Source organism: Pseudophryne corroboree, chromosome 11 (assembly GCF_028390025.1).
Source record: "Pseudophryne corroboree isolate aPseCor3 chromosome 11, aPseCor3.hap2, whole genome shotgun sequence".
Classification (NCBI taxonomy): domain Eukaryota; kingdom Metazoa; phylum Chordata; class Amphibia; order Anura; family Myobatrachidae; genus Pseudophryne; species Pseudophryne corroboree.
Genome location: NC_086454.1, coordinates 18,364,557 through 18,508,735, shown reverse-complemented (window position 1 = coordinate 18,508,735; position 144,179 = coordinate 18,364,557). Strand labels below are relative to the sequence as shown.

Below are 144,179 nucleotides of genomic sequence, written 5' to 3'. Positions count from 1 at the left end.
AGTAAAGGGGGTTACTGCGCCCTCTTTATCGGGACCCGGTGTGGCTCTCTACGGCCCTGGATGGCACATAAGCGACACGAGAAGGGGGTTGAATGGCACATAGGTGCACCACACATTTATTAGATGACTTAGGGGTCTATTCATAAAGCAATGAAAATAGTGGAGAAGTTGTCCATGGCAACCAATCAGCATTGACCTAACATTTATAATTTGCATACTATAAAAGTATACAGAGCAGCTGATTGGTTGCCATGGGTGACTTCTCCACTGAATCACTTCTCCACTTTTATCACTGCTTAGTACATGTCATGGAGAGTGATAAAGTGGACGGAGATAAAGTACCAGCCAGTCAGCTCCTAAATGCCATGTTACAGGCTGTGTTTGAAAAATGACAGGAGCTGATTGGCTGGTACTGTATCTCTGTTCACTTTAGCTCTCTCCAAGGCTTAGTACCTCTGCCCCATGTGCGATCATGGAGACATCTCTCCTCCTCATATTTTTATTTTATAATTGATTTGGTGCCATTTCCTATATATATATATATATATATATATATATATATGAAATAGTATTTTAATACCTACCGGTAAATCCTTTTCTCTTAGTCCGTAGAGGATGCTGGGGACTCCAAACGGACCATGGGGTATAGACGGGATCCGCAGAAGACATGGGCACTTTAAGACTTTAAGTGGGTGTGAACTGGCTCCTCCCTCTATGTCCCTCCTCCAGACCTCAGTTATAGGAACTGTGCCCAGGGAGACGGACATTTAGAGGAAAGGATTTTTGTTATCTAACGGTGAGACCTATACCAGCTCACACCACAACACACCGTACAACATGGCATTCAACTAACCAGTTAACAGCATGAACCAAAAAATCAGCAACAGGCTGATTGAACCAAAACACAACCTTTGTGTAACAAAAGCAATAACTAAGAACAAGTACTGCAGATTTTCTGCACTGGGACGGGCGCCCAGCATCCTCTACGGACTAAGAGAAAAGGATTTACAAGTAGGTATTAAAATCCTATTTTCTCCTTCGTCCTAGAGGATGCTGGGGACTCCAAAAGGATATACCAAAGCTCCAGACCGGGCGGGAGAGTGCAGATGACTCTGCAGCACCGATTGAGCAAACGCGCGGCCCTCCTCAGCCAGTGTATCAAACTTGTAGAATTTTGCCAAAGTGTTTGAACCCGACCAAGTAGCTGCTCGGCAAAGTTGTAATGCCGAGACACCCCGGGCAGCTGCCCAAGACGAGCCCACCTTCCTAGTGGAATGGGCTTTCACCGATTTCGGTAACGGCAAACCAGTCGTAGAAGGAGCGTGCTGAATCGTATTACAAATCCAGCGTGCAATAGTCTGCTTAGAAGCAGGAGTCCCAATCTTGTTGGGAGCATACAGGACAAACAGAGCCTTCGTTTTCCTAATATGCGCCGTTCTGGCTACATAAATTTTCAAAGCTCTGACCACATCGAGAGACTTTGAATCATCCAAGGCTTCAGAAGGCACAGGAACCACAATAGGTTGATTCATGTGAAACAAAGAAACCACCTTTGGGAGGAATTGTTGATGAGTCCTCAATTCCGCTCTATCCAGATGGAAAAGCAAATAGGGGCTTTTGTGAGACAAAGCCGCCAATTCCGACAGACGCCAAGGCCAATAGCATGACCACTTTTCAAGTGAGAAATTTTAACTCAACCCTTTGTAAAGGTTCAAACCAATGCGACGTAAGGAATCGTAACACCACGTTAGGGTCCCATGGTGCTACTGGGGACACAAATGGAGGTTGGATGTGCAGCACGCCCTTCACGAAAGTCTGTACCTCTGGAAGCGAGGCCAATTCCCTTTGAAAGAAAATTGATAAGGCCAAAATCTGCACTTTAATAGATCCTAACTGTAGGCCCGCCTCCACACCAGCTTGCAAAAAATGGAGAAACCGACCCAGCTGAAATTCCTCCGTAGGAGCCTTCTTGGATTCGCATCAAGACACGTATTTTCTCCAAATACGGTGGTAATGCTTCGCCATTACCTCCTTTCTAGCTTTCAGCAGAGTGGGGATGACCTCTCCGGGAATACCCTTTCGGGCAACTGCGGTAAGTCCTGGAACACGCACCGCCCCTGCTGTAATAGATCATCTCTTAGAGGAAGAAGCCAGGGATCTTCTAGGAGTAACTCCTGAAGATCCGGATACCAGGCCCTCCGTGGCCAATCTGGAATAACGAGTATCGTCTGAGCCCCTGTTCTTCGTATGATCCTTATCACCTTTGGGATGAGAGGAAGTGGAGGGAACACATAGACCGACTGAAACACCCACGGTGTCACTAGTGCATCCACTGCTATTGCTTGAGGGTCCCTCGACCTGGAACAATACGTCTGAAGCTTCTTGTTGAGGCGAGACGCCATCATGTCTATTTGAGGAACGACTTGTCACTTCTGCAAAGACCTCTTGATGAAGACCCCACTCTCCTGGATGGAGATCGTGTCTGCTGAGGAAGTCTGCTTCCCAGTTGTCCACGCCTGGAATGAAGACCGCTGACCGAGCGCTCGCATGTATTTCCGCCCAGCGAAGAATCCTTGTGGCCTCCGCCATCGCCGCTCTGCTCCTTGTTCCGCCTTGGCGGTTTATGTGCGTTACCGCTGTTATGTTGTCCGACTGAATCAGGACGGGTAGGCCGCGCAGCAGATGTTCCGCTTGTACAAAGCCGTTGTAAATGGCCCTTAATTCCAGAATGTTTATGTGCAGACAAGCTTCTTGGCTCGACCATTTTCCCTGGAAATTTTCCCCTTGCGTGACTGCTCCCCAACCTCGGAGACTCGCATCCGTGGTCACCAGGATCCAATCTTGGATCCCGAACCTGCGACCCCCTAGGAGGTGAGAACTTTGGAGCCACCACAGGAGAGAAACCCTGGTCCTGGGAGATAGGCATATCTTCCGGTGCATGTGTAGATGGGACCCGGACCACTTGTCCAACAGGTCCCACTGAAAAACTCTGCCGAACGGGATGGCCTCGTAAGCCGCCACCATCTTCCCCAGCACTCGAGTGCATTGATGAATCGACACTCTTGCCGGTTTCAGAATTTCCTTCACCATGTTCTGGATTTCCAGAGCTTTTTCCACCGGGAGAAAAATTCTCTGTAATTCAGTGTCCAGAATCATGCCCAAGAACGACAGCCGTGTTGTCGGAATCAACTGTGACTTTGGCAAATTTAGGAGCCAGCCATGTTGTTGCAGAACAGTCAGGGAGAGCGCAATGTTTTTTAGTAACTGCTCCTTTGATATCGCCTTTATCAGGAGATCGTCCAAGTATGGGATAATTGTGACCCCTTGCTTGCGCAGGAGCACCATCATTTCCACCATTACTTTGGTGAAAATCCTCGGGGCCGTAGAAAGACCAAACGGCAACGTCTGAAACTGGTAATGACAATCCTGAACAGCGAACCTCAGGTACGCCTGATGAGAAGGATATATGGGGACATGTAGGTAAGCATCCTTTATGTCGACTGACACCATAAAATCTCCCCCTTCAAGATTGGAGATCACCGCTCGGAGAGATTCCATCTTGAATTTGAATCTTTTTTTTCTTTTCTTTTTTTATTCTTTATTTTTCATTTTGTAATATAGAACATTTTCTAAATATGTCAACATACATATCAAAAATAGAACGTAGACAACAGTCTCATAACTTATCAACTGTAGTTATAAACATCAATAAATGGTTGCAGAAAAGAGAAATCAACAGATTTATATATATTATCTTAAACTGTGTAACGTTCGGTAGGATTTACAGAATCTGAAATCAAAAGCAACCCCGTAACAATATCGCTTAATAACATATCGTTTATATAAAGTGTGAGGCAGCGAACATTTGGAAACAAACAAACAAAGAGGAGGACAAGGGGAAGAAGGGAGAGAGGGGGAAGGAGAATGGGGGGGGGGGGGGAGTAAATAGGCCACAAACGTAGAACATTTAGGAGCTAGTGCGGGGGCCCCAACAACCTCCATCATCAGTGTACATTCAGGGTGCATAATCCGCATAGGTCTTAGTGGTCTTGAAGTCAATCCAAGGACGCCAGGTAGCTCTATAGTCTGAGTATTTGTCTAAGGCGGCAGAATAAACATCCTCCATATGCATGTAAAAGTCAATGCGTTGGAACCACTCCCATAATGTCGGTGGGTTAGTGGATCTCCAATGCACCGGGAGTACAGCTCTTGCCGTGTTATTTAAGTGTTTAAGGAGGGATTTCTTGTAGCGAGAAAGGGGTATATCTGAATGTGATAATAACCAAAAGTCCGGACCCGGTGGAACTGGGCCTCCCAAAATCTTTGTTGATAGATCCATGATCGTATTCCAAAATGGGGCAATTGACGGGCAGTCCCACCAAATGTGGATCAGTGTACCAGTATCCCTACTACATCGCCAGCATAGAGGGGAAACCGAGGGGTAAAATTTATGTAGAAGAGACGGGCATCTATACCATCTCGTCAGTAATTTGTATTGTGTTTCCACAACGTCCAGGCTGGTGGAGCATTGTGCCATAACCTTGCAGTGTGTGTCCCAGTGGATCTTGATTCCCCGATGCATTAAGTCTTTATCCCAAGCGTCACAGAAAGAAGGGACAGTAGGAAAGGAACCCTGTTGAAGAATCTTGTAAATACCCGACACTACATGTGAGGGCACTGCCTGTAGGTTAAGATTGGTAGAAGAAGACTCCAGGTCAACCCACTGCTTCCTATGTGGGATGGGACGGGACCAGTCTACAACTCTATGCAGTAATGTGGCGTGATAATATGCAGAAATCATAGGCAATTGTTGTCCGCCTTGAGATTTCAGCCTAGATAAATGGCTATGCTTGAACCTAGGCTTCCGGCCGCCCCAAATGAAATGGCTTATCGCCTTGTGCGCTTCAGCTAAAAATTGAGGGGGAAGTTTCAAAGGGATGGTTTGAAAAAGGCATAGCAACCTGGGGAGAACGTTCATCTTCACTATATTTATACGGCCTAGCCATGAGAACCTCTGCGTGAGCCAGTGCCTCATCTCCTGTCTCAGTTTGCGAAGTAGAGGGGTATGATTAATAACAGTTATAGTGGTGAGTGCCGATGGGATTTGGATTCCTAAATATGTAATATGGGATTTTTGCCATGTGAATTGGAATGACTGCGATAAGAGGGATGTCGTGGCAGATGGGAGCGTGACGTTCATCGCCATGGATTTCGAATAATTAATTTTAAAGTTCGACATGTCTCCGAACCGTGTGAATTCTTTCATAAGGTTGGGTAGAGAAATCAAAGGATTCGTTATGACCGCCAATAAGTCATCTGCAAAGAGGGCCAGACGATGGTCAGTTTTGCCCACCCGCAGGCCCGCAATGTTAGGGTTGCATCTGATCGCACGTGCCAGGGCCTCCATGCATAGAACAAAGATTAAGGGTGACAGCGGGCAACCCTGGCGTGTGCCGTTGGAGATTGATATGGATTCGGAAAGAACGCCATTCACCCTAACCCGAGCAGACGGAGCTCTATATAATGAAAGAATCCTCTGCAGGAAAACATCTCCCAGACCCAAGCGCCGAAGCACTGCCTCCATAAAATCCCAGTCCACCCGATCAAAGGCCTTTTCTGCATCTGTGGAAAGGAGCATGAGAGGAGCATCAGTTATCTGTGCGTGTGCTATCAAGTCAATGACTCTAATAGTATTATCCCTTGCCTCTCTGCCCATAACAAAACCGACCTGATCAGGGTGAAGTATATCTGGCAGTAATGGCCGAAGGCGATTAACCATGAGTTTTGCAAATAATTTAACATCTACATTTAATAGCGATATCGGCCTATAGCTGGAAGGGAGTGTCGGGTCTTTAGAGTCCTTTGGGATGACAGTAATATGGGCGCTCAAGGACTGGTTCGAAAAAGGAGCCACTGATGATATGGCATTGCAGGCCTGCAGGAGAAGGGGGCCGAGTTTATCCTGAAAGGCCTTATAATATGTGACTGGGAAACCATCCGGCCCTGGGCTTTTACCGTTGGGAGACGACTTTAGGGCAGCCAGCAGTTCTTCTCTAGTAAAGAGGTCATCTAGGGCCCGAGCAATGTCCGTTGGAAGAGTCGGGAAAGTGATTTCATCTAAAAATTTCTGTATGTTGTGTTTGTGATCTGTGCGTGCAGTTGTCGTCCGCCTAGAGGTCAGGTTGTATAAGGCTGAGTAATAATTATGGAAAATCTCCGCTATCTCTGTATCAGAGGCCCGGGATACCCCGTCAGCGCCCGTGAGTTTAGGTATGTACGTCAAAGATCTCTGAGCTCTAAGAGCACGTGCCAGAAGTTTACCGGGTTTATTTCCCCAGCTATGATATTTATGTCGACATTTACGGAACGCCCTGCGAGTACTGTCGCTGAGTAAAGTATTAAGGGCTTGCCTCGCTGTTTGGAGTTCGGCAAAAGTATCCGACGCCAACGTGGACTTATGAGTCAGTTCCAGTTTTTTTCTTTTCTCTAATAAGGCGTTTCTACACTCAACCTTCTGTTTTTTCAGACGTGAGCCTAGTTGTATGCACTGGCCTCTAATCACACATTTATGTGCCTCCCACAATGTAACCGGGGATACATCACCAGTCGCATTAAAAGAGATGTAGTCGTCTATTGCTGTCTCAATTTGGGCTCGGCAAACAGGATCCCGAAGGAGTTGTTCATTGAACCGCCAGCGCCAGTGTTTGGGGGGAGGGTGACGGAGAGAAAGTGTGAGCGTAATCGGGGCATGGTCTGATATTGTTATTTGGCCGATAGTTGCATCAACCAATAGATCCAGATGGGCATGGCTCACGCAGAGGCAATCTATTCGAGAATATGAGTTATGTGGGGGTGAGTAAAAGGTAAAATCCCTATCCGAAGGGTGCAGAAGACGCCAAGCGTCAACCAGTTGAAAATCATGTAAAACAGCTCTAAATCGTCTGGACTCTCTAAGAGTATTCCGTGGAGACCCAGAGGAGGAATCCAAGCGGGGTTCAAGGACCCAATTAAGATCTCCTCCCACTACCAAAGTACCCATCAGGTTTTGCTCGATTAGTTCTAATGATTCTCTAAGAAACCGAGTTTGGCCTTGGTTAGGAAGGTAGAGGTTTACAAAGATAAATGTCTGATGGGCTATGGAAGCTCTAACCAGAATCCCCCTCCCATCACCTATCAACGTTTGAGACATCCAGCAGTTTCAGATGCTTGGCAAAAAGAATGGCAACACCCCTAGCCTTCGCTCCAGAATAATCGTTAAAGTAGCCATTGGGAAAATGACGAGAGCGAAGACCGGGGGAGGCCCCCTGCTTGAAATGTGTTTCCTGCAAGAAAACAACCTCCACATTATCAGTATGTAAGGTGTGTAGTAGGCCTGATCTCTTTTCGGGGATATTTAAACCTTTCACATTGTATGAAACAATTTTTAAGCCAGCCATATAGAAAAGAAAGCAGGGATCAACTGACTGAATGATATACCTCGATTACGACTCTGACACAGCGCCGCACCATAAATAACCTGAAATTGGTAGTGGCACGGGAGGGGGGGGGGGGGGGGTAGGTGGGTGGACACATGAGTAAAGAAAGGAAGACATAGGTATTTTAACATAGAAAAAGAAAGGGAAAAACCTAAAAAGAAACATAGACAACAACATATAGTAGCAGTCTCTGCATTGATAGCCATGGGTATAAATTACGCATCCCATGGTCTAAAAAATGTACAGCAGAGAGGGGGGTCCAAAGGGTGATACCGGGCTCAACAAGTTTAGGTAAGTAAGTAAAGTGATAATCTAAAGGGATACATCCTGGTTAGGAAGGAAATGGGTGGAAGGAAACCGATCAATCACCTCCTCCCACCTCGCCACCTAATCCCACACAGCCCACAAGAAACCTCCCAGGTTAGTTACGTAAATTACTTCTAACATTAAGAGAGTAGCAGGCATTCTCAAGGCGATTAAAGCTCATACATTAAACAACCAGTAAAAAGATCAATGTGAGCATTCAGTGAGGTAACCAAGAAAAAGGATATCACAATTTAGGATGGCTGACGCAGTCAAGAAATTTCCGATGTTTCATCAGGTTTGCCAGTCCGATTGCATCGTCTGGAGGTGCCCACTCTTTACCAAGGTTCCCTGCGGGGTAGTGCCGTAGTGGGAAGCTGCAGGGGGTCCGTCCAATTCGGCAGTGAGATTAACGGTAGACCCAGTGCGGTGCAGAATGATGGGACACCATCATAGTCTTCAAGAACATATCGGTTCCCATCACGGGTGACTTGGACGCTAAAAGGAAAGCCCCAGCGGAATCTGATATCCTTCTTCCGAAGAGCTTCCGTGAGGGGGTGGAGAAGACGCCTTTGCTGTAGGGTCACCCAGGAGAGGTCCTGGAAAATCTGTATGCGGTGGCCATTAAAATCTATGGTCGAGGCCTGTCTGGACTTCTGTAGGATAGTCTCTTTCACCTGAAAGTAGTGCAGCCGGCAGATGACATCTCTAGGCCATTCCGTGGGTGCTCCCCTCGACCGTAGTGCCCGATGTGCTCTGTCAAACACTATTTGGGAGCTGGGATCGGCACCAAGAAGGCTTTTGAATATTGTAGTCAGTGTCGCCACCAGGTCCTGGGGCTGCACATCTTCGGGTAGACTTTTGACCCTCAAGTTGTTCCGCCTACCTCTGTTATCTATATCATCCAGTCTACGTCTCATTTTAGTGGTGGTACGTGAGTATCGAGATACAAGATCGTGGAGGTCAGCGAGCTTTGAGTCCGTTTCATCTCTGTGATCTTCCCAGGTCGACCACTCTGTTTGCTACTTGCGTGAGATCAGATTGGATGGTGGAGAGACTCGCTTGTAAGGAATCATGAATTCTTTTTTCCATATTGGATAAATCTTGTTGAATGTCTTGGCGAGTCGGGAGAGAGCGTAGCTGTATGAGGACTGCCGCCATATCGGCAGAGTCTTTACTGGCAGGCCCAGCTTGGCAGTGTTTTGGAGAGGGCGGGGCCCCAGCATCCTCCATTATGGTTGACGGCAAGGAGTCAGGGAGAGGCGTGGAGGTGGTGGGGTCAGGAACAGGGGTGCCAAATAGAGTATGAAAGGCTGCAGCTCGTGTGGTTGCGGATTTAGCTTTTGATGCGTTACCAGAGCGGCGCCGTCTTGTCATTTGTCTAAGTGAAGAGAACAGAGTCCAGTACAGTGCCCCGAGGAAGAAAACATTAGGACATATCCCAATCAGAAGTATAACCCGTTATCCCCTCTGCGTGGCTAGGCCATATTATAGCCTAATATATGTCAGGTGACTCCTGTAAGCGCTGGAGTCAGCAGCATGGCAACATATATAACACGGTGGGTCATGTTCCGCTGTTGGTGTTCACATAGCCCCGGTGGGGAGGCAGCGCCGGCGCCTGCGGCTGTTAGGAAGATGGTTACCGCGGAGCAGCAAGGGAGGCAGGTCATGTAATGTGCCTCAATTAGGCTCTTCAAATAAGTCGCGGCTTTGGGGGGGGTCCTCAGGAGGCAATAGGGGAGTCAAGGCGGCAGGTGGTCCGCAAGAGGTCGCAGCGGCTAGTCGGAGGACGGGGGTCACATAATCCACAACGCGGCCGAACCTTACATGACCCAGTTTAAAGGTCGCGAGCATCTGAGCGGCCGTCTCCCGATCCTGGGACTGTGGGGGTCAGCGGGGAAACTCCAGGCCAGAAGTTTAGGAGGGTATCCCAAATTTCAAATGATCCACAAGCGTGTGGCGTCAGGCCCCTCCCCTGTCCGTGGAGTATCAGGGTGGCCGCTTCTATGGAGCACCTCCATCCGGGGGCCTCAATTGTTTCGTTCTTACAAGCTGCGATAGCGCAGAGGGGCCCAGTTGGTGAAGGGGCACAAAGAGGGGAGCACAGGCGCATGTGCCAGTAAAAGAAGGGGGGGCAACCTCTTCCCGTCCGGGAGTAGTGCTAAAATTTAGTCCCCGGCTCCTGCAAGGCGAGAGAGCCGCAACCCGCAGATTTGGCCTAGGCCTCCTCCCGATTCCGCGGCTCCCTCCCACCTATGCCTGAGCGCGGTGATATGAGGACTGGGATGCGTGTGCAGGGGAACGGAGAGCCCCTGTGAGAGTATAAAAGGGGCAGTCGCAGGGGCACAAGCCGGGTCCAAGAGAGGCCAGAGAGGGCACCTCCTACCTCCTCGCCGTCGGCTCCCGTCCCAGTTCACCAGGGACCCGCCGCGGGTGTCTTGGCCGCCGGGAGCTGTGGCGCTGATGAAGAGAGCGCCGGGTCAGGTGACGCGTGCCTCCGTCTCCCGTCTCAGGCCCCAGGCAGGGTCCCAGCAAGATGGCGGCCGCTCCCGTCGCGGACCCCGCCGTCCGGAGCTCCAGAGGCCGACAGCACCGGGCGTCCACGGAGGCAACCGGAGCAAGGTGGGCGATCAGCAGGCCCCACTCAGGGTTCCAAGGTCACTGGGGAGGGTATCCGGGTATCAGCGCGGCTCCGGGAATATAAGTCGGGACCCGCGTTTACTCCAGGCCCCGGCTTCAGTCTGGGGGGAGGGCCGCAACCCGCAGGAGTGCTAAAAAGCACTCCCCGATTCCGCGGGGTCCCCCCAGGACAATCCAAGCCGGCCTAAGTGCGGTAAGGGAGATGATTAGGAGTGGGTGGGATTAGCCCAAGTATTATAAAAAGGTCTTTTATCAAGGTGCTTTGCAGGAGCTCTCAGGCTGCACTTCCTTCTCCTTCAGTAGCCTAGCCACGCCCCCGAATTTGAATCTTTTTAAAAACAGATTGAGGGATTTTAAGTTCAGAATCAGTCTGACCGAGCCATCCGGCTTCGGGACCACGAACAGGCTTGAGTAAAACCCTTCCCCCCGTTGTAAAGGGGGAACAGCGACAACGACTTGCTGCTGACACAGCTTGTGTATTGCAGCACACACTACCTCCCTTTTTCGGAAGAGAAGCTGGCAAGGCCGATTTGAAAAATCGGTGTGTCGGTACGTCTTGAAACTCCAGTTTGTATCCTTGGGTCACAATTTCTAGCACCCAAGGATCCAGGTCCGAGTGATCCCAGACCTGACTGAAGAGCTGAAGACGCGCCCCCACCGGTGCGGACTCCCTCAGGGGAGCCCCAGCGTCATGCGGTGGACTTAGCAGAAGCCGGGGAAGACTTCTGCTCCTGGGAGCTTGCCACAGCCGGCGATCTCTTTCCCCTTCCCTTACCTCTAGCAGCAAGGAAGGAGGACCCTCGTCCTCTTTTGAATTTATTAGACCAAAAGGACGGCATCTGATAGTGAGGAGTTTTCTTTTGTTGTGGAGGGACAAAGGGCAGAAAAGAAGACTTACCCGCAGTAGCTGTAGAAACCAGGTCCGCGAGGCCCCCCCCAAAACAAAACTCCACCTTTATATGGCAGAGCCTCCATAGCCTTTTTAGAATCAGCATCACCATTCCATTGATGAGTCCACAACGCCCTCCTAGCCGAGATTGCCATGGCATTGGCCCTTGATCCCAAGAGGCCAATATCTCTCGCAGCCTCCCTTAGATAGACTGCAGCGTCATGATATGACCCAGCGTCAAAAGCACGCTATCCCTATCCAGGGAGTCTATGTCAGATGACAAGCTATCTGCCCATTTTTCAATCGCGCTACTCACCCATGCCGATGCTACGGCCGGCCTGAGCATTGTACCCGTAGTGACATAAATAGATTTCAAGGTAGATTCCTGTTTACGATCTGCAGGATCTTTAAGGGCTGCCATGTCAGGGGACGGTAGCGCCACTTTCTTGGACAATCGCGCTAGAGCTTTGTCCACCGTGGGAGTTGACACTTTAACCTATCCTCAGAGGGAAACGGATATGCCATAGAAATTCTCCTGGGAATCAGCCACTTTTTGTCAGGAGCTTCCCAAGCCATTTCAAAAAGAGCATTAAGTTCATGAGAGGGAGGAAACGTTACCTCAGGTTTCTTTCCTTTAAACATACAGACCCTTGTCTCAGGGACAGCGGGGTCCTCTGTGATATGTAACACGTCCTTTATCGCCACAAGTACTCAGTAGTTTCGGATTCAACTTGGCATCATTATAGTCGACACTGGAGTCCGAATCCGTGTCGCTATCTGTATCTGCTATCTGGGTAAACTTACGCTTCTGTGACCCTGAAGTTTGAGTTTGTGACAAAACATCTCCCTTGGATTGTCTCCATGCTTGGTTCTGAGACTCAGAATTGTCTAATCTCTTATGCAACAAAGCCACACTTGTATTTAAAACATTCCACATATCCACCCAATCAGCAGTCGGCGGTGCCGATGGAGTCACTCCCACAATCTGTTCTGCCCCCACACCAGCTTCCTCCTGGGAAGAGCATCCAGCCTCAGACATGTCGACACACGAGTACCGACACCCACAATCACACTGAGCTATAGGGGACAGACCCACAGTAAGGCCCTCATAGAGACAGAAAGGGAGTTTGCCAGCTCACACCCAGCGCCGTACCCGGTCCGAAAGAATTTGCAAACCCCAGACCTAGCAGCGCTTTTATAAGTAAATCAGTACAACACCAAATATGCTGTGCCCCCCCCCCCCCCACCCTGCTTTTGCACCCTGTTACTTGATACAGAAGTGAAGGGCCAGGACCAGCGTCTCTGCAGCTTGCTGTGGAGAGAAAAAGGCGATGATTAGAGCTGGAGGACGAAGCCCCGCCCCCACATGGCGCGCTTCTGTATTTATACTAGCGGGGGTCTGTATACAGTGCCTCTGCACTGTATACTGTCATGCCAGTGCCCAAAAATGAGGTTTAATTGCTGCCCAGGGCGCCCCCCCGCGCCCTGCACCCATATAGTGTCATTGGTGTATGGGAGCAATGGCGCGCAGCGCGACCTCTGCGCGTTACCTCCGAAGATCTGAAGTCTTCTGCCGCCTCTGAAGTCTTCTTGCTTATGCTACTCACCCGGCTTCTCTCTTCAGGCTCTGTGAGGGGGACGGCGGCGCGGCTCTGGAAACGAGCAGCTAGGAAACTACCAAGTGATCAGACGCTCTGGAGCTAATGGTGTCCAGTAGCCTAAGAAGCAGAGCCTTTAAACTCACAGAAGTAGGTCTGCTTCTCTCCCCTCACTCCCACGATGCAGGGAGTCTGTAGCCAGCAGGCCTCCCTGAAAATAATAAACCTAACAAAAGTATTTTCTAGAGAAACTCTGTCGAGCTCCCCTAGTGTGTGTCCTGTCTCTCTGGGCACAGAATCTGAGGTCTGGAGGAGGGGCATAGAGGGAGGAGCCAGTTCACACCCATTTAAAGTCTTAAAATACCTATGTCTCCTGCGGATCCAGTCTATACCCCATGGTCCTTTTGGAGTCCCCAGCATCCTCTAGGACGAAGAATATATATATAATAAGATTTTACTTACCGGTAAATCTATTTCTCGTAGTCCGTAGTGGATGCTGGGGACTCCGTAAGGACCATGGGGAATAGACGGGCTCCGCAGGAGACAGGGCACTCTAAGAAAGAATTTGGATACTGGTGTGCACTGGCTCCTCCCTCTATGTCCCTCCTCCAGACCTCAGTTAAGGAAACTGTGCCCGGAAGAGCTGACAGTACAAGGAAAGGATTTTGGAATCCAGGGCAAGACTCATCCAGCCACACTAATCATACCGTATCGCTTGTGATAAACTTACCCAGTTAACAGTATAAACAACAACAACGGAGCATCAGATCAACCCTGATGCAACTATAACATAACCCTTATGTAAGCAATAACTATATACAAGTATTGCAGAAGAAGTCCGCACTTGGGACGGGCGCCCAGCATCCACTACGGACTACGAGAAATAGATTTACCGGTAAGTAAAATCTTATTTTCTCTAACGTCCTAGTGGATGCTGGGGACTCCGTAAGGACCATGGGGATTATACCAAAGCCTCCAAACGGGCGGGAGAGTGCGGATGACTCTGCAGCACCGATTGAGCAAACTCAAGGTCCTCCTCAGCCAGGGTATCAAACTTGTAGAACTTTGCAAAAGTGTTTGAACCTGACCAAGTAGCTGCTCTGCAAAGCTGTGATGCCGAGACCCCTTGGGCAGCCGCCCAAGAAGAGCCCACCTTCCTTGTGGAATGGGCCTTTACTGATTTTGGCCGCGGCAATCCTGCCGCAGAATGAGCCTGCTGAATCGTGTTACACATCCAGCGAGCAATGGTTTGCTTTGAAGCAGGAGCACCCAGCTTGTTGGGTGCATACAGGATAAACAGCGACTCAGTTTTCCTGACCCTAGCCGTTCTGGCTACATAAATCTTCAAAGCCCTGACCATGTCTACTAACTCGGAGTCCTCCAAGTCACGAGTAGCCACAGGCACCACAATAGGTTGGTTCATATGAAAAGATGACACTACCTTTGGCAGAAATTGTGGACAAGTCCTCAATTCCGCTCTATCCATATGAAAAACCAGATAGGGGCTTTTACATGACAAAGCCGCCAATTCTGACACACGCCTCGCCGAGGCCAAGGCTAATAGCATGACCACCTTCCACGTGAGATATTTTAACTCCACGGTTTTAAGTGGTTCAAACCAATGTGACTTCAGGAAACTTAACACCACGTTAAGATCCCAAGATGCCACTGGGGGCACAAAAGGGGGCTGAATATGCAGCACTCCCTTTACAAATGTCTGAACTTCTGGCAGCGCAGCCAGTTCTTTTTGAAAGAAAATAGACAGGGCTGAAATCTGGACCTTAATAGAATCCAATTTCAGGCCCAACGACACTCCCGACTGTAGGAAGTGAAGGAAACGGCCCAGCTGGAATTCCTCCGTGGGGGCCTTCCTAGCCTCACACCAAGCAACATATTTGCGCCATATACGGTGATAATGTTTTGCCGTTACGTCCTTCCTAGCCTTTATCAACGTAGGAATGACCTCTTCCGGAATGCCTTTTTCTGCAAGGATCCGGCGTTCAACCGCCATGCCGTCAAACGCAGCCGCGGTAAGTCTTGGAACAGACAGGGCCCCTGTTGCAACAAGTCCTGTCTTAGAGGCAGAGGCCATGGGTCCTCTGTGAGCATCTCTTGCAGATCTGGATACCAAGTTCTTCTTGGCCAATTCGGAACAATGAGTATTGTTCTCACTCCTCTTTTTCTTATAATTCTCTACACCTTGGGTATGAGAGGAAGAATAGGGGAAGACATAAACCGACTGGAACACCCACGGTGTCACCAGTGTGTCTACAGCTATCGCCTGAGGGTCTCTTGACCTGGCGCAATACTTCTGTAGCTTTTTGTTGAGGCGGGACGCCATCATGTCCACCTGTGGCAGTTCCCACCGACTTACAATATGCGTGAAGACTTCTTGATGAAGTCCCCACTCTCCCGGGTGGAGGTCGTGCCTGCTGAGGAAGTCTGCTTCCCAGTTGTCCACTCCCGGGATGAACACTGCTGACAGTGCTCTCACATGATCCTCCGCCCAGCGAAGAATTCTGGCGGCTTCCGCCATTGCCACCCTGCTCCTTGTGCCGCCTTGGCGGTTTACATGAGCCACTGCAGTGATGTTGTCTGACTGAATCAGCACCGATTTGTCGCGTTGTATATGGCCCTTAGTTCCAGGATATTGATGTGGAGGCAAGTCTCCTGACTTGACCACAGACCTTGGAAATTTCTTCCCTGTGTGACTGCCCCCCACACTCGGAGGCTTGCATCCGTGATCCCCAGGACCCAGTCCTGAATGCCGAATCTGCGGCCCTCTAGAAGGTGAGCACTCCGCAGCCTCCACAGGAGCGACACCCTGGCCCTGGGGGATAGTGTGATCAGCCGATGCATCTGTAGATGTGATCCGGACCACTTGTCCAACAGATCCCATTGAAAGGTCCTCGCATGGAACCTGCCGAATTGAATGGCCTCGTATGATGCCACCATCTTTCCCAGGACTCGCGTGCAAAGATGCACCGACACCTGTTTTGGTTTCAATAGGCCTCTGACCAAAGTCATGAGCACCTGAGCCTTCTCCATCGGGAGATAAACCCTCTTCTGGTCTGTGTTCAGAATCATGCCAAGGAAGGGCAGACGAGTCGTAGGGATCAACTGCGACTTTGGGATATTCAGAACCCAGCCGTGCTGTTGTAACACATCCTGAGAGCGTGCTAGGCTGATCAGCAACTGCTCTCTGGACCTCGCCTTTATGAGGAGATCGTCCAAGTATGGGATAATTGTGACTCCTTGCTTTCGCAGGCTTACCATCATCTCCGCCATTACCTTGGTAAATATTCTCGGTGCCGTGGAGAGACCAAACGGCGTCTGAAATTGGTAATGACAATCTTGTACCACAAATCTGAGGTACGCCTGATGAGGTGGATAAATGGGGACATGTAGGTATGCATCCTTTATGTCCAGAGACACCATAAAATCCCCCCCTTCCAGGCTGGCAATGACCGCTCTGAGCGATTCCATCTTGAACTTGAACCTTTTCAGGTACATGTTCAGGGATTTTAAATTTAATATAGGTCTGACCGAACCGTCCGGTTTCGGTACCACAAACATGGTCGAATAATACCCCTTCCCCTGCTGAGCGATGGGATCCTTGACCACCACCTGCTGAAGATACAATTTTTGAATTGCAGCTAACACTATTTCCCTCTCTAAGGGGGAAGCTGGCAGGGCCGACTTTAGGTAACGGTGAGGGGGCTTTTCCTCGAATTCCAGCTTGTATCCCTGAGACACAATCTCTATTGTCCAAGGATCCACCTGGGAGTGAACCCACTTGTGGATGAAATTTCGGAGACGCTCCCCCACCAGGCCTGGCTCCGCCTGTGGAGCCCCAGCGTCATGCGGTGGATTTAGTGGAGGCCGGGGAGGACTTCTGTTCTTGGGAACTAGCTGTGTTGTGCAGCTTCTTTCCTCTACCCCTGCCTCTGGCAAGAAAGGACGCACCTCCGACTTTCTTGCCTTTTTGTGATCGAAAGGACTGCATTTGGTAATACGGTGCTTTCTTAGGTTGTGAGGGATTCTAGAGCCCAGAATGCTAATGTCTCTTTGAGCATCTCTCATATATAGGACAGCGTCTTTTATGTGCCCCAGGGTTAATAATATAGTATCTTTGTCCAAGGTATCAAGTTCCTCAGATAAGGTATCCGTCCATGCTGCTACAGCACTACTACACACCCAGGCCGACGCAATTGCCGGCCTTAGTAAGGTACCTGAATGTGTATAAATGGACTTCAGGGTACCCTCTTGCTTTCTGCAGCATCTTTTAGGGTGGCCGTATCCTGTGACAGCAGGGCTACCCTCTTGGAAAAGCGTGTCAGAGCTTTATCCACCCTGGGGGAGGATTTCCAGCGTAACCTGTCCGTTGGCGGGAAAGGATACGCCATAAGCATCCGCTTGGAAATCTGCAGTCTCTTATCCGGAGATTCCCAAGCCTTTTCACATAACTCATTTAGCTCATGTGAAGGGGGAAAGGTCACCACCTGCCTTTTTCCCCCATACATATGAACCCTCTTGTCTGGGACTGGGGTTTCCTCTGTGATGTGCAACACATCCTTTATTGCTATAATCATATAACGGATGGCTTTAGCCATTTTAGGCTGTAATTTTGCATCATCGCACTCGACACTGGATTCTGAATCCGTGTCGGTATCTGTGTCAACAATTTGGGATAGTGGGCGCTTTTGAGACCCTGACGGTCTCTGCGACATAGGATCAGGCATGGGCTGTGACCCCGACTGTCCTAAGCTTTTAGCTTTATCCAACCTTTTATGTAAGGAAATAACATTTTCATTTAAAACCTTCCACATATCCATCCAATCAGGTGTCGGCGCCGTCGACGGAGACACCTCTGTCAACAGCTCCCGTTGTTTCCACATAGCCTTCCTCGTCAAACATGTCGACACACTCGTACCGACACACCACACACACAGGGGCTGCTCTTTTTGAAGACAGTTCCCCCACAAGGCACTTTGGAGAGACAGAGAGAGAGTATGCCAGCACACACCCCAGCGCTATATGTCCCAGGAATCACACAGTAACTTAGTGTTAACCCAGTAGCTGCTGTATAATATGTTTTTGTGCCTAATTTATGTGCCCCCCGACCCCCCCCCCCCTCTCTTTCTACCGTGATTCTGCAGGAGAGAGCCTGGGGAGCTTCCTCTCAGCGGAGCTGTGAAGAGAAAATGGCGCTGGTGAGTGCTGAGGAAGAAGCACCGCCCCTTCAGCGGGGCGAGCTTCTGTCTCGCGATTTTGTGTAAAATTAATCGCGGGGGCTCATACATATATACAGTGCCTAACTGTATATATGCTTCCTTTTGTCAAGAGGTACCTAATTGCTGCCCAGGGCGCCCCCCCCCTGTGCCCTGCACCCTACAGTGACCGGAGTGTGTGGGTTAGTGTGGGAGCAATGGCGCACAGCTGCAGTGCTGTGCGCTACCTCATATGAAGACTGGAGTCTTCTGCCGCCGTTTTTGAAGTCTTCTTACTTCTGTCCACCGGCTTCTGTCTTCCGGCTCTGCGAGGGGGACGGAGGCGCGGCTCTGGGATCGGACGACAAAGGGTGTGATCCTGTGTACGATCCCTCTGGAGCTAATGGTGTCCAGTAGCCTAAGAAGCAAGACCTATCTGCAAAGAGTAGGGCTGCCTCTCTCCCCTCAGTCCCACGTAGCAGAGAATCTGTTGCCAGCAGAAGCTCTCTGAAAATAAAAAAAACTACCAAAATACTTTCTTATAGCAAGCTCAGGAGAGCCCACTAAGATGCACCCAGCTCGTCCGGGCACAGATTCTAACTGAGGTCTGGAAGAGGGACATAGAGGGAGGAGCCAGTGCACACCAGTATCCAAATTCTCTCTTAGAGTGCCCTGTCTCCTGCGGAGCCCGTCTATTCCCCATGGTCCTTACGGAGTCCCCAGCATCCACTAGGACGTTAGAGAAAATAAGATTTTACTCACCGGTAAATCTATTTCTCGTAGTCCGTAGTGGATGCTGGGAACTCCATAAGGACCATGGGGAATAGCGGCTCCGCAGGAGACTGGGCACAACTAAAAGAAAGCTTTTAGACTACCTGGTGTGCACTGGCTCCTCCCACTATGACCCTCCTCCAGACCTCAGTTAGGATACTGTGCCCGGAAGAGCTGACACAATAAGGAAGGATTTTGAATCCCGGGTAAGACTCATACCAGCCACACCAATCACACCGTATAACTCGTGATACTATACCCAGTTAACAGTATGAACTATAAACTGAGCCCCTCAACAGATGGCTCACAACAATAACCCTTTAGTTAGGCAATAACTATATACAAGTATTGCAGACAATCCGCACTTGGGATGGGCGCCCAGCATCCACTACGGACTACAAGAAAATAGGATTTTGGTACCTACCAGGTAAATCCTTTTCTTTGAATCCATAGGGGGCACTGGAGTACTCTTGGGATATGGACGGCTTCCACCGGAAGAAGGCACTGAATAAATTAATTTTTGAGACTACTCCTCCCCTCCATATCCTGCAGCACTTCAGTGTTTTTTACTGAGCCGAACAGGATCGATAGAGAGATTGACAAAAGGAGAATTACATATAGTCTCACAGACAACAATAAAGTTGACACAACGTAACAGACAACTAAACAGTTGACACCATAACTGATTAACCCTTGTTAAATTTAAACCAGTCGTGAAAGTGTGTTACCATAAGAACCACTGGACTCCTAAAACAGGTAAACTGCTCTGGGTGGGCGTCCAGTGCCCCCTATGGATTCAAAGAAAAGGATTTACCTGGTAGGTACCAAAATCCTATTTTCTTTTTCATCCACTAGGGGTCACTGGAGTACTCTTGGGATGTACCAAAGTCTCCTCCGTGGCGGGAGAGCTGTTTGGCACCTGTAACACTAAACGGCCAAAGCTAGATGCTGCTGCCGCGAACGTATCAAACTTGTAAAAGCGCACAAACGTGTGCACTGACGACCAAGTAGCCGCACGGCAAAGCTGTGTCGTAGAAGCCCCACGACTCGCTGCCCATGACGTCCCCACAGAACGTGTGGAATGAGCTGTTACTGAAGTAGGTGGCTGTAACTTAGCATAAAGGTAAGCCTGACGTATAGTCAGTTTGATCCATCTGGATAAGGTCTGCTTAGAGGCTGGCCAACCCCTCTTAGCTGCGTCATAGAGAACAAACAACGTATCTGTCTTACGCACAGTAGACGTTCGGGAAACATAGATACGCAATGCGCGAACCACATCCAACGTTCCAGAGTCTCCTGTTAACACAGGAACTACTATTGGTTGATTGATGTGAAAAGACGACACTACCTTTGGTAGAAAAGCGGGATTCGTCCGAAGTTCCGCTCTGTCATCATGAAAAATTAAATACGGTGACTTGCATGACAAGGCACCCAAATCTGAAACACGCTTAGCCGAAGCTAAGGCTAAAAGAAAAATCGTTTTCCAAGTGAGAAATTTAATATCCACTTGTTGTAAGGGTTCAAAGTAATCGGACTGTAAGAAATCTAAAACCAGATTCAAGTCCCATGGTGCTGTAGGTGGAATGAAAGGAGGCTGTATCCTCTTTACACCCTGTAGAAACGTATGTATTGACTGCAACGAGGCCAATTTCCTTTGAAAATAAATTGACAACGCAGATACCTGCACCTTTAATGTGGAAAGACGTAGTCCTCCATCTAACCCCATTTGTAAAAATAACAAAAGACGGGATAATTTAAAAGACGATGTCGGAAATTTCCGAGCTTCACACCAACCTATATAAGTACGCCAAATTCTATAATAATGAGCTGCCGTAACCGGCTTCCTAGCTCGTACCATGGTTGGTATAACAGACTCAGGAATGCCCTCTTTCCTTAAGATGGCCTTTTCAACAGCCACCCCGTCAAACGCAGCCGCGCTAAATCGGGGTAAAGGAACGGACCCTGTTGTAACAGGTCCGGACGTAGTGGGAGTGGCCACGGATCGTCTGCGAGTAACCCGAGGAGATCCGAGAACCAAGCCCTCCGAGGCCAATGAGGCGCTATTAGAATGACTGTGACGAACCCTCTCTTGATCCGTTTTAGCACCAACGGGAGCAGCGGAAACGGTGGAAACAGATACACAAGGCTGTATGGCCACGTGGCTGTGAGAGCATCCACCGCCACTGCCCCTGGATCTCTTGTTCTGGACACATATCTTGACACCTGATGATTGTGGCGGGATGCCATTAGATCCACCTGAGGGTAACCCCACTTCTGGATCAACATCTGAAATACTTCTGGATTCAATGCCCACTCTCCTGGATGAAAATCCCGACGACTGAGAAAATCTGCCTCCCAGTTGTCCACTCCAGGAATGAACACTGCCGATAATATCACCTGGTGATATTCGGCCCATCTGAGGATCCGAGCTACTTCCCGCATAGCCATGCGGCTTCTCGTTCCTCCTTGTTTGTTTATATATGCGACTGCCGTCGCGTTGTCTGACTGCACCTGAACAGTCTGAAAACGAAACATGTACACCGCTTGTCTTAGAGCATTGTAAATCGCCCTGAGTTCCAGAACATTTATGGATAGCGATCTTTCGTGATCCGCCCAGAGGCCCTGGAGCCGATAACTCTGAACTACAGCTCCCCAACCTCTGAGACTTGCGTCTGTTGTCAGAATTATCCAATTCGCGACGCCGAATCGTCTCCCTGCAGATAGATTGTGTATTTTTAACCACCAGAGAAGAGACACCCTGACTTGTGGTGACAACCTCACCCTGTGGTGCAGCTGCAGATGTGATCCCGACCACTGTGCTAACACCTCCAGTTGAAACGGACGTGAGTGAAATCTTCCGAACTGAAGTGCTTCGAAAGCCGCCACCATTGTGCCTAGAAGGCGAATGCACAAATGTACTGAGACTGTGCGTGGCTTGAGCACTAATTGCACCAGATGACGAATGCCCTGTACTTTCTGTTGTGGCAGGTAAACCCTTTGTTTTACTGTATCGAGAATCATCCCTAGGAATTGAAGTCGTTGACACGGAATTAGATGTGATTTCTTTAAACTGACTATCCACCCGTGCTGAACTAGTACATTGTACGTTAGTAAGGCATGTTGGAGAAGCAATTGTTGAGACGGAGCCTTTATGAGTAGATCGTCTAAATACGGAACAATTATTACCCCTAGGGACCTGAGATGAGCTGTCATCACGGACATTACCTTGGTGAATACCCGAGGCGCTGATGAGAGGCCAAACGGTAGAGCCTGAAATTGGTAATGGTCTCGTCTTATCGCAAACCTTAAGAAACTCTGGTGAGGTGGCCAAATCGGAATGTGCAAATATGCATCCTTGAGATCTAGTGCAATCATGAATTCCTGTGGCTCTAACCCTGCAATTACTGACCTGAGAGATTCCATCTTGAATCTGTGGTAAGTGACGTAATGATTGAGACCTTTTAGGTTCAATATTGGCCTGACTGAGCCATCTGGTTTTGGTACCAGAAACAGACTGGAATAATAACCCTGCCCCTGTTCCTGCACAGGGACCGGAATTATCACTGCAGCATTCAGCAGAGACTGAATGGCAACCTGCAGAACTGCTTTCTTGTCGTCCGACACAGGCAGTCCTGTCGTGAAAAATCTTCCTGTCGGAAGATAATCGAACTCTATTTTGTAACCCTCTAATACTAAATTGCGGATCCACCCATCTGTGGACGTCTGCAGCCACGCCCCCTGAAAGCTCTGAAGGCGTGCTCCCACAATTGGAGATCCGAGATGGGCTGGGAGCCCGTCATGCCACTGGTTTGTTAGTGGTCTTGGTGTCTTGACGACGTGCATTGGATTGTCGGGCACTACGTCCCCGACCTCTTCTGCCCGGCGTGACTGCTCCTCCCTGCCCACGAAAGGGCTGAGTTCTAAAGGATTTGAACGCCGGACCAGAATATTTCCGTTTAGGTATAGTTGTAGGCGATGGAAGAAAAACAGACTTCCCTCCAGTAGCCTCAGAAATCCATTTGTCCAATTCAGGACCAAAAAGTTTCTCGCCATCATAAGGCAATGCCTCTATACCTTTTTTAACCTCCGTCTCCGCCTGCCACGAACGCAGCCAAAGTGCTCGTCGTACTGTGACTAGCGATGAGGACAGGCGAGAAGTAAGCTGACAGACGTCAGTAGAAGCTGTACATAGATATTCAGCAGCTTCCCAGATTTGATCCGCGAGAAGTATAAGATGATCATCTTGCAGAGCCGACTTGAGCTCTTTTATCCATACCATTAAAGCTTTAGTAACCCAAATGCCAACCAACCCAGGTCTTAACAGCACTCCAGTTGCTGTGTACATGGACCTTAGCATAGCCTCTATTTTACGATCTGCAGGGTCTTTAAGCGTAGTAGCAGTTGGGACTGGTATGGTTAACTTCCTCGTAAGTTTAGATACGGATGAATCCACCAAAGGTGGGTTCTCCCATGTAGCTGTCATGGCCTCTGGAAACGGGTAACTCGATTTAAATCTACGAGGAATAGAAAACCGTTTGTCCGGATTTTTCCGTGACTCCAGTAACATTTTATTAAGAGATTCCGAGATAGGGAAACACATCGGAGATCTCTGTCGTTTAGTAAAGACTACCTCATCATTCGTCAGTGGCTCCTCAGTTTCCGTAAACTCCAGCGACTGACGAACTGCTCTGATGAGATTGTCAATACCTGGGCTGTCAAAGTCGTCACCTTCTGACTGTTGTTCTATTTCGCCCTCCTCGTACTCCTGTTCAGTGAGGTCTAGTATCCCAGAGACAGGAAAATTAGTAGGAAAAGGAAACTTATCTTTTCCACTCAAGGTGGACTTATGACCAGTTTGAGACTCCCCAGGTAACTCAAATGGTCTCATCTTAAACTCAGATCTTGCCGCCTCTCTTTCTTCACGAGAGGCGGCCAGTTCTGATTGTAAACCAACTAATACATCTGCAAGTAAAGCCCATGGCGGGTCCTGAGATGCCTTTACTTCTGGAATGGAAATCGTATTTATGGCTGTATTAACAACACATGCTGTACATGTGGTGGATCCATCAGGCAACACACTCTTACAGACATGACATGACAAATGTTTCTTAGATTTTGCTGGTGTCTTACTCATTATGAAGACAGACAATACAAACTCCACACAGACAGACTGCACGACTCAGTAATAACACCAAAGTTCCTGGTATATATCTAGGCAAGTGCAGTGCCTGCCAGAAATACGAAAACTGACCCCAAAATTCCTCTAGTACCACTCTTAGCCGAGATGTAAAAATAGGAAACCTGGAACAGACAGGAGAACATTTAAACATATTAAGCATTTCTTGCACTGCCAAATACTGTTAAAGTCTCCCCCCCCCCACTCCCACGACCTCCGTGTACAGCACCGGGTCTGGGCCTGTGGAAGTTTTGCAAAGGGCCGTGTGAGCGGCCTGACTGTAGACCCCGGACAACGGAACTCCTCGGCTGCTGCGGGCGGATGGCGGAAGCAGAGAGCGTGCTGCATGGAGCCGTGGAGCGGCCCATGCACACGTGCTCCCGCCCGCCACACACAGCATAACGGCGTGTCTGTGTAGCCAAGCAGCGCTGCTGCTGCGCAGGGAGCAGCGGTCTTTTAGGATGCTGGGAGCCGGAGAGTGAGAGCGCGCCGCATGGACCGTGAAGCGGCCCATGTACACGCGCTCCGGGCAGCGGTGAGTACCCAACAATCCCCAACAGTGGAGCGGCAGCAAGCGCTGACCGCCCCAACCCAACATACCTGGACCGTGACAAAAGTCTATGACGGGGCCTTCATCCAAGCTCCGTCCAGCTTTCCTGCAGGCAGCCTGCAAGTGGAGTGAGGGAGCTCTTTACAGAGAGGTCCGACACTCACGGCTACTCAGCCGCTTCCACTGTCCCTGACCCACGCCTGTTAGAAGGGGGGAAAGGACGTGGAAATTGAAGAAAAAAAAACTTAGAAAAAAATTCCAATACTTTGTGGATGAGCTCCACTATGCCTTCTAACTGTGTCGAGCACAGAAAAAACACTGAAGTGCTGCAGGATATGGAGGGGAGGAGTAGTCTCAAAAATTAATTTATTCAGTGCCTTCTTCCGGTGGAAGCCGTCCATATCCCAAGAGTACTCCAGTGACCCCAAGTGGATGAAAAAGAAATAGATTTACCGGTGAGTAAAATCTTATTTTCTCTGACGTCCTAGTGGATGCTGGGAACTCCGTAAGGACCATGGGGATTATACCAAAGCTCCCAAACGGGCGGGAGAGTGCGGATGACTCTGCAGCACCGAATGAGAGAACTCAAGGTCCTCCTCAGCCAGGGTATCAATTTTGTAGAATTTTGCAAACGTGTTTGACCCTGACCGAGTAGCAGCTTGGCAAAGTTGTAAAGCCGAGACCCCTCGATCAGCCGCCCAAGAAGAGCCCCCCTTCCTTGTGGAATGGCTTTTACAGATTTAGGATGCGGCAGTCCAGCCGCAGAATGCGCAAGCTGAATTGTGCTACAAATCCAGCGAGCAATAGTCTGCTTAGAAGCAGGAGCACCCAGCTTGTTGGGTGCATACATGATAAATAGCGAGTCAGTTTTCCTGACTGCAGCCGTCCTGGAAACATAAATTTTCAAGGCCCTGACTTCGTCAAGTAACTTGGAATCCTCCAAGTCCCTAGTAGCCGCAGGCACTACGATAGGTTGGTTCAAGTGAAACGCTGATACCACCTTAGGGAGAAACTGGGGACGAGTCCTCAATTCTGCCCTATCCATATGGAAAATCAGATAAGGGCTTTTACATGACAAAGCCGTCAATTCTGACACACGCCTGGCCGAAGCCAAGGCCAAAAACATGACCACTTTCCTCGTGAGATATTTTAGATCCGCGGTTTTAAGTGGCTCAAACCAATGTGACTTTAGGAAATTCAACACCACGTTGAGATCCCAAGGTGCCACTGGAGGCACAAAAAGAGGCTGAATATGCAGCACTCCCTTAACAAAAGTCTGAACTTCAGGCAGTGAAGCCAGTTCTTTTTGGAAGAAAATGTACAGAGCTGAAATCTGGACCTTAATGGAAGCCAATTTTAGGCCCATAGTCACTCCTGACTGTAGGAAGTGCAGAAATCGACCCAGTTGAAATTCCTCTGTTGGGGCCTTCCTGGCCTCACACCAAGCAACATATTTTTGCCATATGCGGTGATAATGTTTTGCGGTCACATCTTTCCTAGCCTTAATCAGCGTAGGAATGAGTTCCTCCGGAATGCCTTTTCCCTTTAGGATCCGGTGTTCAACCGCCATGCCGTCAAACGCAGCCGCGGTAAGTCTTGGAACAGACAGGGCCCTTGCTGCAGCAGGTCCTGTTTGAGCGGCAGAGGCCATGGGTCCTCTGAGATCATTTCTTGAAGTTCTGGGTACCAAGCTCTTCTTGGCCAATCCGGAACCACGAGTATAGTTCTTACTCCTCTCCTTCTTATTATTCTCAGTACCTTGGGTATGAGAGGCAGAGGAGGGAACCCATACACCGACTGGTACACCCACGGTGTTACCAGAGCGTCCACAGCTATCGCCTGACGGTCCCTTGACCTGGCGCAATATCTTTTTAGCTTTTTGTTGAGGCGGGACGCCATCATGTCCACCTGTGGCCTTTCCCAATGGTGTACAATCATTTGGAAGACTTCTGGATGAAGTCCCCACTCTCCCGGGTGAAGGTCATGTCTGCTGAGAAAATCTGCTTCCCAGTTGTCCACTCCGGGAATGAACACTGCTGACAGTGCTGACACATGATTTTCCGCCCATCGGAGAATCCTTGTGGCTTCTGCCATCGCCATCCTGCTTCTTGTGCCGCCCTGTTGGTTCACATGGGCGACCGCCGTGATGTTATCTGACTGAATCAGAACCGGCTGGTTTTGAAGCAGGGGTTTTACTTGACTTAGGGCATTGTAAATGACCCTCAGTTCCAGAATGTTTATGTGTAGGGAAATCTCCTGATTTGACCATAGTCCCTGGAAGTTTTTTCCCTGTGTGACTGCCCCCCAGCCTCGAAGGCTGGCATCCGTGGTCACCAGAACCCAGTCCTGTATGCCGAATCTGCGGCCCTCTCGAAGATGAGCACCCTGCAGCCACCACGGCAGAGATACCCTGGTCCTTGGAGACAGGGTTATCAGCCGATGCATCTGAAGATGCGATCCGGACCACTTGTCCAACAGGTCCCACTGAAAAGCTCTTGCATGGAACCTGCCAAATGGCATTGCTTCGTAGGAAGCTACCATTTTTCCCAGGATTCGCGTGCAGTGATGCACCGACACCTGTTTTGGTTTCAGGAGGCCTCTGACTAGAGATGACAGCTCCTCAGCTTTCTCCTCCGGGAGAAACACTTTTTTCTGGTCTGTGTCCAGAACCATCCCCAGGAACAGTAGACGTGTCGTAGGAATCAGCTGTGCTGTTGTAGCACTTCCCGAGATAGTGCTACCCCGACCAATAACTGCTCCTTGGACCTCGCCTTTTTCAGGAGATCAACCAAGTACGGGATACTTAAAAACTCCCTTTTTTCGAAGGAGTATCATCATTTCTGTCATTACCTTGGCAAATACTCTCGGTGCCGTGGACAGACCGAACGGCAACGTCTGGAATTGGTAATGACAAACCTGTACCACAAAACTGAGGTACTCCTGGTGAGGATGGTAAATGGGGACATGCAGGTAAGCATCCTTGATGTCCCGAGATACCATATAATCTCCCTCGTCCAGGTTTGCAATAACCGCCCTGAGCGATTTCATTTTTAATTTGAACCTTCGTATATAAGTGTTCAAGGATTTCAATTTTAGAATGGGTTTCACCGAACCGTCTGGTTTCGGTACCATAACATTGTGGAATAGTAACCCCGGCCTTATTGAAGGAGGGGTACCTTGATTTTCACCTGCTGGAAGTACAGCTTGCTGATTTGAGGTAACGGCGAGAGGGAGTTGCCTCGAACTCCAGCTTGTATCCCTGTGATACTACATGCAGAACCCAGGGATCCACCTGTGAGCGAGCCCACTGGACGCTGAAGTTCTCGAAGCTCGCCCCCGCCGCACCTGGCTACACCTGTGGAGCCCCCGCGTCATGCGGTGGACTCAGAGGAAGCGGGGGAAGAATTTTGATCCTGGGAACTGGCTGACTGGTGCAGCTTTTTCCCTCTTCCCATGTCTCTGTGCAGAAAGGAAGCGCCTTTGACCCGCTTGCTTTTCTGAAGCCGAAAGGACTGTACCTGATAATACAGTGCTTTCTTAGGTTGTGAGGAAACCTGAGGTAAAAATTTTTCTTCCCAGCTGTTGCTGTGGATACGAGGTCCCAGAGACCATCCCCAAACAATTCCTCACCCTTATAAGGCAGAATCTCTATGTGCCTTTTAAAGTCAGCATCGCCTGTCCACTGCCGGGTCTCTAATACCCTCCTGGCAGAATGGACATTGCATTAATTCTGGATGCCAGCCGGCAAAATATCCCTCTGTGCATCCCTCATATGTAAGACGACGTCTTTAATATGCTCTTATGTTAGCAAAATAGTATCCCTGTCTGACAGGGCCACAGACCACGCTGCAGCAGCACTATCTGCAGGTCTCAGTCTAGTACCTGAGTGTGTAAATACAGATTTCAGGATAGCCTCCTGCTTTTTATCCACAGGTACCTTCAAAGTGGCCGTATCCTAAGACTGCAGTGCCACCTTCTTTGACAAACGTGTGAGCGCCTTATCCACCCTAGGGGATATCTCCCAGCGTAACCTATCCTCTGACGGGAAAGGGTACGCCATAAGTAACTTTTTAGAAATTACCAGTTTCTTATCGGGGGAACCCACGTTATTTCACACACTTCATTCACTCATCTGATGGGGGAACAAAACACTGCCTGCTTTTTCTCCCCAAACATAAAACCCTTTTTTAGTGGTACTTGGGTTAATGTCAGAGATGTGTAACACATTTTTTATTGCCGGGATCATGCAACGGATGTTCCTAGTGGATTGTGTATATCTCTCAACTTCGTCGACACTGGAGTCAGACTCCGTGTCGACATCTGTGTCTGCCATCTGAGGGAGCGGGCGTTTTTGAGCCCCTGATGGCCTTTGAGACGCCTGGGCAGGCGCAGGCTGAGAAGCCGGCTGTCCCACAGCTGTTTCGTCATCCAGCCTTTTATGTAAGGAGTTGACACTGTCGGTTAATACCTTCCACCTATCCATCCACTCTGGTGTCGGCCCCACAGGGGGCGACATCACACTTATCGGCATCTGCTCCGCCTCCACATAAGTCTCCTCATCAAACATGTCAACACAGCCGTACCGACACACCACACACACACAGGGAATGCTCTGACTGAGGACAGGACCCCTCAAAGCCCTTTGGGGAGACAGAGAGTATGCCAGCACACACCAGAGCGCTATATAATGTAGGGATTAACACTATAACTGAGTGACTTTTCCCCAATAGCTGCTTGTATACACAATATTGCGCCTAAATTTAGTGCCCCCCCTCTCTTTTTAACACTTTGAGCCTGAAAACTACAGGGGAGAGCATGGGGAGCTGTCTTCCAGCTGCACTGTGAAGAGAAAATGGCGCCAGTGTGCTGAGGGAGATAGCCCCGCCCCTTTTTCGGCTGACTTTTCTCCCGCTTTTTTATGGATTCTGGCAGGGGTATTTATCACATATATAGCCTCTGGGACTATAAATTGTGATTATTTTGCCAGGCAAGGTGTGTAATATTGCCCTCAGGGCGCCCCCCCCAGCGCCCTGCACCCATCAGAAACTGGAGTGTGAGGTGTACATGAGGAGCAATGGCGCACAGCTGCAGTGCTGTGCGCTACCTTGGTGAAGACTGAAGTCTTCTGCCGCCGATTTTCCGGACCATCTTCTTGCTTCTGGCTCTGTAAGGGGGACGGCGGCGCGGCTCCGGGAACGAACACCAAGGACGGGTCCTGCGGTCGATCCCTCTGGAGCTAATGGTGTCCAGTAGCCTAAGAAGCTCAAGCTAGCTGCAAGCAGGTAGGTTCGCTTCTTCTCCCCTTAGTCCCTCGTTGCAGTGAGCCTGTTGCCAGCAGGTCTCACTGTAAAATAAAAAAACTAAAATATACTTTCTTTCTAGGAGCTCAGGAGAGCCCATAGTGTGCATCCAGCTCGGCCGGGCACAAGATTCTAACTGAGGTCTGGAGGAGGGTCATAGTGGGAGGAGCCAGTGCACACCAGGTAGTCCTAAAGCTTTCTTTAGTTGTGCCCAGTCTCCTGCGGAGCCGCTATACCCCATGGTCCTTACGGAGTTCCCAGCATCCACTAGGACGTCAGAGAAAAGATTTTACTCACCGGTAAATCTATTTCTCGTAGTCCGTAGTGGATGCTGGGAACTCCGTAAGGACCATGGGGAATAGCGGCTCCGCAGGAGACTGGGCACAACTAAAAGTAAGCTTTTAGACTTCCTGGTGTGCACTGGCTCCTCCCACTATGACCCTCCTCCAGACCTCAGTTAGGATACTGTGCCCGGAAGAGCTGACACAATAAGGAAGGATTTTGAATCCCGGGTAAGACTCATACCAGCCACACCAATCACACCGTATAACTCGTGATACTATACCCAGCTAACAGTATGAACTATAAACTGAGCCTCTCAACAGATGGCTCACAACAATAACCCTTTAGTTAGGCAATAACTATATACAAGTATTGCAGACAATCCGCACTTGGGATGGGCGCCCAGCATCCACTACGGACTACGAGAAATAGATTTACCGGTGAGTAAAATCTTATTTTCTCTGATGTCCTAGTGGATGCTGGGAACTCCGTAAGGACCATGGGGATTATACCAAAGCTCCCAAACGGGCGGGAGAGTGCGGATGACTCTGCAGCACCGAATGAGAGAACTCAAGGTCCTCCTCAGCCAGGGTGTCAAATTTGTAGAATTTTGCAAACGTGTTTGACCCTGACCAAGTAGCAGCTCGGCAAAGTTGTAAAGCCGAGACCCCTCGGGCAGCCGCCCAAGATGAGCCCACTTTCCTCGTGGAATGGGCTTTTACTGATTTAGGATGCGGCAGTCCAGCCGCAGAATGTGCCAGCAGAATTGTGCTACAAATCCAGCGAGCGATAGTCTGCTTAGAAGCAGGAGCACCCAGCTTGTTGGGTGCATACAGGATAAAAAGCGAGTCAGTTTTCCTGACTCCAGCCGTCCTGGAAACATAAATTTTCAAGGCCCTTACTACGTCCAGTAACCTGGAATCCTCCAAGTCCCTAGTAGCCGCAGGCACTACAATAGGTTGGTTCAAGTGAAAAGCTGATACCACCTTAGGGAGAAACTGGGGACGAGTCCTCAATTCTGCCCTATCCATATGGAAAATCAGATAAGGGCTTTTACATGACAAAGCCGCCAATTCTGACACACGCCTGGCTGAAGCCAAGGCCAACAACATGACCACTTTCCACGTGAGATATTTCAGATCCACGGTTTTAAGTGGCTCAAACCAATGTGATTTTAGGAAACTCCATGTTGAGATCCCAAGGTGCCACTGGAGGCACAAAAGGGGGCTGAATATGCTGCACTCCCTTTACAAAAGTCTGAACTTCAGGCAGTGAAGCCAGTTCTTTCTGAAAGAAAATCGACAGAGCCGAAATCTGGACCTTAATGGAACCCAATTTTAGGCCCATAGTCACTCCTGACTGTAGGAAGTGCAGAAATCGACCCAGCTGAAATTCCTCTGTTGGGGCCTTCCTGGCCTCACACCACGCAACATATTTTCGCCAAATACGGTGATAATGGTTTGCGGTTACTTCTTTCCTGGCTTTAATCAGCGTAGGAATGACTTCCTCCGGAATGCCCTTTTCCTTTAGGATCCGGTGTTCAACCGCCATGCCGTCAAACGTAGCCGCGGTAAGTCTTGGAACAGACAGGGCCCCTGCTGTAGCAGATCCTGTCTTGAGCGGTAGAGGCCATGGGTCCTCTGATATCATTTCTTGAAGTTCTGGGTACCAAGCTCTTCTTGGCCAATCCGGAACCACGAGTATCGTTCTTACTCCTCGTCTTCTTATTATTCTCAGTACCTTTGGTATGAGAGGCAGAGGAGGGAACACATAAACCGACTGGTACACCCACGGTGTCACTAGAGCGTCCACAGCTATTGCCTGAGGGTCCCTTGACCTGGCGCAATATCTCTTTAGCTTTTTGTTTAAGCGGGACGCCATCATGTCCACCTGTGGCCTTTCCCAACGGTTTACCATCAGTTGGAAGACTTCTGGATGAAGTCCCCACTCTCCTGGGTGTAGGTCGTGTCTGCTGAGGAAATCTGCTTCCCAGTTGTCCACTCCCGGAATGAACACTGCTGACAGTGCTAACACGTGATTTTCCGCCCATCGGAGAATCCTTGTGGCTTCTGCCATCGCCATCCTGCTTCTTGTGCCGCCCTGTCGGTTTACATGGGCGACTGCCGTGATGTTGTCTGATTGGATCAGTACCGGCTGGTTTTGAAGCAGGGGCCTTGCCTGACTTAGGGCATTGTAAATGGCCCTCAGTTCCAGAATATTTATGTGTAGGGAAGTCTCCTGACTTGACCAAAGTCCTTGGAAGTTTCTTCCCTGTGTGACTGCCCCCCAGCCTCGAAAGCTGGCATCCATGGTCACCAGGACCCTGTATGCCGAACCTGCGGCCCTCTTGAAGATGAGCACTCTGCAGCCACCACAGCAGAGATACCCTGGTCCTTGGAGATACGGTTATCAGCCGATGCATCTGAAGATGCGATCCGGACCACTTGTCCAACAGGTCCCACTGAAAAGTTCTTGCATGGAACCTGCCGAATGGGATTGCTTCGTAGGAAGCTACCATTTTTCCCAGAACTTGCGTGCAGTGATGCACCGATACCTGTTTTGGCTTCAGGAGGTCTCTGACTAGAGATGACAGCTCCTTGGCTTTCTCCTCCGGGAGAAACACTTTTTTCTGGTCTGTGTCCAGAACCATCCCCAGGAACAGTAGACGTGTCGTAGGAACCAGCTGTGACTTTGGAATGTTTAGAATCCAACCGTGCTGTTGTAGCACTTCCCGAGATAGTGCTACCCCGACTAACAACTGCTCCTTGGACCTTGCCTTTATCAGGAGATCGTCCAAGTACGGGATAATTAAAACTCCCTTTTTTCGAAGGAGTATCATCATTTCTGCCATTACCTTGGTAAATACCCTCGGTGCCGTGGACAGCCCAAACGGCAGCGTCTGGCATTGGTAATGACAATCCTGTACCACAAATCTGAGGTACTCCTGGTGAGGATGGTAAACGGGGACATGCAGGTAAGCATCCTTGATGTCCAGGGATACCATGTAATCCCCCTCGTCCAGACTTGCAATAACCGCCCTGAGCGATTCCATCTTGAACTTGAATTTTTTTATATATGTGTTCAAGGATTTCAAATTTAAAATGGGTCTCACCGAACCGTCCGGTTTGGGTACCACAAACATTGTGGAATAGTAACCCCGTCCTTGTTGAAGTAGGTGCACCTTGACTATCACCTGCTGGGAATACAGCTTGTGAATTGCCTCTAGCACAGCCTCCCTGCCTGAGGGGGTTGTCGGCAAGGCATATTTGAGGAAACGGCGGGGGGGGAGACGTTTCGAATTCCAGCTTGTACCCGAGATACTATTTGAAGGATCCAGGGATCCACCTGTGAGCGAGCCCACTGATCGCTGAACTTTTTGAGGCGGCCCCCCACCGAACCTGGCTCCGCCTGTGGAGCCCCACCGTCATGCGGCGGACTTGGAGGAAGCGGGGGAGGACTTTTGTTCCTGGGAACCGGCTGTTTGTTGCAGTTTTTTCCCCTACCTCTGCCTCTGGGCAGAAAGGACCCGCCTTTACCCCACTTGCTTTTCTGGGGCCGAAAGGACTGTACCTGATAATACGGCACTTTCTTAGGTTGTGAGGGAACATGGGGCAAAAAAGCTGACTTCCCAGCTGTTGCTGTGGAAACTAGGTCTGAGAGACCATCCCCGAATAACTCCTCACCCTTATAAGGCAAAACTTCCATGTGCCTTTTAGAATCTGCATCCCCTGTCCACTGCCGAGTCCATAAGCCTCTTCTGGCAGAAATGGACATTGCACTTATTTTAGATGCCAGCCGGCAGATCTCCCTCTGTGCATCTCTCATGTATAAGACTGAGTCTTTAATATGCTCTATGGTTAGCAATACAGTGTCCCTGTCTAGGGTGTCAATGTTTTCCGACAGGGAGTCTGACCACGCAGCTGCAGCACTGCACATCCATGCTGAAGCAATAGCTGGTCTCAGTATAATGCCTGAGTGTGTATATACAGACTTCAGGATCGCTTCCTGCTTTCTATCAGCAGGCTCCTTTAGGGCGGCCGTATCCGGAGACGGTAGTGCCACCTTCTTTGACAAGCGTGTGAGCGCTTTATCCACCCTAGGGGGTGTCTCCCAACGTGACCTATCCTCTGGAGGGAAAGGGTACGCCATTAGTAACTTTTTAGAAATTACCAATTTTTTATCGGGAAAAGCCCACGCTTCTTCACACACTTCATTTAATTCTTCAGACAGGGGAAAAACCACTGGTAGTTTTTTCTCCCCAAACATAATACCCTTTTTTGTGGTACCTGGGGTAATATCAGAAATGTGTAATACCTCTTTCATTGCCTCAATCATGTAACGAGTGGCCCTATTGGACATTAAATTAGTCTCTTCGTCGTCGACACTGGTATCAGTATCCGTGTCGACATCTGTGTCTGCCATCTGAGGTAGCGGGCGCTTTAGAGCCCCTGATGGCCTTTGAGACGTCTGGGCAGGCACGAGCTGAGAAGCCGGCTGTCCCGCATTTGGCATGTCGTCAAATTTTTTATGTAAGGAGTCGACACTTGCACGTAATTCCTTCCATAAGTCCATCCACTCAGGTGTCTGCCCCGCAGGGGGTGACATCACATTTATAGGCATCTGCTCCTCCTCCACATAAGCCTCCTCATCAAACATGTCGACACAGCCGTACCGACACACCGCACACACACAGGGAGTGCTCTGACAGAGGACAGGACCCCAGGAAGCCCTTTGGGGAGACAGAGAGAGAGTATGCCAGCACACACCAGAGCGCTATATAATACAGGGACTAACTGAATTATATCCCCTTATAGCTGCTATAATTATTATACTGCGCCTAAATTTAGTGCCCCCCCCCCCCCCCCTCTTTTTTACCCTTCTGTAGTGTAGACTGCAGGGGAGAGCCAGGGAGCTTCCTTCCAGCGGAGCTGTGAGGGAGAAATGGCGCCAGTGTGCTGAGGGAGATAGCCCCGCCCCTTTTTCGGCGGACTTCTCCCGTGTTTTTGAAACTCTGGCAGGGGTATTAATTTACACCTATATAGCCTCTGGGGCTATATATGGTGTAGATTTGCCAGCCAAGGTGTGTAATATTGCCCTCAGGGCGCCCCCCCCCCCAGTGCCCTGCACCCACCAGTGACCGGAGTGTGAGGTGTACATGAGGAGCAATGGCGCACAGCTGCAGTGCTGTGCGCTACCTTGGTGAAGACTGAAGTCTTCTGCCGCCGATTTTCCGGACCATCTTCTTGCTTCTGGCTCTGTAAGGGGGACGGCGGCGCGGCTCTGGGACCGAACATCAAGGTCGGGTCCTGCGGTCGATCCCTCTGGAGCTAATGGTGTCCAGTAGCCTAAGAAGCCCAAGCTAGCTGCAAGCAGGTAGGTTCGCTTCTTCTCCCCTTAGTCCCTCGTTGCAGTGAGCCTGTTGCCAGCAGGTCTCACTGTAAAATAAAAAACCTAAAATAAACTTTCTTTCTAGGAGCTCAGGAGAGCCCCTAGTGTGCCTCCAGCTCGGCCGGGCACAATATTCTAACTGAGGTCTGGAGGAGGGTCATAGTGGGAGGAGCCAGTGCACACCAGGTAGTCTAAAAGCTTTCTTTTAGTTGTGCCCAGTCTCCTGCGGAGCCGCTATTTCCCATTGTCCTTACGGAGTTCCCAGCATCCACTAGGACGTCAGAGAAATATGTGTATATATATATATATATATATATATATATACATACACACACACACACATACATACTCTAAGTATATACATTTCTTACTAACTTTCATGTCCTCAACCCCTGACGCATCGCATTCTGCATACGATACATCCCGTCACTCATTGCAAGAATAGCGGCGTTTATAAACATTGTAAAAGGACAGCTGGGATCGGTATGGGATCCCGGCGGTCAGGAGATCGATGCCGGGATCACGACAGGCGAAATTCCAGCAGTGAGCGCAGCGTGTCCCCTCGCGGGCTCTCCACGCATCGCACAATATTATATCCCCCCTCGGGTGGTGGCGCATACCACCACCCAAGGGTGAATTATGGGCTTGTGTCGGTATTCCGACTGCCGGCATTTCTCCAGGTGCCGGGATGTTAACAGCATACCGGACAGCTCTCCCGATAAGAGCTGTCTTTCGCAATAGAAGGACTTCCAGGTTTAGGATCCAGATGTCATTCAGCAGACGCTGCGGGCGGAGGGAAGGGGGTAGGTGGGGGTGCTGGGAATCACGTAAAGAAGACAATAGGCTTCTATAGGGTAATGCCCTCTAAAGAAGATATGCTTACCATACTATCCCTTTAAACCGGGACACTCACGGAATACACAGGTTCTGTGACTGATAAAAACCAGGTGAAATTCCGGCTTGAAGTCAGCAGCCCCAGCACCTGTGTAATTCATTAGTGCCCCGCATCATGGTATGGTAAGTCTATGTAATGAGAGCATTGCCCAGCATATGCGGTAAGCGGCCACACTTCAGCATTGGTGCATCCTGCGCACGGGAACACAGCTGCGAGCGCATTAGCATACATCACTGAATCAGGTCGCTGTCACTAACACCATGGCACACCAGCACTTGTAAGCGTGCTGCAGGTCTGGCGTATGGCGGTGTGTGCAGGTGGTGGAAATGGCTGCATAATTACAGACAGAACAATTGTACCACTCAGCACTTGCCAGGAAGGGGCGCCAGAGGACAAATCCTTCATGTACGACAGCATACCTCAGTCCCAACTGTCCAGATTTTGGCGGGACAGTCCAGATTTTTACGGTCTGTCCCGCTGTCCCACCAGCAGGTCGCAGTGTCCCACGGGTGGGGGGCATTTGGGAGATTTCCCCCCCCTCCCCTCCCCTCCCTTCCCCTCCCCTCCCCTCCCTTCCCCTCCCCTCCCTTCCCCTCCCCCTCCCCTCCCCCTCCCCCTCCCCCCTCCCTTCCCTCCCCTTCCCCCTCCCTTCCCTCCCCTGTCACTCGCTGCTCCGAGTAAAGCAGCGGTGAATAGACGCTGTTGCGCATGCGCACAGTGTCCATTCACGGCAGAGCTGGGCAGGGGGCGTGGCCAGCAGCTCTCTGAGCGCTGTTCATGACCCCATAATGACGAAATCGGGGGCGTGGCTTGCGATCGCGGGCGCTTGCCGCGAGGCCACGCCCTCTCCGGTAGGCCACACCCCTGATGCGCTACGTTGGTAGGTGCTAAGACGACAGGGACTTTTTTACTCCCCTCCCAAACACCTACCTAGACTATATAAGCAGCTTTCTAGCAGGACCTTGTCATTCTAAGTAGTTTTCTTAGGAAGAGGAGTTGTTGGATTAACAAGTGGAAAAGTATTTGCAGTGGTGTTGTTGGATGGGCTCGCAAATGTAAGTGATCAAGTCCCATATATATATATATATATATATATTTATACTATTCCTGCAGAGGCTTTTTAGAAATTAATAATTTTAAAGTACCTATCAGTGTGTCTTATTAGATTTACCTGAGGCGCTATCCTTTTTATATCTATCTATCTCTATCAGATATTAATATATATATATATATATATATATATATATATATATATATATATATATATATATATATATATATATATATATATAATTTATCTCTTTGTGTGGATGTATGATACATGGTTGCCGTAAACTAGTAACTAACTTACAAAGCACAGAGCCCCAGAGTGAGTGAGTGCACCATCCTGGAGAAGTACTACAGGTGCCAGCATGCCCTACCATTGTATGTGTGTAAAATGTATCAGAGTGCAGAGGAGAGGGATAATTCCATGAGGTTATCTGATCTGGGTGGCAGGGCATGCTGGTCTCTGTAGTTACACACCGGATGGGGAGTGTGGTGTTACTGACCTGTATATCAGTGATTACAGGGAACCCCCCACCCAGCACTCTGTAAATACAGGTTACCTGCTCTCACCTGGTCAGCGCAGGGGGATGATCACACAGGTGTAGTATGGTATGACATTCGGCATACTGAAGACCACCCGATCACACACCTGTCCCTGGACTTTCTCGGTGGTTTTTAGAGGCGATGAATGATTATACCGCACGTTTCTGGCTGATCGCACTTCTCTTTTCTTGGTTTTATTTTGTTACATGTGGGTAAAAAAAAAATCCAGTTTTTTTTTTCTTCAATGACTATAAATTAGGGTTAATGTTACAGCTCCAAATATAATCCCAAACTATATCCTGAGTGGGGAGTAATGTCCCAGCTGGTTCCCCAGTGCCCGTCACCCTCATGAATCCAGTCTAGATGGGATGTAATTCCAATTCTCCATTTTAGGGACCTGTCCTGTGTGTCGGCATTTTGTTTTTGTGTCGTGTGTGTGTGTGTGTGTGTGTGTGTCTCCTAAAACAAAACTATTCTCGCAGAATTTCTTTTCCGACGTCAATAAGCTGCAGAGGACAAACAGCGGTGTCCTTTATAGCGCCTTATTCCTGGTGTAATACAGGGAGTCCATTGTAGGAAAGGGCGTGTTACTCAGTTTGCTTAAGTTATTGGCACATTCCCTCTTCCAACATACACTTTTTTTTTTTTTTTTTTTTAATTTACTTTATTTTTATAATAAGATTTTACTTACCGATAAATCTATTTCTCGTAGTCCGTAGTGGATGCTGGGACTCCTTAAGGACCATGGGGAATAGCGGCTCCGCAGGAGACAGGGCACAAAATAAAAGCTTAAGGATCAGGTGGTGTGCACTGGCTCCTCCCCCTATGACCCTCCTCCAAGCCTCAGTTAGGATACTGTGCCCGGACGAGCGTACATAATAAGGAAGGATATTGAATCCCGGGTAAGACTCATACCAGCCACACCAATCACACCGTACAACTTGTGATCTGAACCCAGTTAACAGTATGATAAACGCAAAGGAGCCTCTGAAAAGATGGCTCACAACAATAATAACCCGAATTTTTGTAACAATAACTATATACAAGTATTGCAGACAATCCGCACTAGGGATGGGCGCCCAGCATCCACTACGGACTACGAGAAATAGATTTATCGGTAAGTAAAATCTTATTTTCTCTGACGTCCTAGTGGATGCTGGGACTCCTTAAGGACCATGGGGATTATACCAAAGCTCCCAAACGGGCGGGAGAGTGCGGATGACTCTGCAGCACCGAATGAGAGAATTCCAAGTCCTCTTTTGCCAGGGTATCAAATTTGTAGAATTTTACAAACGTGTTTTCCCCCGACCACGTAGCTGCTCGACAGAATTGTAATGCCGAGACCCCTCGGGCAGCCGCCCAAGATGAGCCCACCTTCCTTGTGGAATGGGCCTTAACAGATTTAGGCTGTGGCAGGCCTGCCACAGAATGAGCAAGTTGAATTGTGTTACAAATCCAACGAGCAATCGTCTGCTTAGAAGCAGGGGCACCCAACTTGTTGGGTGCATATAGTATCAACAGCGAGTCAGATTTTCTGACTTCAGCCGTCCTTGAAATGTATATTTTTAAGGCTCTGACAACGTCCAACAACTTGGAGTCCTCCAAGTCGCCAGTGGCCGCAGGCACCACAATAGGTTGGTTCAGGTGAAACGCTGATACCACCTTAGGGAGAAAATGCGGACGAGTCCTCAGTTCTGCCCTATCCGAATGGAAGATTAGATAAGGGCTTTTATAAGATAAAGCCGCCAATTTAGATACTCTCCTGGCGGAAGCCAGGGCCAGTAACATAGTCACTTTCCATGTGAGATATTTAAAATCCACCTTTTTCAATGGTTCAAACCAATGGGATTTGAGGAAATCTAAAACTACATTTAGATCCCACGGTGCCACCGGAGGCACCACAGGAGGCTGTATATGCAGTACTCCTTTAACAAAAGTCTGTACCTCAGGAACTGAGGCCAATTCTTTTTGGAAGAATATTGACAGGGCCGAAATTTGAACCTTAATAGATCTCAATTTGAGACCCATAGACAATCCTGATTGTAGGAAATGTAGGAAACGACCCAGTTGAAATTCCTCCGTCGGAACACTCCGATCCTCGCACCACGCGACATATTTTCGCCAAATGCGGTGATAATGTTTCGCGGTGACTTCCTTCCTTGCCTTAATCAAGGTAGGAATGACTTCTTCTGGAATGCCTTTCCCTTTTAGGATCTGGCGTTCAACCGCCATGCCGTCAAACGCAGCCGCGGTAAGTCTTGAAAGAGACAGGGACCCTGTTGTAGCAGGTCCCTTCTCAGAAGTAGAGGGCACGGGTCGTCCGTGACCAACTCTTGAAGTTCCGGGTACCAAGTCCTTCTTGGCCAATCCGGAGCCACTAGTATTGTTCTTACTCCTCCTCACCGTATAATCTTCAATACCTTTGGTATGAGAGGCAGAGGAGGAAACACATATACTGATTTGTACACCCAAGGTGTTACCAGTGCGTCCACAGCTATTGCCTGTGGATCTCTTGACCTGGCGCAATACTTGTCCAGTTTCTTGTTGAGGCGAGACGCCATCATGTCTACCATTGGTCTTTCCCAACAGTTTATTAGCATGTGGAAGACTTCTGGATGAAGACCCCCCTCTCCCGGGTGAATATCGTGTCTGCTGAGGAAGTCTGCTTCCCAGTTGTCCACGCCCGGGAAGAACACTGCTGACAGTGCTATTACGTGATTCTCCGCCCAGCGAAGAATCTTGGCAGCTTCTGCCATTGCACTCCTGCTTCTTGTGCCGCCCTGTCTGTTTACATGGGCGACCGCCCTGATGTTGTCCGACTGAATCAACACCGGTTTTCCTTGCAGGAGTGGTTCCGCCTGGCTTAGAGCATTTTAGATTGCTCTTAGTACCAGAATGTTTATGTGAAGAGACTTTTCCAGGTTCGTCCATACCCCCTGGAAGTTTCTTCCTTGTGTGACTGCTCCCCAACCTCTCAGGCTGGCGTCCGTGGTCACCAGGATCAAATCCTGTATGCCGAATCTGCGGCCCTCCAATAGATGAGCCTTTTGCAACCACCACAGAAGATATACCCTTGTCCTTGGCGACAGGGTTATTCGCAGGTGCATCTGAGGATGCGACCCTGACCATTTGTCCAACAGATCCCTTTGGAAAATTCTTGCATGGAATCTGCCGAATGGAATTGCTTCGTAAAAAGCCACCATTTTTCCCAGGACTCTTGTGCATTGATGTACAGACACCTTTCCTGGTTTTAGGAGGTTCCTGACAGGTCGGATAACTCCTTGGCTTTTTCCTCGGGAAGAAAAACCTTTTTCTGAACCGTGTCCAGAATCATCCCTAGGAACAGCAGACGTATCGTCGGAAAACAGCTGCGATTCTTGGAATATTTAGAATCCAGTCGTGCCGTCGAAGAACTACTTTAGATAGTGCTCTTCCGACCTCCAACTGTTCTCTGGAACTTGCCCTTTTTAGGTCGTGCAAGTAAGGGATAATTTAGATGCCTTTTTTCTTTGAAGAAACATCTTTTCGGCCATTACCTTGGTAAAAAGGCCCGGGGTGCCGTGGATAATTCAAACGGCATCGTCTGAAACTGATATTGACAGTTCTGTACCACGAACCAGAGGTACCCTTGATGAGAAGGACAAAATTTGGACATGGAGGTAATCCTTGATGTCCAGGGACACCATATAGTCCCCTTTTTTCCGGTTCGCTATCACTGCTCTGAGTGACTTTATCTCGATTTGAACCTTTTATGTAAGTGTTCAAAACATTTTAGATTTAGACTATGTGTCACCAAGCCGTCTGGCTTCAGTACCACAATATAGTGTGGAAAAATAATACCCTTTTCCTTGTCGTAGGAGGGGTACTTTGATTATCACCTGCTGGATATACAGCTTGTGAATTGTTTCCAATGCTGCCTCCCTGTCGGAGGGAGCCGTTGGTAAAGCAGACTTCAGGAACCTGCGAGGAGAAGATGTCTCGACTCTCCAATCTTTACCCCTGGGATAATACTCGTACGATCTAGGGGTCAACTTGCGAGTGATCCCACTGCGCCCTGAGACTCTTGAGACTACCCCCCCACCTTGAGTCCGCTTGCACGGCCCCAGCGTCATGCTGAGGACTTGGCAGACGCGGTGGAGGGCTTCTTTTCCTGGGAAAGGGCTGCCTGCTGCAGTCTACTTCCCTTACCTCTATGTCTGGGCAGATATGACTGGCCTTTTGCCTGCATGCCCTCATGGGAAAGGAAAGATTGAGGCTGAAAAGACGGTGTCTTTTTTAGCTGAGATGTAACTTGGGGTAAAAAAGGTTGGATTTCCCAGCTGTTGCTGTGGTCCCCAGGTCCGATGGACCGACCCCCAAATAACTCCTTCCCTTTATACAGCAATACTTCCATCTGCCGTATGGGATCTGTATCACCTGACCACTGTCGTGTCCCTGACATCTTCTGGGAGATATGGACAACGCACTTATCTTGATGCCAGAGAGCAAATATCCCTCTGTGCATCTCACATACATATATATAGAATGCATCCTATTAAATGCTCTACATGAATAAAATATTTTCAGTCAGGGAATCCGACCAAGCCAACCCAGCACTGCATCTCCAGGCTGATGGCGATCGCTGGTCGCAGTATAACCACCGTATGTGTGTATATACTTTTTAGGATATTTTTCCAGCTTCCTATCAGCTGGCTCCTTGAGGGCGGCCGTATCTGGAGACGGTAACGCCACTTGATAAGCGTGTGAGCGCCTTATCACCCTAAGGGGTGTTTCCCAACGTACCCTAATTTCTGGCGGGAAAGGGTATAACGCCAATATTTGCTATCGGGGTAACCCTACGCATCATCACACACTTCATTTTATTTTATCTGATTCAGGAAAAACTACAGGTAGTTTTTTCCACTCCCACATAATACCCTTTCTTGTGGTACTTGTAGTATCAGAAACACGTAACACCTCCTTCATTGCCCTTAACGTGTGGCCCTAATGAGAAATACGTTTGTTTATTCACCGTCGACACTGTATTCAGTGTCCGTGTCTGTGTCTGTGTCGACCGACTGAGGTAAATGGGCGTTTTTAAAAACCCCTGACGGTGTTTCTGAGACGCCTGGACCGGTCCTAATAGATTGTCGGCCGTCTCATGTCGTCAACCGACCTTGCAGCGTGTTGACATTCTCACGTAATTCTCTAAATAAGCCATCCATTCCGGTGTCGACTCCCTAGAGAGTGACATCACCATTACAGGCAATTTCTCCGCCTCCTCACCAACATCGTCCTCATACATGTCGACACACACGTACCGACACACAGCACACACACCGGGAATGCTCTGACAGAGGACAGGACCCACTAGCCCTTTGGGGAGACAGAGGGAGAGTCTGCCAGCACACACCAAAAACGCTATAATTATATAGGGACAACCTTATATAAGTGTTTCTCCCTTATAGCATCTTTTATATATATATACAATATCGCCAAAATCAGTGCCCCCCCTCTCTGTTTTAACCCTGTTTCTGTAGTGCAGTGCAGGGGAGAGCCTGGGAGCCTTCTCTCCAGCTTTTCTGTGAGAGAAAATGGCGCTGTGTGCTGAGGAGATAGGCCCCGCCCCTTTTACGGCGGGCTCGTCTCCCGCTATTTTTGAAGTTAGGCAGGGGTTAAATATCTCCATATAGCCTCTGTGGGCTATATGTGAGGTATTTTTTGCCTCTAATAAGGTTTTTATTTGCCTCTCAGAGCGCCCCCCCCAGCGCTCTGCACCCTCAGTGACTGTTGTGTGAAGTGTGCTGAGAGGAAAATGGCGCACAGCTGCAGTGCTGTGCGCTACCTTTATGAAGACTCAGGAGTCTTCAGCCGCCGATTTTGGACCTCTTCTCTCTTCAGCGTCTGCAAGGGGGCCGGCGGCGCGGCTCCGGTGACCATCCAGGCTGTACCTGTGATCGTCCCTCTGGAGCTAGTGTCCAGTAGCCAAGCAGCAAATCCACTCTGCACGCAGGTGAGTTCACTACTTCTCCCCTAAGTCCCTCGTTGCAGTGATCCTGTTGCCAGCAGGACTCACTGTAAAGTAAAAAACCTAAGCTAAACTTTCTCTAAGCAGCTCTTTAGGAGAGCCACCTAGATTGCACCCTTCTCGTTCGGGCACAAAATCTAACTGAGGCTTGGAGGAGGGTCATAGGGGGAGGAGCCAGTGCACACCACCTGATCCTTAAGCTTTTATTTTGTGCCCTGTCTCCTGCGGAGCCGCTATTCCCCATGGTCCTTAAGGAGTCCCAGCATCCACTAGGACGTCAGAGAAATTTTATTTACTAATTATTGGGTTTTAGAGCAGATAAAGCTATATTTTTTTAATTTTTTTTTTTTTTGATTGCTGCTATTTGCGGTAATTAGAAATTTATACATCACCTGAATATTCTATTCCTCATGTGCAGGGACAAGGGGTCCGAAAGGAACTCCTCCCTGCACTGCTTAAGTGAAATGATTGCAAAATAATGATTACCCTTCTCCTTTGGGAACTTTTGAGAAAGCCTGTCAGGGAGATTGTGAAAGTAACGCCTGTCAGTGCAGTGCGGACACGCGCTGCTACATCTAAGAGGAGTGTCATAAATATGGCTTAAGGCTAGTACACACGTTCTCATTTTCCCCGAGGTGTTTGCTGAGTGATCTATCAGTGACCGCCCAGCGCACATCTCGCCCCCCCCCATTACCCCCCTGCTCAGAACAGCGCGATGTGTGCTGAGGAACGAGGGGGCGCTCATTTCACCCAGTGGGAGAAATGAGCGATGTGCTAGATTGTGCCAATCTGGCACCGGCGATAGCGTCGCGCATTTCTGTCGCCGGCACCCCTACACACGGAGCGATGTGTTCTTAATTTCTAAGCAATCTAGTCTAATTGCTTAGAAATGAAGTGAACATCGCTCCGTGTGTACCCCCCTTAACATACATATGTAAATGAGCCCCAAAGTTAGTAAGATCTACTCGTTGAAGAAAAGACACTGATATTTTGCAGGATGTGTTTGTGTATTGTGTTTTACAAGAGGTTCCATATACTGTAAGTGGCCACAGAAAACCTTATATAAAATGCATGTAGCCATAGGGATCATTGTGCCTTATACCTAATGCAGGGAAATGGCGCAGATGAGCTCATTTGAATGTATGTATCTCTGATTTCATTTTTTTACCCCAAGAATGTAACCGCTGTATAATGGGGGTAAGAGGGAATCAGGGAGATTTCTGGTCTATTCAGGGAGTCAGGGAGATTGCTGCTATTTTAGGGAGTCTCCTGCAGAATAAGGGAGGGTAGGCAACTATGCTTTGGGTTTCTACGAATGCGCGATCTGATGATGATGCACGTGCGGCGGTTACTGCTGGGGAGGGGTTTGGTCATTTCTGCGATCTGTAGCCTCTTACCCTTTTCACATCGCATTAAAAACCCGGTATATTGCAGAGATTTAGCCGTGTCAACTCGGATCGAGCTGCAATGTGAAAACGCCATAGTGAATTTACTGGGTCCAACAACCCGGTATTCCAACCCATGTTAGAAGGATCCTACACGGTTCGGACGTGATTCATTTGGCAGAGTGAAAGCCTCAGACCCGGTATATTCAACCCTGGAATCTTTATAAGGAGGTGACAGACTGTCTCCCTGCATGATGTCACCAGCCTGAACCCAGAAACAACAGGCAGCGCTCTGTAAACAGCGGCTGAGCTTTTATACAGCAGTCACAGTGCATTCAAAATATGGCGACCTGGAGAGATAGCGAAGTCAGGGAGTTGTTGAGGATTAGAGGGGAGGCTGAAATCGCCTGTAAAGGATGCAATAACCTATACCAGGCATTCCCAACCGCGGTCCTCAAGGCACACCAACAGTGAAGGTTTTAGTGATATCCAGGCTTCAGCACAGATGGTTAAATCAAAATAACTGAGGTTATAATTAAGTCACCTGTGTTCAAGCCTGGATATCACTAAAACCTGCACTGTTAAGGGCCCTACACACTAAAAGATTATCTGTCCAATCTGGCTGATTGGAAAGAAAATCTGGCAATGTATGGGAGCAAATGGCAATTCACTATTTTGCTCTCAAACATTGGAAAACAGACAAAAATGGACTTTAAGACAAATTGGTTAAGTTTGTTTCATTAAACCAATTTATCTGAACTGTTTTTGTCCATTTTCTTGATTTTGGTAGCAAATTGTTGATTGTAATTTGCGCCCAACCATTGCCAGATTTTCTTTCCAATCAGCCAGATTGGACAGATAATCTTTAAGTGTGTAGGGCCTTTTAGTGTTCCTTGAGGACTGCGGTTGGGAAACACTGACCTATACAAACACAGCTAAGACTATCACAAAGTCTCTACAGACATGTGCTGTGTCGGCCATTCATTCCTGCACTCCCCAGCGCCTCCTTTCACTGTGAAACGTCATACGTGAGACAGAAAAGTCCATTTAAAGTGACATCACACTGTTTTAAACTGGTGAACCGTGGTTCAGTGTGAAAAGCACCAACCCGGGAATAACATGGTAATAACCCGGCTCCAAAATGCGATGTGAAAGGGGTATAGCTTGGTCGGACGCGTGTTCAAAAGCCGTGTCCTTACCGGGTTTGCGATGTGAAAGCTTTAGAAGGGGTCTGCAGCAGATATTCTAAATATTTGCGGGTATTCCCAACAACAGGAGTTCTGGGACAATATTCTGCAACTACTTGATAAATAATCTGCTACAACTGCCAGAAAGTAGGGCAGTACGGATGGTGTAATGGTTAACATTAACAACTCACATCACTGAGGTCTTGGGTTCAATTCCCACCACGGTCCTAACTGTGTGGAGTTTGTATGTTCTCCTCGTGCTTATGTGGGTTTCCCTTGTCAGACTTGCCTACTCTCCCAGATTCTGCAGGAGACTCCCGGTTTCTCGAGTAGTCCCCCGCAGCCCCGGAAGAGTGGGCACCCCTCCCACATTCTTCCCACTTCCTAGGAAAGTGGGCAGAGTGGGGAGCTAAATAGTGCTGAATCGAGGACCCGACGGAGGGGGCGGGGCTTAACAGTGTCATATGTTAATCGCGTCATCGAAGCTCCGCCCATATTCAAATACTGCCCAATCGTGGTATTTGCTTGTGCAGTAGGCAGGGCCTAATGATGCTATTAGCCCCGCCTCCGTCACCGCCTACTTGCTTCTCCTCTCCGAGTATCTCCCGAAGAGGAGAGAAGAAAAGTAGGTAAGTATGTCCCTTGTGTTCTCAGGTTTCCTCCCACTCTCCAAAAAAGAATATTTCTCTGACGTCCTAGCGGATGCTGGGGACTCCGTAAGGACCATGGGGAATAGACAGGCTCCGCAGGAGACTGGGCACTCTATAGAAAGATTTAGGACTATCTGGTGTGCACTGGCTCCTCCCCCTATGACCCTCCTCCAAGCCTCAGTTAGATTTCTGTGCCCGGCCGAGCTGGATGCACACTAGGGGCTCTCCTGAGCTCCTAGAAAGAAAGTATAGTTTAGGTTTTTTATTTTACAGTGAGACCTGCTGGCAACAGGCTCACTGCAGCGAGGGACTAAGGAGAGAAGAAGCGAACCTACCTAACTGGTGGTAGCTTGGGCTTCTTAGGCTACTGGACACCATTAGCTCCAGAGAGATCGAACACAGGACCCGACCTCGTCGTCCGTTCCGGGAGCCGCGCCGCCGTCCCCCTTACAGAGCCAGAAGCAAGAAGGTCCGGAAAATCGGCGGCTGAAGACTTCTGTCTTCTCCAAGGTAGCGCACAGCACTGCAGCTGTGCGCCATTGCTCCTCATGCACACCACACACTGCGGTCACTGATGGGTGCAGGGCGCTGGGGGGGGCGCCGGGAGCGCCCTGAGCAGCAATATTAACACCTTGGCTGGCAAATTAACACCATATATAGCCCCAGGGGCTATATAGGTGTATATTAACCCCTGCCAGAAACGATAAAATAGCGGGAGAAAGCCCGCCGAAAAAGGGGCGGAGCCATCTCCCTCAGCACACTGGCGCCATTTTCCCTCACAGCTCCGCTGGAAGGATCGCTACCTGGCTCTCCCCTGCAGTCCTGCACTACAGAAAGGGTAAAAAAGAGAGGGGGGGGGCACAATTTAGGCGCAGTATATATATTATATAGGCAGCTATAAGGGAAAACACTCTGTATAGGTGATATCCCTGTGTTATATAGCGCCCTGGTGTGTGCTGGCATACTCTCCCTCTGTCTCCCCAAAGGGCTTTGTGGGGTCCTGTCCTCTGTAAGAGCATTCCCTGTGTGTCGGTACTGCTGTGTCGACATGTATGATGAGGATAATGATGTGGAGGCGGAGCAAATGCCTGTGAATGTGATGTCACCCCCTGCGGGGTCGACACCAGTGTGGATGGACTTATGGAAGGAATTACGTGACAGTGTCAGCTCCTTACATAAAAGGTTTGACGACATAGGACAGCCGGCTACTCAGCTTGTGCCTGTCCAAGCGTCTCAAATGTCATCAGGGGCTGTTAAACGCCCGTTACCTCAGATGACAGATACAGATGTCGACACGGATACCGACTCCAGTGTCGACGATGATGAGACGAGAGTACCCTCCAATAGATCCACCCGTTACATGATTGAGGCAATGAAAAATGTATTACACATTTCTGATGATACCCCAGGTACCACAAAAAAGGGTATTATGTTTGGTGAGAAAACTACCAGTAGTTTTTCCTGCATCTGACTAATTAAATGAGGTGTGTGAGGAAGCGTGGACTTCCCCAGATAAGAAATTGATAATTTCTAAACGATTAGTGGCAGCGTACCCTTTCCCGCCAGAGGATAGGTCACGCTGGGAAACACCCCCTAGGGTAGATAAAGCGCTGACATGCTTATCAAAGAAGGTGGCACTACCGTCTCCGGATACGGCCGCCCTAAAAGAACCTGCTGATAGAAAGCAGGAAAATACCCTAAAAGCTATATACACACACACACTGGCCTTATATTGAGACCTGCTATTGCATCGGCTTGGAAGTGCAGTGCTGCAGCTGCGTGGTCAGATTCCCTGTCGGAAAACATTGATACCATGGATAGGGACAATATTTTGCTGACGATTGACCATATAAAAGACGCGGTCTTATACATGCGTGATGCACAGAGGGATATTTGCCGGCTGGCATCAAAAATAAGCGCTATGTCCATTGCCGCCAGAAGGGGGTTATGGACTAGGCAATGGTCAGGTGATGCCGACTCCAAGCGGCACATGGAAGTTTTACCCTATAAAGGGGTGGAACTTTTTGGGGAGGGTCTTTCAGACCTCGTTTCCACAGCTACTGCTGGGAAATCGACTTTTTTGCCACAGGCTACCCCACAGCAAAAGAAAGCACCGTATTATCAGGTACAGTCCTTTCGGCCCCAGAAAAATAAGAGGGCTAGAGGCTCATCCTTTCTGCCGAGGGGCAGAGGAAGGGGGAAAAAGCTGCAGCACACAGCTAGTTCCCAGGAGCAGAAGTCCTCCCCTGCGTCCGGTAAGTCCACAGCATGACGCTGGGGCTGCTCAGGCGGAACCGGGAACGGTGGGGGCACGTCTCAGGTTTTTCAGCACACAGTGGGCTCTCTCACAAGTGGATCCCTGGGTCCTTCAAGTAGTATCTCAGGGGTACAGGCTGGAATTCGAGACGTCTCCCCCCCCCCGCCGTTTCCTAAAATCTGCCTTACCGGCAACTCCCTCTCAGGGAGGCAGTGTTGGTGGCTATTCAAAAACTGTATTCACAGAAAGTGATTGTCAAGGTACCCCTCCTTCAGCAAGGAAAGGGTTACTACTCCACAATGTTTGTGGTACCGAAACCGGACGGTTCGGTGAGACCCATCTTAAATCTAAAATCCTTGAACACTTATATCAAAAGGTTCAAGTTCAAGATGGAATCGCTCAGGGCGGTTATTGCGAGCCTGGAGGAGGGGGATTACATGGTCTCCCTGGACATCAAGGATGCGTACCTGCATGTCCCCATTTACCCTCCGCACCAGGAGTACCTCAGATTTGTGGTACAGGACTGTCATTATCAGTTCCAGACGCTGCCGTTTGGGTTATCCACGGCACCGAGGGTCTTTACCAAGGTAATGGCTGAAATGATACTCCTTCGCAAGAAGGGTGTTTTAATTATCCCGTACTTGGACGATCTCCTGATAAAGGCGAGGTCCAAAGAACAGTTGGTAGTGGGGGTAGCACTTTCTCGGGAAGTGCTACAACAGCACAGCTGGATTCTCAATATTCCAAAGTCACAGCTGGTCCCGACGACACGTCTTCTGTTCCTGGGAATGTTTCTGGACACAGACCAGAAAAGAGTGTTTCTTCCGGTGGAAAAAGCCGAGGAATTGTCATCTCTGGTCAGAGACATCCTAAAACCAGGAAAAGTGTCGGTACATCAATGCACACGAGTCCTGGGAAAAATGGTGGCTTCATACGAAGCAATTCCATTCGGAAGGTTCCACGCAAGGACGTTCCAGTGGGACCTGTTGGACAAATGGTCCGGGTCCCATCTCCAGATGCAACAGCGGATAACCCTATTGTCAAGAACCAGGGTGTCGCTGCTGTGGTGGCTGCAGAGGGCTCATTTACTAGAGGGCCGCAGATTCGGAATACAGGACTGGGTCCTGGTGACAACGGATGCCAGCCTTCGGGGCTGGGGGGCAGTCACAAAGGGAAGAAATTTCCAAGGACTGGTCAAATCAGGAGATTTCTCTTCACATAAATATCCTGGAGCTGAGGGCCATTTACAATGCCCTAAGCCAGGCAAGACCCCTGCTTCAGAACCAGCCGGTACTGATCCAGTCAGACAACATCACGGCGGTCGCCCATGTAAACAGACAGGGCGGCACAAGAAGCAGGATGGCGATGGCAGAAGCCACAAGGATTCTCCGATGGGCAGAGAATCATGTGTTAGTACTGACAGCAGTGTTCATTCCGGGAGTGGACAACTGGGAAGCAGACTTCCTCAGCAGGCACGACCTCCACCCGGGAGAATGGGGACTTCATCCAGAAGTCTTCCAAATGCTGGTAAACCGGTGGGAAAAACCACAGGTAGACATGATGGCGTCCCGCCTCAACAAGAAGTTGAAAAGATATTGCGCCAGGTCAAGAGACCCTCAGGCGATAGCGGTGGACGCTCTAGTGACACCATGGGTGTACCAGTCTGTTTATGTGTTTCCTCCTCTACCTCTCAAACCCAAGGTACTGAGAATAATAAGAAGGCGAGGAGTGAAAACTATACTCGTGGTTCCGGATTGGCCAAGAAGAGCTTGGTACCCGGAACTTCAAGAGATGCTTGCAGAGGACCCTTGGCCTCTGCCGCTCAGACAAGACCTGCTGCAGCAGGGACCCTGTCTGTTCCAAGACTTACCGGATCCTAAAGGAAAAGGGTATTCCGGAGGAAGTCATCCCTACCCTGATCAAAGCCAGGAAGGATGTCACCGCAAGACATTATCACCGCATTTGGCGGAAATATGTTGCTTGGTGTGAGGCCATGAAGGCCCCGACGGAGGAATATCAACTGGGTCGATTCCTGCACTTCCTGCAAGCAGGGGTGACGTTGGGCCTCAAATTGGGGTCCATCAAGGTCCAGATTTCGGCTGTCGATTTTCTTCCAGAAAGAACTGGCTTCACTGCCTGAAGTTCAGACTTGTCAAAGGAGTTCTGCATATTCAGCCTCCTTTTGTGCCCCCAGTGGCACCTTGGGATCTCAATGTGGTTTTGGCATTCCTGAAATCACATTGGTTTGAACCACTTAAGACTGTGGATTTAAAATATCTCACGTGGAAAGTGGTCATGCTGTTGGCCCTGGCTTCGGCCAGGCGGGTTTCAGAATTGGCGGCTTTGTCTTGTAAAAGCCCTTATCTGATTTTCCATATGGATAGGGCAGAATTGAGGACTCGTCCTCAGTTTCTCCCGAAGGTGGTCTCCGCTTTTCACTTGAACCAACCTATTGTGGTGCCTGCGGCTACTAGGGACTTGGAGGATTCCAAGTTGCTGGACGTAGTCAGGGCCCTGAAAATTTATGTTTCCAGGACGGCTGGAGTCAGAAAAACTGACTCGCTGTTTATCCTGTATGCACCCAACAAGCTGGGTGCTCCTGCTTCTAAGCAGTCTATTGCGCGCTGGATTTGTAGCACTATTCAGCTGGCGCATTCTGCGGTAGGATTACCGCAGCATAAATCAATAAAAGCCCATTCCACAAGGAAGGTGGGCTCATCTTGGGCGGCTGCCCGAGGGGTCTCGGCTTTACAACTTTGCCGAGCTGCTACTTGGTCAGGGGCAAACACGTTTGCAAAATTCTACAAATTTGATACCCTGGCTGAGGACCTGGAGTTCTCTCATTCGGTGCTGCAGAGTCATCCGCGCACTCCCGCCCGTTTGGGAGCTTTGGTATAATCCCCATGGTCCTTACGGAGTCCCCAGCATCCACTAGGACGTCAGAGAAAATAAGATTTTACTCACCGGTAAATCTATTTCTCGTAGTCCGTAGTGGATGCTGGGCGCCCGTCCCAAGTGCGGATTGTCTGCAATACTTGTATATAGTTATTGTTACAAAAATCGGGTTTTGTTGTGAGCCATCTCTTCAGAGGCTCCAATTGTTATCATACTGTTAACCGGGGTTCCTATCACGAGTTATATGGTGTGGCTGGTATGAGTCTTACCCAGGATTCAAAAATCCTTCCTTATTGTGTCAGCTCTTCCGGGCACAGTGTCCTAACTGAGGCTTGGAGGAGGGTCATAGGGGGAGGAGCCAGTGCACACCAGATAGTCCTAAATCTTTCTATAGAGTGCCCAGTCTCCTGCGGAGCCCGTCTATTCCCCATGGTCCTTACGGAGTCCCCAGCATCCACTACGGACTACGAGAAATAGATTTACCGGTGAGTAAAATCTTATTATAACCTGGTAATAATAGGATGCAGCATTTTCCTGCTCTACATGGGTTCCAATAGATTGGCCGACATGTGTCAGGCTGAAAGGGTTAAAAATGTTGACATTTCGAAAAGGTCAATGATTGGCACACACGTATGGTCGACACAAGTTTTTTTGTGTGTGTGTGTGGGGGGGGGGTTGCATAGTTTTTCCACACTTCCACTGACTTAACATCCAAAAATCATGTTGACCATTTGTACCTGTCAACCTTACAAATTGTCTACCTTTAAACTGTCGACCCTGTGACCCTGTCTACATAATACATGTTGACCATATGGGGCTGAAATAATGACTAGCTGCTGTAGGTCGCATATACCGCACCTGCCCTAAAATCCCAACCCAGTCGTCAGGACGGACTATTTCTTACATGTCCTGCGTGTATGCAATAGTCCCCTCCCCCATCCTCGCACCCTTTTCCACAATGACAGTAATATTGTGTAACCGGCATCCATTCTGCGTGAGCACAGGGTGACTGGGATGGTCGGTAATCAGAGTCTGCGGGCACCGCTGCATGTGTGTGCGTAGTTGTTTGGATCTGTAAAGCCACCGGTGGGCGTCTCAGTACATCTCCAGGCAGCGTTAGCATATTCTCGCACAGCCGCCGCGTACAGGGTCACAGCTGTGATTGCATTAGCGTCCAACACTAATATCTATAATACTAATGCAACATGACTGAATACCTGCCTCAGCCCACACAGGGGTCTCTCCAGCCACCACACTTACCTTATTTGATGTCTTCTGGCTGTCTGCCGCTTTCCTCTGGCTGCACACTGCTGCGGCTCCTCTGCCAGTACTAGCGGGGCTGCATGATGTCATGACGTCACGCACGGTGCGCCACAATGATCAGCCACCACCATCGTAATACAGCTCATACTTACCTACTTTGTGGCTGCTCCCTCCGGGAGGGAGGGAGCAGCCAGGTCACACGAGAGGTCATCATAGCCACGCCCCCATGCCCACATTATTGGTATTGCAAATCGGGGGTGGGGCTCCAATGATGCGATTTAGCGCAATCTCATCATCCGCACCCTTTTTCTATGATGAAAGTGGTGGGGAGCCCCCCCTTTGCAGCGGTGGGAGGGCGAGTGAGCTGTGAGAGACTTGCCCATTTCCCCAGGGGGCCGGGAGTGCCACCTGATTTTCGGGAGCCTCCCGGGCTTTCCGGGAGAGTAGGCAAGTATGATACAGTTACAGCCCATAGTTACCGACATTCTGGCTGCTCTCTGCGGGAGAGAGCAGCCAGGTCGGCACAGAGGGCAGGCAGGGGAGGGGGTGGGCTGTAGGCGGGGCAGTGCGGAGCAAGGGCGGGGTCACAATGATGCAACCCTTAAGCCACGCCCCCGCACTGTAATGCCGCGGCATTACACTGCAGGAGGCGTGGCTATGATGACGCAATTCAGCAAGAATCGCGTCATTGACTGCCCGGACCGCCCACTTTACACACTAAGTGGGCGGACGGGCAGGGGGGACCCCGCAAATCGGGAGACTTGCCTGCTCTTCCGGGGGGGTCACCCGATTTTCGGGAGCCTCCCGGCCTTTCCGGGAGAGTAGGCAAGTATGATACAGCTACAGCCCAGAACTTGGACACCCAGCCTGCCCAGAAGCCCCTAGGCTTTTCAGGTGCTCTAAGGAAGGTGTAGCCAACCCTGGTCCACGAGAGCTACCATTTCACGTTTTCCAGGTCTCCTCACAGAATCGCAAGTTAAATAATTAGCTCCACCTGTGGATCTTTTAAAATGTGTCAGTGAGTAATGACTACACCTGTGCACCTGCTAGGTGACCTGGATAACGTGGCCACTTGGTAGCTCTCGAGGACCAGGGTCGGCTACCACTAAGGCATTTGCCTAAACTGCCTATGCCTAGGGCCAGCTCTGGTTTGAATCCAGATGGGGATGGCATGCAGAGCCCAAACTTCTATGGTAGCAGGGGGCGCAGTTGCAATAGGAGCCGCAGATGGAGGCAAGCCCGTTTCTAGGGCTGGGTAAGCCGCACAATCGCACTGGTAGCCTGCGGCCATGGCCATTGTCTATTTCAGACAATGAGGCGGCTGTATTAAGCCTGGAGAAGTGATAGATCAGTGATAAGTGGAAGGTGATAACGCACCAGCCAATCGGCTCCAATATGTAAATTGACAGTTAGGAGGTCCCAGTATTCCATGTGGTCTGACCATCTGCATGGAATACTGTTAAAGAAGTGCCACCCAAAATGGCTGCCTCCTCAGAGGAGACACTTCTAAAGGCTGTTAGAGGAGGCAGTGGCCATTTTGGGAGGGCTATTTACTAGACTGAGGAGGCAAACACGAACAACGCAACAATGTCAGGACCGCGGCGGCGGCATCAGACCCTGGCAATGATCAGGTAGTGTGGGGCATATTTGTAAGGGGCAATACTGTCTGTGAGGCATTATACTGTGTCAGGGTCATAACTGTGTGGGGCTTAATATGGTGTCAGGGGCATTACTGTGTGGGGCATCATTTGGTGCAAGGGACATTACTGTGTGGGGCTTAATATGGTATCAGCGGCATTACTGCGTGCGTTATAATAATATGGTGCTAGCGGCACTATAGTGTCTGTGTAACTGTCTTGCCCTGAAAGGCCACACCCACTGCAGTGAGACCACACCCCTTTTTGGCAAACTCTGGTTTGTATCTCAGTGCTGAGATACAGGCCAGAGGCCCAGATTTATCAAGCCTTGGAGAATGATAAATATAACACCCACTTTTACACCAAAATCCCAGGTCTGACCCAGGATTTGAACACTGTTCCAAGCCGGGTCAGACCGGGACTCCCCCCATTTATACCGCAGTGCCGATCCGGGATATTCCCGGATCGGCACCGTTCACACTGCACCCGGGTGCAGTGTCTTGTAGGCCAGCGCTTAGAGATGATGTCATCTCCAAGCGCCGGGAAACGCTGCAGAACAGCACTCCGGAGCATCTCACTGGGTGCAGGCATAGTAATCTGGAAGCTGCTGTACTGCCCCCAGCCTCCGGCGTTTCCAGGCTCCAGACATGGCGCTGCTGTCTGCTTAGAGAGCAGGTGCCATGTCCCCAGCTGCTGCATGGGAACCAGTATGGTGCGCCGTGTCCCCCAGCCTCCCAACACTGCGGTATGGGAGGTTTGCCATGCTGTAAATGGATGCAGAGTCGGCTGACCCGGCTTACCCATTTACACCGCCTCCTACCCGTCTTACCCATATCCAACCCTGCGTACAAGCTGGGTTGGATTCCCGGGAAAGTGGACCTGGGGTTTAGGAGAAGGACCCTTTTACACCACCTACAGTTCTGGGATTTTGCACGCTCCCGTGCAAAATCCCGGGATATTTAAGGTGGTGTAAAAGGGGTATAACAGTGATAAAGTACCAGCCAATCAGCTCCTAACTGACATGTCACCGGCTGTGTTTGAAAAATGACAATTGAGAGCTGATTGGTTGGTACTTTATCAGCGTGCTATTTATCACTCTCCATGACTTGATAAATCTGGGCCAGAGTGTGCTAAAAGCACCAGAGCAGAGACCGACGCCCCAGGCAAGACAGAGGAACTGCACAGTTCGTGACAGGTGCAGGGTGCTAGTACTATTAAAAAAATAAAATAACATTTCTAATTTTTAAGGTAAGAACTATAGTCCCTTTTATACAGAGTTGAAGTCACTCCTGTGTTTTCTATACATTATACATTAAGGTTTCCTGGGGCTTCTGTACGGTTTATACGTGAGGTAATTTGCACAGATCTGACTGAGTGAAATCTGCAGTGTTTGTTGTAGATTAAAATGTCACTTACTAATAGCAGAAAATGTACCAGGATTGTGCAAGAAGCTGTGATTGCCCCAGACACAGCCAAATCTAGATATATTACTGTGCGGCTGTGAGGGCAGAACCTTCCGTCAGGTGAGTCAGCACAACAAACACAACATACAGTATGGCCGTTTCTTGCCACTTACAGTCTGCAGAGAAGTTCTACCATTTACAGGAATTGCCGAGCTTCTTACCATGGCTGCCAAAACACCTGAGCAACTTCTGGTGAGGGTGAGTGTTGTTATTGTAGTGAATGTGGTATGAGGGTGCTGGTGAGTGAGGTCTAGTGAGTGTTATTATTGTAGTGAATGTGATGTGAGGGTGCTGGTGAGGTTGTGTGAGTGTTGTAGTGAATGTGGTATGAGGGTGCTGGTGAGGTTGTGTGAGTGTTATTGTAGTGAATGTGGTATGAGGGTGCTGGTGAGGTTGTGTGAGTGTTATTGTAGTGAATATAATAGTTGCCACTTGGATAAATAACAGGCATTTGGTGCCTTAAAACTATATTGTGCGAAAGAGGGAAGAACCGTGGAAGTGTTGCATACAATCTAATCACTATCAAGCTTCAATAGGTTAAACAAACAAATGCACTACTAAAAGTGTCTGCTAGTGATTAAAAAATATACATATATCTATATATAACTTGAGCCTCTTCTTCTTTTTTTTTTATTTTTTTTTATTTTTTATGCTCATATTTTATAAATATATGTATGACATGCCTGTCGGCTCTCGTTGCTCTTCTCATATGAGCCGGGCTGGCGTTACTTCACCACTGCGTCCCGGGGAAACGCTGAGGAAGAGCTGTCAATGGCAGCTTCGGCTCAGTCTGCGCTGAACACAGTCCTGCGATATTTGATGTCATCATCTCGCGAGAAAGTCACTGTAGTTCAGAGTTCCTCAGCTGCCAAGGAGAACTGCTGGTGCTCCCAGGGTCCTATTATTCCTGGAGAATCCGGGTGAAGGGAAAAGCCTCCTGGAGGGTTGCCACCAAATCCTGGAGAATCCAGGAAATCAGGGAGAGGTGGCAAACGCAGGATTTGCAAGGGGGGGTTTCCAGAACTGGGCGGAGCCAATCACGGGGGTGGGGACTGAGGTGACCCAGTATATGCTGGGTCCGTAAAACTAGTGTATGTGTATGTGTGTATGTGTGTATATATATATATATACATACATACATACATACATACATACATACATACATACATACATACATACATACAGTATGAGCGCAAACAAACGGTAATAAACTTTCTTATATATATGTATACATATAAATAAACACACATAGAAAGTCCCGTAGAACTAAAATGTCCACAGAATTGAATAAGAAGCAATGTTCCTCAGGTTCACTGACAGCCAATATCGTTTGGAAAGGAAGATTTGTCAGTGTGCACTTCTGGAGCTTCCAGCTGTCGCCTCCCCAATGTTACCCGATCCCGAACGGGTGATAGTCCTGACAAAAGATTGAAGAAGCAGGGAGCGCCAATAGTGCATTAAAAGAGTACAATGGTTTTTATTTTTAAAAATCCAGATCGGTCACAAGTAAAAAACCCGTACCATAAAAGGCGGTCAAACCACCGCTTGTATAACCAGCATAAGATTTTACCCCACTGTGCGACGCAGTATTCTCGATTTCAGATCCACAACGTCAGACCACGCCCATACGCGTTTCGTCATTCGACTTCGTCAGTAGGCTTGGTCTTTATTAATCGCAGCACTCGCAATCACTTTAGCGGCCGACAATGGATGTCTCTACCTCCGCTCTCTTCAGAAGAGTGCCGCGGGTGGGGGGCGCATGCGGTTGGTTGCCGCGGGTGTTGGTGCTACGGGTTGGGGGAGGGGGCGGGAGTTCTGCGGGTGGGTGGCGCGGGTGTTTGTGCTCTGGGTGGGGGAGGGGACGGGAGTGCCACGGGTGGTGCGGGTGTTGGTGCAGCGGGTGGGGGAGGGGGTGGAGTGCCACGGGTGGTGGGTGGGTGCTGCGGGTAGGTGGCGCGGGTGTTGGTGGTGGGAGTGCAGCGGGTGGGGGGCGAATGCGGTTGGTTACCGCGGGTGTTGGTGCTACGGGTGGGGGAGGGGGCGAGAGCGGGAGTTCCGTGGGTGGGTTGCGTGGGTGTTTGTGCTCTGGGTGGGGGAGGGGACGGGAGTGCCACGGGTGGTGGGTGGAGACGGCGGGTGTTTGTGCTACGGGTGGGTGAGGGGGCAGGAGCAGTGGCGCCACAACGTGGGTGCAGGGAGTGCGGCCCGCACCCGGGTGTTACCCTCTGAGGGGTGACACAAAAGTGCCGGCTCCTGTCACTGCGCAGAAGCCAGCACTGCAGATTCAACAGTGTCCCCCGAACCACAACGTGCCGAAAATGGGGGTGGGGACGCGAAACCACGCCCCCTTCCGCGAAACCACGCCCCCTTTTCGCCCGCGACCGCACTGGGTGTTAGAAAAGTGAAGACTCTGGGCGGGAGTGCGGCGGATGTTGGTGCTGCGGGAGGGGGAGGGGACGGGAGTGCCGCGGGAGGGAGGGGGGGCGAGTCACTGTTCAGCATGTCCCCCTGGCAAGACTGTGAGGCGGGTAATGTGAGTTCCGCTCAGTCAGCGGCTGCGGTGTCACCACTCACCAGGGGCAGTACGGGGAGAAGGGAGACAGGGGACTGGGTGGAGATGGGGAGGGGACTGGGCGGAGAGAGGGAGGGGACTGTTCCTGGCCAGATCTGTACCTGTGACTCCACCCAGCGTTACGGCCAGCACAGAGTCACAGACTTGGGCTAATATATAGGAGATATACACACATGTGTATATCTCCTATTTCTCTATCGTCCTTGTGGATGCTGGGGTTCCTGAAAGGACCATGGGGGGATAGCGGCTCCGCAGGAGACAGGGCACAAAAAGTAAAGCTTTCCGATCAGGTGGTGTGCACTGGCTCCTCCCCCTATGACCCTCCTCCAGACTCCAGTTAGATTTTTGTGCCCGGCCGAGAAGGGTGCAATCTAGGTGGCTCTCCTAAAGAGCTGCTTAGAGAAAGTTTAGCTTAGGTTTTTTATTTTACAGTGAGTCCTGCTGGCAACAGGATCACTGCAACGAGGGACTTAGGGGAGAAGGAGTGAACTCACCTGCGTGCAGGATGGATTGGCTTCTTGGCTACTGGACATCAGCTCCAGAGGGACGATCACAGGTACAGCCTGGATGGTCACCGGAGCCGCGCCGCCGGCCCCCTTGCAGATGCTGAAGTAAGAAGAGGTCCAGAATCGGCGGCTGAAGACTCCTGCAGTCTTCTAAAGGTAGCGCACAGCACTGCAGCTGTGCGCCATTTTCCTCTCAGCACACTTCACACGGCAGTCACTGAGGGTGCAGGGCGCTGGGAGGGGGGCGCCCTGGGAGGCAAATGAAAACCTTTTTTGGCGAAAAATACCTCACATATAGCCCCCAGAGGCTATATGGAGATATTTAACCCCTGCCAAGATTCACTAAATAGCGGGAGACGAGCCCGCCGAAAAAGGGGCGGGGCCTATCTCCTCAGCACACAGCGCCATTTTCTCTCACAGAAAGCCTGGAGAGAAGGCTCCCAGGCTCTCCCCTGCACTGCACTACAGAAACAGGGTTAAAACAGAGAGGGGGGGCACTGATTTTGGCGATATTGAGATATATATAAAGATGCTATAAGGGAAAACACTTATATAAGGTTGTCCCTATATAATTATAGCGTTTTGGTGTGTGCTGGCAAACTCTCCCTCTGTCTCCCCAAAGGGCTAGTGTGGGTCCTGTCCTCTGTCAGAGCATTCCCGGTGTGTGTGCTGTGTGTCGGTACGTGTGTGTCGACATGTATGAGGACGATGTTGGTGAGGAGGCGGAGAAATTGCCTGTAATGGTGATGTCACTCTCTAGGGAGTCGACACCGGAATGGATGGCTTATTTAGGGAATTACGTGAGAATGTCAACACGCTGCAAGGTCGGTTGACGACGTGAGACGGCCGACAAACTATTAGTACCGGTCCAGGCGTCTCAGAAACACCGTCAGGGGCGTTAAAAACGCCCATTTACCTCAGTCGGTCGACACAGACACAGACACGGACACTGAATCCAGTGTCGACGGTGAATAAACAAACGTATTTCTCATTAGGGCCACACGTTAAGGGCAATGAAGGAGGTGTTGCATATTTCTGATACCACAAAAAAGGGTATTATGTGGGAGTGAAAAAACTACCTGTAGTTTTTCCTGAATCAGATAAAATAAAATGAAGTGTGTGATGATGCGTGGGGTTACCCCGATAGCAAATATTGGCGTTATACCCTTTCCCGCCAGAAATTAGGGCGCGTTGGGAAACACCCCTTAGGGTGATAAGGCGCTCACACGCTTATCAAGTGGCGTTACCGTCTCCAGATACGGCCGCCCTCAAGGAGCCAGCTGATAGGAAGCTGGAAAGATATCCTAAAAAGTATATACACACATACGGTGGTTATACTGCGACCAGCGATCGCCATCAGCCTGGAGATGCAGTGCTGGGTTGGCTTGGTCGGATTCCCTGACTGAAAATATTTTATTCATATAGAGCATTTAATAGGATGCATTCTATATATATGTACGTGAGATGCACAGAGGGATATTTGCTCTCTGGCATCAAGATAAGTACGTTGTCCATATCACCCAGAAGATGTCATGGACACGACAGTGGTCAGGTGATACAGATCCCATACGGCACATGGAAGTATTGCCGTATAAAGGGAAGGAGTTAGTTGGGGTCGGTCCATCGGACCTGGGGACCACGGCAACAGCTGGGAAATCCAACCTTTTTACCCCAAGTTACATCTCAGCTGAAAAAGACACCGTCTTTTCAGCCTCAATCCTTCCTTTCCCATGAGGGCATGCAGGCAAAAGGCCAGTCATATCTGCCCAGACATAGAGGTAAGGGAAGTAGACTGCAGCAGGCAGCCCCTTCCCAGGAAAAGAAGCCCTCCACCGCGTCTGCCAAGTCCTCAGCATGACGCTGGGGCCATGCAAGCGGACTCAAGGTGGGGGGGTAGTCTCAAGAGTCTCAGCGCGCAGTGGGATCACTCGCAGGTTGACCCCTAGATAGTACAAGTATTATCCCAGGGGTACAGATTGGAGAGTCGAGACATCTTCTCCTCGCAGGTTTCTGAAGTCTGCTTTACCAACGGCTCCCTCCGACAGGGAGGCAGCATTGGAAACAATTCACAAGCTGTATATCCAGCAGGTGATAAATCAAAGTACCCCTCCTACAACAAGGAAAAGGGTATTATTTTTCCACACTATATTGTGGTACTGACGCCAGACGGCTTGGTGAGACATAGTCTAAACTGAAATCTTTGAACACTTACATAAAAGGTTCAAATCGAGATGGAGTCACTCAGAGCAGTGATAGCGAACCGGAAAAAAGGGGACTATATGGTGTCCCTGGACATCAAGGATTACCTCCATGTCCAAATTTGCCCTTCTCAACAAGGGTACCTCTGGTTCGTGGTACAGAACTGTCAATATCAGTTTCAGACGATGCCGTTTGAATTATCCACGGCACCCCGGGCCTTTTACCAAGGTAATGGCCGAAAAGATGTTTCTTCAAAGAAAAAAGGCATCTAAATTATCCCTTACTTGGACGATATCCTGAAAAGGGCAAGTTCCAGAGAACAGTTGGAGGTCGGAAGAGCACTATCTAAAGTAGTTCTACGACGGCACGACTGGATTCTAAATATTCCAAGAATCGCAGCTGTTTTCCGACGATACGTCTGCTGTTCCTAGGAATGATTCTGGGCATAGTCCAGAAAAAGGTGTTCCTCCGGGAGGAAAAAGCCAAGGAGTTATTCGACCTAGTCAGAAACCTCCTAAAACCAGGCCAAGTATCAGTGCATCAATGCACAGGAGTCCTGGGAAAAATGGTGGCTTCTTACGAAGCGATTCCATTCGGCAGATCTCAGGGGATTTGCTGGACGAATGGTCCGGATCGCATTTTCAGATGCATCAGCGGATAATCCTGTCTCCAAGGACAAGGGTGTCTCTTCTGTGGGGGCTGCAGAGTGCTCATCTTTTAGAGGGCAGCACACTCAGCATTCAGGACTGTGTTCTGGGGACCACGGATACCAGCCTGAGAGGCTGGGGAGTAGTCACACAGGGAAAAAATTTCCAAGGAAGTGTGGTCAAGTCTGGAGACTTCTCTCCACATGAATATACTGGAGCTAAGGGCAATTTACAATGCTCTGAGCCTAGGAAGACTCCTGCTTCAAAGTCAACCGGTGCTGATCCAGTAGGACATCATCATGGCGGTCGCCCACGTTATCAGACGGGGCGACACAAGAAGCAGGAGGGCAATGACAGCAAGGATTCTTCGCTGGGCGGAAAATCATGTGATAACACTGTCAGCAGTGTTCATTCCGGGAGTGGGCAACTGGGAAGATTTCCTCAGCATAAATGAATTCCACCCGGAAAAGTGGAAACTTAATCTGGAAGTTTCCACATGATTGTAAACCGTTGGGAAAGACCAAAGGTGGTTATGATGGCGTCCCACCTGAAGCGCCAGGTCAAGAGACACTCAGGCAATAGCTGGGACGCTCTGGTAACACCGTCGGTGTACCAGTCGGTGTATGTGTTCCATCCTCTGCTTTTCATACCCAATGTATTGAAAATGATAGGAAGGAGAGGAGTAAGAACTATACTCGTGGCTCCGGTTTGGCCAAGAAGGACTTGGTTCCCGGAACTTCAAGAGATACTAAGAAGGGTCTTGATTCGGCAAGAACCGTGTCTGTTCCGGGACTTACCGCAGCTGCGTTGACGCCAAGGCGGGTGAACGCCGGATCCTAAGGGAAAGAGGCATTCCGGAAGAGGTCATCCCTACCCTGGTCAGAGCCAGGAAGGAGGTGACCGCACAACATTATCACCACTTAGGTGAAAATATGTGCCAGGGTGTGAGTCCAGGAAGGCTCCACGGAAGAATTTCAACTAGGTTAATTTCTACATTTCCTGCAAACAGGAGTGTCTATGGGTCTCAAATTGGGTCCATTAAGGTTCAAATTTCGGCCTGTTGATTTTCTTCCAGAAAGAAATTGGCTTCAGTTCCTGAAGTCCAGAAGTTGTTAAGGGAGTACTGCATATACAGCCCCTTTGATGTCTCCAGTGGCACTGGGCGATCTCAACGTAGTTTTGGGATTCCTAAAAAATCACATTGGTTTAAACAACTCAAATCTGTGGATTTGATATATCTCACATGGAAAATGACCATGCTGTTGGGCCTGGCCTCGGCCAGGCGAGTGTCAGAATTGGCGGCTTTATCTCACAAAGCCATATCTGATTGTCCATTCGGACAGAGCAAAGCTGCGGACTCGTCCCCAGTTTCTCCTTAAGGTGGTGTCAGCGTTTCACCTGAACCAGCTTATTGTGGTACCTGCGGCTACTAGGGACTTGGAGGACTCCAAGTTGCTGGATGTTATCAGGGCCCTGAAAATATAGTTTCCAGGTTGGCTGGAGTCAGGAAATCTGACTTGCTGTTTATCCTGTATGCACCCAACAATGCTGGGTGCTTCTGCTTCTAAGCAGTCGATTGCTCGTGGGATTGGTAGCACAATTCAACTTGCACATTCTGTGGCAGGCCTGCCACAGTCTAAATCTGTTAAGGCCCATTCCACAAGGAAGGTGGGCTCATCTTGGGCGGCTGCCCGAGGGGTCTCGGCATTACAACTTTGCCGAGCAGCTACGTGGTCGGGGGAGAACACGTTTGTAAAATTCTACAAATTTGATACCCTGGCAAAAGAGGACCTGGAGTTCTCTCATTCGGTGCTGCAGAGTCATCCGCACTCTCCCGCCCGTTTGGGAGCTTTGGTATAATCCCCATGGTCCTTTCAGGAACCCCAGCATCCACAAGGACGATAGAGAAAATAAGAATTTACTTACCGATAATTCTATTTCTCGGAGTCCGTAGTGGATGCTGGGCGCCCATCCCAAGTGCGGATTATCTGCAATACTTGTACATAGTTATTGCTAACTAAATCGGGTTATTGTTGTTGTGAGCCATCTTTTCAGAGGCTCCGCTGTTATCATACTGTTAACTGGGTTCAGATCACAGGTTGTACAGTGTGATTGGTGTGGCTGGTATGAGTCTTACCCGGGATTCAAAATTCCTCCCTTATTGTGTACGCTCGTCCGGGCACAGTACCTAACTGGAGTCTGGAGGAGGGTCATAGGGGGAGGAGCCAGTGCACACCACCTGATCGGAAAGCTTTACTTTTTGTGCCCTGTCTCCTGCGGAGCCGCTATCCCCCCATGGTCCTTTCAGGAACCCCAGCATCCACTACGGACTCCGAGAAATAGAATTATCGGTAAGTAAATTCTTATTATAATAGCCCTATTCTGTGACATTGTGATTCATTTGCTAACGCTGGGCGGAGTCACAACACTGGGCGGAGTTAGTCAAATGAGTCACAGATTTGGCCACATCTATAGGAGACTAGGAGCAGAAGCAGATAGTATGGGCATGTCACAGGCAGGGGTGCAGACCTCCCAGATTTCTGCAGGAGCTTTCTCCAGGCAGAAGGAGGGAAACACACTCGGCGAAAAGGGGGCGTGGCTTCACGGGAGGGTCCCCGTTTTCGTCAGTGAGGGAGCATGCCCAGCGCTCTGTGAGCTGCTGGCATGCTCCCAGGGGCTGATTATGAGTCCGGGGGGCCCAGGGCACTTGAGACAGGGGAGCCCTATCTCATTGCTGTGCCTGCTGTGGGTTGGGGGCGTGGCCTAATCTCAAACCACGCGACCACGCCCCCTTATGCAAATTACGATTTTTAATTTTTATTTTTTAAATGGGATTTTGGCCCCTCAGCTAGGGCTAAATCCAGCGGAGGTGGTCGCTCCCCCCTACACACCCGCACAGGCAGAAGAAAGCAGGGAGACTGCTGCCTCCCTGCAACACCACAGACCTGCCAATATGCAGCAGCGTGTGCTGACTGTAGCACAATGCTGCCGCTGTTGCTGGCAGGACGGGGGGGGAGCTTCTGAGCTGGGACAGAGCTACTCCAGCCGGGGGGCCCCCTAAAACTGTGGGGCCCTGCCCCCCCCCTTAATCCGGCTCTGCTGCTGGAACCCCCCCATTAATCCGTACCCCCTGATGCCCCCTCTCCCTCTGTCTCCACTATTCACCGCTGCTCTGCTAAGCAGAACAGCGAGTACAGGAGCTTTCCAACTGCCCCCCCACCGCCGGACACTGCGACCCGCGGGTGGGACAGCGGGACAGACCACAAAAAATGGGACTGTCCCGCGAAAATCGGGACATTTGGGAGGTATGGGGGTGTGTGAGGGGTATGTCATACAGACAGACGGGCACCGGCTCACTGTGTGCTTGACCCCCCACATCGGCATACTCAGCAGGGTCTCTCTGGTGCGGAGGAGCGTCACTTTCTGGCACACTCCACGATTCTTAGCTGCAGTTTTGTGGGGCACCTGCCGCTGTGCAGAGTCCGTACTGCCTCTGTTATCTCCAGCCCCGGCAACCCCACCGCTAGCTGCAGCGCTGCCACCCGCAGTGGAGTGCGCCCAGCTCATTCACACACTTTAGCTGGCGGGTAGCGCTGCAGAAATCCGAGCTGCTTGCAGGCTCTGACCCACTCCTCCCTCCAGCCGCAGCGTCTCCTGGGAGCTAACAAGTCACTCCCAGTCTCCCCTTACCACAGTGCCCGGAAGCAGTGAGGTCCGCGCCACGTGCATGCTATGACCCCCTCCTCCCTCCAGCCGCAGCATCTCCTGGGGGCTAACCAGTCATTTCCAGTCTCACCTTACCACAGTGCCCGGCAGCTGCGCGAGGTCTGCGGTGTGTGACTGAGGAGGGGGGGAGGGATGCGGACGGGCAGAGGAAGCAGGACTCCAGCCTGAGAGAGTCAGCCATGCCAAGTCTCCAGCAGCAGCAGATCCCAACAGGTTGGAGTGGAACAGCAGCAGCCAGCAGCAGTGATTTCGGTAAGACACATCTGTCTGTCACCACTGTTTTGTCCCTAATACCAATCTCTCCCGTGCCCTGTGTTCTGTCATGTCCCTGTCACCCCTGGCCTTGCCCTGCCACCCTTATCCTGGCTCTGTCACCCTTATGCTGGCCCTGTTACCCCTATCCTGGCCCTGTCACCCCTGTGCTTGCCCTGTCAACCCTATACTGGCCCCGTCACCCCTGTCCTGGTCCTGCCGCCCCTACCCTGGCCCTGTCACCCCTATCCTGTCCCTAGCATTTCTGTCCTGGCCCCGTCACCCCTGTCCTGGCCCCGTCACCCCTGTCCTGGCCCTGTTACTGCATACCCTCCAACTACCTTTTATGGCATGTACAGTATCCGCAGCACCTCCAGACCTCTCCACAATGCACCTCACCTCCGCACCTTCCCCTCCACCACATGCGGCACTCCACCCCTCCCCCACATGCTGTGCCTCCAGACCCCCTACACCACCTGTGGCTCCCACTCCTCCACCCCTTCACCACCCACAGCACCTCCAGGCCCCTTCCACCATTCTCCCCCCACACCTGCCCCCCTCCACCCGCAGCATCTGCAGACAACCTCCTCCATCAGCGGTCCCCCCCTCCCCCACCCCTCCCCCACCAATGGCACCCCCGCACCTGCCCCTCCACCACCTGCAGCACCTCCGGACCTCCTTTCCCATCCGCCGCAACACCCTTACCTGCCCCTACCCTACCCATGGTGCCTGCGGTCCCCTACCCCACCCCCGGCACTCCCGTCCCTTCCCATCCCACAGCACCTCCGGAACCCTTCACCCATCCACAACATCCCCACATCTGCCCATCTCCTACCCGTGGCACCCCTGCCCCTCCCCCACCTGCAGTGCCTCCAGACCCCTCCCCCATCTGCATCCCCCACTCCTCTGCCCCTCCCCCGCGCGCAGCACCTCCCGAACCTTCCCCATCCGGGCCCCACCCCCACTTCTGCCCCCCCCCCCCCCCCCTCCACCCGCAGCATCTACAGACACCATCCGCAGCCCCCCCCCCCCCCCCGCACCCGCTACATTCTGTACATCGTGCCCTGCAGGTGCTGTTCACGCCGTCGCAAGGGGCTGCGCCTCCTTCACCATCGCACGCCCTTTCATTGTGCAATATTTAACCCCTAACAAAGGAATGCAGGTAATACTCCATATAATACAAATATTAAACCCCAGAAAGGCATGCAAGGGTTAAGGGGGCGTAGCCCCTTGCGACGGTGTGAAGAGCGCCCGTAGGGCGCAACGAAGCACCTAGTATATGTATATATGTATATCATATGTGTGTGTTTATATGTATGTATTGTATATACATGTGTGTGTATATATGTATGCACATGGATATATATGTACTATAATTGAAATAAAGTAAAGTTTTATTGCACTTGCAAGTGCCACCAGGAAGACAGCAGGCTGCAGAGGACGCTAGACAGTCATTAATAACACTCATGCAGCTTAAAATTTTTTTTTTTTTTTTTAGTGGAGGGGGGTTTCTGGGTACTCGGAACCCCCCCCTGGGTGCGCCACTGCAACCCTAGCTGTGAGGGTGAGTGAGATCTTGTGAGTGTTATTATTGTAGTAAATGTGGTATGAGGGTGAGTGAGGTCATGTGAGTTTTATTATTGTAGTGAATGTGGTACGAAGGTGTTGGTGAGTGAGGTCGTGTGAGTGTTATTATTGTAGTGAATGTGCTCTGAGGGCAGAACTTCCTTCCATCAGGTGAGTCATCACAACAAACATAGATAAAGTACAGTATGGCCGTTTCTTGTCATTTACAGTCTGCAGAGAAGTTCTACCATTTACAGGAATTGCCGAGCTTCTTACCATGGGTGCCAAAACACCTGAGCATCCTCTGGTGAGAGTGAGTGTTATTAATGTAGTAAATTTGGTATGAGGGTGCTGGTGAGGGTGAGTGAGGTTGCGTGAGGGCTATTATTGTAAATGTGGTATGAGGGTGCTAGTGAGGGTGAGTGAGGTTGTGTTATTGTAGTGAATGTGGTACGAGGGTGAGTGAGTTTGTGTGAGTGTTATTATTGTACTGAATGTGGTATGATGGTGCTGATGAGGGTGAGTGAGGTCTAATGAGTGTTATTATTGTGAATGTTGTATGAGGGTGAGTGAGGTCTTGTGAGTTTTATTATTACAGTGAATGTGGTATGAGGGTGAGGGTGAGCGAGGTTGTGAGTGTTATTGTAGTGAATGTGGTATGAGGGTGCTGGTGAGGTTGTGTGAGTTATTGTAGTGAATGTGGTATGAGGGTGAGTGTTATTGTAGTGAATGTGGTATGAGGTTGTGTGAGTTATTGTAGTGAATGTGGTATGAGGTTGTGTGAGTGTTATTGTAGTGAATGTGGTATGAGGGTGAGTGAGGTTGTGAGTGTTATTGTAGTGAATGTGGTATGAGGGTGAGTGAGAGTTATTGTAGTGAATGTGGTATGAGGGTGAGTGAGGTTGTGTGAGTGTTATTGTAGTGAATGTGGTATGAGGGTGCTGGTGAGGTTGTGAGAGTGTTATTGTAGTGAATGTGGTATGAGGGTGAGTGAGGTTGTGTGAGTGTTATTGTAGTGAATGTGGTATGAGGGTGAGTGAGGTTGTGTGAGTGTTATTGTAGTGAATGTGGTATGAGGGTGAGTGAGGTTGTGTGAGTGTTATTGTAGTGAATGTGGTATGAGGGCTTCTGATACCAGCATTCTGTATGGGCCCTATGCTGTAATGTGAGTATTGTTGGGGTCCCTCAGTGGGTGCAGGGGTGTAGCAAGGGTGGCGTCGGTCGAGCATGAGCTCCGGGCGCTGGAACAGTTAGAGAAGACTCTCCCCTCTGTTCACCCGCTAAACCACATGCCACTTTAGACTGCCGCAGGGCAGTAGCAAAAGAAGCAGAGGGGCGCACACTGAATCAGGCTCGGAGACTAGGTAGGAAACAGGGCGGGAAGGAGGCGACAGCAGGAGACACTGACAGCCGCCGGCACATGCTGGATCTCTGCCGCCCTCTTTACATGTCTCGTAGTCTGCTTGTAACTGTGAGGCAGGGTTACTTCTGTCCTGCTACATCACTCTCTGCCCCGGCTGCTGCAGCACCTCTTTCTGCCCCGGCTGCTGCATTGCCTCTCTGTCCAAGCTGTTGTATCACCTCTTTATGCCCCAGCTGCTGCAGCATCAATTTCTGCCATGGCTGTTGCAGCACTGCTCTATGCCCCGGCTGCTACAGCACCTCTGTGTTGTGTAACAAGTATAAGGGGCTCTACTGTATTGTGTAACGTGTATAAGAGGCTCTACTGTGTGGCATAAAGTGTATAAGGGGCTCTACTGTGTTGTGTAACGTGTATAAGGGGCTCTACTGTGTGGCATAAAGTGTATAAGAGGGGTACTACTGTGTGGTGTAATGTGAATATCAGACAATACTGTTCTGTGTAATCTCAACTGGTACTTTTCTGTGGCCACGCCCCTTCCCCATGAAGCCAAACTTATATTTTTAGGTGTACCTATGTTAATCATAGGGGCGCCAAAGGAAACGTTCACCCTGAGCTCCACAAAGTCTACAACCGGCCCTGCCACCAATTTAGGATTTAAAAAAAATATAGATTTCTTCTTTTCAAATGTATCTTTAACCCAATTTAGTAAAGGAGGGGGTGCCGAAACATACCTTTGCTCCGGGCATCATGGCACCTAGCTACACCTCTGGGTGGGTGTAACAGATCGGTGGCCACATGGTGCACATTTGGGGGCTACAGTGGAGCTCCCCTATTTCTGAGACTACAGACGCATGATAGCAGTAATGTGAGGTCGTTCCTGGCCGGTGACTGGGAGGTAACGGGGTGGCTAGAACAATACACTGAGACGTCTTATGGGCGAGTCGCTGCAAGCGGTTGCGTACACAGATGATGAACCACCTGCATAGGAGGCCGCACCGGTCATACGGCTGAAGTTTAAGTGGTCGCCAACGGGGACGTTTGAGGACGCACTAAGCAGTATGTCGGCATCTACAGACGCTGACAGCGGGTGTCTCGCTCCTTGCACATTGGGATGTTCGCCAGAATAGGACGGTGTAGCGGCAGTAGCCTAGAGACAGACGCTATTGCATCCAACTGAGAATCGGCCCCAAAACTCTATTCTTTAAAAATATGAAACTGACTTTCAGGACCTTTATAACAGCACTTACCTCTGGCTTTATCCTTGGTGCATACTTACCTACTCTCCCGGAACCTGCGAGAGATGCGCAATTTTGGGGTAGTCCCCCGCAGCCCTGGAAGAGTGTGCTCTCCCCCCGCATCCCGCCCACTTCCTAGTGAAGTGTGCCTAATAGGAAGAGTAACAAGAAGACTCCGCGGTCAGCATGGAGGGGGTGGGGCCTAATGATGCAATGCCATAGTAATTGCACAATTTTAGCCCCACCCCCAATGCAAATACGCAATGATTGCACCATTTTACAGTGAGGGGCTGGGCCTACTGACACAACTAGTCTTGCTCCACCCCTATCACCGCCTACCTGCATCTCAGAGCGGAAACTTCAATAGTAGGTAAGTATGCCTTGGTGACTTCTAATATCCTTACAGTTCAGGTAAAGATCTGTTCTGTACATTCCTGTCACAGGTATCAGTGACGCCTCTCATGGGAGGTTTTATAATTCCACTCCTGACCTTTACCCTCACGAGTACCTGCAGCCCAGGAATCTGGGTGTAGCTCCTTGTAGGTGATCAGGATGGTGGAAATTTACTTCCAGTCTTTCACAAATGCTGATCTTTATCACGTTTCAGTTTTATAGCTTAAACAGTAACTGAGACAGTGATTAGAGAGCCAAAGGCTTGCAATCTACTTACTCGCTGGTTTATGACAGACACCGTGGACCTGCTCTAACAGAGCTTGTCAAACGACCTCAAGACACACTAACAGCATAGCCAGATTAAGGGGCGGATGCAGGGCATACTGTACCCCAGCCGCCCCCCAGCCAGAGCACAATGCCATCACTAGCTTTCCTTTTTAAGCAGCAGCAGAACCAGCAGCCAGAATGCAAGCAGGACAGTATGCAGTGCAGGCAGAGACACATGAGCTACCGACAGCTTTAGGAGAGATAGGAGGGTGGAGAGAGCTGTAAGTGACACAGGGATCCCAGCTTCTCCTCCTCCCTGCCTGGGTGTCTGAGTCCTGTGTAAACTGTTATGTAACTAAACCATTTGGGTCTAGCTATAGAGACACACGGAGTCCTCCTGAGTCTTGTCCCAGTGTGTAAGTAGTACAGAGGCTGCTGCTATTCTTGCATGTGCTAAGATAAATTATTTTATTCTTCTATGTGTATTTTAAGGTTAAGTTGTCTTTGTTCCACTACAAGAAAATGTTATAAAATAGTTGTCTGTCAATTAGGTGGAGATATAAACAGTACCCAGGCATTATTACACTATTAGTTTAAAACTAATATACACCATTGGTTTAAATGTAATACACACAATCCATACATCCTAACATGACCCATTCCAGGAAGGACAAATGCTCTATACCTGGACTTCCTTCTTAAGTTATGATTGCAATCACCTGTGATGACACCTTTCTTATCAATTAAATAGTTCAGCACAGGTGACGCCAATCATATATTAAGTTGGAATCCAGGTAGAGAGCATTTTGTCCCTCCTGGAATGGGACATGTTGGGAGGTTTGCATCTAACACTCACTCACTCACTCACTCACTCACTCACTATTGAGTATCCCAGGCAACCCCAGGGCTTAATCCAGCCCTGACTAACAGGCCAGGTTTTAAGGATAGCCATGCTGGAGCACAGATGCTTAAATCAAAATGACTGAGGTACTGATTACCCAGGGCCGTAACTAGGTTTGTGCCAGTGGTGCCTTGCCCACAGCGCATATGCACTGTGGGCGCACCGTCTGGCACCACCACCCGCACAGCCGTTCCCTCTCTGTGTCACTCTGCTGTGTTGTACTTTAGGACTGCCGAGTCTGGGAGCCAGCCGGAGGCTATTGTGCACTGCTAATGCAGACTGTAAGGTACAGCTGTCGGGGTACAGAGAAGAACTTGTCTTCTCCGTCCATGCCTCCCCATTCATTACTGCTGTAGCACTAGAGGAAGTGTGGGGCACTGGCCTGGGGTTGGGTGGGGACTAACGACTCCTCGGATCTCTCAGCCAGTGATCCGAGGAGTCTGCTGTAAGGTGTGTACACACGGTGTGAGATTTCTTTCCATTTTGACTATATAGTCAAAATCGTAAGAAAATCTATTGCATTTTGCACCATGTGTATAGTCCATGTGATGCAATGCGCGGTCCCGCGGGATCGTCATTGCAAGGAAAAATAGACTGCGCAGGCAGCCCAACATTTACTATAACGGAGTGTTAGGGTATGTTAACCTGTTCAGGTTTGGTCTATAAACTCTCTGCAGTCATCAGTCAGAATTCTGTTCCTTTAGAAACCAGTTGGAGATCAATGAATGATAAGATGACACAAGTTCATGTGTAACCTAAGCAAATCATAAAAGACCTGCTAGGGGCCGTCATAGCTTTATTATTTATAGCTTAAACAAAATCACGCTTGCCAATACATTTTAGCCAATCAGAATACACCATGTATGTCTTGAAATACATCGATTGTCATACAATGTTCCAAGTGGCAACTAGAACAGCCTTGAAAATGGTTGTTTCATTTTATCAGTCTTTCGGACATAAACTCAAAAGATTTCTTTCAACATTCTTCTCAATTAGCCTTGGATATATTTGGTGTTGCTTTGTCCGCCTTGGATACATTTAATGTTGCATTTGTCCTTGTACAAGTCATGCTTTAAAACAAGATATTCAGCAAATATAGTATTCTGACCAGCTCTGCAATATTTTTCTTAAGGATACATGAACCCATTTTGTGATTAACAGTAAATATCTTAATAAATGCGAAAAAGCGTGAATCAATATATATTTGCTATACTGCGGAAGCTCCTACACTATCATTTCCCCTCTTTTTGATTCCACTTTTTCTCCCTATTCTACCTACAATAGGCCTGAACTATTCCCTTTCAGTAAACCAGTTGCCTGGACTTATAGTCCAAACCTTGGGGATTACCCTTAACAACAACTAAAGGATAAGCAACTTCATTCTTCTGGCTGGAGAGTCACTGTCAGCTTCTTCGAGTGGGAGGCGTGTAATCGGGTATCACGACCTTTCACCCTAATTTGAGGTAGGCCTGGTTAGCAGCACTTGATATGGACCATCATATCTTGGTTCAAACGTCTTTCTCACATGTTTCTTTAAATAGACCCAATCTCCTGGATTTAGTTTATGCGTAGCTGATCCTTCTGGGTCTGGAATGGAAGAAAACACTCGGCAATGGAGGTTAGTCAATGTTTTACAGACCTCCTGTACATAACCTGTTAAATCACCATGATTATGTTGTAATTGTTGTGGATAATAACAACCTGTTCTTGGAGCTGACCCAAACAATATTTCATATGGAGTCAGTTTACTAGGTCTCATAGGTGTGGTCCTAATATTGAACAAGACTATAGGTAGGCATTCTGGCCAAGTTCTTTTGGTTTCTGTCATCATTTTCTGTAGTTTTAGCTTAAGGTCAAAGTTCAAATGTTCCCCCTCCCCACTTGCCTGGGGACGGTAAGGCACGTGGAAGGCCTGCTGTACCCCCAAATCTTTCATTATATGCTGCATGACTTCTCCTGTGAAATGTGTACCTCTATCTGATTCTATAACCTCAGGTATCCCAAATCTACATACTACTTCTGCTATCAGTTTCTTTGCAGTGGTTTTGCTGTGGCTTTGCCTACTGGCCAGGCTTCGGCCCAGTGACTAAACATGTCCGTTGCTACTAGTACATATTCATATGGACCGCTTCGTGGCAACTGTATATAGTTGATTTGTAGTCTTTGAAATGGGTAAGAGGCTTTGGGTATAGTTCCTAGAGGTGTCTTGGTTCTTTGTCCTGGATTGCTGATTCCATAGATCCAGCATCCTGCTACAAAGTTTGTTGCAGCTTTATTGAAGCCTGGAGATATCCAATGCTCTTGTACTCTATTCACCATGGCTTCCTTTGAATGATGTACTTGTCCATGAGCTACTTGTAACATAGGTGGAAATAGAGCTGCTGGTAGACAGTACATTAATTCTCTTGACTTCCAAAGTCCATGTTCATCTTCTTCTGCCCCCAATCGTGTCCATTTCTCCGTTTCTCATCTATGACTTCAGTTTCAGTTGTTACTACATATCCTGTCCTTGGGGATCCATTATCATAATATCTTGATCCATCGACGAACAGGTTCATGTCTGGATTGTCCAGTGGTGTATCTTGGACATTAGGAAGAGGTAAAGTCTCTAATTCCATGAGGGCTAGGCAATCATGTGGAAATGTTTGTGTTGTATTTTCTGCATCTGTAGCAGCATTTTCCTCCTCATCTAACGATTTACCATCATTACCATTTCCCCCTCTCCTCCCCTCTTTTGAATCGATGGGAAGGAGTGTAGCTGGGTTTAGTACAGTGCATCTTGTGATGGTGACATGGGAGGCACTTAATAGTGCTACTTCATATTTGGTAAGTCTGGCTGCAGAAAGATGCTTGCTTTTTTCTTGACTTAGTATTTCTGTTACAGCGTGCGGTACTTGTATACACAGTGGATGATCAAGCACAAGGTCTGTCACCTTTTCCTTCAGTATTGCTGCTGCTGCCACTGCTCGGACACAGGATGGTGCTCCTCTGATAATCGGATCCAGCTGGGCTGAATAGTATGCCACTGGTCTTTGTTTTGGTCCGTATTTCTGGGTGAGCACCCCTAAAGAATGCCCTCTGTTTTCATGGCAGAATAGGTTAAAAGGCTTTTTGTAATCATGCAATCCCAATGCTGGGGCTGTTATTATGGCTTGCTTTAGTTTTCTTACTGCTTCTTCAATGGTGTCCCTGTTTTCTGCTGATGCCTCCTTTTTTGTTAATTCATATAGGGGATGCATTAGTAATGAGGCTGAGGGTATCCATTCTCTGCAATAACCAATAAGGCCCATGAAAGCTCTGATTTCATTTAATGTTCTTGGGGTTTTTGCTTGAGTTATTTTGTTCTTTCATCAGTAAGATGCCTTGTTCCTTGGGATATGCAGTGTCCTAAAAGATAACTCTTTTCTGTACTAGCTGTAGTTTGGCTTTTGACACTCTGCAATCTTCTGCCAAAAAGATGAGTAGTGATGCGGTTTCCTTTTTTGCACTTCTCTTCTGTCTGTGCAGCAATAAGCAGATCATCGACATATTGAACTAACTGGGTGTCTGTAAAGTGCGGTCTCCATTTCTGCAGGATTAATGCCATTGCCTCTGAGAAATCTGATGGACTGGTTGCTCCCCCTTGGGGTAATCGTGTTTACCTTCGTGAGTGAATTTTAGAAACTTCTGGCTTTCCCATTCATCAGTAGATAATCTGTTTTTCCCTCCTTTTGAATCTTGAGATTCAACACCTTTATTGATTAATGTTGGAAAAGGGTTGCTGAGTTGAGGGTAATACATCTTCTGATGGTTACTTGTCGCACTTTGGCAGTGCTACTTCATACATGGTCAGCCTTGCCACTGACAGGTGTTTGGTTCTTGCTTGTTGAAGCTTCTCTGTACCTGCATGTGGACCCAGGATGATAAGTTCATGATACAGCACTATGCCTGTGCTCTTGTCCTCTTCTAGGACTTCTGATTCATCACTGTGTCTGTGCTCTTATACTCTGCTAGGACTGTTGCTGCTATCACTGCTCTGATGCCGGTAGGTGCTCTTTGATTACCACTGTCAAGCTTGCTTGAGTTGTAGGCCACTGGTCTTCACCTCAGTCCTTGATTTTGCGTAAGGACTTCTATGTATGGCCTCCTTCTTTAATAGTCAGGTAGTTCTAGGGCTTGAGATGAGGCAACTGCTGTTTCCAATTGTTTAATTGCTTCATTCATCTGTTGCTGTATGTAGGATGCGGACCCTCCTCCCTTTCAGTGTTGTCATACAATGCTTGCATGTAGACTGGTGCTAGAGGTATTCATGTTCTGTAGTGTCCTACTAGGCCCAAGGAATGATCATCTGACTTGCTAGACACTAGTTGGCATCTTAGCTTGCAGTATAAATCTTTTCCTTCTCACTTTTGTTAGATGTCGGGTACCTTGAGTGTCCTAGGAAGATTAACTCTTGCTTGACTAGCTGCAATTTCTCCTTCTGAGGCTCTGCAGTCTTGTTCTTCCAGAAACTTCACTAAGGACACTGCCCCTTCTTGGTGCTTCTTGTAGTAGTGTTGGCAATCAGCAGTTCATTCACATCCTGTATTTAGCTGTGTGTTTTGTGGATAAATCACTTGGTGATATAGCCCCTCCACAGGGCTATCCTGGTCCAGTAGTATTGCTTACTTTCTTCTACAACTGGTACTGCGGGAATGAGTCAATACTGAACTTCTGTTCTAACTTGCTTCTAAATGGCTTTTTTGTTCTTTCCTTTGATAAGTTGCTAGAAAGTTAAACTTCTGCTGGTGTGTACTGTATTCTCCTTGGATAAGCTTTAGTACATTGTGCTTCAGCAAAGTCACTGGACATGTACTCCGAGGTTAAGAACTGGGCTGGTATTGGTGACTGTAGTTCTTGCATCTCCTGTCCTTTTTAAGAATTTCTGATATCAGTTCTTGTGGTATCTCCCTCTGCTGTCTTCTGTGTGTGCTGGCTCCAGTATTCATTAGGCACAAACATATTTCTCCAGTGGGCAAGATGACTGTAATCATACCTTCTGCTGTTTCCTCTGGAGACATTATGTTCACTGGGGAGTACCTGAAGAAGCTTGTACTTCATATTGGCAGAAGAAGCATCATTCATTTTTCTTCTGGAACTTTCGGTCTTGTTCCTCATTATTTGCTTTAAACCCCGGAGCTTCTGTTGCTTTAAATCATGGCATTATCTCTGTAATCTTGCCATGTAGTACTGACCACTTGTCATATATCTTTCTTTGTCCTTTTTAAAGCAGACTTCCTTTAGTCTCCAAACTTTCATGCGACCTTCATATTGTTTCTCAACTTTTCTTTTTCCAATCGCCTCTTTATGATTCATTCATTATTCTTCATACTTTGTCCTTTCTTTACTTGCATATTCTTTCTCACTGCTGCTGGCATGTCATCTTCTTAGTCCAAGTCCACCCAGGCTAATGTTCAACATAATGATGTTCATGCTGGGAGTTGTTGTTCCTCTTTGTCTTCGTCCTGGCTGCATTATCTGGGTTGCGTATTCTCTGTACTTGTGCCGGATACAGAGAAACAGGCAATGATTACCGTCTTTCAGCATTTCTAGTTGCATAGATATCTTGGCATGGTGGTTCATGGGGTGAAATCCAGTTTCCACAATTTGGGCAGTGTTCATATCCTTCTGGAATGCAAAACTGACATACCGGACACAATCTTTCTGGAAAATATGTCAGTTTATTCTGTACATTATGCACCTGGGCATGAAAAGCTGTAGAGGCTGTGTCTTGACCCCTTGCTTCTCCTCTTCACCTGATTTGCACCCTTTCGCCTATAGTTCCTGATTGTGGACAATTGTTTACTGGACTCATAGCTTGATTCCAGGTGTCCACCACTCGTTTAAACATGAGGGGAACTTTAGCTGCCCAGTTTCTTTGGTTTGATCTTGTTGGGGTTTCTTGTGATAAAGTATCAGGATACTGGGGCATACTCTGTACACATAGCTCAGGTAAATCATTCGGGTTTTCAACCACAGATTCTTCCAAGATAGGGCTGATTATTCGCCACTCTTTTCCTGGTTCATCTCTTTTCAATTTCACTGTTAGTGAGCTTGCAGATGATTCAATTCTGTTCATACTAGGGGTACCTGGGTGTGCATGCATGTCTGGGTATAGGGGTGGGGTATAGTGTGGAGGTGCTGTTGCTGGACTAGGTCTCAGTGGTCATTAATTCACTTGGTACCTCTTGCTGCTTTAAAATTGTTCGGCTTGCTCCCGAGTCTATAATGCATTGATATTGGTGACCTGTTGGCAGTACAAGGGTCACTTGATCCTTTTCTTGTTCAGATGGTGTTTTGGCAGGGAGGTACCTCGGGAAGCCACTTCTTCATGCTTTAGGTTTTTCTTGCTGGTTTTCACACCATTCCTTGTATTTTCTGCAATTCTTCTTGAAATGTCCTTTTTGCTTGCAGAAATAATACTTTCTGTCATCTTGCTTGGTTCCTTCTTTTGAGTTCCTTCCTGTGGCCCCTTGCGTTGGGCTTCTGATTTTCCACTTGCTTTGTTCCTGGACAACGTGAACTGTTACCTTCGGTATGGCATTCTTTTCTTTGGCTTTTCTTATTTTTTCATTTTCTCTTTCTTGTGCTACAGTGATCCAGATGGATACTTGATCTCTACAATTATGCTTAATTATCCAACTCTTGCTACAGGAGGCAAATTTTTCCCATTTCTCTAAGACTAGTGTCCCTTCTGACGGAAAACCTGCTCTTTTGAATATTTTACTTATTCCTTTCAAAGCTTTCCTCCCCTCCCTGTTACTAACAATATCCACGGGTTTGTCGGGCCCTGACATCTTTACAGACCGCGCTCCCATGCCTGGGTGAACGTGCGCAGAACCCCTCCTGATGTGGTATTTTAGTAACTCCTTATGAGGGACTTAAAATCTCCTTGTGAGACGCTGACTCTGAAGAATCTTTTCTATCCTTGTACCTAAAGAGCTCCTTAAATCCGTCTGTGGACAAATGACTGGGGTTGTAGTGTTGCCCCTTCCTCCCTGTATTGGTGGAAAATCTATTAGTACTGCTCCCCAAGAGAGACCTGCATAATAGATTATTTCTTCTGGATCACTGAGATGCGTCCCTAATATTATTGTTAAGTTACTCCAAGGGTCTATCCCCCTGCCTATATAGCATACTTGCCTACTCTCCCGGAATGGCCGGGAGGCTCACGAAAATCGGGTGACCCTCCCGGCCCCACGGAAGAGCAGGCAAGTCTCCCGGAATCGGGGGTCCCCCTGCCCGTCAGCCCACTTAGTGTGTAAAGTGGGCGGTCCGGGCAGTTGATGACGCGATTCTTGCAGAATCGTGTCATCATAGCCACGCCCCCTGCAGTGTAATGCCGGTGATCGCGGCATTACAGAGCGGGGGCGTGGCTTAAAGCGGTGCCAGCGTGACCCCGCCCTTGCTCCGCCTCCGGACCTCCTCCTCCCCACGTCATAGCCCTCCTCTGCCCCCTTGCTGAGCCGACCTGGCTGCTCTCTCCCGCAGAGAGCAGCCAGAATGTCGGCAAGTATGCTATATAGACTCCTGCTTGTACCAGTACCCCTGTTGTTCCTTGTGTTCTTGGTAAACTCCCCACTATACTTGGAATATGTTCACCTTGTGTCTCTTTCAGACAGTAGCTGTTCTTTATTACTGTCCCAATCCTGCCCCTTAATTGTCGTGCATAGGGACATACAATATATACAGTACAATGTGTGCAGGAGAATCTAGTTACTGACACTGGTTTCATTATTCAGCAGACACCCCGACTCCTCCCCACCTTTTCAAAAGCATATTGACAGAGTACATACAACAGTGCAAGGATCCAAAAAAACAAGGAGGACAATAAATGCTATCTTCTGACAGACGACCACTTCTTATATCTGATTTCTCTGTCTTCTGGATACCCTCTCACTGCTATGTCTGTTATTTGTGTGCACGGCAACTGTTTGAGGCTGTACGGGCAAATGGGTCTTAGACCTGGGATTATGTGGTTCCTAGGCCAATAGGTTATGATGTTAGACCAATCATTCTCAATGTAATGTTCCAACAATTCTCTTTTTAAATGACAACCTATTGTACAATAAAATTCATCATCATTTTCCACATAACCAAATGAGACTTCAGTGCTTGTAATTGCCACCAATCTCGGTGCTACAGACCCTTTGTATTTTCTTAACACAACAACACAGGTACAAGATTTGCATACACCTCTTTGGTTATTTCTCAACTCAAACTGTTTATCAGCATTAGAATACACCTTGGCCATACGCCACCTTTTTTTTAAAAATGTAAAAGTTTTCTGGATATTTGATTCCCCCTGTACACTTGTGACAAATTAGCTGAAGATATTTACCCACAATTCAACAATATAACATACAATATATATTTTACCTTAAAAAAATGTCTTCTTCTGACTGATACTGGGCTCTTTAAGATATTCTCTGATCTTCTCGACTGGACTTTCTCAGATGCATTCAAGAAACGCTGAGTCAAGTGAGCAGGTAGAAATCTACACATTAAATCTCACTTACCGGTTTGTTATCAGCGGTTCCTGAAAGATCAGAGGATTTGTTGCCAGTGGAGGAGATGCTGGAATATCCCCGGACGATGCTCCCAAATGTTAGGGTATGTTAACCTGTTCAGGTTTGGTCTATAAACTCTCTGCAGTCATCAGTCAGAATTCTGTTTCTTTAGCAACCGGTTGGAGATCAATGAATGATAAGATGACACAAGTTCATGTGTAACCTAAGCAAATCATAAAAGACCTGCTAGGGGCCGTCATAGCTTTATTATTTATAGCTTAAACAAAATCACGCTTGCCAATACATTTTAGCCAATCAGAATACACCATGTATGTCTTGAAATACATCGATTGTCATACAATGTTCCAAGTGGCAACTAGAACAGCCTTGAAAATGGTTGTTTCATTTTATCAGTCTTTCGGACATAAACTCAAAAGATTTCTTTCAACATTCTTCTCAATTAGCCTTGGATATATTTGGTGTTGCTTTGTCCGCCTTGGATACATTTAATGTTGCATTTGTCCTTGTACAAGTCAAGCTTTAAAACAAGATATTCAGGGGGCGTGGCCTGGACGAGCATGGAGTAGCACTTGCACAGTGCAGCTCTCCAGCCAATATCTCCTGATATAATATCCTGGACTCCTTCCCTGGGTCTGTAATTACAGTCACCGCTGCATGAGTGCCCCCTGCCCCTCTGGAGTAAATTTGGGCTGGATGTCTGTACTCCTTGGACTCCTGCAGCCCTATCTGTCCGGCGGGCCCTGCTCGGTGCTGGAGCTGCTGCCTCGCGCCAACCCCGGACCGGAAGTTCGGCTCCCGCTATCCGCCGCTGCCCGTGACTGTCTGCGTGGGGAGAAGTGAGGGACACCTACCCGCCGCCTAGTGTGCCTGCAAAAGGGTCTCAGAAGAATCTGCGGCGCCTGGGGCGCTCTGCACCACCGTAGATCCGTGCCGCCCGGGGGACCGGAAGTTCGGCCCCGGCTTTCTACCGCCGCCCGCAATTCTGAGGTAATGAGTGAGGAGAGCTTGCTGCCGCTCTGTGAGCCTGCTGGGGGACGAAGATTTTAGCTGAGGCTGCCCGGAGTGTTGTCCTCCGCCGCCGCGGGCCCGGGGGACCGGAAGTGAGGCTCCTGTGTTCTCTCCCTGCTAGCTACAGCCATCAGGGACACTTTGTTTTGTGGGGGCATATCTGAGCTGGTTAGACATCCGCTGGGTCGTGTGGGCCCTTCCCTCTACCTCTGCTGCACGCCTCTGGCTGGCTGATCCTGGACTTACCTTGCCTGGAGGTCAGTACGGGGGCATTATCTCCACTGCACGGCTCTGATTAAGGGGGATTACCTGACTCCCTGCTCCATCAAGCAGACATATATTATCTCCGGAGCCCTTGGCCCTGCTGTTTAGCTATACATATTTTTATCCTGCCCTGAACTCGCTGACCTTTCTTCAGGGTGTCGACGTGGACGCTCCCCCCTTGCTTGCTTATATTTGCTTTGATATACTTGCTCGGCTGGGCCAAACAACACCGTGTTGTCTAAAATGGTGCGCGGCAGCCAAAGTAATGCGGCGGCGGGCGCAATGGATAAGTTTGTCCGTAATCCTGGCAATCAGCGGAGCGGGGGGGGGGGGGGGGGGGGTGAGAATGCTGGATCTGAATCTGCACCACCATCTCCTGCGTACAGTTCCGCTTCCTCAGACCATCCCGATGCTAATCTGCAGAGAGTATTAGATGCGGTGAATGCCAGCGAGACACGTCTGGCGGACAAGATTGGGCAAGTGCAGTCTGATCTCTCCATTATACATCAGGACCTTCAACGGGTGAGAGAGCGAGTGGGCGAAGCTGAGACCCGTATATCCAATGTTGAAGACTCTGTCGGCCCGCTGGGTCGCCGCACTGATGCTTTGGAATCTCAAATGACCGAGGTGCGCAAAAAACTGACAGATATGGAGGGGCGCCTGCGGCGCAATAACGTCCGTTTTGTTGGCCTGCCGGAAAAGGAGGAGGGCTCATCTCCCGAAGAATTTCTTGTAAAATGGCTTCATGATGCTTTTGGAACTGAGGAATTCTCGCCTTACTTTACCGTGGAACGGGCCCATAGAGTTCCGATGCGCCCACTTCCTCCAGGGGCTCCACCTCGCACCTTTATTGCGAAGTTCCTCCATTTCCGGGACCGTGACACAGTCTTAAGGCTGGCCCGCACTAAGGGCCCTTTGAAATGGAATGGATCGCCAATATCAGTTTTCCCAGACTTTGCCGTGGATGTACAAAAGGATAGGGCTCAGTTCATATCTGTTAAGAGGAGGCTCCGTGAACTTGACCTGCCGTATGCCATGCTCTTCCCCTCTAAGTAACGAGTAGTGGCTGATGGAGAAACTAAGTTTTTCACAACTCCCCGTGAGGCCACGGCGTGGCTGGATAGACGATTCCCGGCGAGGCGTGCTCTTGCAGATCCCTGAGTCTCCGGCCTAACTCTAATGCTAGTTCTACCCTGGTTGCCTTAGTCATGTCCTCTTTTTCACTCTCCCTATATGCTCCTTTTGTTATTACTTATGTGGGATATACATGCGTGTTAATTAATGTGCGGCAATAGGCTGCGGGAGTGCTGAACTGGGGTCAGTGTCCTCTATATCCCATTATCCTAGATACCTTACTCTGCTATTGCAGGTATGACAGGTCGAGTGATTACTCGTTTGCCTACTTTGATGCTTCGGGTAGGCCCTGGAATTTCTATTATCCCCTGTTGCCTGTGGGGGTGGGGGGTTGCATTCACAGTTCGCTATGTTGGCTCTTTATTACGCAGATATGCTTGTTTTGTTTTAGGTATGCACAGACCCAGGGGGGGGGGGGGGGAATGTTTGTGATTTCCCCTCCTATCTTGATCGGGGGGGGGGGGGGGGGTTGGTGGCTGGAGGCTGTCTCTGTTCTCCCGAGAGTCATTATATTCTTGTATTCTTGGCCCCGATTAGGGTGTACTTGCACCACTTAATAATAATAATAATAATAATAATAATAATTTTATTTATATAGCGCTCTTTCTCCAACAGGACTCAAGGCGCTTTACAGACATCAAACACAATGCACATGATACAGAGGATTTGAGTAATACAACAATAGACAAGCAACACAGACATAAAAGAAAAATCTTAAGCCCACAGAAAGCATAACGCAGGATTGGTGCAGGCATTTTGGGTAATAACTTCCAAGGGTTGTGTATTCCACCCTTATAGGTACCAAGTGCAGCAGCCATCTTGGGCGCTAAGCGTAGGATTACCCAGGGTGGAATAGTCTACCCCTAGAAGAGATGACACAAAATGGGGGTGATTTCAGAGTCCTACAGTTTAGAGTAGGGTTCCAACAAAACCACAAGGTCCATGTATTTTTCATCCCATCCACAAGTGTACCATATGGGGCAGACATGTTAGGCGCACTTTGAAGGTTACACTGTGGGAGGTGAGCCATACAAGGGCCAAGTTCATATATGGGAAAACTGATGCTTATGTAGTAGTATGATGTACCCTGCATGTAGGGCTACAAAGGTTGTATATTTGAATTTGGGTACTTGTGTTTAGTTTTGGGATCCAAGTATGCTGCAAGTTGGGGGTGGTATACAGGGAGGGGGGTGGGGGAGGGCTCTGGGTTATGGTTTTACTGTGGGTGGAGATGTACGGTGTGCGTGGACATGGTTCATTGTTGTATTATCTGAGTATCGGTATCTGGTAACTGAACATAAGCATGGTGGATTTGGCTGGCCGCGGGGTACTGCATTTATTTTACTTTTGATGTACTATGGCTGGGACTAAAGTGTTATCATGGAATGTGCGGGGTCTCAGTGATAAAGTTAAGAGATCACTGGTACTCCGACAGATTAAAACTTGTGCTGCTGATGTGGTCTGCCTGATGGAAACACACTTGGTGGGGAATAAGATTCTATCACTAAAAAGGCCCTGGGTGGGATGGGCGTACCACTCCACGTATACCTCTGCCTCTCGTGGAGTTTCAGTCCTCATTAAGCGGACCGTCCCTTTCGTGCTAGAATCTGTGCAGACGGATCCGTGGGGGAGATATGTGTTTCTGAAATGTAGATTATTTTACGTCCCTGTCCTTCTTTTGGCGGTTTATGTGCCCCCTCCCTATTCCCCTGATGTACTTAAGAGGGCTGCCGGGTTCATGGCCTCTTCCCCCGGGATATCGGTTATTTGCCTCGGGGATTTTAATAATGTGCTTGATGCGGCGATGGATAGGCTGTCTAGGTCTCCGTCGACTGCATGCCCTGGGAATATCTCCTTTGCTAATGTGGTGTCGGTTGGGCCTGGTTGATCCTTGGAGATTGAGACACCCGTCTCTTAGACAATACTCCTGTTTCTCTCATTCACATTCTTCGTTCTCCAGGATTGACCTGGCCCTCCTCTCGAGCGACATGGTCCCCCGGGTGGGCGATATTAGATATGAAACCAGGGGTATATCGGATCACTCCCCTTTGACTCTTACTTTAGATTTTAATTGTTCTAGGGGCCAGGCTGTATGGAAATTTAACCCGTTCTGGCTTGTCCACATGGGGGATGGTTCTGACCTGGTGGCCGCATGGCGGGAATTCTTTGAGTTAAATAGTGCCGGAACTGCTATCTCTATTCTATGGGACGCGTTTAAGGCCTTCCTGCGAGGGAGTTTGATTAAAAGGGTAGCTAACTTGAAGTCCTTTTATAAACAACGGGAGATGGTGTTGGAGGCCCAGAGTGTCGCCGCAGAATTGCAGTACTTGCAAGATTCCTTGAATAGTTCTAAGTTAGCCTGGTTATCGGCTCAGAGAGAATGGAAGGATTATCTAATGGAGAAGACTCGGCATAGACTCCTTTTCTCCTCCCATACATTTTACGCTACGGGTGATAGGCCGGGGGCATACTTGGCCTCCCTGGCCCGGGGAGACAGACCTTCTAATGTAGTGGTTGAGATTTTAAATTCTGATGGCATTTCCCTAACTCAGACCCCACAAATGGCGGCTGAATTTGTGTCATATTATAGCCGCTTATATGAATCTAAGCTGGGGTGCAACCAGTTGCATTTCAACGATTATTTGGACAATGTTTCCCTCCCTACCCTGTCCAGCGATGCTTGTGATCTACTGGAGGCGCCTATCTCATCCGAAGAGATTATGGCTGCTATTAAGGCCTCCCCTAGTGGTAAAGCCTCCGGCATGGATGGCATACCTTCAGAGGTCTATGGGCATCTGGATTTTTTTGTCCCTCACCTTCTAGAGCTGTACGGACAAATTTTTACACAGGAGTCTCTCCCTCAGTCTATGGCGGAGGCTTTGATTGTGGTTCTCCCTAAACCAGATAAGGATACTAGGAGAGTGGAGTCCTATCGCCCTATATCCCTTTTACCCACTGATATTAAAATATTGGCTAAGGTTCTGGCTGGCAGGTTAAATACAGTCATATCTCGCATTATACATCCGGATCAGACGGGATTTATGCCCAATAAGTCGACATCCATTAACCTTAGACGTTTATTTACCCATCTACAACTCCCATGTAAGGACCCCACCTCCTCCATAGTCGTCTCGTTGGATGCCGCTAAGGCTTTTGATTCCGTAGAATGGGCTTATCTGTGGGAAGTTATGCGTAAATTCGGCATAGGTCCGAACTTCATTAAATATGTTCAATTGATGTATTCCTCTCCCTCGGCGAGAGTGGCAATTAATGGTTTCGTGTCTCATTCCTTTCCTTTATCTAGATGTACGCGACAGGGATGCCCACTGTCCCCTACTCTGTTTGCTATGGCCATTGAGCCCCTTGCGTGCCTCTTGAGGGCGGACGCGGGGATCGCTGGCTTTAGGGTGGGTACCCGTGAGGATAGGGTGGCATTGTATGCTGATGTCCTGCTATTTGTGGATCGCTATGCTGAGTCTATGCCTAGGATTTTGGGAGTTATTGTTGAGTTCGGGCGATACTCTGGGCTCCTGATTAATTGGGAGAAATCCTTTATTATCCCACTCCGGGGGGAGGTTCCTGCTTCCCCACTGGTGGCTCTTCCGTTGCGATGGGTGGACTCATTCAAATACTTGGGCATATGGGTGTCTAATGATCCTCAAAAGTTCTCCTCCCTAAATATCACTCCACAAATAACGTATCTCCGTAGTCGGGTGAAGGTATGGGGAAAACTACCCTTAACAGTCACAGGGAGGGTAAATATGGTGAAAATGGTCTTCCAGCCCAAACTTCTGTATGTTCTCCAACAATCTCCCGTTTATATCCCGCTGAAGATTTTTAAACAAATAAATGGGCTGCTGTCCTCCCTGGTGTGGGCTTGTAAGCGGGCACGTTTGCGATTGGATACTTTGACCAGGTCACGGGACATGGGGGGTTTGGCCCTCCCCAATTTCCGCTTTTATTATTACGCGGCACAGCTGGCGCATGTCTGGGAGTGGATTACCGACCTTGATGCCCTGGCTTTGCATTCACTGATGTTACAACATGACTACCCCGGGGGCTCCCCATTGCAGTTGCTCCTGTGTGGTAGCGTCAAAATGTCCACATTGCCACTGATTAAACAATCTATCCTGATATGGAAATTGGTACACTCTATGATGCAGGGCCAGGGTATTGATCCTGATACCCCACTGGATAACGCGTACGGGTTGCCGGAGCTGAGTCAACTTCAGGTTAGGGAGGTGTGGGGTAGTTGGGGAGTACACTCCATAGGACAGGTATATAGTGATGGGACCCTTACCTCATTTCAACAACTTCAACAGGCACATAATATCCCCTCGAGGTTCTTTTATCGATTCCTTCAACTGAGACACGCTTTGGCTACCCAGTTCCCAGGTGGCTCTCCGATCCTTGTTGATTCCCCTGTCAAATTAATGCTGCAGACGCTGGACTCGGGACACTTGGTCTCTAAGATATATGGTCGTATTCTACAGCTATATCATGCGGATCCTCTACCTGCTCTCCGGGGAAAGTGGGAATCGGATGTGGGTATATTGTCGGATGATGCATGGAGTACCGCTATGGGAGCCCATCGGATCTCCACCTCCTCTGTCAGGTACCAGCAAATACAACTATATATCCTGCATAGAATATATATGACCCCGTGAGGTTAGCACATATTGGGGGATCTCACAGCTCCCAATGCCCTAAGTGTGGAACCACGGGTGCTGATTTCTGGCATCTGCTCTGGGTGTGCCCTGGCGTGTCTCGTTTTTGGATGGCTGTCATACGCACTATATGTGATACGGGGGTCCCTTCCGCCATATGCACACCTGCTCTATGTACCTTGTTGATAGTGGACGAGGAAGCTCTAGACCCACCTAGCAGACGATACGTTATCAATCTATGCGCTTTAGCCAGAGTTTGTATAGCCCGGCTGTGGCTGGCGGGTGAGGCCCTGACAGTTGAGGCCTGGATAGCCCTGGTCAACGAAACTGTCGCACACGAAAAATTGGTGTTTCTGGCGAGGAAGGTGGAGAGGAAATGGTGTACAATTTGGGGCAGGTGGATAGAGTCTAAATCAGGCTTGTCCAACCCGCGGCCCGCGGGCCGCATGCGGCCCAGGTCGGCTAGTAATGCGGCCCAGTGCAATTTTTAATTTTTTAAGAAATTCTAAAGTTTCAAGTTACACTGCCGGCGCTTGCGGCCGGGGCACATCACAACGGTGACGCCAGCGCGCTTCACCCGCCCCATCCATTTTTTTTTTTTTTTTTTTTTGCAGAGTATGGACACCACATGTGAAGCTGAGCCGGCCCCAGCAGGCTGTCAGCACATCCTGATTGGATTGCTGCCGCTGGGACCAGCACCAGCTCACGCCCTCTCCGCTGTCAGTCACAGTGTAGCCCTCCTCCGCTGCATAGAGGCACACGTGACTGAGCAGCGCGAGAGTAGAGGAGCCCAGCGGAGAAATTGGTTCTACAAGAACTCGTAAGTGAGCCGGGGGGGGGGGGGGGGTGTCTGAAGTCCGTGGCCGCGCCGCTGTACAGTGTCCGGGGGGGGAGGGGGGGAAATCGGGATCTGAAGTCCGTGGCCACGGCCCGCGCCGCTGTACAGTGTCCCGGGGTGGGGGGAGAGGAGGTCTGAACCGATGTACAGTGTCGGGGGAAGGGAGGGTCTGGTCTGAAGTCCAGCGCCACGCCGCAATACAGTGTCCGGGGGGTTTCTTGGGAGCTGGGATGGACTTGATGTCCAGCGCTGCAGCAGTAAAATGAGGCCGGCGGTGTCTAAACTCCAAGGTACAGATTGGTTCGGGGGGAGGGGGGTAACGAGGATGAAGTCAGGTGCCACTGCAGTACAATGTGTCCGGGAGGGGGGGGGGGTTTGGGGTCCGCTGTCAGTCACAGTGTAGCCCTCCTCTACTGCATAGTGGCACACATGACGGCAGCACGGAGCTCAGCCCAGCGGGAGAAATTTGTGGGCCCTTGAAGAAGCACAGTGTGGAGGGGGGGGGGGGGGGGAGGAGAGGAAGAGGAAGAGGACTACAGTGTGCATGTGGGGGGGGGGGATGCATTGGTGGCTGAGAAACAATGTCAAACATCTCACTAACTTCATTTCCAAGTAAGTTTAATATGTTAACTATGTTTGTTTTTTATGGGTGTTTTTGGATGATCAGGTATCGTTGCTGTTTTATTTTATGTGCGGCCCAAACCAAATTTTCATCTTCTAATGTGGCCCAGGGAAGGTGAAAGGTTGGACACCCCTGGTCTAAAATATTTCAAGGATACATAAAATCCTGCCTTATGCCTTTCTCCTTACTTTGTCCTGGTATATTTTGGGGGTAGTTGCCCCGCGGCCCGCCTTGCAGAGGATTAGTGAACTCCACTGTGCTTGTTCTAATATGCTGGTGTATGTTTTGGAAAGGTTATGTTTGGGATGCGATACTCTCAAGAATAGTCCATTTGAGATTATGTGTTATAGGAGATATTATATACAATTGATGTGCCATGTGCCCTGTATATGTGCAGCTGTTTTGTGGCATATTGGGTGTGTATGTACTGTTATGTCTGTTTTTTTTTTTGTGTGAAATGTTTATGAAAATTTGAAAATTCAAATAAAAATTATTGAATTTAAAAAAACAACAAGATATTCAGCAAATATAGTATTCTGACCAGCTCTGCAATATTTTTCTAAGGATACATGAACCCATTTTGTGATTAACAGTAAATATCTTAATAAATGCGAAAAAGCTGTGAATCAATATATATTTGCTATACTGCGGAAGCTCCTACACTATCAGGAGTGGCCGGAGCCAAATAGTCAATGTCGGGCTGTGCAGCGCCTCGCACCATGTGTACACCGCCTAAGTGTCAGTTACTCCAGGCTTCTCAGATGATCAGTGGCTCAGAGGTTCGAGGTGTCATCAGGAAGCCCCCCACCCGGGGAGAGGGTTTCTCTGATAAGTTATGGGAGGAGCAGTGTGGAGAAGTATGATGGGGGGAAAAAGAGCACAGAGTGATGCGTGAGGCATGTGAAATGTGGAATGTGAAATGGGGGAAGTGAGGCATGTGAAATGAGGAAGTGAGGCATGTGGAATGGGGAAGTGAGGGCATGTGGAATGGGGAAGTGAGGCATGTGAAATGAGGAAGTGAGGCATGTGGAATGGGGAAATGAGAACACAGAGAGAGATATGGGGAAGTGAGGCATGTGGAATGGGGAAGTGAGGCACAGAGCATGTGGAATGGGGAAGTGAGACACAGAGAGATATGGGGAAGTGAGGCATGTGAAATGGGGAAGTGAGGCACAGAGCATGTGGAATGGGGAAGTGAGACACAGATATGGGTATGGGGAAGTGAGGCATGTTAAATGGGGAAGTGGGCACAGTGAGGCATGGGGAAGTGGGGCACAGAGTGAGGCATGTGGAATGGGGAAGTGAGGTATGGGGAGGTGAGGCATTTGGAATGGGAAACAGGCATACAATGGGTAAAGGAGAGCACTGTGTGGGATGTGGATGCAGGAAAGGGAGAACAATGTGTGTGTGTGTGTGTGTGTGTTTGTGTGTGTGGTGTGTGTGTGCTATTATACACTGCACTGCCTCTTGCTAGATTATTTAAAGTGAGAAGAGCGCTGATGCATACCTCTCAACTGTCCCGATTTTGGCGGGACAGTCCCTGCTTTTCATGGTCTGTCCTGCTGTCCCACTCGTGGGTTGCAGTGTCCCGCGGATGGGGGGGGGGGCAGTTGGGAGCACAGCGTCTATTCCTGGCAGAGAGGGACAGGGGGCATGACCAGCAGCTCTCAGCGATGTCCATGCCCCCATAATGACGAAAATGGGGCGTGGCTTGAGAGTGACCATTGCCATGAGGCCACACACCCTTTCCGATCACGCCCCTTAATTTTGCCCGCACGTCTTCGGCGCGCACTGATGTCCGTTCTTGCCTATCAGCAAAGTTGGGAGGTATGCTGATGCCAAACATGCGGCATGCGTGGAATGATATAGGGACATGCGTGGAATATATAGGGGCATGAGAGCATCTGATGCTATAAATTCATTAAAAAAAATACTTCAAATCTGGCAGATAAAATGCTGGTAGAGTCCGTCCCAGCGATTACTGAGAAGTCCTCACATTACATTCTTTGTTCCCTGAGCTGTGCTACTGCGCATGTACCAGCAGACGTCGGCACAAGCCGGGACCATCGGGGACGGGGCACTACTGTCTATTTCACCTCTGGTGGTCTCTCTCTCTCTCTCTCTCTCTCTCTCTCTCTCTCTCTCTCTCTCTCTCTCTCTCTCTCTCTCTCTCTCTCTCTCTCTCTCTCTCTCTCTCTCTCTCTTCTCTCTCTCTCTCTCTCTCTCTCTCTCTCTCCTTTCTCCCCTCCCCCCCCATTGACACTACACCTGTGGGAGGAGAGGAATGAGGTGTAGGGGCTCTAGCTGGCATCATGTGTATAGTTGGCATTGAATAAAGGAGAGGGGGGGGGGGGGAGCGGGCGCCGGTACTGTTTCTTGCACACAGCGCTAAAATGTCTAATTACGGCACTGCCCTCACCTGCCTATATTTCACGCACATCCCTGATCAAAACTTACCCAGCAGTATATACTGCCCATATGTATATACCGCTGCACCTGTGTATAATGCCCACATGTATATACTGCTGCACCTGTGTATAATGCCCACATGTATATACTGCTGCACCTGTGTGTAATGCCCACATGTATATACTGCTGCACCTGTGTGTAATGCCCACATGTATATACCGCTGCACCTGTGTGTAATGCCCACATGTATATACCGCTGCACCGGTGTATAATGCCCACATGTATATACCGCTGCACCTGTGTATAATGCCCACATGTATATACCGCTGCACCTGTGTATAATGCCACATGAATCCTTTGACTTGTATATTGTGTGTAAATCTGGCTCTGGTACTAGCCAGTGCCTCCTGAGCAATTTACCTCACCACGCAGAGTTTGGGCTGAGCGCGGGTTTGATTTTGCGGATAATGAGGTGAGAGGCGGTCATTGCTGTATGTAAGGGTGCACCGCCATTTCCATAGTTCAGTCTTGCATCAGTTCCGGGCTGGTGGAGATCAGGTCTTGTCCTACATGTATAATGGGGTGTAATTTGTACCTCAGCCTGCACTTCAGCAGAGAAATACGTATTGGGCGCAGTCTGCTCTGTAAAAGAACAAAGGCCTTGAAGTCCCATGGAGTAAAGACTGTGGCACCCGCCTCTCTCTCTCGTGATTACATTATGACGTAGATGAGCCTAGCAGTGTGCCTCGAGGAGTGAGGTTGGGAATACCTGGTGTAATGGCTGGGGGCGGGTGATAGATTGCATGCTCGGATTATTCCATCTCGCAGAATACTACTGTAGATGCTCTTCTAGCTTGTGGCAGTGGCTAGGTAGACTTTGAACTAGGCGTGGCGCTCTGAAGGTTGCCGGGAAAAACACACTGACTGGGTACTTTAGGGAAACACAAAGCCACGCACTCCCAGCATGCATAGCAAATGTGGCCGCTGTGTTCCTTGCAGATGTACAGAATCACTAGCAGCCTGGTGTCCCAGCACTGGGAACTAGTGTTACAAGAATATACGTAATTACATCAAATGTATTGTATTCACTTATACACAGGATTGGACAGGCCCACAGGGGTATAGAGGAAACCACCGGTGGGCCCCACTGCCTGGGGGCCCCACCCCCTCTAGGGATCAGATTTTGCACTTGTACATATGTTACATTATACTGCACAGGACTATGGTGTACTCTCTACAGTGTTATTCATCTGATACATTATCAGGCATGCACTAGCGCCGCGGTATTTGACATACATATGTATCAAGGGGCCCAGAACATGCAGTACTGGTTACCCAAGCATCTAAGCACGGGCCCCTATCACTGCATTTCCCTGGTGGGCCCTCCATGCCCCAGTCTGACACTGCTTATACAGTGTTATAATGCACTGCAGCTGTACTGTAGTGCGGAGTGTTATACATTTAATGTTAAAGAAGGTAAATGTATTTATATTTCTCTGACGTCCTAGTGGATGCTGGGAACTCCATAAGGACCATGGGGGGGATAGCGGCTCCGCAGGAGACTGGGCACAAAAGTAAAGCTTTAGGACTACCTGGTGTGCACTGGCTCCTCCCCCTATGACCCTCCTCCAAGCCTCAGTTAGATTTTTGTGCCCGGCCGAGAAGGGTGCACACTAGGGGCTCTCCTGAGCTTCTTAGTGAAAGTTTAGTTTTAGGTTTTTTATTTTCAGTGAGACCTGCTGGCAACAGGCTCACTGCATCGAGGGACTAAGGGGAGAAGAAGCGAACCTGCCTGCTTGCAGCCAGCTTTGGCTTCTTGGCTACTGGACACCATTAGCTCCAGAGGGACCGAACACAGGCCCAGCCTCGGAGTCCGGTCCCAGAGCCGCGCCGCCGGCCCCCTTACAGAGCCAGAAGCAAGAAGAGGTCCGGAAAATCGGCGGCAGAAGACATCCGTCTTCACCAAGGTAGCGCACAGCACTGCAGCTGTGCGCCATTGCTCCTCAGCACACTTCACACTTCGGTCACTGAGGGTGCAGGGCGCTAGGGGGGGGGGGGGGGGGGGCGCCCTGAGCAGCAATAAAAACACCTTGGCTGGCGAAAATACATCACATATAGCCCCCAGGGCTATATGGATGTATTTTAACCCCTGCCAGAATCCATAAAAAAGCAGGAGAAAAGTCAGCGGAAAAAGGGGCGGAGCCTACCTCCTCAGCACACTGGCGCCATTTTCTCTCACAGCTCCGTTGGAGGGAAGCTCCCTGGCTCTCCCCTGCAGTTACTACACTACAGAAAGGGGTTAAAAAAGAGAGGGGGGCACTAATTAGGCGCAGTATTAATAAAACAGCAGCTATAAGGGGAAAAAAACACTTCTATAAGGTTATCCCTGTGTGTGTGTGTATATATATATATATATATATATATATAGCGCTCTGGTGTGTGCTGGCATACTCTCCCTCTGTCTCCCCAAAGGGCTAGTGGGGTCCTGTCCTCTATCAGAGCATTCCTTGTGTGTGTGCTGTGTGTCGGTACGATTGTGTCGACATGTATGAGGAGGAAAATGGTGTGGAGGTGGAGCAATTGCCTGTAATGGAGATGTCACCCCCTAGGGAGTCGACACCTGAGTGGCTGAGCTTATGGAAGGAATTACAGTGTCAGCTCTTTACAAAAGATTGATGACATGAGACAGCCGGCTACTCAGCCTGTGCCTGTCCAGGCGTCTCAAAAGCCATCAGGGGCTCTAAAACGCCCGTTACCTCAGATGGCAGATACAGACGCCGACACGGATACTGACTCCAGTGTCGACGATGAAGAGACGAATGTGACTTCCAGTAGGGCCACACGTTACATGATTGAGGCTATGGAAAATGTTTTACATATTTCTGATAATACCAGTACCACTAAAAAGGGTATTATGTTTGGTGAGAAAAAACTGCCTGTAGTTTTTCCTGCATCTGAGGAATTAAATGAAGTGTGTGATGATGCGTAGGTTTCCCTCGATAAAAAACTGTTAATTCCTAAAAAGTTATTAGCATCATACCCCTTCCCGCCAGAGGATAGGGCACGTTGGGAAACACCCCCTAGGGTGGATAAAGCGCTCACACGCTTGTCTAAACAGGTGGCACTACCGTCCCCGGATACGGCCGCCCTTAAGGAACCTGCTGACAGAAAGCAGGAAAATATCCTAAAATGTATATACACTCACACGGGTGTGATACTGCGACCAGCAATCGCTTCAGCCTGGATGTGCAGTGCTGGGGTGGCTTGGTCGGATTCCCTGACTGACAATATTGATACCCTAGATAGGGACAGTATATTACTGACTATAGAGCATTTAAAAGATGCATTTCTATATATGCGTGATGCACAGAGGGATATTTGCCGACTGGCATCAAGAGTAAGTGCGCTGTCCATTTCTGCCAGAAGAGGGTTATGGACAAGACAGTGGTCAGGTGATGCTGATTCCAAAAGGCATATAGAAGTATTGCTTTATAAAAGGGAGGAGTTATTTGGGGTAGGTCTAACAGACCTGGTGGCCACGGCAACGGCTGGGAAATCCACATTTTTACCCCAGGTAGCCTCTCAACATAAGAAGATGCCGTATTATCAGGCGCAGTCCTTTCGGCCCCATAAGGGCAAGCGGGCAAAAGGCTCCTCATTTCTGCCCCGTTGCAGAGGGAGAGGAAAAAGGCTGCAGCAAACAGCCAGTTCCCAGGAACAGAAGCCCTATCCCGTTTCTGCCAAGTCCTCAGCATGACGCTGGGGCTTTACAAGCGGACTCCGGCACGGTGGGGGCCCGTCTCAAAAATTTCAGCGTGCAGTGGGCTCACTCACAGGTGGACCCCTGGATCCTTCAGGTGGTATCTCAGGGGTACAAATTGGAATTCGAGACGTCTCCCCCTCGCCGTTTCCTAAAGTCTGCTTTACCGACGTCTCCCTCCGACAGGGAGGCGGTATTGGAAGCCATTCACAAGCTGTATTCCCAGCAGGTGATGATCAAGGAACCCCTCCTACAACAGGGAAAGGGGTATTATTCCACGTTGTTTGTGGTACCGAAGCCGGACGGCTCGGTGAGACCTATTTTAAATCTGAAATCCTTGAACACTTACATAAGACATCACTTCACATAAATATCTTGGAGCTAAGGGCCATTTACAATGCCCTAAGCCAAGCAAGACCTCTGCTTCAAGGTCAGCCGGTGCTGATCCAGTCGGACAACATCACGGCAGTTGCCCACGTAAACAGACAGGGCGGCACAAGAAGCAGGAGGGCAATGGCAGAAGCTGCAAGGATTTTTCGCTGGGCGGAAAATCATGTGATAGCATTGTCAGCAGTGTTCATTCCGGGAGTGGACAACTGGGAAGCAGACTTCCTCAGCAGGCACGACCTCCACCCGGGAGAGTGGGGACTTCACCCAGAAGTCTTCCACATGATTGTAAACCGTTGGGAAAAACCAAAGGTGGACATGATGGCGTCCCGCCTAAACAAAAAATTGGACAGGTATTGCGCCAGGTCAAGGGACCCTCAGGCAATAGCTGTGGACGCTCTGGTAACACCGTGGGTGTACCAGTCAGTGTATGTGTTCCCTCCTCTTCCTCTCATACCAAAAGTACTGAGAATTATAAGACTGAGGAGAGTAAGAACTATACTCGTGGCTCCGGATTGGCCAAGAAGGACTTGGTACCCGGAACTTCAAGAGATGCTCACGGAGGACCCGTGGCCTCTACCTCTAAGAAGGGACCTACTCCAGCAAGGACCCTGTCTATTCCAAGACTTACCGCGGCTGCGTTTGACGGCAGGGCGGTTGAACGCCGGATCCTGAAGGGAAAAGGCATTCCGGATGAAGTCATCCCTACCCTGATCAAAGCCAGGAAGGATGTAACCGCAAAGCATTATCACCGCATTTGGCGAAAATATGTTGCGTGGTGCGAGGCCAGTAAGGCCCCGATGGAGGAATTTCAACTAGGTCGATTCCTGCATTTCCTGTAAACAGGAGTGTCTATGGGCCTAAAATTGGGGTCCATTAAGGTTCAAATTTCGGCCCTGTCAATTTTCTTCCAGAAAGAACTAGCTTCAGTTCCTGAAGTTCAGACGTTTGTAAAAGGGGTACTGCATATACAGCCTCCTTTTGTGCCTCCAGTGGCACCTTGGGATCTCAATGTAGTTTTGGGGTTCCTAAAGTCACATTGGTTTGAACCACTTGAATCTGTGGAGTTAAAATATCTCACATGGAAAGTGGTCATGCTGTTGGCCCTGGCCTCGGCCAGGCGCGTGTCAGAATTGGCGGCTTTATCCTGTAAAAGCCCTTATCTGATCTTCCATTCAGACAGGGCGGAATTGAGGACTCGTCCTCATTTTCTCCCTAAGGTGGTTTCAGCGTTTCATCTGAATCAACCTATTGTGGTACCTGCGGCTACTAGTGACTTGGAGGACTCCAAGTTGTTGGACGTAGTCAGGGCCCTGAAAATATGTTTCCAGGACGGCTGGAGTCAGAAAATCTGACTCGCTGTTTATCCTGTATGCACCCAACAAGCTGGGTGCTCCTGCTTCGAAGCAGACTATTGCTCGTTGGATTTGTAATACAATTCAGCTTGCACATTCTGTGGCAGGCCTGCCACAGCCAAAATCTGTAAAAGCCCATTCCACAAGGAAGGTGGGCTCATCTTGGGCGGCTGCCCGAGGGGTCTCGGCTTTACAACTTTGCCGAGCAGCTACTTGGTCAGGGGCAAACACGTTTGCTAAATTCTACAAATTTGATACCCTGGCTGAGGAGGACCTGGAGTTCTCTCATTCGGTGCTGCAGAGTCATCCGCACTCTCCCGCCCGTTTGGGAGCTTTGGTATAATCCCCATGGTCCTTACAGAGTTCCCAGCATCCACTAGGACGTCAGAGAAAATAAGAATTTACTTACCGATAATTCTATTTCTCGTAGTCCGTAGTGGATGCTGGGCGCCCATCCCAAGTGCGGATTGTCTGCAATACTTGTACATAGTTATTGTTAACTAAATCGGGTTATTGTTGTTGTGAGCCATCTATCCAGAGGCTCCTCTGTTATCATGCTGTTAACTGGGTTCAGATCACAGGTTGTACGGTGTGATTGGTGTGGCTGGTATGAGTCTTACCCGGGATTCAAAAATCCTTCCTTATTGTGTGCGCTCGTCCGGGCACAGTATCCTAACTGAGGCTTGGAGGAGGGTCATAGGGGGAGGAGCCAGTGCACACCAGGTAGTCCTAAAGCTTTACTTTTGTGCCCAGTCTCCTGCGGAGCCGCTATCCCCCCATGGTCCTTACGGAGTTCCCAGCATCCACTACGGACTACGAGAAATAGAATTATCGGTAAGTAAATTCTTATTTTAAGGTGCACGTCCTTCTTTCCTGGTGGTCCCCCTCCCAGGTAAATGGATCTCCTTCTTCCCCGGTGGTCCCCCTCCTAGGTAAATGGATCTCTTTCTTCCACAGTGGTCCCCCTCCCAGGTAAATGGATCTTTCTTCCACGGTGGTCCCCCTCCCAGGTAAATGGATCTTTCTTCCACGGTGGTCCCCCTCCCAGGTAAATGGATCTTTCTTCCACGGTGGTCCCCCTCCCAGGTAAATGGATCTTTCTTCCCTGGTGGTCCCCCTCCCAGGTAAATGGATCTTTCTTCCCTGGTGGTCCCCCTCCCAGGTAAATGGATCTCCTTCTTCCCCAGTGGTCCCCCTCCCAGGTAAATGGATCTCCTTCCTCTGCAGCCTCACGCCTGACATTGCTATGAGGAAGGGAGTTCCAAATAGATTCCACTCTGAGCAGGAGCCCGCTGCCCGGGGATCTTCTCTACCTGTGTCTGGAGCCCAAAGTGGACAACAGAAGGGATGTGGGAGGGGTGGCCTCTCTTCTGGGGGTGTGGGGGACTACCTGAAAAATCGGGAGTCTCCCATAGGTTCTAGGAAAGTAGTCAAGCATGTATTATGGGGGTGTGGATCATAGGGACTACTATTGGTCGACAGTAAGTAGGTCGACATGCTCTCTAGGTTGACGTGTACAAGGTCGATATGACAGAAGGTTGACATGATTTTTTTTTTGGGGTGTCGTTTTCTCCGTAGAGTGACCGGGAACCCCAATTAGTGTCCCCTCGCCATGCTTCGGGCAAGGTGCCCCGCTCCGCTACAGCTGCGCTACCAGTACTTCCTTTGTGTCTGTCCCTTATTGTCCAGGCTTCTGTGAGCTACGCTGTATTTTCCTGACTCGTTCCCTGTTCCTGCGCTTCTCTTACAGATGGCGGCTGACGCAATGGAGACAAAGGGACAATTTATTGACAAGTTATTGGCCAATAGGTCAGCACGGAGCATTCCCTGTAGCAGCAATGAATACCGGTATAAGGGGGTGTGCTGCCAATACTGCCCGGCAGGTAAGTCCTCCTTCTCCTGAGACGTGACTTCCACATATGTACCGTAGTGTCACTGCGTTTCCTCATGGACCCAGGGCCGGGTTTCTGTGGTCAGTAGCCGAGTCCTACAACATGCACCAAACCTCTGAGCCTTCGCCACTACTGACGTAGGCTTCATGGTGTTGCCTGTCCCTGAAACCAGTGTGAACTGTAAACCATTTCTGTCATGGAGGGAAGAAACCAAATCTATTCCCTAGCAAATCAACAACGTGTGGGGCGCAGGATTTGGCAGCGTGGACGTACATGCGCCCCTAGGGATTGTGTGCGGGTGGGGGAACCGGGGATGGCGGAGAAAAACAAATCTCAGTTCTCCTGTGACTAAGGGGTCAATTTACTTAGACTTGGATGGAGGTAAAGTGGACGCAGATAAAGTACCAGCCAATCAGCTCCTAACTGCCATGCCAAAGGCCGACTGCATGACCGTTGGAACGATATGGCGGACGGCCGTACACACTAAACAATATATTGCGCGACTATGCAATATATTGTTCAGTGGCCACATCCAGGAGCATGCTGTCATTAAAGATATCTTCTGATCTGCGGAACGACGCACGGGAGCGCGCAGTAGTGTGTACACACTAGACAATGTGGACGACTTGTCATTCCAATTCGGCTCAATTTTTTTTGTTTTTTTTGTTTTGCGGTATGTAGTAGTTTAATATTACTTACACGTGGACCAGTCGTTTCCTCAGCTACAGGCCACGGAAAGTGACTGCGATTTCCCAGCTAGATGAACGCCATGTGCCGCAGACCGACAACCTGTGCTGCAGGAATAGTCCATTATATAACACGTGTGTGGTCTCTCTGGCAGGCACACATGTCTCTACGCACTGCAGCCAGAACCACGGACATGGAACCTGTAACCCTTGCACGCCGGGGACGAAGTTCACCGCTTACCCCAATGGAATGGACGCCTGCTTGAGCTGCCGGGTCTGCAGGCCGGAAGGTACTGATTTATCATTTGTGGTCTGCCTGTGTCAGGGATTTTATTTATTTTTTGAATCTGTGCAGTTTGTCAAGTAGCTCACACGCGTATTATTGTGCAGATGCAGCAGACTACAGGATACATTCTACGGTCTACGTGTCTCAGCTACAGACCAGTAACTGACCTCAGGTGCAGTAGACTGTAGTGCCAAGTTCCCAGCTACAGATCGTTTCCTGACCTCAGGTGCAGTAGACTGTAGTGCCCAGGTCCCAGCTACAGATCATTTTATGACCTCAGGTGCAGTAGACTGTAGTGCCCAGGTCCCAGCTACAGATCGTTTCCTGACCTTAGGTGCAGTAGACTGTAGTGCCCAGGTCCCAGCTACAGATCATTTTCTGACCTCAGGTGCAGCAGACTGACAGCATTATATATAATTGCGCCCCCCCCCCCCTTACTGATTGTAGCAGCCTAGCAGGTCCCCCATCCCTTATAATACCCATCATTACACCCCTCAGTCAGTGTGACTGTTTTGATTAGATCAGTGCCCCAGTGATTGTAGCAGGCATCTCCCATACACGGTAGTACTTATATTATTAGTGTTATAGCATATTGATATATCACCAGTCAGTATGTGCCTCCCACTGCTTTGGTTGCCTTGTGCTAAATCTGCAACTGATCAGATTAGAGGTTGAGTTAGACTGGGTGCACACTTGCAGATGTCACATTAGATGTGACATCGCCCAAGATCCCCCCCCCCCTGCAAACGATATCGTTCATACTCACTGAACGATATTATTTGCGTCTCGTCAGTGACGGCATGCACCCACATCTAGGTGCATGCCATCTTTTTCAATATCTTTAGATTTCCAGTTGAAAACGAAAGATATTGTACCTTGTTAACGACCCGCGGGATCGCACATCTTTAACGATATAGGGAATACACACTTGCCGATTTTGTATGATATATCGTCCGATCTGCTGAATCGGACGATATATTAGGCACACATCGGCAAGTGTGTACCTAGCCTAACTACTAGACAACAGATAATTATCTATGATTAATTCCAAACCAATGTGGCTCAACAAAAAGATTAAGGAATTAATGGCCAAAAAGAGGCGAGCATTCAAAAAGTATAAAGCGGATGGGAGGGCGAAATCATTGCAGTACTATAAGGATTGTAACAAAATATGCAAAAAAGAAATCGGAGCATCTAAAATAGAAGCGGAAAAGCTAATAGCAAAGGAAAGTAAATCAAACCCCCAAAAGTTTTAAATACATCAACAGCAAAAGATTAAAGAAGGATAGTATTGGCCCTTTAAAAAGCAAGTTGGGCGTCCTAATCAAAGACGACAATGACATAGCGGAAACATTAAACAAGTTTTTATCATCTGTATTCACAAGAGGACCATATGCATGGATTAAAGCATAACCTCAGCAATGATGTCCCACTGCTAAATGCTTATTTCTCTAACGTCCTAGTGGATGCTGGGGACTCCGTCAGGACCATGGGGAATAGCGGCTCCGCAGGAGACAGGGCACAAAAGCAAGCTTTTAGGATCACATGGTGTGTACTGGCTCCTCCCCCTATGACCCTCCTCCAAGCCTCAGTTAGGTTTTTGTGCCCGTCCGAGCAGGGTGCAATCTAGGTGGCTCTCCTAAAGAGCTGCTTAGAAAAAGTTTTTAGGTTTATTATTTTCAGTGAGTCCTGCTGGCAACAGGCTCACTGCATCGAGGGACTTAGGGGAGAGATTTTCAACTCACCTGCGTGCAGGATGGATTGGAGTCTTAGGCTACTGGACATAGCTTCAGAGGGAGTCGGAACACAGGTCACCCTGGGGTTCGTCCCGGAGCCGCGCCGCCGATCCCCCTTACAGATGCTGAAGATCGAGGGTCCGGAAACAGGCGGCAGAAGGCTCTTCAGCCTTCATGAAGGTAGCGCACAGCACTGCAGCTGTGCGCCATTGTTGCTACACACTTCACACTGAACGGTCACGGAGGGTGCAGGGCGCTGCTGGGGGCGCCCTGGGCAGCAATATTTAATACCTTTTGATGGCAAAGAATACATCACATATAGCCATTGAGGCTATATGTATGTATTTAACCCAGGCCAGATATCTCAAAACCCGGGAGAAAAGCCAGCCGAAAAGGGGGCGGGGCTTATTCTCAGCACACAGCGCCATTTTCCTGCTCAGCTCCGCTGTGAGGAAGGCTCCCAGGACTCTCCCCTGCACTGCACTACAGAAACAGGGTAACCAAGAGAAGGGGGGCATATTTTGGCGATATTTATATATTTAAAGCGCATATAACAAAAACAACACCTTTTAGGGTTGTTTATATACATTTTATAGCGCTTTTGGTGTGTGCTGGCAAACTCTCCCTCTGTCTCCCCAAAGGGCTAGTGGGGTCCTGTCTTCGATAAGAGCATTCCCTGTGTGTCTGCTGTGTGTCGGTACGTGTGTGTCGACATGTATGAGGACGATGTTGGTGTGGAGGCGGAGCAATTGCCGGTAATGGTGATGTCACCCCCTAGGGAGTCGACACCGGAATGGATGGCTTTAATTATGGAATTACGTGATAATGTTAGTACATTACAAAAGTCAGTTGACGAAATGAGACGGCCGGAAAACCAGTTAGTACCTGCTCAGGCGTCTCAGACACCGTCAGGGGCTGTAAAACGTCCCTTACCTCAGTCAGTCGACACAGGTACCGACACAGATGAATCTAGTGTCGACGGTGAAGAAACAAACGTATTTTCCAATAGGGCCACACGTTATATGATCACGGCAATGAAGGAGGCTTTGCAGATCTCTGATACTGCAGGTACCTCAAAAAGGGGTATTATGTGGGGGGTGAAAAAACTACCTGTAGCTTTTCCAGAATCAGAGGAATTGAATGACGTGTGTGACGAAGCGTGGGTTAACCCAGATAGAAAACTGCTAATTTCTAAGAAGTTATTGCCCTTTCCCACCAGAGGTTAGGGCGCGCTGGGAAACACCCCCTAGGGTGGATAAAGCGCTCACACGTTTATCAAAACAAGTGGCGTTGCAGTCTCCAGATACGGCCGCCCTCAAGGATCCAGCAGATAGGAGGCTGGAAACTACCCTGAAGAGTATATACACGCATACTGGTGTTATACTCCGACCAGCAATAGCCTCAGCCTGGATGTGCAGTGCTGGGGTAGTGTGGTTGGATTCCCTGACTGAAAATATTGATACCCTGGATAGGGACAGTATTTTATTGACTCTAGAGCAATTAAAGGATGCGTTTCTTTATATGCGAGATGCTCAGAGGGATGTTTGCACTCTGGCATCGAGAGTAAGTGCGATGTCCATATCTGCCAGAAGAAGTTTATGGACGCGACAGTGGTCAGGTGATGCGGATTCCAAAAGGCATATGGAAGTATTGCCATATAAAGGAGAGGAATTATTTGGGGTTGGTCTATCGGATCTGGTGGCCACGGCAACTGCCGGCAAATCCACTTTTTTACCTCAGACCCCCTCCCAACAGAAAAAGACACCGTCTTTTCAGCCGCAGTCCTTTCGCTCCTATAAAAACAAGCGGGCAAAAGGACAGTCTTATCTGCCGCGAGGCAGAGGAAAGGGTAAGAGAGGGCAGCAAGCAGCCCCTGCCCAGGACCAGAAGCCCGCCCCGGGTTCTACAAAGCCATCAGCATGACGCTGGGGCTTTACAAGCGGACTCAGGAGCGGTGGGGGGTCGACTAAAGATTTTCAGCAATCAGTGGGCTCGCTCACAGGTGGACCCGTGGATCCTGCAGATAGTATCTCAGGGTTACATGTTGGAATTCGAAAGATCTCCCCCTTGCCGTTTCCTAAAGTCTGCTTTACCAACGTCTCCCTCAGAAAGGGCGACGGTATTGGAAGCCATTCACAAGCTGTATTCTCAGCAGGTGATAGTCAAGGTACCCCTCCTACAACAGGGAAAGGGGTATTATTCCACACTATTTGTGGTACCGAAGCCGGACGGTTCGGTAAGACCTATTCTAAATCTGAAATCCTTGAACCTGTACATACAGAAATTCAAGTTCAAGATGGAGTCACTAAGAGCAGTGATAGCGAATCTGGAAGAAGGGGACTTCATGGTGTCCCTGGACATAAAAGATGCTTATCTGCATGTCCCAATTTACCCCTCACACCAAGGGTATCTCAGGTTCGTGATACAAGACTGTCATTATCAGTTTCAAACGCTGCCGTTTGGGTTGTCCACGGCACCTCGGGTCTTTACCAAGGTAATGACCGAAATGATGGTTCTTCTACGAAGAAAAGGCGTATTAATTATCCCTTACTTGGACGATCTCCTGATAAGGGCAAAGTCCAGAGAACAGCTGGAAGTCGGTGTAGCACTAACCCAAGTAGTGCTTCAACAACACGGGTGGATTCTGAATCTTCCAAAATCTCAATTGTCCCCGACAACACGTCTGCTGTTCCTGGGAATGATTCTGGACACGGTTCAGAAAAAGGTGTTTCTCCCGGAGGAGAAAGCAAGGGAGTTATCCGAACTTGTCAGGAACCTCCTAAAACCAGGAAATGTGTCAGTACATCAATGCACAAGAGTCCTGGAAAAGATGGTGGCTTCTTACGAAGCAATTCCATTCGGCAGATTCCATGCACGAATATTTCAGTGGGATCTGCTGGACAAATGGTCCGGATCGCATCTGCACATGCATCAGCGGATAACACTGTCACCAAGGACAAGGTTGTCTCTCCTGTGGTGGTTGCAGAGTGCCCATCTGTTAGAGGGCCGCAGGTTCGGCATACAGGACTGGGTCCTGGTGACTACGGATGCCAGCCTACGGGGCTGGGGAGCAGTCACACAGGGAAGAAACTTCCAGGGTGTATGGTCAAACCTGGAGACGTCTCTTCACATAAATATACTAGAGCTAAGAGCAATCTACAATGCTCTAAGCTTGGCGAAACCGCTGCTTCAGGGTCAGCCGGTGTTGATCCAGTCGGACAACATCACGGCAGTCGCCCACGTAAACAGACAAGGCGGCACGAGAAGCAGAAGAGCAATGACAGAAGCTGCAAGGATTCTTCGCTGGGCGGAAAATCATGTCATAGCACTGTCAGCAGTGTTCATCCCGGGAGTGGACAACTGGGAAGCAGACTTCCTCAGCAGACACGACCTTCACCCGGGAGAGTGGGGACTTCATCCGGAAGTTTTCCACATGATTGTGAACCATTGGGAAAAACCAAAGGTGGACATGATGGCGTCTCGCCTCAACAAAAAACTGGACAGATATTGCGCCAGGTCAAGAGACCCTCAGGCAATAGCTGTGGACGCTCTGGTAACACCGTGGGTGTACCAGTCAGTGTATGTGTTTCCTCCTCTGCCTCTCATACCAAAGGTACTGAGAATTATACGGAAAAGGGGAGTAAGAACAATACTAGTGGCTCCGGATTGGCCAAGAAGAACTTGGTATCCGGAACTTCAAGAGATGCTCACGGAAGATCCGTGGCCTCTACCTCTAAGAAGGGATCTGCTTCAGCAGGGACCTTGTATGTTCCAAGACTTACCGCGACTGCGTTTGACGGCATGGCGGTTGAATGCCGGATTCTAAAAGAAAAGGGCATTCCAGAGGAAGTTATTCCTACCTTGATTAAAGCTAGGAAGGAAGTGACCGCACAACATTATCACCGCATTTGGAGAAAATATGTTGCGTGGTGTGAGGCCAAGAAGGCCCCAACGGAAGAATTTCAATTGGGTCGATTCCTACATTTCCTGCAGGCAGGATTGTCTATGGGCCTCAAATTGGGGTCTATTAAAGTTCAAATTTCGGCCTTATCAATCTTCTTCCAGAAAGAATTGGCTTCAGTGCCTGAAGTACAAACTTTTGTCAAGGGTGTACTACATATACAACCCCCAATTGTGCCTCCAGTGGCACCGTGGGATCTAAACGTAGTTTTGGAATTTCTCAAATCTCATTGGTTTGAGCCTCTCAAATCTGTAGATTTGAAGTATCTTACATGGAAAGTAACCATGCTATTGGCCCTGGCTTCAGCCAGGAGAGTTTCAGAGTTGGCGGCTTTATCGTACAAAAGCCCATATCTGATTTTCCATTCGGACAGGGCAGAACTGCGGACACGTCCTCATTTTCTCCCTAAGGTGGTTTCGGCTTTTCACTTGAACCAGCCTATTGTGGTGCCTGCGGCTACTAGCGACTTGGAGGACTCCAAGTTACTGGACGTTGTCAGAGCATTGAAAATATATATTTCAAGGACAGCTGGAGTCAGAAAATCTGACTCGTTGTTTATCTTGTATGCACCCAACAAGATGGGTGCTCCTGCGTCTAAGCAGACGATTGCTCGTTGGATCTGTAGCACAATTCAACTTGCACATTCTGTGGCAGGCCTGCCACAGCCTAAAACTGTAAAAGCCCACTCCACAAGGAAGGTGGGCTCATCTTGGGCGGCTGCCCGAGGGGTCTCGGCATTACAACTTTGCCGAGCAGCTACGTGGTCAGGGGAGAACACGTTTGTAAAATTTTACAAATTTGATACTCTGGCTAAAGAGGACTTGGAGTTCTCTCATTCGGTGCTGCAGAGTCATCCGCACTCTCCCGCCCGTTTGGGAGCTTTGGTATAATCCCCATGGTCCTGACGGAGTCCCCAGCATCCACTAGGACGTTAGAGAAAATAAGAATTTACTTACCGATAATTCTATTTCTCGTAGTCCGTAGTGGATGCTGGGCGCCCATCCCAAGTGCGGATTGTCTGCATTACTTGTACATAGTTATTGTTACAAAAATCGGGTTATTGTTGTGAGCCATCTTTTTTAAGAGGCTACTTCTTTGTTATCATACTGTTAACTGGGTTCAGATCACAAGTTGTACGGTGTGATTGGTGTGGCTGGTATGAGTCTTACCCGGGATTCAAGATCCTTCCTTATTGTGTACGCTCGTCCGGGCACAGTACCTAACTGAGGCTTGGAGGAGGGTCATAGGGGGAGGAGCCAGTACACACCATGTGATCCTAAAAGCTTGCTTTTGTGCCCTGTCTCCTGCGGAGCCGCTATTCCCCATGGTCCTGACGGAGTCCCCAGCATCCACTACGGACTACGAGAAATAGAATTATCGGTAAGTAAATTCTTATTTTAAGTAAGCCTGTGACCGATTTTAAAAAATAAATACAATTTAAGATTAATTTATCACCTGGTCCCAACGGAATTCACCCAAGGGTTTTCATGGAGCAACACTCAAAACTAGCAAGACCGCTATATTTGATTTTCAAAGACTCCCTTTCATCAGGCATGGTTCCCAAAGACTGGGGTATAGCGGAAGTAGTGCCGACATTTAAGAAGGGAAGTAAATCTGAACTGGGTAATTATAGACCAGTAAGTCTTACATCTATGGTGGGGAAAGTACTGGAAGGTATTTTAAGGGATAGAGTACAGGAGTTCATTGAAGACAATAAGGTTCTTAATAGGAACCGAACCAACATGGATTTGTGAAGGACAGATCATGTCAAACTAATTTTAATAGGCTCTTATGAAACAGTAAGTGCGAACCTAGATCAGGGTAAAGAGGTGGATATAATCTTTTTAGATTTTGCCAAAGCTTTCGATACAGTACCTCAGATGAGATTTACCTACAAATTAACTGGGGCTAGGGAGCACAATATGTACTTGAGTTAGAAATTGGTTGGATAATAGGGGGCAGCAAGTGGTAAATGGACTGAAGTACAAAGTGGTGTGCCACAGGGGTCTGTACTTGGACCACTATTGTTAAACATTTTCATAAATGATTATAGAAGTAGGTCTAGGGAGCATGGTGTCAATTTTTGCAGACAATACCAAATTGTGTAAGGTTATAAATTCAGAGGGGGATGCTGAGTCTCTACAGAACGACTTATTTAAGCTGGAAACATGGGCAGCAAAATGGAGAATGAAGCTCAATATAGACAAATGTATGATAATGCACTTCAGGAGCAAGAACAAAAATAACACCTACATACTAAATGGGGAAAAACTAGCGGACTCTGTACTGGAAAAAAGATTTAAGTGTTCTCATAGATAACAAACTAAGCAGCAGTACCCAGAGTAGGATGCAGCAAAAAAATTGAGCAAGGGATGAGGGTGTTATACTCCCATTATATAAATCACTAGTGAGGCCACATCTCGAATACTGCGCATAATTATGGGCACCATACTACAAAAAGTATATCCTGGAACTAGAAAAGGTTCAGAGACGGGCGACCAAATTGATAAAGGGGATGGAGACGCTGGAATACGAGCAAAGGCTTGATAGGCAAGGCATGTTTACACTTGAAAAAAGGGAGATTAAGAGGGACATGATTAACATTTACAAATATGTAAGTAGCCAATACACAGAGCTAGCGGGGGATTTATTATTGGTAAAATCAACACAAAGGACACTCGGATACACGTTTAAGTTAGAGGAGAGGAGATTTCGCACACAGAGATGGAAAGGTTTCTTCACTGTAAGGACAATACGTATTTGGAATTCCCTGCCTGAGAGAGTAGTAATGGCGGACTTGGTCATTGCTTTTAAGAATGGGCTAGATAAATTCCTAATGGATAAGGATAAAGAGGGTAATGGCAGGTAAATCATGTACTATAGTAATAAAAAAAAGAGGAACGGACATAAATGCTAAACATTCACCACAGTTAAAATGAGTCTTAATAATATTACAGTGTAGGAGATCACGAACAGGTTGAGCTCCATGGACAATGTCTTTTTTTCAGTCTCAAACTATGAGCCTACTATTATGCGGAAACGCCTTGTAGGGCCATTAGAGGTAACGGAGATGACACACAGATCACTATACACACTCCCCCTGCTGGCCAATCCTGGGAATACTCCCCAACCTTTTGCAGTCAGTAACCTGTGCATGAATCCTCTTACCCTCTCAGATCTCATTCTGGTGCCATAATGTAGACCGTGCCGGGTATGGCAGCATGTGTGGCCGGTTTACATACAGTAGTAGTGTTCTATAGCATTGCTGGCTTTTATCTCCCCTTGTGTTTCAGATGAAGTTCGGGTGGCAGAGTGTACTCCGACCTCAAATACCATGTGTCGGTGCAAAGAGGGGACTTACTGTATTCCAGATGACAACTGCGACCTCTACTGTACCCCATGCCAGAGGTAACTGTGCCCAGATTATACAGCTTGTAGAAAGCCCACAGTGCACATGTGTAAAGTAAGTGTTTTGCGGCATTAAGTGTTGGACAAATATGCGGTGTGGGAAATAACCTGACGTGTTTTGCCAAAGGTGCAATATCTATATTTTTTTCCCTTTTGCATTTGTCTAATGTAGATACAGGACTTTACCTGGTCTTTTATTATGATTGTGCTGATCAGGAGAGGTGCCATCAGTTACCTTCTCTTCCCCACAGTCCCTTTATCTACTCCCAGAGGTCTTCAGTAACTGTCATTGAGGTGTGATGATGGTCTCTTAGTATAATGGCTCACATCATGGAGTTCTAGCCAGATACTGGCCGAGATTAGGCATAACGGTGGCCAAGAGTGCCCCATAGTCTGCCTTAAACATCTCCCTGTGCTAGATGCATGTAAGGAAATAACTTTTTTGTGGTTCAAGTCCCTCTAAATGGTGGATGGTTTATTGTTTTCTTATTAAGAAATCATCTTTCTAAAGGTTTTTTCTTTGTCTTGTCCACTGCACTTCATATGATGAAGCTGTAATTATTTCATTTTAGCTGCCCTGAAGGTCAGTATATGAAACATTCATGCACAGTTACAGCAGACACCGTATGTGAAAACCCTGGTGAGGTTAATCCTGCCGTAGACTCCACCACCGGTTTGTACTCTGTCTTTTTATACGCTTTGTGTGCTTCTATTGTCCCATGTCCTTCCATCTTTGGCGCAAGTTATGTATGTTGATGGCGTTTCGTTTATTATCGTTTATATGGCGTCACATGGGATCCGCAGCGCCCAATTGCAGAGTTAACAAATAAGCAAAACATGAAGACAGTGACTCAGTTAAATACAATATAGGACAAGTACAGGGTATATAAACATGGCTGCGTCGGTATACAGCACTGACATAAGTATCAGGATGGCAGAAAACTGAAGGATTTGGTGCCATCAAAGGGAGTATTAAAAAGATGATAGGTTAAGTAAGAGATGTAAAAGCACATGAGGGAAGAGGGCCCTGCTCGAGAGCTTACATTCTAAAGGAGAAGGGCACACAGACAGGGGTGACACAGATGGGGTAGAAAATGAGTGTAGGCCACAGAGGGTTAGGATGACAGACGGCTGGGTTTGGTGAAGAAGTGGGTCTTGAGAGCCCGTTTGAAGTTTTGTAGAGAGGTGGAGAGTCTGAGGGAGAGAGGTAAAGAATTCCAGAGAAAGGGAGCAGCATGTGAGAAATCTTGGAGGTAGGAGTGGGAGGAAGTAATCAGAAGGCAGGAGAGGCGGCGTGCATTAGCAGAGCGAAGAGGACGGGTGGAAGTGTAAAGGGAGATGAGGCTTTGTAAGTGAGTGCGAGAAGCTTGAAATGGATTCTGAAAGGGAAGGGGAGCCAGTGAAGGGCTTGTAGGAGAGGGGAGGTGGACATAGAGGGTCATTCCGAGTTGCTCGCTCGCTACTTTTAGCAGCTGTGCAAACGCATAGTTGCCGCCCACGGGGGAGTGTATTTTCGCTTTGCAAGTGTGCAATCGCCTTTGCAGCCGAGCTCTGCAAAAAAACATTTTGTGCAGTTTCAGAGTAGGTCTGGACTTACTCAGCCCTTGCGATCACTTCAGTGTTCCCAGAAATAAACGTCCGATACCCGCCCTGCAAACGCTGGACATGCCTGCGTTTTTCCAAACACTCCCAGAAAACGGTTGGTTGACACCCATAAACGCCGTCTTCCTGTCAATCTCCTTGCGTTTGGATTCTTTGCTAGAACCATTGCACAGCAACGATGCTCTTTGTACCTGTACGACGCGCGTGCGCATTGTGGCGCATACGCATGTGCAGTATCCGTTTATTTACCTGATCGCTGTGCTGTGAAAATCGGCCACACGCTATCAACGCTGAATGACCCCCATAGTGCGTTTGGTGAGGAAGATGAGCCGGGCAGCAGCACTTAGGATAGATTGGAGTGGAGAGAGGTAATTGGCAGGGGTGGTCTTCTGTATGTCGGCGGTCAGGCTCCCGGCGCTCAGTATACCGGCGCCGGGAGCCCGACAGCCGGCATACCGACACTTATTTTCCCTCGTGGGGGTCCACGACCCCCCTAGAGGGAGAATAAAAGTGTGCCACTGTGCCCGTAGCGTGGCGAGCGCAGCGAGCCCGCAAGGGGCTCATTTGCGCTCGCCACACTGTCGGTAAGCCGGCGGTCGGGCTCCTGGCGCCGGTATGCTGGTCGCCGGGAGCCCGACCGCCGGCCAGCCGTAGTGAACCCATTGGCAGGAAGGCCAGTCAGGAGGAGATCACAGTAATCCAGTCTGGAGATGACCAGTGAGTGGATGAGGGTCTTAGTAGCGTCCTGGCTGAGAAAGGGTCTGATCTTGGAAATATTTTTGAGATGAAAATGGCAGGTGTATGAGATGTGCTGAATGTGTGGTGTGAAGAAGGAGGAGTCAAGGATTACGCCAAGACAGTAAATGTGTAATACCCCGTTGGGAAGGATACAGATGGTGTGGTGTGGGTGTAAGCTGGTGGCAATACCTAACCCAGTCCACACCCACAGAGAGGCAAGGGTTTCCCTCCCAGACACAAACCATGGGAGACAAAACTTGTGCAAAACCAATCTAGGTTTAGTTCTAGTAACCCAATATTACTGGAATTGGTCACTGTTATAAAGTAACTAGGTGCTTCATCGCGCCCTACGGGCGCTCTTCACACCGTCGGAAGGGGCTACGCCCCCTTAACCCCTGCACGCCTTTCTGGGGTTCAATATATGGAGTATTACCTGCATTCCTAATTTTGTTAGTGTTTGAACATTGCACAATTATAGGGCGTCCGATGGTGAAGGGGGCGTAGTCCCTTGCAAAAGGAAGGGGTTTGGGGAGTGGGGACCGCGGATGGGGGAGGGGGTATGAAGGTGCTGTGGGTGGGGTAGGAGCAGGGGTGTCGCAGGTGGGGGATGGCAGCTGCAGGGCTGTTGCGGATGGAGGAGGGGTTCCGAAGGCGCTGCAGATGGGGAAGGGGTGGGTGCGGGTGTGCAGTGGATGGGGGAGGTGTCCAGGGGGCGCGGTGGGTGGGGGAGGGGTGGATGCGGGGGTAACGTGGGTGGGGGAGTGGCGGGTGCTGTGCTGTTGCGAATGGTGTAGGCGATGCGGATTGGGAAGGGCCTGCTGCGTGGGTGGGGTAGGGGATCCAAAGGTGCAGCGGGCGGGGGAGAGCCAGATGCGGGGTGTGGCGGATGGGGGAGGGGTTTGGAAGACACTGCGGGTGGGGTAGGGGGTCCGAAGGCGCAGTGGGTGGGGGTGCCACGGGTGGTGGAGGGGCAGGTGCGGGAGTTTGCGGGGGATGGGGAGGGGTCCAGGGGCGCTGCAGGTGGTGGAGGGGCAGATATCAGTGCACATAGTCTCTGTGGTAGTTAGTGAGGGTTGGTGATGGTGTAAGAGGGGTGAAGGCCAGTACACAGACAGGCAGTTAGAGAGCAGGATGAGGGTGACAGGGCATAGTGACGGGGAGTACTTAGCAGATATAGGGGTGGGCTACAGGTGTGATGTCAGTGTGTGTACCTTTGCTCTCATGTGTGAGGTATGTGAGGTATATGTGAGGAATGTGTGAGGTATGTGTGAGGTAAGGATGTGCGGGTCGTGGTGGCCACTAACCTCCAGGCTGCTGCTGTGAGATGGTGACTGCAGAGGGAGGGAGCTCAGACCCAGCAGCAATGGGTCGTGGTCAGCATTCCTTCCTGGCCCCGTTCCGCCGCACACTGTCCGCCCCGTCTGACGGGCGTCATTCCTCCATCCTGCATGGCAGCGTCAGCTGCTGTGATCGCGGAGCATAGGTAAGCGTCCGGAGCCCTGTGGGCGGGCAGGCATGGTGTTTCCCTGGAGAGGTGCGGCGCGCGTCCTTAGGCTGCAGACGGAGGGAGCTCCGGCCCAGCAGCAATGTTGATTAGTGCGTGTCCTGTCCTGGCGCTGTCCCGCTGCACATGCTCCGCACCGTTTGCCGCTGAGCATGGCAGCCCTTGTCTGTATGCTGCAGATGCTGATCTAGCGGTGCCTGAGCTAGCGCCCTCTCCCTGGGGTGTGGGTGTCAGGCGGCAGGTATGGTGTGTAGGTGGGAGAGGAGCTGCGGGCGGCGACTCGCTGCCTGCAAGTACCCTCCATATCAGCGCTGTTCCCCTCCCTGCAGATAGTGTCAGTGGCCGTGGTGTACTTTTGCTACGGGTGGCCAGGGCCGGTGCTAGGGTGTTCGGCGCCCCCCTGCAAACTATGAATTTTGCGCCCTCCCATATTCCTTTGTTGTGCATCGGGAAAAGTGGTGTGGTCTCACAACTAAGGGGCATGGCCACACAATAGTACCCCCATTTAAAATTACGCCACAATGTAGCACAATCTTATTCATCTTATACGTAATGCCCCACTCGTAGTAGTAGCGTCCTTATACGTAATGCCCTACCCGTAGTAGTAGCGTCCATATACGTAATGCCCCCCCAATAGTAGTAGTGTCCTTATACATAATGCCCCCCCAGTAGTAGTAGCAGTTATATGTAATGCTCCCCAACAGTAATAGTAGCATCCTTATACATAATGCCCCCCCAGTAGTAGTAGCATCCTTATACATAATGCCCCCCCAGTAGTAGTAGCATCCTTATACATAATGCCCCCCCAGTAGTAGTAGCATCCTTATACATAATGCCCCCCCAGTAGTAGTAGCATCCTTATACATAATGCCCCCCCAGTAGTAGTAGCATCCTTATACATAATGCCCCCCCAGTAGTAGTAGCGTCCTTATACATAATGCCCCCCCAGTAGTAGTAGCAGTTATATGTAATGCCCCACAACAGTAATAGTAGCATCCTTATACGGAATGCCCCACCCGTAGTAGTAGCGTCCTTATACGTAATGCCCCCCAGTAGTAGTAGCAGTTATATGTAATGCCCCCCAACAGTAATAGTAGCGTCCTTATACGTAATGCCACCCCTGTAGTAGTAGCATCCTTATACATAATGTGCCCCCAGTAGTAGTACCGTCCTTATACATAATGCCCCCCCAGTAGTAGTAGCATCCTTACATGTAATGCCCTCCCAGTAGTAGTAGTACCGTCCTTATACATAATGCCCCCCAGAAGTAATAGAGTCCTTATACATAATGCCCCCCAGTAGTAGTGTCCTTATATGTAATGCCCCCAGTATTAGTAGCCTCCTTATACGTAATGTCCCCCTATAGTAGTAGCGTCCTTATACGTAATGCCCCCCCATAGTAGTAGCGTCCTTATACGTAATGCCCCCCCTATAGTAGTAGCGTCCTTATACGTAATGCCCCCCCATAGTAGTAGCGTCCTTATACGTAATGCCCCCCTATAGTAGTAGCGTCCTTATACGTAATGTCCCCCTATAGTAGTAGCGTCCTTATACGTAATGCCCCCCCATAGTAGTAGCCTCCTTATACGTAATGTCCCCCTATAGTAGTAGCCTCCTTATACGTAATGTCCCCCTATAGTAGTAGCGTCCTTATACGTAATGTCCCCCCATAGTAGTAGCCTCCTTATACGTAATGCCCCCCCATAGTAGTAGCCTCCTTATACGTAATGTCCCCCTATAGTAGTAGCCTCCTTATACGTAATGTCCCCCTATAGTAGTAGCCTCCTTATACGTAATGTCCCCCCATAGTAGTAGCCTCCTTATACGTAATGTCCCCCCATAGTAGTAGCGTCCTTATACGTAATGCCCCCCCTATAGTAGTAGCGTCCTTATACGTAATGCCCCCCTATAGTAGTAGCGTCCTTATACGTAATGCCCCCCCTATAGTAGTAGCGTCCTTATACGTAATGCCCCCCCTATAGTAGTAGCGTCCTTATACGTAATGCCCCCCCTATAGTAGTAGCGTCCTTATACGTAATGCCCCCCCTATAGTAGTAGCGTCCTTATACGTAATGCCCCCCCTATAGTAGTAGCGTCCTTATACGTAATGCCCCCCCTATAGTAGTAGCGTCCTTATACGTAATGCCCCCCCTATAGTAGTAGCGTCCTTGCATGTAATGGCCCCCCCAGCAGTGGCGTCCATAAAGTGCGCACACACAGACATACCTCACACACACACAATTTACACATATATACAAACACACACACCCCACCATATATATATACACACACACACACACACACACACACACACACACACACTATATACACACACACACACACCCCACCATATATACACACACATTTCTCTCTCACCCTCCACTTACCAAGTCTGGCTGGCCGTCACTGCAATGCTGATTCCACCACTGTTCAGCTGTCTGGTCCCGTGTAGCTCCGCCCCTCTATTCCGTGTAGCTCCGCCCCTCGTGACGCCGTAGCTCCGCCCCTTTTCGGGAGTCGCACAGCGCACAACCCGCTGTCGCAGGTGATTGGGGGGAGGACAGGCACAGCAGCCGGCAGCTAGTGGCCATCCTCACCTCCTATACTGTAAGGTAGGGTCTTGCACCTGACTGCTGCTGGCGCTGGGTATGGAGTAGCTCCCTGCAGTTGACTCCGCCCAGCTCTGTGACTCCGCCCAGCGTTACGGGCACAGAGTCACAGATTAAGGCAAATATATAGGAGATAGGTTTGGTACAATAAAAACAGACGATAAATCACATAAATTACAATAACAAAATCTATTACCGTTTCCTAATTAATTATTCCCTGTACTAAATTATAAGTGTCCTTTAGATATTAGTAGAATGTCCCAAAAACCTAATATAGGCGACATAGCATTAATAACCCAAGTTACAGTTAAGTCTTTGTGCACACATTATGTGCCTTAAAGTGTATTTACAAGTGAAGGTCAGATAACAATGTTACAACGCTGACATATAAAGTAGGAGCAGTGGGCCTAATTCAGGGTTGATCGCAGCAGCAAATTTATTAGCAGTTTGTCAAAACCATGTGCAGTGCAGGTGGGGCAGATGTAACATGTGCAGAGAGTTAGATTTGGATGGGGTGTGTTCAATCTGCAATCTAATTTGCAGTGTAAAAATAAAGCAGCCAATATTTACCCTGCACAGAAACAAAATAACCCACCCAAATCTAACTCTCTCTGCACATGTTACATCTGCCCCACCTGCACGGCACATGGTTTTGCCCAACTGCTAACAAATTTCCTGCTGCGATCAACTCTGAATTACCCCCAGTGTGTCTATATTACACATACACGTTGTGTGTAATAATGGCATCCTCTTAACCAATCAGAGGACCTAAATTAGAATGCAGCATCCCCTCCAAAAGGTAGGCAGACACAGCAAACAACTGGACAGGTCTGGCTTTGTATGTGGCACTACAAGTCCCAGCCACTCTTCTATTTGTCTCTTCTACTCTCAGCTGCTTATCTCCCTGTGCTGCTTATCACTGTGCAGTGCCAAAACACACACACACACACACACACACACACACACACACACACACACACACACACTAGAAACCGAAACCAAATTGACACGCCTGTTTGCACGGCTGTAACGTGCCACTGTCATTTTATTACACCTGCCAGGTGATTGCCTGATGTCAGAGCCAGGGTCGGTGAGGGAAAGGCAGGAGCCCGCGCACATTCCGGTGTGGGGGGATGAAGGAGGGGAAATGATGCGTGCTGGGTCATTGTTGTAACTTACTGGATTTTCAGTTTATTTGCGGTAGATTTACCCAGGCTCCGGATAAATCCCCATCACTCCTCTATATACACATATTGCCCAGATTGGCTATGTAATGGCCAGGCAGTACCTGTTACTGTTTAGTTTCGGCCCAATCATTGCAAAAGTCCAGAGACTCCCGTGTCTGTGTGTGCGTGATAATTCTGTTATTATTGTCATTATGTGTACATAGGTGATTTGGCCTATTAGCACGTGAATGGCTTCATCTGACAGGACAACGTAGGGCCAGATCACTCCAACAGTTTGGCCTGAACCCTAAACTCACCGATCTGTTTGGTCACATTTGGCTATGAGCCTCTGAGTGCTCAGCATACGGGTAAAGGATACGAGACTGCCTGATGTGCAGGACTCTTATAGAAACATGGCGGGCCGGAAAGCAGCAACAGAGAAAAGCCTTCATTTAACACTTTTTGTTTTTTTGTTCTTGCAATATTAACATGGCTCAATACTTAAACTAATAAAACCAAGCGTCAGTTTCAACACCAAGGGGGGGGATTCCATTCTCTTTGATGTCCGCATTGTTCCTTCTTAACACTATGTGGGCGGGTGTTGGGCACCATAATTCTTGGGCATGTGCGCGGCCGTACAACGCAACCATCACAGAGAATGCCCCCCACCAAAAAATACATAAAAAAACTCTTACATATATAAGCTTTGTGGTCGGAACATCTATGTCACACTACCTGAGTGTGTTGGATCCGGGACCTTTTTCTTTATCTGCGTATAATATAATTCCGTATATTTTTGCTCTTGTATAACAAGGAGGGGTAATACAAAAGGTCACGCCTTGTGTTTTTTTTTTTCTCTCGCTTGCAGTGCTGATTATAGTGGTGCCCATCGTTTTTATTGCTCTCCTCGTGATCATCATTCTGGGCTTTGTTCTCTGGAAAAAGAGACAGAAAGGTAAAAGTGACTATAAGTTATGTGTTTACATTGGAGCAGTCACATGCTCACAGCGGCCATTTTGTGGGGTGGTAACATATTCATGAGGCCGATAAATTCACTGGAAACTAGAATGTACTGAATATGTACTTCAGGCCTCGATGAATAATTCTCAGGCTGTGCCCCTTTAAGGCCTGCCCATCACCCGTACACTGTGACAGCAGCCATTTTGTGAGGTAAACCAGAGCCCAATTTGTCCGCAGGATATAAAGGGACACATCTAATTGTTTACCAGGATACAAAGGGCCACACCGGGTTGTTTACTGGTTGATAAAGGGCCACATCAAGAAGGAACATTTTGGAAGGCCCAATCCATATACCTGCACTGGGCCCATTTCTTGCCCTCTTTAGGAACCACTTGATCATTACTATAGTCTGGTGCGCTCATGGCATGTGTAAGAACATATTTATGAATTCCTGTGTCTGATCGCTTTCCCTGTTTGCAGATAAAGAGAAACAGTGTGGAGCAGGAGATACAGAGGTGAGCCTCCCATGTAATACTTTCTGCTTGCATTAGGACTGTGAACAATATAGGAGCTTCCACTCACTAATTCTACGTCAGGCTGCGCATAAACCTGATCTGCGATACTCTGGTTATGTTCCTTCGGCCAATGAATGGACAGTAAATGTGAATTGTTGATGTCTCTCGTGAATCGCCTCCACCAGAATGACCTGGGTCCTGGCTGATAACAGCCGTGGTCTTGGCTCATTGCATTATCTGCGTATAGGTCTGCCCAGCTGTCATTCATATCAACCTACATCCTTATAGGCCAGCCTGCTACAACGAGCCTGATATACGTGGTTATAAACCTACGTTACGTCATATATACAGTATATTATACAGCTCCGTAATGCACAGCCATTGTTCTACCAGATTGTATTGTCCACAGAAGCTTTACATGCTCTCTACACATTTTTCAAATGGCAATAGTAATACGGTAGTAGATGGGACCCTAGTAGACTGTGTGTGTGTGTGTGTGTGTGTATATGTATATGTATATGTATATATATATATACCAAAAGACGGCACTCACTGGTCTCATACAGAATCAATAGACAGCGTCCTCTTGTCAACGTTTCGAGTTTATTTCAACCCGTCATCAGGATACACGTAAACTCGAAACGTTGACAAGAGGACGCTGTCTATTGATTCTGTATGAGACCAGTGAGTGCCGTCTTTTGGTATATCTGCATGCTTTCTGCCGACGCAGCACCTTGGCAAGGTACATCTTGGGACAGAAGTGAGTGCCGACCATTTGGAAATTATATATATATATATATATATATATATATATATATATATATATATATATATATATATTCCTGTCCTAATACTCTTCTCTGAGTATTTGATCTATAATAATTTATTTATTTTTCCCTGCAGGAGCATCTGTTAGATAATGGGGCAGAAGCCAGTAACGCCGGCGTCCCACCTCCAGATACTGGGATCAGCTGTTCACCATTTTCCGGTCAGCCTGGCCTGGAGGAAGGACGGAACCTGTGTGATGAGGATGTAAGTCTTGTCTGCAATGTATATACATATTCCTGGTGGCGAATATAATAGAGCTCGGTAACTATCTCTGTGCAATATGTGGGGGGGGGGGGGGGGGAAAACATGATTAGCGCCTCCGCAGATGTTGATTGGGATTCTTATGCCAGCTGTGTCCGTCAGGAGGGGCCAAGTACCAGATTTCCCAGCTGAGGCGGTGGATGGCTTTTTTTTTTTTAAATTGCGTATTTTTTATTGAAAGTTTTAAATGAACATCCCAAAAAGAATAATATGAAATAAAAAAATAAAAAAAATTATACATATAAAACAAACAATACCGGCAGGTATAGTAAAGTATGCAGGATGCAAGCAGAAGTACGGTCAGACAGGAGACACAGAATACAACTGCAGTACACATCTAATAGTACAGGATATACAATACGCCCCACATTATAGCAATAAGCAGAAAGAGTAAGAGCCCACAGGCGCCATGTGAGCTCACACATTGAGGATAAAATTATAAAATAAAATAAAAAAAGACTGACCCATGAGGCGTAGAAAAATACAAAAGTATTGGCACTGCAAACTATAGATAAAACACCTGCATGAGTATACAGAAAAAAAAAAAGATAAGAAATAATTAAAATCCTAAGACCTCTGCTGCTCATAGAGATAAAACAAAAATCCCTACAAAACAGAAAAAAAAAAAAAACCACCTCAAAACTCCCCACCCTGTATAGCCTATCCCCAACCTAGGTATACCTGGATCCCCAAACCCCCCCACCCCCCATTAAACTACATGACTTAACTGTCTAACACCCCCCTCCCTCCCTTCCCTAATACCAGGATAAATGAAAAAATAAGTGACTGGGGCAAATAAAAAAAAAAAAGAAGAAATATGGCCGAACAGTAAATAGAGTAGATCTCCCTCATATGAGAAATACAAATAAAAAATTAATATACAAATATTGAGATATGATAAGCGACCTGGAAATATACGGAATAGTGCTGGTAGCACCCTACAGATACAACAGTATATATGGATCTGTAACCCTTAAATAAGCGATGGTCAAATAAAACATATTTTAGAACCATCAAATAACGAAATTATATCAATGGCAAGACATACAAAAAACAGAATAGAACATAGTATTTAAGAAAGTATCAACAATAAAATGGAACACAGCCAAGGACCCGGTAACCAGTGAGGTATTATACAGACTTGGAAAGAAAGAAAATCAGTCCGGAGGATAAGCCCACTCTGGAATCAAGTCATTTAGCGGTACACGAGCAGTAGTCAGGAAGGTAGTGGAGCCAGCAACCATCCCGCACAGCATTAGCCAGATAGATAAGAGGATAGGCCACAGTTCCACGGTAAATGTAGAATGGAGAACCATCCCTCTCCCAAACATCACAATTAACTGCGAAATGATACAATACCGTTCTCCCCCATTATCAAGGAGGTCACACTGCGGAGCCTCAAAGAAAATTGCAATGGAGGTCCATACAGTCACCAATGAGACGGAGGCAGTCACCGACATCCCACTCGCCATCACCCACTGCAAATAACGGTGAATATGCGCAGGAAGAATACGCAACTCCACCATTTTGTTCACAATGCGTTCGTCGGAGGAACCTCCAGCATTAAGCATCGACTGTAGCGGAGCGGCAGGCACCACAGATACAAGCTCCCCCAAAGGTTCCGAGGGTAGCAGCACCGGCAGGCAGGTGGACCCCACAGGAGAACCCGTTACTGCAACAGTCTCTACTCCAAACATATTAAGAACCCTTTGCTCGGATTCCGCGATAGCCTTCAGGATGATTGAGACTGAATGTCCAGAAATATGAACAGGATTAAACATGGCTGCAGGGGGAAGAAGCAATATACTGTAGGAGCAAGAGGAAGATCCACTGGTAGAAAGGGAGCAGAGTTATACACACAGGAGCTTGGCTCATCCAAAGAACGCAGGCGTGTGAGTCCAGCAAATGTGTTCTAGAGGTGAGAGGGAGCCAGGCATACAGTGCTCTTCCCTGCACTATGGTTATAGTTAAAGCTCTGTCCCAAATTCACAGGGAGTGTTGTCTCTGTAATACTATGTGCTCAGTAATATCCGCACCAGGGGAGAAGGGGACAGGCAGTGCAATGTGTGCTGTGTATAATACAAGCTCACCAGCCCTGAGCACACTGGCCCCAGCAGCTGAGTGAGGGCAGAGCTGCAGAAGGAGCAATAGCCACACAGAGCAGAGTCTGCCTCAGGATCCAGTCACAGATTTCACCAGCCAGTAAGTTAGGACTCTTGGCACAGAGGATCCCCAAATTCACACTGCAGGAGCAGAGGCAGGTACTGCACTCTTGCAGAAATTTTCAGCCACAGAACACCAGGGAAACAGGAGATAGATCAGGATATTAGCAGCGCGGTGGATGGCTTTTAGTTGCTCTTCAACCCCTACACTGGATCCTGCATGGGGCAGGTAGGTGCATGGTGCCAAGAAGGGGGGATGGTGACAAGTGACGGGCAACCCACAAACATTAGGGGGCTAAGGTGTTATTCCTGTGCTGGGCCCTGGGGAGAGGTCCAATCCAATTCTTTCTTTACCAGAATGACGAGAATGGAGACAGCGGCCATTTTCTAGGAGCAGTGAACCATTTCAGCTCCTTTTCCTCCCTGTCTGCCCTCTGCAGGGAAATAGTGGCGAGGTATACTGGATGGGTTTTCTGAGGGCCCTTTGCTTGTCTCTTGCAATCAGCATTTACGCACCATCCCGTCGCTAACCGGCGATGCCTGTTGTTGTTGTCCGACGCACCTGCACATTGTGGTGCATACGCATGGGCGATCAGATTTGAATGACCCCCTATGGACCTTATTCAACATCAGTTGCAGTTTTACTAAATTAGCAAAACTGCAACTGCTTGCGATCGCATGCTGGAGGCCGCCGAGCACGCAAATTCCCACCAGCGATGCAGTTGCATTGCTGAACTAGGGATGCGCAGGGCGGCCATGTTTTCCTTCACATCACACTGAAAATGGTCCATACCCATCTCCATTTTCACCACATTACCGCCCTGGACTGCTTGGTGAATACCTGTGCCTGCCTTATTAGTTAGATGCAATCACATCGCACTGCGTTTTTTCGAGCACTCCCTAAAAACGGTCAGTTGACACCCAGAAACGCCCTCTTCCTGTCAATCACTCTGCGGCTGCCATTGCGACTGAAAAGCTTCGCTAGACCTTGTGTAAAAATACTTCGCTCGTTGTGAAAGTACGTTGCGCGTGCGCCACATGCGCAGAAGTGCTGGATTTTTACTTAATCGCAGCGCAGTAAACATTTTTAGCTAGCGATCAACTCAAGATGACCCCCACAAGCCATGTATCTGTATGTACCACTCCTGCAATGGTACACCATACACACCTTTACAATCGTCAGCCTGTTTCCCCAATTGTGTAGGTGTTTACCCAGGTTTACTGTACTGTGCCCTCACGCTAACACCCCTGATCTGCCTCTCCAAGCATAAGGGCCACACAATGCAGCACTCATACTCAGAGTGACTGTTCAGCACCAAGTCCCACGTGTACGTCATAGAAAATACACAAACATCCAGCCCTCAGCGTGCAGCCAGGTCACTGCACTTCCACGTGGTCTGTAAATATGAAAGGAGAAACGGTGGCTAAAACGTGTCCTCATTAAACTGCTGTTTCTGGTCATCAGTCACTCCAGCGCAGTGCTGATTACAGCCACACAGTCCTGTGACCACGTTACTGGGTACACCCGTGGTGTCTATTTCCCCTTTTAAGCTAAAAATATGCAGTTTTTACTCCTTATATTATTCCTATTGTTGTTGTTACTCTTTGTTTTAATAAACCTGGAAGAACAAGTGTTATCTATTCGTCATATAAGTGAAGTTTGCAAACCGCGTTTGAGATTTAGAACATTGGTTACAGCACCTTGGGGGTAATTCCAAGTTGATCGCAGCAGGAATTTTTTTAGCAGTTGGGCAAAACTATGTGCACTGCGGGGGAGGGGGAGGGGGGGGGGGCAGATATAACATGTGCAGAGACAGTTAGATTTGGGTGGGTTATTTCTCTGACGTCCTAAGTGGATGCTGGGACTCCGTAAGGACCATGGGGAATAGCGGCTCCGCAGGAGACTGGGCACAACTAAAGAAAGCTTTAGGACTACCTGGTGTGCACTGGCTCCTCCCACTATGACCCTCCTCCAGACCTCAGTTAGATTTTTGTGCCCGGCTGAGCTGGATGCACACTAGGAGGCTCTCCTGAGCCTGCTAGAAAGAAAGTTAGAATTAGGTTTTTTATTTTCAGTGAGATCTGCTGGCAACAGACTCACTGCTACGAGGGACTAAGGGGAGAAGAAGCGAACCTACCTGCTTGCAGCTAGCTTGGGCTTCTTAGGCTACTGGACACCATTAGCTCCAGAGGGATCGAACACAGGGCCCGACCTCGATCGTCCGGTCCCAGCCGCGCCGCCGTCCCCCTTGCAGAGCCAGAAGCAAGAAGTGGTCCAGAAAATCGGCGGCAGAAGACTTTGTCTTCAACAAGGTAGCGCACAGCACTGCAGCTGTGCGCCTTTGCTCCTCATGCACACCTCACACTCCGGTCACTGATGGGTGCAGGGCGCTGGGGGGGGGCGCCCTGAGCAGCAATAAGACACCTTGGCTGGCAAATATACACCATATATAGTCCAAGAGGCTATATAGGTGTAAATTAACCCCTGCCAGATTTCCAGAAAAAGCGGGAGAAAGTCTGCCAAAAAAGGGGCGGGGCTTCTCCCTCAGCACACTGGCGCCATTTTCTCTTCACAGTGCAGCTGAAAGACAGCTCCCCAGGCTCCCCCCTGTAGTTTTCAGGCTCAAAGGGTTAAAAAGAGAGGGGAGGTACTAAATTTAGGCGCAATATTGTTTCTACAAGCAGCTATTGGGAAAAATCACTCAGTTATAGTGTTAATCCCTGCATTATATAGCGCTCTGGTGTGTGCTGGCATACTCTCTCTCTCTGTCTCCCCAAAGGACTTTGTGGGGTCCTGTCCTCAGTCAGAGCATTCCCTGTGTGTGTGCGCGGTGTGTCGGTACGGCTGTGTCGACATGTTTGAGGAGGAAGGTTATGTGGAGGCGGAGCAGATGCCGATAAATGTGATGACGCCCCCTGTGGGGCCGACACCAGAGTGGATGGATAGGTGGAAGGTATTAACCGACAGTGTCAACTCCTTACAGAAAAGGCTGGATGACGTAACAGCTGTGGGACAGCCGGCTTCTCAGCCCGCGCCTGCCCAGGCGTCTCAAAGGTCATCAGGGGCTCAAAAACGCCCGCTACCTCAGATGGCAAACACAGATGTCGACACGGAGTCTAGCTCCAGTGTCGACGAGGTTGAGACATATACACAATCCACTAGGAACATCCGTTACATGATCCCGGCAATGAATAATGTGTTACACATTTCTGACAATAACCCAAGTACCACTAAAAAAGGGTTTTATGTTTGGGGAGAAAAAGCAGGCAGTGTTTTGTTCCCCCATCAGATGAGTGAATGAAGTGTGAAAAAGCGTGGGTTCCCCCGATAAGAAACTGGTAATTTCTAAAAAGTTACTAATGGCGTACCCTTTCCCGCCAGAGGATAAGTTACTCTGGGAGATATCCCCTAGGGTGGATAAGGCGCTCACACGTTTGTCTAAAAAGGTGGCACTGCCGTCTTAGGATACGGCCACTTTGAAGGAACCTGCTGATAAAAAGCAGGAGGCTATCCTGAAGTCTGTATATACACACTCAGGTACTATACTGAGACCTGCAGTTGCCTCAGCATGGATAGTGCTGCTGCAGCGTGGTCTATTACCCGGTCAGACGGGAATACTATTTTGCTAACCATAGAGCATATTAAAGACGTCGTCTTATATATGAGGGATGCACAGAGGGATATTTGCAGGCTGGCATCCAGAATTAATGCAATGTCCATTCTGCCAGGAGGGTATTAGGGACCCGGCAGTGGACAGGCGATGCTGACTTTAGAAGGCACATGAAGATTCTGCCTTATAAGGGTGAGGAATTGTTGGGGATGGTCTCTGGGACCTTGTATCCACAGCAACAGCTGGGAAAGAAAACATTTTTACCTCAGGTTTCCTCGCAGCCTAAGAAAGCACCGTATTATCAGGTACAGTCCTTTCGGCTTCAGAAAAGCAAGCGGGTAAAAGGCGCTTCCTTTTCTGCACAGAGATAAGGGAAGAGGGAAAAAGCTGCACCAGACAGCCAGTTCCCAGGATCAAAAATCTTCCCCTGCTTCCTCTGAGTCCACCGCATGATGCTGGGGCTCCACGGGTGGAGCCAGGTGCGGTGGGGGCGCATCTCGGGAACTTCAGCGACCAGTGGGCTCGCTCACAGGTGGATTCCTGGGTTCTGCAAGTAGTATCACAGGGATACAAGCTGGAGTTCGAGGCGACTCCCCCTCGCCGTTACCTCAAATCAGCATTGCCTGCTGCCCTTGAGGGGAGGTAGTACTGACGGCAATTCACAAGCTGTACTTCCAGCAGGTGATAATCAAGGTACCCCACCTTCAACAAGGCCGGGGTTACTATTCCATAATGTTTGTGGTACCGAAACCAGACGGTTCGGTGAGACCCATTCTAAAAAGTAACATCCTTGAACACTTATATACGAAGGTTCAAGTTCAAAATGGAATCGCTCAGGGCGGTTATTGCAAACCTGGACGAAGGGGATTACAGGGTATCACTGGACATCAAGGCTGCTTACCTGCATGTCCCCCATTTACCCTCCTCACCAGGAGTACCTCAAATTTGTGGTACAGGACTGTCATTACCAATTCCAGACGTTGCTGTTGATCTGTCCCCGGCACCGAGGGTATTTACCAAGGTAATGGCCAAAATAATGATACTCCTTCAAAAAAAAGGGAGTTATAATTATCCCGTACTTGGATGATCTCCTTATAAAGGCGAGGTCCAGGGAGCAGTTGTTGGTCGGAGTAGCACTATCTCGTGAAGAGCTATAACAGCACGGCTGGATTCTGAATATTCCAAAGTCGCAGCTGGTTCCTACGACGCGTCTACTGTTCCTGGGTATGGTTCTGGACTCAGAACTGGAAAAAGTGTTTCTCCCAGAGGAGAAGGCCAAGGAGTGGTCATCTCTAGTCAGAGACCTCCTGAAACCAAAACAGGTGTCTGTGCATCACTGCACGCGAGTCCTGGGAAAGATGGTAGCTTCCTACGAAGCAATTCCATTTGGCAGGTTCCATGCATGAACTTTTCAGTGGGACCTATTGGACCAGTGGTCCGGATCGCATCTTCAGATGCATCTGTTGATAACCCTGTCTCCAAGGACCAGGGTGTCTCTGCTGTGGTGGCTGCAGAGTGCTCATCTTCTAGAGGGCAGCAGATTCGGCATACAGGATTGGATCCTGGTGACCACGGACGCCAGCCTTCGAGGCTGGGGGGCATTCACACAGGGAAGTAACTTCCAAGGGCTGTGGTCCAGTCGGGAGACTTCCCTACACATAAATATTCTGGAACAAAGGGCCATTTACAATGCCCTAAGTCAAGCAAAACCCCTGCTTCAGAACCAGCCAGTACTGATTCAGTCAGACAACATCATGGCAGTCGCCCATGTAAACCGACAGGGCAGCACGAGAAGCAGGAGGGCGTTGGCGGAAGCCACAAGGATTCTCCGTTGGGCGGAAAATCAAGTGTTAGCACTATCAGCAGTGTTCATTCCGGGAGTGGACAACTGGGAAGCAGACTTCCTCAGCAGGCACGACTTCCACCCGGGAGAGTGGGGACTTCATCCAGAAGTCTCCCAAATGATTGTAAATCGTTGGGAAAGGCCACAGGTGGACATGATGGCGTCCCGCCTCAACAAAAAGCTAAAAACATATTGCGCCAGGTCAAGAGACCCTCAGGCGATAGCTGTGGACGCTCTAGTGACACGTGGGTGTACCAGTCGGTTTATGTGTTCCCTCCTCTGACTCTCATACCCAAGGTACTGAGAATAATACGAAGGAGAGGAGTAAGAACTATACTCGTGGTTCCGGATTGGCCAAGAAGAGCTTGGTACCCAGAACTTCAAGAGATGATATCAGAGGACCCATGGCCTCTGCCGATCAGACAGGACCTGCTGCAGCAGGGGCCCTGTCTGTTCCAAGACTTACCGCGACTACGTTTGACGGCATGGCGGTTGAACACCGGATCCTAAAGGATGTTACAGCAAAACATTATCACCGCATATGGCGGAAATATGTTGCTTGGTGTGAGGCCAGGAACGCCCCAACGGAGGAATTTCAGCTGGGTCGATTCCTGCACTTCCTACAGTCAGGGGTGACTAAGGGCCTAAAATTAGGCTCCATTAAGGTCCAAATTTCGGCTCTGTCGATTTTCTTCCAGAAAGAACTGGCTTCACTGCCTGAAGTTCAGACATTTGTTAAGGGAGTGCTGCATATTCAGCCCCCTTTTGTGCCCCCAGTGGCACCTTGGGATCTCAACGTGGTGTTGAAGTTCCTAAAGTCACATTGGTTTGAACCACTTAAATCCGTGGAATTGAAATATCTCACGTGGAAAGTGGTCATGCTGTTGGCCTTGGCCAGGCATATGTCAGAATTGGCGGCTTTGTCATGTAAAAGCCCTTATCTGATTTTCCATATGGATAGGGCAGAATTGAGGACTCGTCCCCAGTTTCTCCCTAAGGTGGTATCAGCTTTTCACGTGAACCAACCTATTGTAGTGCCTGCGGCTACTAGGGACTTGGAGGACTCCAAGTTACTGGACGTAGTCAGGGCCTTGAAAATATGTTTCCAGGACGGCTGGAGTCAGGAAAACTGACTCGCTATTTATCCTGTATGCACCCAACAAGATGGGTGCTCCTGCTTCGAAGCAGACTATTGCTCGCTGGATATGTAGCACAATTCAGCTTGCGCATTCTGCGGCTGGACTGCCGCATCCTAAATCTGTAAAAGCCCATTCCACAAGGAAAGTGGGCTCTTCTTGGGCGGCTGCCCGAGGGGTGTCGGCTTTGCAACTTTGCCGAGCAGCTACTTGGTCGGGGTCAAATACGTTTGCTAGATTCTACAAGTTTGACACCCTGGCTGAGGAGGACCTAGAGTTCGCTCATTCGGTGCTGCAGAGTCATCCGCACTCTCCCGCCCATTTGGGAGCTTTGGTATAATCCCCATGGTCCTTACGGAGTCCCAGCATCCACTTAGGACGTCAGAGAAAATAAGATTTTTTTACTCACCGGTAAATCTATTTCTCGTAGTCCGTAGTGGATGCTGGGCGCCCATCCCAGGTGCGGATTGTCTGCAATACTTGTATATAGTTAGTTTAACAATAACGGGTTATTGTTGAGAAGCCATCTGTTGAGAGGCTTCGTTGTTTTCATACTGTTAACTGGGTATAGTATCACGAGTTATACGGTGTGATTGGTGTGGCTGGTATGAGTCTTACCCGGGATTCAAAATCCTTTCCAAATTGTGTCAGCTCTTCCGGGCACAGTATCCTAACTGAGGTCTGGAGGAGGGTCATAGTGGGAGGAGCCAGTGCACACCAGGTAGTCCTAAAGCTTTCTTTAGTTGTGCCCAGTCTCCTGCGGAGCCGCTATTCCCCATGGTCCTTACGGAGTTCCCAGCATCCACTACGGACTACGAGAAATAGATTTACCGGTGAGTAAAATCTTATTTTTGTTTCTGTGCAGGGTAAATACTGGCTGCTTTATTTTTACACTGCAAATTAGATTGCAGATTGAACACACCCCACCCAAATCTAACTCTCTCTGCACATGTTACATCTGCCCCTCCTGCAGTGCACATGGTTTTGTCCAATTGCTACCAAAATTCCTGCTGCGATCAACTTAGAATTACTCCCCATGTGCACTGCAGGTGGGGCAGATGTAACATGTGCAGAGAGTGTTAGATGTGGGTGTGGTGTATTCCCCCCCGCAGTGCACATGGTTTTGCCCAACTGCTAACAAACTTGCTGCTGCAATCAACTCAGAATTACCCCCCTTATTACTGGACAGATCATCAGGGCTAAGGCTGGTACCAGGTGACGGACAGTCCGTTCATTAAACACTTGCCTTGCATGGTCGCATCTGGTGCAGTCTCTCCAGGCTCAGCTGTCTCTGACGGGCTGGGAGACCGGCAGTCAGTATGCCTACGGTGAAGGTATGGGGGGGTGAGCGCAATAAAGCCCCTTGCGGACTCGGCAGCTCGCTGCACTTGCCACGGTTTCTATTCCCACTCTATGGGTGTCATGGACACCCACGAGTGGGAATAGTCCCTGTGGGTCGGCATTCTGTCTGCCGGCATTTTGATTGCTTAGGATCCTGGCGTTGGCATGGTGACTGCCGGGATCCCGAGCGCCAGTCACATGACCGCATCCCGTCTCTGACATGGGACTACGACCAGTCACAGACTCCCACAGGCTGGCTGCTAGAAGATAATCTTCCAGCAGCCAGTAGTAGAGAGATCTCCTGGCCCCTCTGCATCCATGGCTCCTCTCCTTCTCACTTTTTGCAGTGATCGGGGAGCCTGGTGGCACCCCACTTGGTGGCTGCAGAGAGGAGTAGCCATTGGGGACATATAAATGGTGAGGTGTCTTCCCTACCCCTCTCCTCTCCTCCCCCCCCCCCCCCCCTCCCCTAGAAAATATCAGTATGGGGCCAGTTCACGTTCATGCACAGTAGGGATGACCACTACTCATTAATACTTAACAATCAATTATGGTTAATCGTCGATGGTAGATGGCTTTGCCATCGATGATATCCAATGGTTCTCCACCTTTGATGGTATAAAACCCGCTGATGGTTTGTTTTTTTTAGTCTTCTTGGGACCTAGCCCTGCACTGATTACGTAAATAAAGCTCTGCCCCCATCTCTGATTGGCCCGCTGCACGGAGCAGGGAGGACCATCAATGGGTGAAATCATCCATATATACCCTGTCAACGGTTTCATACCATTAAGGCTAACCACCAATGGTTAACCCACAGATGGACACTCCTAATGCACAATATACTAGGGTTGGCCATCGATGGTCTTTGAGCAATGACAAGTGGGGTTTTTCATCGATGGTATCCACTGTCAAAACACCATCAATGGCAGCCCAAGCAGAACTCAACAGCCAGTTGCTAAACCATGGATGGTTTCTTACAATGGTTTAAAAACTCTGCCCATTGATGGTACAGAAGTCAGCCGTCATCACTAGAGTTTTATGATATACGGCGCGTTCTATGTGATGCACTTTGGCTAATAGTCCTTTTTTCTTGCTTTATCTCGGAAGTCCATTCCACTGAGCCAGGTAGATGAAGGACACCGTGTCACAGAGCGGACTGATCTCCATCGCTGTGTTGAGAACCTGCCTGAACATGGAGACGAGGAAGACCACCAGCTGAGTGCTGCAGGAGGCACTGAAGAAAGTTATGCAGGAGGCACTGCGGAACAAGCTCACACGTCTGAGAGCTGCAGTTGTGTCAGAGTAAGTGAGGTGCTGTTCACCCCTCTGGTCGTGTAGGACATCCTTTGGCTGCATAAGACCCCCTCTCTCTCTCTCTCTCTCTCAGCCCCCTACACGGTCAAGTCTCCTATAGTGGTCAGAGTATAAAGCAGGACACCAATATCGCCTGTAATTTGCCCAGGACATAAAGCCAGCATCCTGCAGTAATTCCTTCTTTGTCTCCAGAAGTCTGTAAAGCCTCATTCTGGTGCAAGTCGTCCGTCATAGCTCCCGCATCGCGTGCACAGTGACACGTGCATACTCGTCAGGATGCACAGCTTTACGCCATGCTGCTATATCGACTCTGCATTGGCCGTACATACATACACGCGTCCCCGGAGCACGCACAGAGCAAAGTCACGCAGGATACGTTCCGCAGAGCGGCTTACGTTGAACTCCGCACCATCCCTATAGGTGCAAGAATAGGGACTGCCTGCCTATACCTTGTCCCATAGCGGCCCAGAATATCCTCATAAGCTGTCATCAATATGCAGGACCAATGTGACCCCCTTATCACTATGGGGGTGGTAGACAATGAGTCAAAGCAACTGTATTAATGGTCCTGTTTTTCCATTTGCAGTCTGATGCCAGATGCACAGCGCCCCTGACTGACCAGGGTAAGTACTGCATGTGGATTCTTATTACTAAATGTCATATGTCCGCGCTACTTACCACCTTACGGCCGTGCCCTCCTGTAGAGACATGAATGCCAGCTACTCAGTCAGCAGCATGTAAGTAACGTCTCTCTGTATAGCGCTCATTGGCCTGAACTCCGCGACACTGCTAGGCGTGTATAAGAGATGAGCCTTATTAATCTGATCTGTCTGGATACATAGAATGATTGGTGTCACAATCATTGAAGCCGGCCACCTTTTAGCTATCACCAGTAGCCTTGGGGAAGAGATGGTGCTGAGGGTGAAAGTGAGTGTGGGACGTGCCCGTGGAGCAATATTCTGCTGTGCGGAATGGCACAAGGTACCCCATGGCTATCATGGTGGGTAGAGGGACCTGAGGAAGGCAGCTTGAGGTACTGGCAATTCCGGGGGCAGATGACGGTGGGAGCCAGGACAGTGTTGCTGGAGACAGCTGCGCAGAAATCTTATCACTTACCATAACCGTCTGTTTCTAGATGTGGAAGAGGCGAAAGTGATTGTGAAATGTGATTTGGGTGGGGTGTGGCTGGGGAGAGAGCCCCTTGTTACCAGTCTTCATTTCCTGCTTGTGGGGGTTTCCCAAGTTCTGGATATTGCAGTCATAGAACAACCTGTAGAAAATCAGCTCATCAGAATGGTCACAGCAGAACAGAATGATTCAGGAGAAATGTGTGTTTCATGTTATATAGTGGGAGGAGCAGGGTCCCCAGCATCACAGAGTATATCAGGAGGTGAGTGATGTGTCAGTGAGGACAGGGCTGCATGTGACAGGGGCAGTGACTTGATGTGAGGAGGGGAATGGAGGCAGCAGGAAGCCACAGACTGAGAGTTATATAGTGGGAGGAGCAGGGTCCCCAGCAGCACAGAGTATATCAGGAGGTGAGTGATGTGTCAGTGAGGACAGGGCTGCATGTGATGGGGGCAGTGACATGATGTGAGGAGGGGAATGGAGGCAGCAGGAAACCACAGACTGAGAGTTATACAGTGGGAGGAACAGGGTCCCCAGCAGCACAGAGTATATCAGGAGATGAGTGATGTGTCAGTGAGGACAGGGCTGCATGTGACAGGGGCAGTGACATGATGTGAGGAGGGGAATTGAGGCAGCAGGAAGCCACAGGCTGAGAGTTATATAGTGGGAGGATAAGGATCTCCAGAAGTGCAGACTTATGAGGTAATCAAACCCTTGCAGAAACATTTTAAGATAAGACACATCCATACATCTGTAATGTTTTTATGGATCCTGCACCAGTCACTATATTTTATAAGAATAGTTCTTTACTGCAGTTTATTTGTATGTCTATCATGTAATGGTCTCTCCTCCTGGTTTCCTTCCTTACAGAATGGCTGCAATGTTACAACTCCCTGAAGAATAGCGTCCCACCGTCTAGATGGAAAGAGCTGATGCGAAACGTTGGTCTGACGGACATCGACATAGAACACATCGCTCTGGATCACAATGATACACATGAAAAACACTACCAGATGTTCCTCCTCTGGCGGAATCAATCAGGGCGACAGGTTTCCATGGTCTCTGTGTTCCGTGCGCTGGACAAGATGAAGCTGGGGGGCTGCAGAGAGAATATAGCAAATGAAATAAAAAGCAAAGGAATACGAGTATGAGACCCTTACCGCCGGACTGTTTACATGAACACCTCCGTCTGCCCGTCCTGTTGTGCCGTTCCCGAGAGAGAAATGTATGCATGACAGCCGCACGATCAGCAATCATCTGCACTCGAATAATACATTTCCGTTTTGTATATATTGCTATTGTATATAGAATATGTATACACAGTATGTTCAGTGAACACCCCAAGCTGCGTCTTACTGTGAATATTGGGGGATTAATGCTGCTCAATCTCTCCTTTAGGGAGTGTGCATTAAATGCCAACAATGCCTTTTAAAGCAGCTTGTACTATTGGCTAGGATGCGTCTGCAGGCAGTCAATAGGACTGTACCCCTACTGCCCCCTAGAGGTCATATATGGGCTAGTCATCGGCTAAGCTTGCACAGCTGTTTTAGGATAAATTGCAGTTTGATGCCCTGTACAAGGTTTGGGGAAAATTCTCAGAGGACCAGTGTTACAAGATTGTGTTACACTGAGATATACCGGCCAGGGCATGGGGGTGGGAGATGTGCTTTATACACTGTCGAGTCACATTATAACCACCTACATTTGACGTCGGCAACACGTAGGTCATGAAGTGCGTCACGTGTTGTGCGCTGGCTGGGTGGGTATATCAGGTGTGCGATGGGCGGTTGGCACACATATCACTCGTTGCTGTCATGGGTAAAAGGAGCGATTTATCAGAGTTGCAGGAAAGGATGATTATTGGCTCTCGGGCCAAAGGTGACAGTATTTGACACAGCGCAGTGTGTGACCGGTCTGCGTACTGCTGCGGTGAAGGTGTATCGTGACTGGACAAATGGCACCATTGCGACTAACCGACGTGGAAACTGTGCAGCACCTCATGCCATTAATGTGACAGGGGAACATCGGCTATGAAGAGGCGTGAAGGCCGACTGATGCGCTACAGCGGAGCAGCTCACCGTCACAATGTACCCGGGGGGGTTACCAGACGTGTCTAAAGCAACAGTTCCGTCCGTCTCGCTGCTCTCCGCGCTGCACACGGCGGTTACTCTGCTATTAGCTGGTGGTCATTATAACGTGACTCCACCGTGTATACTGGCAGCGCATACTAGCAGATTATAGAACAACTCCCATGTTAGGGGTAGCATTAAAAAAAAAACTGCACTATTTGTTCATTATTTTCATATCGTTGTGCAAAGAGTTGTTGTGTTATATATCTATGATATTTGTGTAATCTCTCCATGTGGAGTGAAGTGTTCCCAGGCACGCTGACCCTCAGCATTACACAATAACCCCTGTGCGGCTCTGTGGAAGAGTTATGGCGTTACATTATGTAACCATCAGAGGTTACGTTGCTGCTTGGATGCCTTGGAAAACGCAATGGTACAGCCGGGCAGTCACCGCCTTCTCTTAACTTATATGTGGCGCTCTATTTATCAAAGCTATCTAAGCCCTATGTCTTTTTTTATTCCTATTTATTAAATGCTTGCAGTGGGGAGTATCCCTGGCAGTACCCGCCGCTGGGGCTCTCAGAGGAATGCCACCCCATGCTTCGCGAGTACCGCTGCTGTCCTCTGATCACCGCCGTCGTCTCAGGGTGGCGGTAACTGAGATCAGGACAGGGAAAAAATGTTTTATTAATTAAAAAATAATAATTTCCTTAAGGAAAGCAAAATATTAATTAATATATTTATTTTATAATATCTCCAGGTCTGACCTTCCAGTGCAATGTGCAGGTACGGACAGATAAAGCCAGGACAGGCGGTTGGAGGGGTAAGCGGTCCTCTGACTGCTGTCAGCCATTGTTACCAGCTCACTCAGCTGTGATATTTTAATAGTAAATTGGGCCATTTAATTGTTTTCTCGGAACCCGTGTGCAATGGGCGTCCGACGGAACTATTCAATTGTTGCAGATCGGGCACACGTGCATTAGGCGCCATTATTTCTGCTTGCACCCTCCAGAGCTGACAAGCAGAAATGTGGGGAAAGTCATGCTTGTGGGCATTTGGGTACGACAACTGCGACAAATGTAATTGGCACTTACAGCACTCCTGCACATTGGCAAAACAATTCAATAGCTCCGTTGGGTGCACAAATCACAATTGAATTCAACACTATGAAGCTAGATTTTTATTTAATTACAGTGATAGAAACTCTTTCTTATTGCGCAGTATTAATGAATGGGCCATTCATTAATACTGCCAATGTGACGTTTGTACTGCTCTATTCCGATAGGCCCATGAGATTGACTAAGCGGATCGTTCAAAGTGTGCTCTTAATTCCTCCCAGCAGCAGTGTTCTGCGTGATAAATACGCCCTAACCTCGCCCGCCATTATACTGTGCCTCGAGCTGTCACTGCAGGCTGCGCTGTAGGCGAGGACTTGTCAGAAGGGATCCATGTAATATACATTTATTGTATACATTATGGGCTACCGGTATTCAGGCACGTTTACCAGGATTTAGGAACAAGCGCTGAGCGGATTACACTAGTGCTTGTGTATGAGCCATGGGGAATATGTGCACTGAAAAGCAATGTATTATTTTGATATAAACTCCTGAACAAAGTCCTGTCTTCTACTTGTGCAAATGTAACGCGTAATCCTATTACCCCCAATGATATTCCTAACGGTATTAGTAACTGGTCATTCCTGCTCCCATCTCCGAACCTGTCCCCACTACTTCTGTATTAGTTCCTTCCTGTAGGTACAGTCAGGATCATAACTACATCCTGTAGGTACCAATGTATGGTGAACAAATACAGACCTTCATCTCTAAGCCCTATAAACAGCACAGACCCTCTATGAAGGACATATACGATGTTACTATGATCAGAAGGACTAGCTGACAGATTTTGGGTACTAGCAATTTCCTAGTATAATAATAATTCTGGGATAGGGATACATTTCCTAATATAGCGTCTAATATAATGCACAGTGCACTTACAGTACATACTTATTGTATAGGTAAATTGCATACGTGTGAAAGCTGGTCTGGTCGTAAATAAAGAAACAGGAAGAGATTAAAGCACATCCCTCATCTGTGTACAGTGGAGACATTTGTGGGCAGAACCGTCTCAATGATTGTACTATTCCCTAGAGAATTAGTTATTGGTTCTGTCAACAACAAAATGGCTGCCTCCACTACATGGGTACACCAACGTAAAGAAATGAGACTGTGGTGTTTTATCATGCATCCTAGCAAGATGGGGGTAAATTTACTAAGGTGGGAGATTTTTAGAACTGGTGATGTTGCCCATAGCAACCAGATTATATCTATTATCTGCTAGAAGCAGCTAGGTAAATGGTAAGTAGAATCTGATTGGTTGCCATGGACAACATCACCAGTTCTAAAAAATCTCCCATCTTAGTAAATTTACCCCATGGTGTCAAACATTTGTTAGCCATGTGCAATGCCAAGCGATCTGTTGTCAGATTCCGGTGATATAGTGTCACCGCGGTAGGTGGCATTACGCAGCCTGTTTAGAGAAATGTACTGAGCAGTGATGAAGAAGACTAAGCCGCCATGTACGCAGATACAGCAGCTGCCGTTCGGCGGGCACATGCTAAGGCAGCGTAAGTAAAAATGACCAGCCGAACTTTAACACTGTGAATTGAGGGCTTTCCTAGTACCGTGGTGATGGATGCATCAGTGTTTACATAAGATCTGAAATAAAATTATAAATGTTTCCAAGAAACGTGTGTGTTTTATTGTGTTTTTTTTTTTGGTGTAAACTGTTTTTATTAATTAAAGCAGCAGACAAATCATTACAGCAATACATTTCCAAAGAAGGGGACAAAATCATCTCATATCATATATATCAATACAATACATTTAAAGCACCCAAAGTATGGAAATAAGTTGTCTGCATAACTTATAACATCGTAACATATAAAAGGGAACATTTTAACAAAACAGCTCAGAAAAATAGGAAAGGAGAGAAAGAGAGGGAAGATAAGGAAGAAAAAGAAGGGGAAAGTTAGGAAAGGTAGAGTCAGGTGAGAGTGTCTGCGCAGAAAGGACGATCTCTTTTGAAGATAAGGGGGGAAACTTTAACAAATAGGGAACTGAGACATATTGGAAAGATACCGTACCCGGAATATAGGGAAGGTTATGTAGCCATGTAGGACCGATACACAGGAGATTCTTTAAAGTCGTACCAGGGAAACCAGATAGCTATAAAGTTAACGGTTTTCCCAGATGAGAAAGAGATAAGGTCTTCCATGTCTAAAAAGTAATCGATCTTTGTAAACCATAATTTAATCGAGGGTGGTGAGGTGGATCTCCAAAGAGTTGGAATAACCGCTTTTGCTGCGTTGCTAAGGTGTCTCAATAGGGAGTGTTTATAGGAGTGCGCCCCCGCGGAGGTGTGATTGAGGAGCCAAAAACCTGGGTCTTTCGGGATTACATCCCCCACTATCAGTTCGGAACACCTGAATACCTCTGTCCAAAATGGGATTATAAGAGGGCAATCCCACCAAATATGCACAAAGCTCCCTGGGGCATTTCTACATCTCCAGCACAGATTCGAGAGGGAGGGAAACATTTTATTAAGAACAAGAGGAGTCCTATACCACCTGTATAGGAGTTTATAGAAGGTCTCTAATGTCGATAAGCATAAGGAGCTCACTTGGGTGTTACTAAATACGGAATCCCAATTGATCTGTGTAGGTAGCCCTAGCAATTCCTTCTCCCAGGAAGCCATGAAGGTAGGAGGTTGCGGAAAAAAGTTTTCCATAATAAGCGCATAAATTTGTGAGATAGTATGCGTGGGAGAGCTGTGAGAAACGCAAAGTTTTTCGAACCCGGTGAGATCTCTAGTTATGTCAGAAAGGTTCTTGGAAGATGTTATGAAATGATGGACCTGCAGGAACTTCCAAAACTCAGAACTAGGTATGTTCCAATGAGACTGAATATCTGAAAATGAGCGCACCCTACCTGAACTCTCCAGCTGACCGACCCTGAAAATCCCGGCTTCTGCCCATGGAGCAAATGCTGTCCCATGGAGACCTGGAACAAACTTGGAGTTATGGAGAAAGGAGGTTAAAGGGGACCATTTGGAGGATATATGGCTCTGAGATCTCAGCGTGGCCCATAATTTAAGCGTGGGGGAGACCGTGGGATGGGTAACCCTCGGAAGGATAGGAAGCCAAGGTGCAATTTCAATATAATGTGGAAGGCATCCCTCCTCCAGAAGAACCCATTGTTGCCCCCCTTGATGCTTTCTCCTAAATAAAATGTTGTGTCTAAACCTGGGTGTTTTGCATCCCCAAACAAATGCACGAATAAGATTCTGGACGTCTCGAAACCAAAGTAGTGGGATGTGTATTGGAAGGGTCTGGAGAAAGAATAATATCCTAGGGAGGGCATTCATTTTGACAACATTAATCCTGCCGAACCATGATAATCTTAATTTCTTCCATTTCTGGAAGTCCAGGCGAAGCCTCGCCAACAAGGGGCTGAAATTCAGGGAGAATAATTTGGATAAATCGTTGGACAATAGCACCCCCAAATATTTTAATTTGTGATCGTGCCACGCAAAAGGGAAGGCATGTTTCAGACCCTCGACTACAGCAGGAGGGGAAGTTAAATTCATAGCAATAGATTTGGAATAATTTATTTTGAAGTTAGAGAGGGCTCCGAACTTCTCAAACTCTACCATCAGGTTTGGTAAAGAGGTGACTGGTTTTGAAATTATAGCGAGTAAATCGTCGGCATATAAAGCCAATTTGTATTCAGTCCCCTTTACCAACAAACCCGAAATATTTGGATTGGCCCTAATGCTTCGAGCTAATGTTTCCATACAAAGGACAAAAAGCAATGGGGATAGTGGGCAGCCTTGTTGTGTGCCATTGGAAATAGAAAAGGAATCGGAAAGGGAGCCATTAATCCTAATTTTGGCGGACGGGGAAGTGTAAAGAGATAGGATTCTGTGAAGACAGGTATTGCTGAGCCCGAGATGTTTCAGTATGCCAGACAAAAAGTCCCAGTCCACCCTGTCAAACGCTTTTTCGCATCGGTCGACAGTATGATTGATGGGGACGAAAGCTGGCCAGCATAGTGAATCATGTTGAGCACTTTAGAGGTGTTATCTCTGGCTTCTCGTCCCAAGACAAATCCCGCCTGATCTCCATGTATCAAACCAGGCAATAATAGTTTAAGGCGATTTGCAATCAGTTTGGCAAAAAGTTTTATATCTATATTCGATAGTGAAATTGGACGGTAACTGGAGCAAAGACTGGGGTCTTTACCCTCTTTAGGTAAAACTGCAATATGGGCTTCTAGTGATTGTGGGGAGAATGGCAAGTGTTCTGATATAGTATTAAAGGCTTTCGTGAGTAGAGGGACCAATTTCTCCTTGAAAGCTTTATAATAAGCAATGGTATACCCATCATGGCCTGGACTCTTGCCGTTGGGAGAAGATTCAATGACTTTCATAACCTCTTCATTAGAGAAAGGGGTATCTAGATCTTCTGCTTCTTTTGTGGATAGTTTGGGGAAGTCTAAGGCCCGTAAGTAGTCAGCTATGGCTGTTTGATGGGACAACTTGTCTGCTCTTCCAGTCGGACCGGAAATGTTATACAGAGTGGAATAATATGCCCTAAAGGCCCTAGCGATATGAGGTGTCTCATGTTGGGGCTGACCGTGACTATTTTTAATTGTATGGATAAAAGTAAGAGCACGTTGCTCTCTGAGGGCTTTGGCCAGTAATTTCCCGGGTTTGTTACCCCATTGATAGTATCTGCTACGGCACTTCCGATAAGAAAATTTGACTCTGTCAGAGAGTAGCTTATTCAGATCAGCCCTAGCAGCTTCAAGATCAGCATAATGCTGTGGGGTTTGGGATTTCTTGTGTAAAAGCTCGAGAGATTGTATCTTAGATAATAATTCACCCCGGAGTTTCTCCTTCTGCCTTTTACGGATAGATCCTATCTGGACACAAACCCCTCTAATAACACATTTATGTGCTTCCCAGACTGAGACTTTAGAAATGTCATCTAGGTCATTGGTACAGATATAGGAATCTAAGGCGTTGTCGATTCGAGACCGACAGTCTGCGTCCTGCAAGAAGGGGTCGTTAAAACGCCCGGACCATTTGCGATGTGTACTGGGAGGCAGGCGTAATGTGAGGTTAACAGGGGCATGATCTGACCACACAATCTGTCCTATAGAGGCATCGGAAAGAAGATGTAGGTGTCGGTGATTTAGAAACAAGTAATCAATTCTAGAATATGTCTGATGTGGGTGTGAGAAAAAGGAATAATCTGTTTCGGCGGGATGTGTCAGTCTCCATGTATCAATCAGCTGGTGGTCGAGCAGGGCGCGCCTCACCCCCCTATGTTCCCTCTCCGACCTGCAAGGTATCTTTTTAGAATTGTCCTGGGAGGGATCTAGGGTCCAATTTATGTCGCCTCCCACCACCACCACCCCCTCCAAGAGAGGTTCCGCATTTTCCAAAACGGAGGTCAGAAAGGAGGGTTGTTTAGCATTGGGAGCATATATGTTAAAAAAAGAAAAGCGTTGGCCGTGTATGTCGCATTTCACCAGCAACCCCCTACCTTCAGCTAGTCTATATGAGGTAACATTAAGAATAGGCAGGTGGCGAGCCAATAATACAGCCACGCCTAATGTCTTACGGGCAGAATTATTAGACAGGAAAACATGAGGATAGTAGTGACATTTTAGGGACGGCACATGCCCCATCTTAAAATGTGTTTCCTGAATAAAAGCAACGTCAACTCTCTCATCTCTAAGCCATTTGAGGAGTTTAGACCTTTTCTCAGGAACATTCAACCCTTTAACATTAAGAGTAGTGACATGCAGATCATTCACCCCCATCATTACTATCACTGACCTGATTTGGGAGTGTTGTGGACTCGGGGCTTCTTCCGATGACCGGGAAGAGAAACCGCTACTGGGTCGCAGTAGAGATGGACGGATGTAGGTCTTCCTCATGCAGGATTAAGACGGCAGGCAGGAAGCACGGAAGAATACTCCTGAAAGACAAGACTTGTAGAGATACTGAATGCTGAGGCACAGAGGTACTGAAGTGCTGGAGACACAGGTAATGAGGCACGGCGGTGCCGGAGGCACAGTAATGCTGAGTGCTGAGGCACTGAGGTGCTGGAGGCACTGAGGTGCTGGAGGTACAGGTACTGAGACACGGAGGTGCCGGGGGTACAGTGATGCTGAGAGCTGAGGCACTGTGGTACTGGAGGCACTGAGGTGCTGGAGGCACTGAAGTGCGTGGGGGCGCGTGAGCGCTTGGAAGCGCGGAGGTCCTTGGAGGCATGGAAGTGCTTGGAGGCACGGAGATGCTTGGAGGCACGGAGATGCTTGGAGGCACGGAGGTGCTTGGAGGCACGGAGGTGCTTGGAGGCACGGAGGTGCTTGGAGGCACGGAGGTGCTTGGAGGCACGGAGGTGCAGACACGAGGATCGCAGGAACGTGGGAGCTCTGGATATCACAGCTTCTGAGGCAGAATCGATGATACTCAGGCACCGAATCTCTGCCCGGCGTCTGGTTTTGAATTCCCCGCCCTTGCCTGATTGGCGGAGCAGGCAGGTGACGTCAGTCCTGCTCCGCCCCCCTGACCACACTCATGACGGCGGCCCCTTCGCTCCGGGAAGCCGCCGGAGGAACGCGCCGACCCGCCGCCGGTACCGGAGACCGCCGGGGGAAGAGAGGCGGCGGGCAGACCAGATCACCCGCAGGGACAAGCGCGGCCGCCGCTGCCTGCGGTGAGTGACAGTACCCCCTCCTCCAGGAGTGGCCCCTGGACACCTTCCGGGCTTAGTTGGATGTCTGCTCCCCGATTCCGCGGCACTTCCGGGGGCACAGTAGGGGGGACAGGGGGGATGCTGAGGTGCCCAAATGAGCCCGCAAGGGGGGTGTAAATGAATAAAGGATCTCTGGGTCTCAGGAGCTCCACCAGAACACAGCTGCCTCTTTCAGCAGCTAGGCCACGCCCCCGTGTTTTATTGTTTTGACCTTGGAAATCCCCTTTTGTGGGAGCTTCTGTAAATCCCAGTAACTGATGTCTGGCTTTGTAGCATTTCATGGCATCTGTTTCTCTCGATGGGCTCCTCTCCCAGCGGCCTGCAGTACGGTGGAGGCCGCTAGTAGATGACTCCTGCTTTACTCAGAGCTAACTCTTGTAGAGAAGGTAACACAGAATGGACGAGAGGGGGTCAGTCAGTTATAAGGCTACAAGCCAACAATAGGGCTGCATGCTGAACAATATCAGGACGCCAGGCTCTGCTGACAGCCACCATGCTGTTTTCATAGGACTGTGTGGTGTATGTATATATATATATTTCTCTGACGTCCTAGTGGATGCTGGGAACTCCGTAAGGACCATGGGGAATAGCGGCTCCGCAGGAGACTGGGCACAAAAGTAAAGCTTTAGGACTACCTGGTGTGCACTGGCTCCTCCCCCTATGACCCTCCTCCAAGCCTCAGTTAGATTTTTGTGCCCGGCCGAGAAGGGTGCACACTAGGGGCTCTCCTGAGCTTCTTAGTGAAAGTTTAGTTTTAGGTTTTTTATTTTCAGTGAGACCTGCTGGCAACAGGCTCACTGCATTGAGGGACTAAGGGGAGAAGAAGCGAACCTGCCTGCTTGCAGCCAGCTTGTGCTTCTTGGCTACTGGACACCATTAGCTCCAGAGGGACCGAACACAGGCCCAGCCTCGGAGTCCGGTCCCAGAGCCGCGCCGCCGGCCCCCTTACAGAGCCAGAAGCAAGAAGAGGTCCGGAAAATCGGCGGCAGAAGACATCAGTCTTCACCAAGGTAGCGCACAGCACTGCAGCTGTGCGCCATTGCTCCTCATACACACCTCACACTGCAGTCACTGAGGGTGCAGGGCGCTGGGGGGGGGGCGCCCTGAGCAGCAATAAAAACACCTTGGCTGGCAAACATACATCACATATAACCCCCAGGGCTATATGGATGTATTTTAACCCCTGCCAGAATCCATAAAAATGCGGGAGAAAAGTCCGCGAAAAAGGGGCGGAGCCTATCTCCTCAGCACACTGGCGCCATTTTCTCTCACAGCTCCGTTGGAGGGAAGCTCCCTGGCTCTCCCCTGCAGTTACTACACTACAGAAAGGGGTTAAAAAAGAGAGGGGGGCACTAATTAGGCGCAGTATTAATAAAACAGCAGCTATAAGGGGAAAAACACTTCTATAAGGTTATCCCTGTATATATATATATATATATATATATATATAGCGCTCTGGTGTGTGCTGGCATACTCTCCCTCTGTCTCCCCAAAGGGCTAGTGGGGTCCTGTCCTCTATCAGAGCATTCCCTGTGTGTGTGCTGTGTGTCGGTACGATTGTGTCGACATGTATGAGGAGGAAAATGGTGTGGAGGCGGAGCAATTGCCTGTAATGGAGATGTCACCCCCTAGGGAGTCGACACCTGAGTGGCTGAGCTTATGGAAGGAATTACGTGACAGTGTCAGCTCTTTACAAAATATTGATGACATGAGACAGCCGGCTACTCAGCCTGTGCCTGTCCAGGTGTCTCAAAAGCCATCAGGGGCTCTAAAACGCCCGTTACCTCAGATGGCAGATACAGACGCCGACACGGATACTGACTCCAGTGTCGACGATTAAGAGACGAATGTGACTTCCAGTAGGGCCACACGTTACATGATTGAGGCTATGGAAAATGTTTTACATATTTCTGATAATACCAGTACCACTAAAAAGGGTATTATGTTGGGTGAGAAAAAACTGCCTGTAGTTTTTCCTGCATCTGAGGAATTAAATGAAGTGTGTGATGATGCGTGGGTTTCCCCCGATAAAAACTGTTAATTCCTAAAAAGTTATTAGCATCATACCCCTTCCCGCCAGAGGATAGGGCACGTTGGGAAACACCCCCTAGGGTGGATAAAGCGCTCACACGCTTGTCTAAACAGGTGGCACTACCGTCCCCGG

The 144,179-nt window shown here is 48.9% G+C and overlaps 1 protein-coding gene across 1 annotated transcript; it reads left to right on the top strand.

Annotated features, from left to right (window-relative positions):
- The first annotated feature begins 36,804 nt into the window (after window positions 1–36,804).
- Window positions 36,805–136,932, top strand: LOC134970329 (tumor necrosis factor receptor superfamily member 1A-like). Its single transcript, XM_063946326.1, has 11 exons — window positions 36,805–36,882; window positions 99,182–99,314; window positions 100,165–100,299; window positions 109,286–109,400; window positions 109,973–110,073; window positions 117,888–117,974; window positions 118,460–118,494; window positions 119,398–119,526; window positions 130,784–130,978; window positions 131,577–131,613; window positions 132,989–136,932. The coding sequence occupies exons 2-11, from the start codon at window positions 99,182–99,184 to the stop codon at window positions 133,267–133,269; spliced, it is 1,248 nt and encodes a 415-aa protein (XP_063802396.1). The 5' UTR covers window positions 36,805–36,882; the 3' UTR covers window positions 133,270–136,932.
- Window positions 136,933–144,179: the final 7,247 nt, after the last annotated feature.

Bases quoted from the DNA above. Each gene is read 5' to 3' on its own strand.
- LOC134970329 (XM_063946326.1), top strand. From the start codon at position 99,182: ATGGCGGCTGACGCAATGGAGACAAAGGGACAATTTATTGACAAGTTA. The intron at 100,300-109,285 runs GTACTGATTTAT...CTTGTGTTTCAG, and splicing joins CCGGGTCTGCAGGCCGGAAG to ATGAAGTTCGGGTGGCAGAG. The intron at 119,527-130,783 runs GTAAGTCTTGTC...TTATCTCGGAAG, and splicing joins GGAACCTGTGTGATGAGGAT to TCCATTCCACTGAGCCAGGT.